Genomic DNA, 144,179 nt, shown 5'->3' on the forward strand with positions numbered 1-144,179 from the left:
CGACTAATCGATTAATCGACAACTAATTGATTATTGAAATAGTCGACAACTATTTTAGTAATCGATTAATCGTTCATGGTTCACACAGACTAAAATGGAGCAAATATGAAATAAAAAATGTAGTATTTTTGATGAAAACCTACTTTGATTTTACATTTAGGGTCTGTAGTGTTTGGTACATTGTAAATTTCATGAATAGAGCCTTCAAAAAACATTTCCCTTTACTTTACTCCATCAACACATCCTCAAACAGCGCCACTTAAGCTATAATGTGTAAAAAAAAAATTAAAAAATCAAATTTTCCTTCACCATTCACAGCCAAGTGATTAATCGATTAATCGTAAAAATAATCGATAGATTAATCGACTACAAAATAATCGTTAGTTGCAGCCCTATTGCAGACCCTCTTCTGTCGCACAGTCTTCTTCCAAGAAAGAGCCAAAGTCTATAAATAAGTCTAGCCTTTGTCTGGAATCTCCCCCAGCGTCACAACACCCAATATAAACTAACTGCAGATCTCGACATGAGACGGGGTGAAGGACTCGGAAAGTGGTTTGTGTTGTAATACAGCTTTTGTATCTGTCTCAAAACGTTTTATAGTTACGTAATAGTTACAAGCAGTCATTTACAGATAAGGGTATGATTAAGGTAGATGTTAATCCATTAAACTTCTGTGTCGCTCGTAATTATTGCTGCTATAATTCCAAAGTGCACTTGTTCAATAATAAGGGATTATTAATGGAGGACTTACGCCCTCTGCTGGATTCTCTCACACACTGCTCCTGCTGTTGCATTGGGTATGTCAAACAGTTTCTTTAAGTTAAGGTGGGGGTTAAGAGGTTACGGGAACAGGCCACCGTTTTTCCATACCGAGATCTGTTCTTACCTGAGCTTAGACGAGTTGATGTGTACCTGTCTGGTCTTTACGCGTGCGCTCAGTCACACAACAAGGTGAAGAACCACTGCTTGTTCGCCGTTATTTTCCATAGATATAAAACAAAAAAAGTTATTAACCGTATAAAGTTATATCCACCAGTCTGCAGTGCTGGCGCCGTGCTACACAGTGATGGAGCTGGTCAGGATGCTCTCTATAGTCCCTCTGTAGAAGAACCACACAGTGATGGAGCTGGTCAGGATGCTCTCTATAGTCCCTCTGTAGAAGAACCACACAGTGATGGAGCTGGTCAGGATGCTCTCTATAGTCCCTCTGTAGAAGAACCACACAGTGATGGAGCTGGTCAGGATGCTCTCTATAGTCCCTCTGTAGAAGAACCACACAGTGATGGAGCTGGTCAGGATGCTCTCTATAGTCCCTCTGTAGAAGTTGCACATAACTGACGCTGGGACTCTGGCTCTTCTCAACTTGCGGAGAAAGTAGAGACGCTGATTACTTTTCTTGACCAGTGATGTAGGGTTCATGGTCCAGGAGAGCTTCTCTGTGATGTGCACACCCAGGAACTTAGTGCTGGTCACCCTCTCCACTGCAGCACCGTTGATTGTTAGAGGAGCATGCTGGACCCGCGCTCTTCGAAAGCCCATAACAATCAACTTTTGTCTTCGCCACATTTAGAGAGAGATTGTTCTGAGCACCACATGGCCAGACTGCTCACTCACTCCTGTAGTTTGACTTGTCTCTGTTGCTGATGAAGCCCACCACTGTTGTGTCGTCTGCAAACTTGATGAAGAGGTTTGAGTCGTACTTTGGAGTGCAGTCATGGTTCAGCAGAGTGAACAGGAGGGGGCTCAGCACACAGCCTTGGGGAGCACACGTGTTCAGTGCAATGGTTCTGGAGGACACGTACAGCCTGTGGTCTCCCCGTCAGAAAGTCCAGCAGCCAGTTGCACAGTGATGTGTTGATCACCAGGTGGAGCAGTGTGTGTATTAGCTGCTGTGGGATTATAGATACAGACTCCCTGGGATTACCCATATATGGTCATGTTTTGAAACAGTTAAGGGGGAAAACAACTTGGAGAAAAATCTAATCATAACAAATGTTGAATTATGAATATAGTTTTCTACTAAACAAAGATTAAAAAGACATCAAGTGGTTCAACAGCCCATAAATACATAAAAAAACGGAGAATGTTAACTTGATGCAACATATTAGCATCGTGCTAACGTTAGCTAGCGCTTGCTATGACTGCCATTTTTTCGCTTCTACTGAACAATCTGCTGTGAAAGAAATATCCATATGGACCTTATTTAGGTCGACTTTATTTGTATGTGATAAATAAGTTTATATTTTGCCAGAAAATGGTTAAAAAGAGTGTCGTGTTGTGTTTCCCAAAATATTCTGTTTTCCCCCTCGGCAAGGCCACGCCCCATTCTGTGACGCGATGCCGTCTGTATCTATAGTGTTGAATGCTGAGCTAAAGTCTAAACACAGCATTCTATTTGTTATTTAGTATTTTAAGACTAAGGACTTTTCAAACTATGCTATACTCTTATTTTTAAGCTTTAGAGTTTCTATGGCATTAAAAAGTCTTCAATAAAATCATTTATCGCTATATTTTCGTGGCTCAATATATGTAGAGTTCATTTGCAAAAACAGACAAGTGCCATTGAAAAAACTCAACGTATGCTTCAACATTTCTCTTTACATTGCAGTGTTTTTCATTACCAGATTTGTTTCAGTGCCATAACAATATTAAGTCACTTGTTCTTAATTAAATTCACACAACTTTAGCTTCATAAGTGGCATCTGTTGCGTGCAATTACAAATATCCAAAACGATTTAGAAAAAAATTCAAAACGGAGATATCTGCTTTTGCAAATGAACTCTTCATATCGACTTTCAAATTCTGCTATGTTGAAAGGGCTACGTAAATACTATATCTGAAATACTGTCAAAATCAGGATATGACTTGTTACGGATGCCAATCATCTGAGAGTAAAGTCAAGTCAACTAGTCACAAGTCTGAGTCCCTGCTAAAGGTTTCACTGTTCAGAAGCGGATACGTCTTAATGAAGAAAAGCACCAGCAGACAGTGTGTTGGGTACAGCACGTCAGCGTTTATTCCATGCAGCTGTTTGCTCTGGTTTGTCCCATTGCGCTGTACACTCAGAATACAGGACGAGGGGGGAAGGGAACCTAAAACATGACGCGGGGAGAGAGGCAACATGGAGACGAGAAAATACCCAAGCATTGACCCTGCTTCGTTCACGTACATGGAATCAGGATCATGTGAAGGTCCATATAATAGTTCCAGTTTCACAAAATACTGTCCCCTAGCGTTGTGCTTCCACGGATTAACACTTTTTCTGGAGAGACGGGGAAGAGATCACCACAAAAAAAAAAAAAAAAAGAGAGAAGAAGCTGCCATTAAATTATAAAGACCACAAAAGCTCACAGGTCATTGAAATAAATTAAGAGATGAGAGTTATTATGTAGGCCAGCTACAAAGAGAAATCATAAGAGTTCCTTCATGAAAACACAGTCACAACGCTCACACTGGAGGTTTGAGAGGAGATGTTACAGTAGTAGACAAGTTCAGAAGACAGTTTGGATGAACATATTTCCACCAGGCAGTATGACAGTCAAAGGGTGTGGCTGTGGCCGTAAACAGGAAACTAAACCCGAGTCACGTTGAGAACTTATTTTACTCCGCCACATTTGAAAGATAAACATAATGTAAAAAGTCAACTTGCCCACGTGTTTTGTTTATTTCACTGTAATGTACACTCCAGAGCAGTAGGTGGCTCTGTGGGCATATGTTCTTTTTTGCACGGGTAGTGAATTCGAAGCCGCAAAGTTATTTTTCATACCACATAGTATTTATTGGATTTGTAATTTCTACTTGGAATACTTTAGTTTAGAGCTTCGCATGGAATGTCATGAATTCATGATTACAAAGGAAATCCGCCATTAGCTAAAAACACTAAGTGGAGAAGAAAGACGTGGAACAAATCCGTTAGCTGTTGAGTCACTACTGGTAAATACAAATAAGTCACTGTAGTGTCCAATAACAATAACTCCAGTATTTTACCTTTTGATATCGCCATTAGTTTATTATTGCTGCAAATCCCATGATGCCTAGTGATATGACATCACGATCCTGAACTTTATTTCTACAGCAAATACTTCAGTACATTCATCCATCCATCCATTTTCTTCCGCTTTATCCGGGGCCGGGTCGCGGGGGCAGCAGTCTCAGCAGAGATGCCCAAACTTCCCGATCCACACACACCTCCTCCAGCTGTTCTGGGGGGACCCCGAGGCGACACCAGGCCAGCTCGGAGACATAGTCCCACCACCGTGTCCTTGGTCTTCCACGAGGCCTTGTCCCACTAGGACATGCCTGGAACACCTCCCGCGGGAAGCGACCAGGATGCCCGAGCCACCTCAGCTGGCTCCTTTCGACGTGAAGGAGCAGCGACTCTACTCCGAGCTCCTCCCGGGTAACTGAGCTCCTCACCCTCAGTACATTCACTTAAGTAAAAAATGTGACTGAGCAACTCCTCTATTGGAGTTATACTTGACCAGTGGTATCTGTACTTATATGCAAATCATAAAATCAAGTACTTTGACCACCACCGTCTTTAATGGTGATCAAATTCACTATTTAACAATATAATTTAATTTCTAAAGAGTGTTGAATACAACTGATTTTCTCCTGTAGAAATGTTTTAATGCAAGAAGCGAAGCTACAGCATCTAGCTAGGCTAACCGGCGTCTAGTGGACGCCTAAGGAACTGCACGGCTGCAAAACTGAGCAGCTGTTTAAGGACAATGTGTTAAGTATTTTATCCCAGTAAAGACCGAAACAGAGGAACAAACAGAGGGATGTTGCAGCTAGGTTACATCGTTGCCAAAAACAGCCTGTTTTTGAGAGTCCAAACATAGCATGCTAATTTGTCGCCTTGGCGAAGTTCTTTTACAGTTAGTCAGACGTTAGCTACGCGTTTTCACTCGATGTAGGAGCTTTTTTAAACATACGGAAGGACAATCAATTCCACTACTAGAAACTAAAAGTCAGTACCTTTAACTGTTTTCATTTTAGGTTTTTGTACTTTTTTCTTCCTTAATCCGGTCACATTACAATGACCGAAGTAAGCCAAGGACACAACATTAGACTGGGATTAAACCCTAACCCTACTGGTTACAGAATAGTGCATTTAACTCTTTTCCCCAAAAAGCCTGTGTGAATATTTTATTGTAATGTGTTTTCTGGAAATGTAAGTGACCCAGGGACCCATAATGCTTGGTGGAAAATTTTAACATTTCAATACATACAGTAGAGCTTCCTGGTCACCAAAGTTCTGTCCAGGCGGAAAGCAGAAGACAGGAGGGGGCGACAGACCACGGTACAGTTCACATGATGATTATTATTATCATTACACCAAACTAACACTGAGAAGAACATCCTCCGACTAACTAACACTCTAGTGCAGTGTCCCGGGTCAGACAAGAAGATGAAGTGTCCTCCACCAATATTGTGTAAAGTGGGACCAAATTGGAAAACCTTCCTGATTTTGTAAAGAAAAAAAATCTTAAGAATTTGTTCATGAAGCCATTTCTCAATTGAGCCTTTTTGGTCATTTTCTCCACAGAAACAATCCAGAATACTGTTTATGAATATTTTTCTACATATTATTCTCATTTAAATGTACTAGTATTTACAGTAAAAACATTCTTAAATTGTAAAAAGTGCTAAATTAATATTGCTATCACGATTATTGGTCAACAATTAAGCAGCAATTTAGTAGGTTGTTCATTTCAGAAAACAAGTAAACATTTGATTAAGAACAAAAATAAATTCACAAAAAAACAATAAAAGGCTATATACAGTGGTGTGAAGAGTCATATTCATAGGGAATAGTTAACTTTTTTAAATTTAAATGAGCCAGTATACTGCATGGCTATTGCACCTTTAGTTTGTTTCAGGGGAGACTTGACTAACCTGAGCTTGTAAAGTGGACGTAAAAAAGCACACACACGAGTTATAAGATGCATCTAGCCCAGCTAGACCTCCACCTGAGAGCCAAGGGTTATTGCATTTCCAGCAGCAGCCGAGCAAAATAAAGTCAATTATGCGGGAAAATCTATTTAGGAGAGTCCAGATTCCAGGACTCATACTTTTAATCCATGTGCCATTAGTCTGGCTTCAAATAGTCTAAGCTCCTACAGATGTGTTTCTGTCACATGACTTTATCATTGTTGTGGGCCTCAGTTTAAAGACTCTTCATCATTCAAACCATAGAAATGACTTTAGCTATATGAGCCTGTTCCTACAAATGCGCACATTTTGTTAGCAGTCGAATCCCAGACCCAATTTAAAGGGACTATACAGAGTTTAAAAATGTCAAAATTATGTATTTTCCTCCCCCTATATGTTCCAACAATGTCCTAAGGTGTAGAATGAGCCCAGACCTGTTCACCACAACTGCCTCTAAAATCCTGCACTGTCACTCAAAAAGGTGTCAATTCGGGTCCGAAGTGCCGTCATGCACGAGCTTAATATAGAAAGTGCAGTTACATGTATGACCTGAAGTGGCAGTAGTGAGTATGAAATGGCTATGTTGCATCTAGCTCCTTTAAATTGAACATTTTATCCCCATACAAATGAATAGGGAAGACAGGCGCAATACTACCTTATGGCGAGGCACCTTTTGTCCTTTTCATGGCATTTATATCATTTCTGTAGTGTTTTCATTGACATCATATAAGAAGAGGAAAAGCAATTTGAGTTAGCATTCAGCTCAGACGCCACTTTTAGAAGTAAAATCTTAAAAGGTCTGACCATTTACTATGACTTCTAACTAGTCTTTGATCTCAGCTTCATGTGGTCGATGGTTGACAACAGCTGTAAACATCTGGATCGTTCATAACTTGTTTGAGGTTAATGCTAACCGCTATCGGAAAAATACATTGAGCTGCACTGAAAAGTTCGACTTAGTAACTTGTCCGCATACATTAGAATCCACCGCTGCTTCTCCTTTTTATTTCTATGATTCAAATGAAGGAATATTTTGTTACAGGTTCAGATGGGTGATGGGCGGGGTCATATACTCATCGAGTCGTTGTTGGTATACTGCATTTCAATTAATATAAACACTACAAAAACTGGTCATTTTAAACTATGAATGTGTAATCAAAAATACTGTAACGGGACATTAACAACCTTAATGTGTCACCCTACTCGTCTCCAGTGTGTGCTTACACTGGTGTATGAATGAGAGAGTGAATGGGTGACTGGTCCCTTACTGTAAAGCGCTTTGGGCTGGATATAGGTACAAAAGCGCTATATAAGTTGAGTCCATTTACCATTTGTGTTGACAGAAGACGTTTTACTTTGAGACTATTATTGTTTCATGTGGAGTGTCCCAGTAAACAGTTACATTGGAATTACCACCATGGAATTTTCAGCTGCCCTGTCATTAATATAAATTAGTATGTTCAACATTTGTGGATTTTCCTACTGCGTGCACCTTACGAAAAATACCTAATAAAGGGTACAGAAATACTGGCTCCTAACGTCACCAACACATCTTCAAAAAAAAAAGAACGTCCCGGGACACTGCAGCTAGACAACAACACGTACTCTCCTCTTCCACACATGGGTACAGTGGTAAAGGGCTGGACTACAAGGCAAAGCATGGTCCCCAACACTCCAACACACACAAGTTGGTCCATTCCACGCGGTCACAGTCCTGGTTCGATCCTGAGATGTCTAACGATGTCAAAAAAATGTCTACTGGGAAAGAAAAAAAAATTTGAACTTGGTTTTCGCTCGCTGATTTATCACACCCTCGACGTCAGTTTAGCGGTCCAAGCAGCAAGTAACTGGTATTTTTCCTACTTGAAAATTACGACTTGTGACCCCAGAGCGTTCCAGCGAAATAAAGTCGGATGTAAACAGACCGGCTAATGCTACAACAGTTAGCTAGTAAGATGTTAACGCTATATGAACGTTTCTTCACACCTGATATAATTTATAACATGCTAAATACGTTATGTTGTAGGCTGTGACCAAAAGCAAAGGTTCACTGATGGAGTGGTTTTGTTGAAGTGGCGAAGTGTCTGCACTTCTCCACCGGGGGTCACTAATGCCGTCTTCATCGCGTATCTGAACTCGGGCCACTTTGATCGTCTCAGAGTTTACATGTTGTGATTACCACTTTGAGGGGAGTTCCAAGGCATCCAGTCGGAGGTGGGAAATTTACCAGTTACCAGTTGCTGGGAAAGCAGCATTACTGTAAGCTGTTGCGCACGCCATGCTAGCCAAATTCAACAGCTCCGCTTGGTCACAGTCCTGGTTCAAACCTGAGATGTCTAATGATGTCAAAAAAGGACTACTGGAGAACAAAAACAATTGTCTTGTTTATTCGCTTGACGATTACTTCCTCAACAAGGATGTTTATGCGGTCCATGCGTTTGTGCGCTAGCGTTAGCTGTCTGCGTATCATGCTAGCAGAGTTCAGCGGCTCCAATTGGTCACGGTCCTGGTTCAATCCTGAGATGTCAAACGATGTCAAAAAATGTTTCCTGGAAAACAGAAAAAAAAGGACTTTTTTTTGCCGATTTCTTCCTCAACATGGATGGTGTAGCCGTCGCTATCAGCAGCAGTTTTGCGCTAGCATTTGCTTTCCGGCGCGCCATGCTAGCAGAGTTCAGCAGAGAATACGGCAAAAGGAAAGAGATTTTTTTTGTTCTTGTTTTGTTTTGTCTGCTTTTGTTCATGCTGGTGTTCGTACGGTTAATTCAAGCGTAGACTTTCACCCCAACTGGGCCACAGTGCAAAACGTAAGAGCTTTGGGAGGCTAGATAAGCTCATGGAAAAGATGGTTGTTCGGTCAAACAAGCTAGTTGGGGTTCAAATTGTCTTTTCTTTTTCACCCAACAGCCGAAGCTTAAAAGTCTTCTATTTACAAGATATTCCTGAATTTTCCTTCAAAACTCAGACAAAAATAAATTATGAACGCATCTTTATCTACTGTACAGTATCATTCAAAAAAGGGGGAGGGGGTGTTCCCTGCCATGGGTTGCCTGGATGCTGTGCGCTTGAGGGTGGGCGATGGAAGAAAGCACAGGGGTCTCTGGTCTTCTGGATTGGGAGTAGTTTGGTGGAGTTATTGCTGAGCAGAGCGGGGAGAAGAGTAGAGAGGCCCAGGCGCAGACTTGAGGAGAGCCCGGAGGAAGAGCGCTCCATTACCACGAGGAAGGGGGGCCCTTGTTGTTCCTGATGGTGGCGTCAGAGCACTCGGCTTCAGATGAGTCACAGTCCGAGTCTCCAAACTGCAGTGGGTTCTGGAGCAAAGACCACATAGGAACGGGTTACAACCAAACAAGGAACATCTAGTCAACAATCTCCAAGTTCACCTGACACAGTGAGGGACTGCACTGATATATAGTTACAGCCGGCATCATTGGAAACACACCCACAAATGCTCATATCTCTGCCAAGTTGCCAGAGGAAAACAAAGGGGGAATGAAAACTACTCTTTCACCTTTTACTCCACAATTACTTAAACAAATGCTGAATTATGGATGTATTTCAGAGGTTCAGAGGAACAAAACGGTTTAGTTGCCCAAATTTGTACATATGTGGCCACACCGCCTTTGCTCTGCCCAATCCTGTCAGACCTTGGAAGCTAAGCAGGGAAGGGCCTGGCAGGACTTGGATGGGAGACCGGTTGGGATCACCAGGAAGCCTAGCGAATGTAGTGCGTGAGTGACTGAGAGGTGGTGGTTGGAGGGGCCGATGGCGCAGACTGGTTGCCTCGCTTCCGTCAGTCTACCCCAGGGCAGCTGTGGATACAATCGTAGCTTACCACCACCGAGTATGGAGTGAACGAATAATGCAATGTAAAGCGTCTTTGAGTGTCCAGAAAAGCACTATATAAAACCGATGCATTATTATTATTATAATAACAGGGAACGCTAACCACAACGCTAACGTTAGCTTCATGTTACATGCTAACGGCTACATCTGAGTGCCTAAGGGACAATCAACTGTGACAAAACATTTGTTTGGACCCGATTTTGACTTGACTTCATCGGTGTGTGCTATAACGTCTAAAAACACCAAAGAAAATAGTAATTTTCATAACAGACTTCATTCTTTCTTGCTAGGCCAAGCCCACACACATGATGCCTTTTTCCGTTGGCTCGGTATCCACAAATTTTAATACCAAAATTAAGTGGCAATACCTATGCACCAAAAGGGTTAAGCTTCTCGTTTTTTGAACATACAGGCAAAAAAATATTCCAATGAAACTTACAGCTGCTTTATTTTCACAGACAAAACTGTTACCTTTAAGTCAAAATTCCAGGAAAATAAAAGTAATGTACTCTTAAATACCTCAAAAACTTTATTTTCCTCCTCCTAACTAAAAAGAAGCTAAAAAGAATTTGTTTGTATGTTGGAAAGAAAAGTATGATCTTTGTTATAAATACATTGTATGAATATTATCTCTGTCTGACTGAAAGCCCTGTATGGGTGCACCTGTACTCGGTGGACATAGAACAGAAGGCAGTCCTGACCTCGTAGCTGTGTTCGTCGGAGCAGAGCTTGCCCAGGGAGATCTGAGTTTTGACCCTGCGTACGGCGCACTCCTTGTCGGACAGACCGTCGGACTGCGTGGAGATGTCTATGGGGATGTCCGGGGTGTGGGACAGCAACTCGTCCAGGTGCTCCTCCTGACTGGCACTCATGCGCTGGAGGGCCCCGCTGCGCTCCAGGGGCCCGCTGTGGGAGTGCTCACTGGTGTTGCCTTCCTCACCGTCCGACACCGACAGGTTCTCTGAGCTGAAGGTGGAGTAGGACTGGAAACTGCTCATGCAGCGGTGAGGTCTGCAGAGGGGACAGAGGAGAGTTCTCTTAAAGGCCTCCTTCACTACACCAGTAAACCCTTTCATGACTTTGCAAGCTAGTTTTTATTAGCATTACTGTGACAGTGTCCCTGAAAGGTGTAAAATGCGATATATAATGTGAAGAATTAAGATGATAGTTACAACATTAGCTCACTCTTTTATTGTTGTTAAAAAAAGACTAAGAAAAAAATAAACAGGCATATTGTTTTCCCCTGTTTTCAGACAGCTTATAACTGTTCTCCTAACTAATGCTAATAATGCTGATCATGCTAACAGTGTGACACTGCTACTTCCGGGTTTATGCTAGCTACAAAAAAAACATATGATGCAGAAGTGTGCAGAGTTATTGCTTTCACTAATGTTTGCTTTAACACAACTCCAAATTCCCACTACTACAAGAAAGACAAACAAAACAAACAAAAATGGCTACAGCTGATTCAAAGGGACTAGATTGAAGTTGACATTTTTAGACTCGATGCTGAAAAAAATTATATATACATTATATTTGTGGATTTCTTTTTGGAGACTTCTTTTAGAAGACTGCCATGCTAAGCACAGGTAGGGAGCTTAGGAACATCGCTACAGAAGACAAGCCACGACCCAAGACGATATGTGATGCAAAATACCATAATGATCATTTGTTAAATAAAAGTTGATAAATAAGCCGATTAAAGGGAGTTTAAAAATGTTAAAATGATATATTTTCCTCCCCCTACATGTTCTAACCATGTCCTAATGTGTAGAATGAGCTCAGACCTGTTCACAACTGCCTCTAAAATCCTGCACTGTCACTCAAAAAGGTGTTAATTCGGGTCCGAAGTGTCGTCATGCACGAGCTTAATAGAGAAGGTGCAGTTACATGTATGACCAGAGGTGGCAGTAGTGAACATAAAATGGCTAACTTGCATCTAGCCCCTTTAAGCTGAAATCTGGATCAAAACAACACCGGTCATGCAAACAAATGGATGACTTTGTACTTTGTCACCGGATCAATACTGAAAGAAATGTTTCCTGGCTGGGAATGTAGGAATAAAAAGGAGAAGCGGCGTTCGAGCCTAATGCATGCAGACAGTTAGCTAGTTGGCTAGTCCAGGATACTTTTCAGAGTCCGTTAGCCTGCGCAATGCATTTTTCCTATAGTTGTTAGCAATAGCCTCAAACATCGCAAATTATGAAGATGTTTTCAGCTGCTGTCCATATTCAGGCCAAAGCCTCGTTAGAAATCATAAATGAATGTACAGATCTTTTGATTTGACTTTGGATACAAATTAGCGTAAAGTGTTCTCTGAGCTAAATGCTAACTCAAATTCAGTTAAAGTTTTTATTTTTTGTGTGCCGGATACGCATCCATCCAACCCAGCCACTAAACATCATCTTATAACATGTCAAGGATAAAGCAATCACAGAAATGACCTGTACCTCGCCATACGTTAGGATTGTGCCTGACTTCCCGATTCATTCGTATGGGGATAGAACGTTCAATTTAAATCGGGTCTGGGATACGACAGATAACAAAATGTGCGCATTTGTAGGAACAGGCTCAGAGCTAAAGGCAATTCTCTAGTGAAAAATGTTTCCGAGAAGATTATAATAATAATACATTGACTGTAGGGCAGCCTGGAATAAATGTGTGTTGTACCTCTGTCGCCGTGGAAACTCCACCTCGCTGTCCACCTCGCCCTCCTCCTCCTCAGACGAGTCATCTCCGCCCTGACAGACAGACACCGGGTGAACAGGTTTAAATACACATCACTATCATAAATCATTCACCACCTGCTCTCGGTCTGCTGGAACCTGAAGTACAGACATATCGAACTGTACAAACAGAACTCCCTCCACAAACACGCTCACTGCTACAGCGTGTACACATGTTTATACAAGGCATTAAAAGGATCTGTTAACGCGCAAGGGTCTGTGAACATTGTTTTTGAAGACTGTAGAACTATTATTATTTATTTTAAACATTAAATTGCCGACCACAGCCCTTAGATGCGGCGATATCGCGGTCGCTCGTTTTAGGCCAATTTGGAAAGATTAGTTGCGTCACAGTGCTTGACATAATTCAAGTGGTAATATGTGCAGTGCTGCCCTCTACTGTCCTGGTGGAATTCTTCATCTAAAGTATTCATATTTTATAGCAACATCAACATAGAACATCTGGCCCACAGGATGATTTTGAGAAACAAGTTGATACAAATCAGAGATCAAATGCCTGTACTCAAAAATGTGAAAAATACTGTGTGTCAGCAGAACACCCTCTTGGACCATGATGTATAACACTGACGTTTGTTGAAAGTGGTGCTTTGATAAAGATTTGAAATCTGAGATACCAGAAGACCTCTGTTTGGATTGGTGGGAGTCTCAAAGTTCTGCCACTAACTTGTTCACCTGGAGAGATTTTTGCTGGAAACGTTTGGTCCGTTTTTTTTGTCACATCAGTACAAAAGTCAAAAGCTCTGGCAACCCAGTTTTCCTGCTGGAGGAGGAGGTGTGGATCGGTCCAGGCCGATCAGGTGCATTTATTCTGGCCAAGCCCAGGGGTAGTTGATTTTTGGAAAAAGGTGATATATTTCATTTATCCAGTGCTAGGTATTCCACTGGAATTGTCTTTTTTTTCTTTTTTTTACTTTGTTTCTTAGTCTACCACCAGAGAAAATGTCTCAAAGTCACGTATATTTACTAAAGCCACCACTAAAAGTTGGCTCAAAAGAGACACTTCTGATACATATTGTTAAACACATTAAAACAAAGGAATTTATGACCTTCAGCCTCCGTTGCAACAGCATTAGGGAGAAAAATACTGGAAAAGACTGGATTGTTCTATAACATCAGTGGATGGTGGCAGTGTAGACCTTTCCCTCTCATTGTTCTTTTTTATTTTATTCTTTGTGTATGGCCTAAAACCTTTTAAAATAAAAGTTACAAAAACGAGTAAACGAAATCCTTGACTTCAGATTGGTTTTGGGCGCGTACCTTCCTGAGTGGCCTGATGGTGCGGGACAGCGGGGTGGGCAGAGGGTTGGAGGCCTTAAACCCCTCTGGGTGCCCTCCCTGCGGCCTGCTCTCCCCCTCTGGGCCCGCCTCTGTGGCGGGGGCCGCGGGGGTCTGCTGGGTGCCGTCCTGGGGGTAGGTGGGCACCTCCAGGAGGGTGGAGGCGAGCGGCGCCTCCTGGCAGCGCTGGCAGCCGGGGAAGGGGTGCGCCCTGCAGGGACACAGTGAGCCGGCCCCGCCCGCGCCGGGGTTGGGGCCCGTGGACGTGCTCCTCTGTCGGCTGTGGGCGTCAGCCGCGGTGGGGATGAGGTCAGGCCCGGACCCGGACACCTGCCTCTGCACGTGGTCGCTCTGCGGGCTCCTGAGGGCCGCCGCGGGCCCGAAGTAGCGCAGGTTGTTGGCACAGTTGACGACCGCCTCCTCCCGGCCCCGCAGTGGGAGGACGGGGCCCTCGCGTCGCTCGCGGTAAGCCTGCCATGACAACAGGGGAACTCTCACACTTACAGGTAGACGAATAAACAACGTCACATAAACAGAGACAAGTTTACAGACAGCCAACCCCTTAACCCCCGACCAAACCAAGCACATTTTCTCCAATTCACCTTTACCCAAATCTAAAAAACTCATCAAAACGGATCATTTTCCATTTTCCACTTTTATATTGTTCTATTGTTGCTTTTTTGTCACTTTTATCAAGAAGCTTTTAGATTTGAGTAATGCCAGCCTGGAGAAAATGTTCTTGGCTCAGGTTCGAATTAAAGTGAAAGAGGTTAAAGTGATAGTCTGTAAGATTGCAAAGTGAGGAGAGATAAGAGTCAAACTTCTTAGTTTGCAAATTGAGGAGAGCAGGGATAGAATTTTCAAAAGTAAACAATCAAGCTCCTCCCCCTCCCTCCTGATTGGACCTGACAGGCTGGTTCACCGGAAAACCTTGCCTCATTGGTCAACGTGGGAGGATGCTAGACTCTGATTAGTTGCTGAGATCCGGGAAGGAGGAACTTAAAAAAATAAATAATAATAATACATACATATATTATTACTTACTTTACATCAAAATGTAAAACCAAGTGGTTAATTTTGCACATTTTATAAAATTTAGAAAGATGATACTTCCAGACTATCACTTTAAGACAATGTTGCGAGCTCACATTGACCGGTTTACTATTCCGAGTCTATGTTGAAATGCGTGTAAGTTCTAATGATGGGGACAGTGGTACCTCTCGGGGGGCGTCCGGGGGCAGCAGCGGGTGCTCCTGCAGAGGCCGCGCGTCCTCAGTGGCCCCCGTGATGAGTCTGAGGGCCCCGGGGAAGTCGCTGTGGCTGCCCTTGCTGTTGGCGCGGCGGTGCCGGGGCTTGCTCCGGTAGCGGGACTTGCCCGGGGGGGTGGAGACTTTGGGGCTGGCGGACAGAGGGGAAGGAGCGGGCAGGGGGTCCAGGCTGGGGATGCCCTCAGCACGCAGCAAGTCCGGCCTACGGCACACACAGACAACTTACTAACCTGAAATGCATGGCCCTATTGTACATGTTTACATTGCAGATGAATGTAATTTAGAGATATCAATTTCAAACTTTTGCTGAACATTACGAATATAGAAATGAGGGGGAAAAATGTATTGCAAGTTTTGTGTCATTTTATGTTTTCATATTAAAAAGACATTTAATGCACAAAAGGCCGGTACATAACTACTTTATAAGTATATAAATACTTCTAAAGGCCTGTCCATGTGAGACTCTGTCAGTACCTCTTGGTGGGGGGCAGTCCAGGCTTGTGGGCTATACTGCCCTTCTTCTTGATGAGTTTCTCCACAGCGTTGGCTCGGACGATGGGTCTGACCAGGTGGCGCTTGTACGTGCCGGGATACTTCTTCTCCACCGCCTGCTCTCTCCTGGAGGGACAGCAGCAGACACCAAGTCAACTACTTTATCCTCAATGCTTTTCCTTCCCTTTTTTAGTCCTGCAGGTTGAGGCAGGTGGAGCAGCATGAAGGGAGGCGAGGAGCCGGGAGACACACGGGACGATTCCCTTCCTCATCTAAAGACCAAGGGCTGAAGCTACGCATTCTTCAAATCGCAGTGTTGAACATCGCACATGACCAAATAAGGAGTTTTCAGCAGTTTAAGAGTACTTAAAGAGGTATTTAATGTCAGATGTGTGTAACATTATTTCATCTTAGGGGCCAGAGGTTCAGGGCCTGCCCTTGCTAAGCCTTGACTTTGGGCCGAGGCATCAGGCCCAGCAGACAGGACTTTGTTGTCACATCACCCACACCTAGTGTTGAGGTAAAGGCAGACAAAATATCAGCAATTTCTAGTATTTCCAAAGATAGTTACTAGGGGTGTGACAATATATCCATTTTGTGATATATTGCGATATTTTGTGGGACGATACGATGCCGATACGTTTAATGCATTGCAAATTGCATATTAATGAGGTAGCTCCACAGTTTTCACAGTCAGAAGAGGCCAATAATGATCCATAACTCAGTCAGAACAGCAGAGGGCAGCGCTACAATTTTAAGCACTTGGTCCAAACACTGTCACACAGATACATTACTTTTAATGATATGTTTTATAATCGTAAATAAGATTAATTTGGGGTTGATTTATTCCTTTTGAAACAGGACTGTGGTTTCTTGTTTATTTAAATGTATAGGCCACTGACAGGTCATTAGATCCATTTTCAGTGAGTAAGTCAGGGATCCTTTATTCTGTCATTAATTGAAGAATAAGGGATACAAAGCACAAGACAAATATAAAGCAGCATGTAGTATGTTAAAAAAGGTTTAAAAAATGTCACGTTTCTTTAAAAATCGTTTTGTGTCATAGGTTGTTTTTTGTGCAACACATCGATTATCGCATATCAGCATATCCTGAGTTTATTATCATCAGCCTTGTATCATGTGTCGTACCGATTTGTAGGTACCCCTAGTTCTTACATTTAAAGTCACACTGCAGAAAATTTTTGATTATATTGACATCAATACAAAACATGCTCTGAACAGTGGTTACATTAACTGAGAATTCTCCATCAATGGTGGAATATTTTTAGACAAAGAGGGGAGAGAGAGAAGGAGGTGTGATGCACAAAAGCTCGATACAGCGTGTGCAGCGCAAGCTTCTGTTCGCCCTCGGCTTCTGAAACATTCAGTTAAACTGAGGACATGCAAATATTCAGCTCCTGTTTGCATTTGCAACAGTGAAATATGAGCCTTACTATTGAGGAGCAGATCGGGCTCTGAATACGTCGTCCTCCTTTGAGACTTGAGTTTGACACATTTCTGTCATGTTTAGTTTAGCTCCATTTATCCTGCACTCTCACATTATTTTCTAACATAAATAATACGTATATACCTCATTAAACACCGAAAAATGCACATAATGAGACAAATTCATTTTTTACCCTCCTGTCCATCAGAAATGATCCCGAGCGAAACCACAGGCTCGGCTGGACTCAGATCAAACTATTGGTCCAGAGGGTAACCAGAGCGTGGCTTTGGACGATGACCTACGCTCCCAGTAAAGGCAGTCAGGTCTGAGGAGAAGCATTTGTTTGTGTGCAGTGAGGCTTACTTCATGAGCTCCTTCTCGCGCACCTCCAGCTGCAGCATGATGGCACTCAGCTCCATGTACAGGTTATTGGCTCGCTCCAGCTTCCTCTCGTAGTGCTCCCGGATGTCCAGAGCGTGTCTGAGGGCGCACACAGAAGGCTCGGCGTTAACATGCACCGCTCTCCAGTCCAGTCCAGCGGGTGTTTTGTTTGAATGTTGGACGCTTCAGTTCACTACCTGGAATGACTGAGAATCGCTATTGCTTCATTACTCAATGTCTTTTATTGTTCTGAACTGTACTGAACCATGAAGGGGTCACTGAGATTCAGAAAAAGGGGAGATGTCCCGAGAAGGAACCCTATGGAGACAGACTATAGTTTAAAAGTGGTGGGCAGGGACAGTGATATAGGAAGTGACTGAGAGAAGCAAGGCCAGTCTGTGCCATCGGACCCTCCCACCACCACCAACCACTCACTCACACTCTCATTCATGTGGCCTATTGTACATGTTTTTAGTGGTTAGAGTTCCCAGAGGAAACCTACGCAGACACGGGGAGAACATGCAAACTCCACACAGGAAGGCCCCGTCCAGGTGGGAATCATTGAGAGCCAGCTAAATGACTGTAATGCCTCATTTGAAAGCTAAGACCTACAAAACTCATATAAACTGATCTTTTCCTAGCGTTGTAGTCGTTTTTTTTGTTGCTCTTGTGGCTTTTTTGTTGCAATTTTCGTAACTTTTTTGTCAGGGGTGTTGAAAAATATCTATCCGCCGATACATCGCGATACTACGTCGCACAATTCTCGTATTTTTTCATTGTAGCATCTCTTTAGTCCTGCAATTTTACTCCCGCCCGCTGAACGGCAGCCCGCTTGAGCAACACTAGCATCTAGTCAGAGTTAAAGAAACTAGGGCCCCTTCCGAAACCATCAGATTGCTAAGAGCTCTTACGCCAAACCGGATGTGCTTCAGCGTCCGCGTCCGCCATGGCAAGTTGCTTCCGAATTGGTAAGTCAGTTAGGAAGTAGTTAGGAAAAGGAGCCTTGATGCTAACTATAATGGCCACTTTAGCATAGGGACCTCTGATGCTAACTAACCGGTGATCAGGAGCTATGTGCCATCCCACAAGCCACTGCGCCAAATCCCCCCACCCCCCTCGAGTGATTCATGCGCAACCACTGTTGATTGACAGGAGCACATTTAATAATAAAAATAATAATAATTTAAAAAGTAAGATTCTGCACAAGCCAAACTTTATAAAAGTGCCACTCCATATTGTCGTCCCCACAGCTCAGTCACATGTCAGTGTTAAAGAGTAAACTCAGGAAACGGATTAAATGCTTTTGTTTTCATTTAGTAGAAACTTAAGCCACATGGATCATTTGCATAATGTAGCTTTATGAAACAGCTGTTGAAATAAAATAACACTAAAGGGAAATGTTTGGATCATTTGGATATATTTTTCTCCTTAAATGTCTTTGTTTGGACACTATGTTGTTGTTGGACACTGTACAGTAGGGGGCGACATGCACTTTTGTTTGGCCTCACTCCACCAATAACTTTAAAGAAGAAGAAAAACAGCTGTTGGTGATGTCACTTCCCTTTCCCCTGTTTAAGGATGGACGGATTGTGCAAATTCTGCTGAAGGTCTAGTTCACTAACTGCATAGAGGTCTAACAGTTGACCCCATGAAAGGTTAAGGAGTTAGTTGCTAGAGTTAGTGCTTAGAGGCTACAATTTGATGGTTTCGGACGCAGCCAAAGGAAAGGTTTTACCACGGAGGAGAAGGAACTATGAGACACTCGGGGCTCTTTTAAAAATCTATATTTGGCTTCACTTTGGCTTTTACAGCAAAGACAGAGACCAGGATTATTACGGGCCCTGGAGCGTGTGAAACGGCCGAGACAGACCCTTTAGCCTTCTGACCTGAGCTCGTCTCTGCGGCGGCGGATCAGCTCCTCGTCCAGCCGGTGGATACACGTGCCCTCACTCTTGATCTTCTCAAAGTGCTTCTTCACCTCCTCCCTCCACTCAGACTGCAGGCCGAGACCAAAGTTCAGGATTATCAAGGAAAGATATGCGCAGAGTTAGCCAGTAAAGCTGCGAGAGTCTGACCTGAGACTTGAAGTACGTCTCCTGGGCCGTCCCCAGAATGTCTGCGGAGGCGATGTCCAGGTGCAGCAGGATCTGCCTGAAGGACGGCCGGTTCCGGGGCTTGCCTTGCCTGAAACAAACAAACAAAACGCATTCTGGATACAATTGTACATCAGAAGGACAACGTGTGCAAGATGCCTTTGGTTCCCCTGTTTACAACATTGACATCGTTGTTACGTTTCCCTGATGTTCGGCTCTCACCAGGTCTGCTTCATGAGGATCTTGAACCCGTCGGGGCAGGTGGAGGGCACAGGCAGGTGCAGGCTGTTACTGCCCACTCCCCAAATGATGGCTGACGAGTCCACGTCTTTGTACGGGATCTCTCCGGTCAGCAGTTCCCACAGCACCACACCGAAGGACCTGGGAGCAGTCAGGAGTCCATAGTCATTAGTCAGCACCAGATTCACTTTACTACTCCAGTTAAAGCAAAGATTTCCCCTTGTCAAATATTACTCCATTACAAGAGAACGTTTCTTAAAGAGGGGGTATTTTGCTTTTTTCAATCACATAGCACCAGTCTATATCACACTACAATGTTGACAAAACCTTCTGTTGGTCTGTAAATGCAGTAAATTAGAATAACTGTCTTGTATAAAATTGCTCTCTCAAAATGGCTGTAGCGAATGTCTTGAAATAGGCCTCTGTCTCTTTAAGAACCTCTGCCCCTTTCCGACACACTCTGTCTGTGGCATCAGTGGGGAGGGGGTTCTGCTGAGGAGCAGTGGTTGGTTACTCGGCTGCTGACGAAAGCTCGGAGGCGTCTCCAGGAGGTGGGGGCGTTCCTAGGAGGACTCAGGCAAACCTATCCCTAAAATGGCCGCCATCAGAGTTTTTACAGATTACTCAAAAATACGTGAATGTCCCAAGGCAACACTTCAGGCATGTTTTTAATGAGGGAATGACATAATAACATGATGTAAAGCTTAAAAAAGTCGATTTTGCATAATACCCCCCCTTTAATCGACTAATAGTCGATTAGTCGATTGAAGGAACAGGCCACCATTTTTTCCATATTGAGATATGTTCTTACCTGAGCTTAGACGAGTTGATGCAGGCCTGTCTGGTATTTGTGCGTGCCCTCAGTCACGCAAAACGACCAAAGATGTTGTTAGCATTTGGCCTCACCCAATGTATTCCTATAGCTCCAAACGGGGGTGAAGTTGGAAGTGACAAGCTCTTCCACGGGCACAAAGACCAGACAGGTACGAATCAACTCGTCTAAGCTCAGGTAAGAACATATCTCCGTATGTAAAAACAGTGGCCTGTTCCTTTAAGAGGAAGTACTGAAGAATTCGCTTTAGAAAAAAAGTATATGAGTAAATGATTCCCAAAAAGTTCTGTAAATAATAAACTCATTTATATTTGCAAAGACTATCTCTAACATCAACATTGTATCATGTGGCAAAATATCGTAAAACTTCAATGCCGTTTCTTACCATATATCGACCTTCTCGGACACGGGCTCGTTGCGGATGACCTCGGGAGCCATCCAGGCCACCGTCCCGGCGAACGACATCTTGGTGCTTTTGTCGCTGAGCTCTTTGGACGTGCCGAAGTCCGAGATCTTCATCGTGTCGTTCTGCGTCACCAAAACACTGCGCGACACACAGCGGCGTAAACGGGTCAGAGTGGCATTCCTTTCAAACAGGGCCGTAACATTACCTGACATTAAAACTAAGACAAAGGGAGGAAACTTGCCAAAAATCTACAAATAACCGCATCAATCAATGTTTAGTGAGCATAAAAAGGTCATGATATGAGGCGGGACTGACTTGGGGGACTTGAGGTCTCGGTGGATGATCTTGTGCAGGTGGAGGTAGTTCATTCCGCTGGCGATGCCGGAGGCCCAGTCCACCAGCAGGCGAGGGGACACCTTCCGGCCCGCGCGCAGCACCTCGTACAGCTGGCCCTGGGCGCAGTACTCCATGATGATGCAGTAACAGGGCGCCTGCGTGCACACCCCCCTGACACACAAGCACAGGGTCACAATGTTAGGCCAGTGTTGGGAAGAGGCTCTGAGATTGCACAAGGGCGAAGAACTGAATAATACCTCATTTATATAGTGTGTACACAATGTCCATAAGAAAGGTTAAAGGTTGCAAGATATTAAAGCTAAAAGCAGTTTGCAACACACTTCAGTGTGACATGTGTGATGGGGATTTTGGAAAGGACTTACATGAAGCTGATGCTGTTGGACTTACTTGAAGCTGATGATGTTGGACTTACTTGAAGCTGATGATGTTGGACTTACTTGAAGCTGATGATGTTGGACTTACTCGAAGCTGATGATGTTGGGGAGGACTTACTTGAAGCTGATGATGTTGGACTTACTTGAAGCTGATGATGTTGGACTTACATGAAGCTGATGATAATGGGGAGGACTTACTTGAAGCTGATGATGTTGGACTTACTTGAAGCTGATGATGTTGGGGAGGACTTACTTGAAGTTGATGATGTTGGACTTACATGTAGTTGATGATGTTGGACTTATTTGAAGCTGATGATGTTGGACTTATTTGAAGCTGATGATGTTGGACTTACATGAAGTTGATGATGTTGGACTTACATGAAGCTGATGATGTTGGGGAGGACTTACATGAAGCTGATGAAGTTGGACTTACTTGAAGCTGATGATGTTGGACTTACTTGAAGCTGATGATGTTGGACTTACTTGAAGCTGATGATGTTGGACTTACTTGAAGCTGATGATGTTGGACTTACTTGAAGCTGATGATGTTGGACTTACTTGAAGCTGATGATGTTGGACTTACTTGAAGCTGATGATGTTGGACTTACATGAAGCTGATGCTGTTGGACTTACTTGAAGCTGATGATGTTGGACTTACTTGAAGCTGATGATGTTGGACTTACTTGAAGCTGATGATGTTGGACTTACTCGAAGCTGATGATGTTGGGGAGGACTTACTTGAAGCTGATGATGTTGGACTTACTTGAAGCTGATGATGTTGGACTTACATGAAGCTGATGATAATGGGGAGGACTTACTTGAAGCTGATGATGTTGGACTTACTTGAAGCTGATGATGTTGGGGAGGACTTACTTGAAGTTGATGATGTTGGACTTACATGTAGTTGATGATGTTGGACTTATTTGAAGCTGATGATGTTGGACTTATTTGAAGCTGATGATGTTGGACTTACATGAAGTTGATGATGTTGGACTTACATGAAGCTGATGATGTTGGGGAGGACTTACATGAAGCTGATGAAGTTGGACTTACTTGAAGCTGATGATGTTGGACTTACTTGAAGCTGATGATGTTGGACTTACTTGAAGCTGATGATGTTGGACTTACTTGAAGCTGATGATGTTGGACTTACTTGAAGCTGATGATGTTGGACTTACTTGAAGCTGATGATGTTGGACTTACTTGAAGCTGATGATGTTGGACTTACTTGAAGCTGATGATGTTGGACTTACATGAAGCTGATAATGGGGAGGACTTACTTGAAGCTGATGATGTTGGACTTACATGAAGCTGATGATGTTGGACTTACATGAAGTTGATGATGTTGGACTTATTTGAAGCTGATGATGTTGGACTTATTTGAAGCTGATGATGTTGGACTTACATGAAGTTGATGATGTTGGACTTATTTGAAGCTGATGATGTTGGACTTACTCGAAGCTGATGATGTTGGACTTACTTGAAGCTGATGATGTTGGACTTACTTGAAGTTGATGATGTTGGACTTACATGAAGTTGATGATGTTGGACTTATTTGAAGCTGATGATGTTGGACTTACTTGAAGCTGATGATGTTGGACTTACTTGAAGCTGATGATGTTGGACTTACTTGAACCTGATAGTGTTGGGGAGGACTTACTTGAAGCTGATGATGTTGGACTTACTTGAAGCTGATGATGTTGGACTTACTTGAAGCTGATGATGTTGGGGAGGACTTACTTGAAGCTGATGATGTTGGGGTGCTTGAGCTTCCTCAGGTGCTTGATGTCCGTCTCCTTCTGCTCTCGGACCTTCTTGATGGCCACCTCCTCTGACTTGAACTTGCCCAGGAACACGGCGCCCTGAGCCCCACTGCCCAGCCACTGAAGCTCTGAGATCTCCTCAAACGGCACCTCCCACATGTCTGCAAACAAAAGATGTTCACGTTCATATTCAGCCAAACAACAGTTGTTCACAGGTGTCACCCAAAGTGCTTCACATGGGACCATTTGTCATCCTTTCCACAATCGGTATGGAATTCTCTCATCATCTCCTACCTAGGCACTAACCAAACCAAGGTTAGGACCTGCTGAGTTTCTGGAATCTGAAAAGATCGGTCATTCATAAGGTGGAATTGCCTTTAGTGTTGAGGACGTTAGCAACTAATGATTTCTTCTCAGCTGGCTGGACTTACAATATTCTAGCAGGCAGGGGTTGATCTTGTTGGTTCCAGCCATCTTCATTCTCAACAGCAGCTTTGTGATTGTTTTGTCTGTATCATTTAGTGGACAGGGCACCACAAGGTGAAAGGGACTGAAGAGCAGGGAGACACATACAGCAAACTGACAAGGCTGGGACTTGAAACATGATGCTAAGGCCGTAACAGTGTACGGTGCACAGCTGCCTTACCCAGTAGGCTAATGGGGCGCTCTCTCAAGATTTTCAATAGCTTTGATTGTATAATAAATGTCCCAAAAAATTTATTAACCCGTCTGTTTACACCAGACATGTCAGACTTCAGGCGTGATGATTTTTGTTGGTCCCGACATGATTTCTAACCTATATTATAACTGGCCCAACAATAAATTGTATTAAAGACGTTAGAACAACATTTCCCATAAGCCTCGGTGCAAATAACGGGCTCCTTTCCCAACGCTGTAGTGATGTTACTGCTGTCAGGGAGGAGAAAACGTGGCTTTTTACAGGGGGGTTCCTGCTCTTTAAACTTTTTTCAACAAAGAAATGAACAAAGCGAAGAGGATGGAGAGAAAGAGGATGGAGAGAAAGAGGACGGAGAGCACGGACGCTTCTGAAACAGAAGAGACTGACCGAAGATGAGGAGGGAAACTCTCTTTGTTCAGTGAATCATGTGTCGACTCGGTAAAGCTTTCAGCCACATGACATTAAAGCGAACATTACAACTTGAAAGTTCAAGTACTGTCTCTTAAAGGAATATCCAAATCCGTGTGTAAAAGCGCTCTCTCTTTCTCTCTCCATCTCTCCCAGAGCGTCATGAAGTGCATTTGCTCACATAATTGAGCACAAAGTTAAGTTACGAACAGACAGGACACTGTTCAGTACCGGTCGATGTAATATCACCAAATTATTAAGAGTCCAGGGCCAATGTAACCCTAACCCTAATCCTAACCCTAACCCTAGCCCTAGCCCTAACCCCAAACCTAACCCTAACCCCAAACCTAACCCTAACCATAACTCTAACCATAACCATAACAATGGACTCCCGGACAACTTTGAACGTGGCCCTGAACTCATTATTACTTGGTGATATCAGATCCACCATTTACGTTGCAGTGATTATTCTTGTGTCAGAGGAAATATTCAAATGCTGAACCTAAAGAGGGACGGATGAAAAGTCCAGTCTGATGGAGGTCACAGTGTCATCAATTAATAATGCATGAATTATTAGCCAACATGTGCTTATTACAAAAACACAAATTGAGTTTCTGGCCTTCAAGTTGGTATTTCTAACTTTAAAATAAACAACAAATAGCGGCCTTATGAAGCTTTTAAAAATGTGGCTGGGTAATGTGCAGTATATTTAAATGTACATCAAATAATAAAAAAAATAGTCAAATCAATATTTAGTCTATCTATAGACAAAACAAATCATCATGCTGTTATTGGATCAACTAGTGTTAGATTCTTTCCAAAACTGAGATCATCGTTTTGGTTCTCACAGTGCCCAGTCGGAAACAGCTGGAGCTAATAAGCTAGCTTTGTTTTGCTTAACATTTTAGCACAACATTAGCTTGTTATTCTCAAAGATTACGACACTGACGAAACTGAATATGACAAATGTTTGTCTAAACATAAATGTTTGTCTAATTTAGCTTTAGTTGAGCAAATAACAGTTATTTGCTCAACTGTTTATTCTCCCTCATCTAATCAAAGCATAGCATCTTCACTTGGCTACAATTCTGATTCTTATTATCAAAAATATGTTTATGTCAGCACAATTCTTCTGTCAATTAGAATCACTCTCAGTGGGAAGAATAACTATTATGGAGAACACAACTCAACAAGTAGAAGTTACATTACAAAAAGTTAAAACGTTCTCCATGCTAAAACTACTCTAAGAAGTACAACTTCTTCAAAACATTACTCAACTGGAAGCACTGGAGTAAACAGTCTTCTGGCCTGACCTGATTGAGACAGCTATGGTTACACTCACAATGACAGAGGGACAGAAGTGTCCCTGTGCTAGTGTTTCTGTCAGACCAGAGTCCAGGCCAGTTTCCCACTCGAGGAGATCAGCCTGACTGCAGCCGTGTGATCTTTCACCTCATCATGTTCTGGAGGGCGGGAACTAAGTCTAGGGCTACGGAGAAATGTTTAATTGGATTGATCCTGGAAAGTATTACAATTTCAATTAGATTCAAAGCACTTCCATTTTTTTCTCGTCAATAGTTTCTAAATGATTGGCAGCACCCTGGAGCTATGGTGGGTACTATAGGGGGTGTAAATGAAAGGCTCAAGGTGGTGCCTATAACAAGGTCAAACTCTCTAAAACAGTGGGACGTTTTATAGCCTGTTGAGGTCAGACTTTTTTTTTTTTGTAAAGGTACCGTGTGCTACAACATGGATTGTCGTGAAAATGTAATTTTTAATCTCATGATCCAAGTGGGTGGGACCCTTTTCCCTCCTATTCACCTTATTCCGGAGCCTCACGTGGGCGCCACCATTAATTGTGCCCGCCCCTTTTCTCTGATCTGTTAACATGGGGCTGGAGAAGTCAACATAAAATCAGTCACTACACGAAAACAAAGCCGTTTTTCGGCCGCGCAGAGAAACGGTGCAGTGTTGACTTGTTGGTGTAAATGAACATTGAACATTTTACACAAATCAATCGACTAAACCTTTAGCTTCAAGGCATCAATTTGCATTTATAAAGTACAGAAATCTCCTCTGGAAAAGTATTTATATCCTGTGTTTAACAGTTGTAAGTAACAGTGTTAGACAAGTTACTTTAAAATTGTAATATATTCTATATTAGTAGTTACAGTTTTGAAAAGGTTATGTTTGTATTACGTATTATTGTTTACAAAACTACTATCACCATACTAATACTAATCCTGAAAATAGTAATAATGCCACCGAGCAAAAGTGCAGTCAGAGATTTCCTTTTCAGTTTATTTGGTGCTGCATTTGATTTGGGGGTAGTTTGTGTTCATACTGAAATTGTAATGACTAGTATATTAGCATGCATTGTGTTAGTTTTCCTTAGTTACTCAAAAAAGTAATATATTTTTGTAACTTTGTGATATGTTATCCCCAACACTGGTAAGTAAATATTCAACAGCTACTTGTTTTCTGCCACCTACTGTTTAAATATTTATTTCAACAAGACTCGGCTAACTCCTCACACAAGGACATGAAACACGCTATGCTAGGAAGATAGCATGTTATGTAACATTCGGTGCACAGAGCCAATAGCGGTCATACGTGTGATGTTATACCATAGCAACAGCATGGCAACAGAATCCAAATGAGTGGCAAGTCTACATTGTCACTTTGATTTTGCCATTCAATATGGATGATTGAGGATGGCTCAATAGTGAAGACCGATATTTCTAGTTCCCTCTTAAAAACAAAGGCTACATTTACATAAATGATCTAGGCTGTTATTTAATTGTAATACCCATATCGCTCACCCCTGTGTATAATGATTAGCGTGACTTTTATAACTTCACTTCCTCTCACCTTGCTGCTGCAGCTTGTACTCCGTGGAGTAGGTTTTCCCGATGATGTTCCACACGGGCCGCAGACACCCGAACAGCCCCTCCAGGAAGCCTCCCTGGCCGGGCCCCGCTCTCTGAAAGTGCAGCTTGATGTCATCCGGATGCGGGTGGGGCTGCCTGCTCCCCTGCTCGCCATCCTCCCCCTGCAGCTGCTGCGTGGGACAGTCCCCCTCCCCGGGCAACTCCTCCGACCCGCTCACCCCCACTCCGTGCTTGCAGAACCCGGGCGACGCCTCCTCCTGCTCCTGTAGCTGCAGGACGCTGTTTTCAAAGTGTCCGCCGTCGCTCCGGGTCGAGTCCACGCTGAGCGCGACGTTCTGCGGACTCACCCCGCCGAGCGCGTCCTCATCCGGCAGAGGGGTTGGCGGGAGCAGGACGGGCAGGTGTGTGGGCGGGGCGAGGTCCGTGATGATCTGGGGGGGCGGGTTGCAGGGGGACGGGGTTTGCTGCGAGGAGGATTTCTTCATGGCGTCGCCCACCACGGAGAGTTTGAGCTCCTCCTTGAGCTTGCCCACCAGCAGGCTCGGGCAGGACGTCCAGGAGAGCACCTCGGGGGAACTACCCATGGTGCCGTGGGTGTGCATGGGGCACCCGCTGTACCAAAGGAGCCGGGCTAACGCGCAGGTAGAGACGAGTGGGCGATGTCACCTGTGGGTGCAAAGAAGACAAGATTACAACCAGATCCATGTTGGCTTCAGTCATTTGAACATTTGCATGATGACGATAAACACATTGATAATAGGAATTGCAATGGGGCATCATACGAGGGGGCGTGGCCAATCCGAGGGGAAGAAATCCTCTCATGGGAAACAGTCACTCTTTTTAGACGTTTTCTAGCACTGAAAACATATTCATCACACACCAATAAAGTCAAGCCAAAATCAGGTCCATATGGATGTTTCTTCACAGCAACTTGTTCAGTAGAAGCGACAACCAGCACTCGTTGCTAATGTTAGCTTATGTAGCATGAAGCTAATGTAGCTTTCCTGGTTAGCATTGTCAGATTTTTTAATATTTATGGGCTGTCCACCTAATTTGCTCCTCTCCATGTCTCTGTATCTTTATTTAGCAGAAAAACAGATTTACATAATTCAGCATTTGTTAAAGCAGTACTAAGTAACTCATGCCCCTAGAGGCCATATGCGCCACTGCAGGTGTTGTAGCATGTTAGTAAATACTACGCTTACAGAGAAGACAAAGGGAGAGAGGGATATTGCTCATTCAATTACACAATGGAGATCTTTTTTTTTTCACTCAAACTTGGCTGTACTTTCATTAGCATAGTCTAATGTTTTATTGTAGCATGCGTTTGCTATTTTACCAGAGTGTCATTATTTGATCGAAGTTTGATGAATTCTATTTCAGCCATTTGTTTTTTTCAGATTTTGTAGGCTAAAGTTCCTATTTTTCACGGTGTGACCCGGGCGGGGGTCACAAACCCCTTTACCTGCTATAATTTGCTTTAAAGTAATGGAGGAGAAATGGGAGAAAGTTCAAGCTTTTCTCTTCTTTGTTTTTGGCTAGATTCCCGCTTGCCCGTGTAGGGTGTGATGTCACCGTTAACAACCCAATAGATGGTTGAAGTGTATCGCCCGATGACATCAGGACAGAGTGAACTGCGGGTATCGGGCATTTAATGATTGACCTTTGAGTTAGTTGGCAAGCGTCTCCATCGTAGTGGCGGATTTGCGCAGAAAGAGATAGGCAATACAGCAGTGGGATTAACAGCATTGGGAACAACAAATGTGTTAAAGGTCCAATACCAAAGAAATACCAGAGATCTTTTTCACAAATTGCAGATCAAGTTTTTTTTAATTAAGACAAATTATTTGAATACAAATTAAAACCAGCATTTTATATCATTTATGTTATCTCCATCCATCCATTCATTTTCTTCCGCTTTATCCGGGGCCGGGTCGCGGGGGCAGCAGTCTCAGCAGAGATGCCCAGACTTCCCGATCCACACACCTCCTCCAGCTGTTCTGGGGGGACCCCGAGGCGACACCAGGCCAGCTCGGAGACATAGTCCCACCACCGTGTCCTGGGCCTTCCACAAGGCCTTGTCCCACCAGGACATGCCTGGAATACCTCCCGCGGGAGGCGACCAGGAGGCATTTGTGTTATCTATATGACCTTAACCTTTTCTTACTTGAATAGGACAGGGCGCATTAATGAAAAGGAAACTGGTGCTGTAAATTAGCTTATCCGCAGTCCCATGGGGTAAAAAACACACTCAAATTGTGAATGTATTTCAAATGGCATCGATAATTGAGAGTCCTGATAAAAAAGATTATGCTATAAAGTTGGAGAGGACATGTTTGTGTAGGCTCTCACTTATTCAGGAATTTCCCAACATTGTAGAGATTTAAATATCTCCGACTGATCTTGGGTGATTGAGTTGGGGATCTTTCACATTTTTGCCCCAGCCCAGAACAAAGACTATTCTGATTTGTGGAAATGTAAACAGGAAGTAGAGAGCACTGACCTCTCAATGAACCCCGTCCAGTTGGCAATATTTAAATACAACATTTTTTACAACAATTGGAGAGAACATCATGATTTCCTGGACAAATCTGATCTGATACTGATTTTCATTCCAGCCAATAGACACTTGGCCACAAAGCGCCCCAGCAAACGCTGAAGGTCCTGCTCTGATCTATCCATGGACCAACGTCATATGCAAACACTGATCTCCTCTTTAGACCACAAAGCAGGGCCCCTCTGGCCTCTTGCTGCACTTTCACTTTCACCCATAAATTGCACGCATAGTAGCAAGTAGCAAACACAGTTGGTGACAACTGGCAACCCTATGGTTCCAAGCACCAGCAAACCCTTGAGAAATGTTGAAACACAAAACAAACTCTCAAATGTTTTTTCATGGACAGGTCTACAACCTCATGTGGCAAACAGCTCACTGTTTGAACTTCAGGAATAAAATGGACATTCTTGTGCAAAATGGTGCTGCCTTGGAAAGCATTAATTTAATTAAGGCAAGACGGTGAGTAGAGGACAAAGGAACATTTAGCGATATCAATTTCAAACTTTTATTGTGCATTTCTGAATTGAATATGACATTAAATAAAATGGAAAGTTTTCTTTCATTCAATGTTTTTGTATTGGATTTTGATGCTGAAAAAATTCCAAAATTGCTTATATTTTCTGCCACAAAAAACAAATAATGAACAGCGACAGGTTTAAATTATGCTTTTGCCTTCTCTTTGTTCAGGGGGAATTTAGACAGCCTTTTTGAATATCATTAGTAAAAACGAAATCTGGGAACTCAATAAATCAGGCTAGGAATTAGATCTGTGAAAAAAAAAAACATTGTTAAGTACGAGCCTGGAAAATGTGGTGTCTGTAGGAAATACTCATGTGGAGATGTTGTCCAAAAATATGTGAAACCTTACTAACTACTTCCCAAATAAATCTATAAAGAAAATGTTGAATGAGAGCAATAACATACACCTTATTATGAAGATTTACCCGATAAGCAAAACATGAAAACACAGTCTTTCCAATAGCGTTTCCCGACATGCTGAGGTTTATTTTGATATGGCAATCTGAAACATAGCTAGCCACATTTATTTATCTTAAATATAAATAACATGATTGAATGGAAATCCTAAATAGAATGTTTTGCCGAGTCGCCCAGCCTTAACCATCACTGCACTCTTCACATCCGGTGCTGCTACGCAACCCACTCCACTGTGTGCCGTCTATAATCACTTGTTTTATTTAAAGATCTGCTAATGAACAGGAAGAGCGGGACCTTCCATCTGACATTTCCTGGCACGGCCCGGCCTCGCTCGGGTTGGGTGGCATGTTTGTTTGAGTGCGTGTGTCTTATGTGTGCGCGCTGTATGTGGCGGTAACCCGAGCGCCCGCCCTCATGTATAATGCAGGCGGCTGCTGAGAGTGCAGGGCCAAGGGGAGAACGCTCGATCGGGTGTCCAATAAATCCGGCCCTTCTACAGCCCCAGACAATCGAGCTGTAATTCCACCCCACAAACGGTCCTTCGAGCCGGACCGGTGACGTGGGGAGCGTGGAAATGATCACAACTGTATCGCAGGTTTAACTACATCCAGATGGGGCGCAAGCGGAGGGGTGATTATCTTTTTTAGAGATGTTGTTCCTCATCCTGCGCAGAGAACCGACTGGCAAGAGCATCCCTAGAAGCTTCACTATTACCAAAGAACGAACTGCAGCCGGCTCGGGTACAAGAATAAAATCAGGACCTGTCCCAGTGGCATGCTGGGATATCATTCCAGTCTGATTATTTAGATTGGCCCTTTTACTCATACCGTAAGGCAGCAGTATTGAACCTTTTATGTCGCGACCCCCGATATAAGTACAGCTGTTTTTCACGACTCACGCTCAAAATGATCTCGCGGCCCCTGCAGCGGTCCCAATAGATACAGACGGCATCTCTGGAATCGCCCATATATGGTCATGTTTGAAAACAGTTAAGGGGGAAAACAATTTTGAAAAAATCAAAACTTTCTCTAATTATTCAAAAACTACTTTAACAAGTGCAGAATTATGAATATAGTTTTCTACTAAATAAAGATACAAAGACATGGAGAGGAGCAAAGTAGTTCAACAGCCCATAAATACATAAAAAAAACGGAGAATGCTACATGTTAGCATCGGGCTAATGTTAACGGTTAGCTAGCACTAGCTACAACTGCCGATTTTTCACTTCTACAGAACAATCAGCAGTGAGAAAATATCCATATGGACCTGATTTACACTTGACTTTATTTGTATGTGATATAAGTTAATATTCCACCAGGAAATGGCTAAAAAGAGTGAAAAATTGTGTTTCCCAAAAGATTCTATTTTCCCCCTTGGCGAGGCCACGCCCCCTTCTATGACGAGATGCCGTCTGTATCTATCCACGAGTTGAGAATAGGGCGGAAAAAAATTATCGATTATTTAATGAGCGGGCAACTCTTTTAGTAAATGCAAATATGGCTTGTAAACATAGACTTTTTTTTTCCAATGGAAAAGCTGATTACAGACCCTCACTTTAAAAACAGTGTTTTAGTACTAGTAGTATTAGAATTAGTTCAACTCTTATTGTTACCAGATCCTATAGCTTAAAGGAACAGGCCACCATTTTTACATACTGAGATATGTTCTTGCCTGAGTCTAGACGGGTGATGTTGCTAGCATTTGGCCTCTCCCAATGTATTCCTATAGCTCCAAACAGGTTGAATTTAGAAGCGACCAAGCTCCTCCACGGTCACGCACAAAGACCAGGCAGGTACGCATCAACTCGTCTAAGCTCAGGTAAGAACATATCTCAGCATGGAAGAACTGTGTGCCCTCAGTCGTGCAAAAAGACCAAAGATGTTGCTAGCATTTGGCCTCTCCCAATAGATACAAACGGCATCTCGTCATAGAAGGGGTCGTGGCTGGGGGAAAATAGAATCTTTACAGAAACACAATTTTCCACTCTTTTTTGCCATTTTCTGCTGGAATATCAACTTATTTATCACATACAAATAAAGTCAGGTGTAAATCGGGCCCATATGGATATTTTCTCACAGCAGATTGTTCAGTAGAAGTGAAAAAAAGGCAGTTGTAGCAAGCGCTAGCTAACCATGAGCATTAGCCCGATGCTAACATGTAGCATCAAGTTAGCATTCTCCGTTATTCATGTACTTATGGGCTGCTGAACCACTTTGCTCCTCCCCATGTCTTTGTATCATTATTTAGTAGAAACTATGTTCATATTTCAGCATTTGTTACAGTAGTTTTTGAATAATTAGAGAAAATTTTCATTTTTTCAAAATTGTTTTTCCCCTTAACTGTTTTCAAAAATGACCATATATGGGCGATTCCAGAGATGCCGTCTGTATCTATGTATTCCTATAGCTCCAAACAGGTTGAATTTAGAAGTGACCAAGCTCTTCCACGGTCACGCACAAAGACCAGGCAGGTACGCATCAACTCGTCTAAGCTCAGGTAAGAACATATCACAGTATAGAAAAACCGGTGGCCTGTTCCTTAAACCAGTTTGGAAATAAACATAAAAAGGACACTATATCTCACTTCCTCAATCCCAGCTCCCCGATTAATCCCCAATCAGTGCCAGTGCAGCCTCCAGTCGCTGAAGTTCAGTGACTAAGAGACTCCAACAAACATTCATTTTAAGTTTACTTCATCGACACGCCCTCAAGCGTCACTAGCAAAGCGATTAATCATAAAATATAATCTTCAGTCGCAGTCCTACTGAAGTTGGTTAAATCAATCCCACAGCCAGCAGACAAGTGTAAGCGTGAAAACGAAGCGTTTCACAAAGCATATCTCTGTGGCCAAAGGAATAAACACAGAGAGATGGAGGGAGGGATGAGGGAGAGATGAGAGAAATGATCAGGCTGATCCTTTTTAATCCGGTCCAGAGCTCAGCGGACAGACCCTCCCCCCACAGAGACACACTTCCTGTCAGCGCGGTGCAAATGCAGCATCACAACACCGCGCACTGACCCACTGTTAGACCTCGCCCACTAACAATGGACTAACAGTGGATGAATGTTGGTAAGCGAGGAGTTAATGATGTGTAGTCATTCGTAAACCTTTGTGAACAGGCATGTTTGCTGAGCATCAGTTCATGATTAGTCCAGTATTATAATCAGTAAATAGCCTACATCAAACCCCAGCCTGCCAGGATTTCTGCTCATTTTCTTTGCTGTCCCACAGAACATTTTGTACTGCTCTGATAACCACAAGCGAAGAACCGAAACAAAGATCTAAGTCTCTGCTTTCATTTTGCAAAAGAAATGTATTAGAGGGTGTTGAAAATCACACTTTTGTAAAAAAAAAAAAAAAGTAAAGGTAAAGATACTTTATTTGTCACAACTCTACAATTAAATTTGTGGGTGGCGCCTGTGCTGCCCCCGGGGACCCTTTTCCAGATGTGGAGCCCAGCTGGTGGTCAGAATCACCTATTGTACATGTTTTTATCAATCAGTGTTTATTTATATATATATTAAAACTAGTGGTGGGCCGTTATCGGCGTTAACGTGCTGCGTTAACGCGAGACTCTTATCGGGCGATAAAAAAAATATCGCCGTTAATCTATTCTCAAAGCTGGGTCTGGAGCTGGGTCTATACTCTGCAAGCTATGACGACTTTCACCGTGATATTTTATGGTCAGCACACATTACACGACTTTAATGCCCAATTTCGGACGCACAGGAGAAACGTGAGTGAATATAGCGTCTCCAAAGCGCACACAGAAGCAGCGGCCAATGACAGAGAAAAAAAAAGACAGAAAAACACCGCGGCGCCTCCCTCTTTCAAAACAGCGACATAAACAACTCATTTCACGAAACAGCGCAACTTTATCACCAAAAGTTCACCAGAGCCACCTTTTCCAGCTACATTTCAACCGCGAGCAGAGTTTAACCGCAGCACTTACGGAGTTTGGAGACGAACTTTCCTGCTCCTTTTCTCCGAGTCCGTCAGCTTCTCTTTCTCCGCTCCGCCCGTTTCCTTTTCTTATCAAATCCAAAGAAATACGTCCCGAATCTTCGTGTCGCTGACGTTTATCTCCATTTTGACAGAACTATCGCCAGGTTAAAGCTCGTAGTAACAGCAGCTGCAGCAGCATGAACTGCGTTGTTGTGACAGTGATCACGTGACACTGTTGACCAATCGGGAGACGCGCAAGCACCACACACACTCAAGGTAAAACAGTGGACGCAATGGACACAACGCTGAGGTAAGGCTGGGTGCAGATAAACCAGGTAAGGAAACACCATCCAAGGAGCCGTCTGCATCGGGAGTGGCGCCTCGGCTGCAGCCACAGGGACCAACACAGGGTGGCTGGACAAGGCACGGTAGAAACACCACACCTCCATCCAGACACCCACAGCCCAGCAGCCCAGCAGCCACAGCCAATCACCGCTCCCGAGGCAGAGGGCTCCTCCAGAGGAAACTGGAAGAACATCAAAATGGTTAAAATAAATAAAAAGTTAAATTGATAGGATCACTCAAATAAGACCGAGAGGTAAAATACATAAATACACAATAAATATCAAAAACAATTAAATAGCAGTTAAATTAATTACAAGGTTCTGAGATAAATAAATAGGCCTAGCAAAAATAAATATGAGTTAAAAGCTAAACTAAAAGGTGGGTCTTAAAGTGGTAGTGGTAGGGGAAACCGGAGTACTCGAAGGAAACCTACACAGACACGGGGGAACATGTAAACTCAAAACAGTTCAGGTGGGAATCGAACCCAGGACCTTCTAACTGTGAAGCACAAGCGCTAACCACTGCGCCACAGTGCCGCTTTTTAGGCTCACATGCACGATCTACTGTGCAGCTTGAGAGAAGTGAACAATAGCACATCTATGGGCCACAGCATGGGCACTGATTACAGGCAAGCTCTCATGATGAGCTTGTGCTTGTAAATACTGTACTGAAGAAAAAATTTACCATTTGTTTGTTTTGAGTTATTTGTGGTGGATAAATAACTTTGGAGATTTAGTTGTAGTTTTAGGAGACTAGTCTGGCGACCCTGTCGTAGAAAAGCTACTGCTGGAGGCGGGACTAATGTGGGACAACCGAAGCGCATAGCAGCCAATGAGAACATAGCGGATGTGACGACAGAAACAGCGACAAGAAAGTTGTATCATTCGGACATAAACAATGGCGCTCCTGCCACACAGAGTTCAGTAAATGACTTCTGTCGTTTATGTCAGAAAAACTTAAGAATACAAGCAAACCGGAGCATTACGGGAAGTGGTCGCTTGTGTTGAAAAACTACAAAACAAAGGCGCAACAACATGACGCCCGCTCAGGGAGCTGCTCTGATTGGTCGGTAGGCTCCATATCGCTGCGTCACTTCCTTTGAAAGCGCGCAATGGAGCGTTGCCAGACCCTCTTCTGTAAAGAAGCGGAGTCTGGTTGGCGAGACTAGGCAAAATATGGAAAAAAGGAAAATGAATAAACACCAGCTGTTGTTTTAGTGTGTCGTGACTGTGTCCTCAGACCTGGTTCGTCACTTCGCTAGGAGGAGGACATCACCAGCTCATCGCCATGGTAACCAAACATGAGGTTTTAAACCCATGTTCCAGTGCTTTCATTTGATAACCCAAATAGTCGACAAAATCATCACCTGGAGCTCACTTCTTTATTTCTTGACTTCTGCGTTCCGGTTGGTGATGAAGGTCAGACTGGATGCTGTGTCGACATGGAAACGGGATGGGGGAGTGGATCGGGTCTTTTGTAGTTGGAGCAGCTGTCTCCTTAAGGCCCTCCCTGGGCGGGTGTCACAGCGGGGGTGGGTCCTAATTAGAAGCGGGATAAGGGGGCGCACATGGGGCCCGGGTCCTGGTGGGAGGCCTCAGGGAGGGAGCTTCATTCATGTCAGGCCAAACCTCAGGAGGAGGATATCCGTGTTTTGATCAGGAGAAAAGGTTGCACGCGCATTCGGGGTTTGGGACGTCAGCGGCGGTTCTCAACCCCCGTCCGTAGGCCTTCCTTCACAGCCAGGGGAAAACCTTAAAAGCCCGATGGGATGGGCTGGAGGAGAACCACATGAAAGAGATAAAACTCCCTTGGACGGGCAGGCTGGAGACACAGGGCTGGTCGGAGGACGGATGGTGATTGTGGAGCTAACGCCCGGTCCTTGCTGGAGCTTCAGGGCATTTGTATGAGCTGGTGACAGGCTCCCGTCCCACTTTTTACAGCTTTTTATAGACCTGAGAGCAGTGCTAATTTTGACAACATATTTTAATTTAGTTTTAGCCTTAGTCTTTTGACGAAAATGTAATGTAAAAAGATCTTCAATTTTAGTCTAGTTTTAGTCGACTAAAATTGCAAGTAAATTTAGTCGACTAAATTTAAGACGAATTTAGTCGACTTTGCATTGATAATATTCATTATAATCATATTTAATCTTGTTCCTCTGCTTCATGGAGCTGCTCCACATGAACAAAGCTCAGAGCTGATCCTTTGGCAGAGAATTTACATGATCTGAGGCTCTTTCAGACGGTCAATAGAAGTTTGGATGATTTTAGTCTCTCCCTTTCATTTTTATTTAGTCTGATTTTAGTCGACTAAAATATCTGGACATTTTAGTCATAGTTTTAGTCTCATGAAAAACTTTTAATTTAGTTTAAGTCCAATTCTAGTCGTCAAAAATCACGCTTTGACTAAAATAAAGACTAAATATTTTAGTCGACGAAATTAACACTGCCTGAGAGTTGCGTTATTTAAATATTATGAGTTTGTTTACCTGATCATTTTGTGTTTGAATTCCCCCAAATTAGAGATGCTACGATCCAGCTTTTTTTGCTTCTGATACTCATACAGGGGGTTTGAGTATCAGAGATTTTCTTAAAAAGGGTCCTCTTTTCTCCAGAGTGAGATCAATAAAGTCTTATCTTTTCTTGCAAACGAGACATTGAACATCAAACAACTAAATATCCTCAGCTACATGACAGGCTTTTAGGTTAGATTAATATAAACAACTCATATAAAGTGATCTGATCATAACTAATATGTTAGATCAGTTATTCTTTAAAGCAGTACTAAGTAACTCTTCCCCCTAGAGGCCATAAGCGCAACTGCAGGTGTAGTAGCAAGTTACGATTTTTTAACTTATTAATTGTCTTGGAGAGTAAATACTACGCCGACAGGAAAGACGAAGGGAGAGAGGTTTACTGTGCATCCAATTATACAATAGAAATATTTTTTTTCACTCAAACTTTGCTGTAAATACTGTTGGTCACACCGCCTTTGCGATGCCCAATCCCGTCAGACCTTGGAAGCTAAGCAGGGAAGGGCCTGGTCGGTACTTGGATGGGAGACCGTTTGGTAACACCAGGAAGCCTAGCGAATGTAGTGTGTGAGTGAGTGGTTGGTGGTGGTCGGAGGGGCCGATGGCACAGACTGGTTGCCTCGCTTCCGTCAGTCTACCCCATGGCAGCTGTGGCTACAATAGTAGCTTACCACCACCGAGTATGGAGTGAACGAATAGTGCAATGTAAAGCGTCTTTGAGTGTCCAGAAAAGCGCTATATAAAACTGATGCATTATTATTATTGTTGTTTAAAGTGACGTTAGCCCGCAGTTAGCTTTGCCCGTTAGCATGTTAGCTTCTTCTTCGTGATTTCATTAGTGTGTATTGCTTTCTCCGGACCGGTGGCAGTCAAGTTGCAAACATGGTTTTCTGGTCAGAGACACCAGGGGGAGATGAAAGACCCTCCAATCATCCCATAAACACTTGTATTACCCCCACAGGCACTACGAAAAGGATTTATTAAGGTAAACACGTTACTTAGTACTGCTTTAACAGCCATTCATAAACTAAAATGCAAACACTTGGCCGCTCCTGCAGTGGCCCATTTTATTTTATTAGGTGATCCACTCATGGTGTCTGTCCCGGCCATGATTAGTTGCTGTTAGCGTTAGCATACACTTGATGGCTGCGGCATTTTGGAAAACGTCTAAAAATGTAAAAATTCTCCAGGTTCAGATCTTCAAAATGAGCATGCGCCTCACTAACTTACATTTAGTCTGTGAAAGTTTTCTTTTCAAAACAGTGAGAACGAAAACAGGTTCAGTATTGCATATTTGGACTCGATACCCATCGTTGTATTTTTTCCAGTCTCGGCTCCGATATCCAATATCAGATTGGTGCATCCCTGCCTCAAATCGTAAGATAATGTTAGAAATCACACAATCCTGCTGTGATTTAGTGCATCTATTGTTCGTAAATTACATCGAAGTACACACATTCTAGGACTGAGAAATTAATCAAAATTCAATCGAAATCCCCTCCTGGAACCGCCACCTTCACGTGGTGGAGGGGTTTGAGCACCCAAATTATCCTGGTAGGGTCTCCCATGGCAAACAGGTCCATGGTAACGGGTCAAAGAGAGGTTCAGAAGCCCCTTATGAGAGACCAACAGGCCCAGTTAGAACCATGAGGCCGTCCTTCTGTGGACACACCACCTGCAGGAGGAGCCATAAGGGGCAGGTGCCATGTGATTTGGACAGCCCCAACAGCTGCCCCCACAACCCGGCAACAGAAAAGTGGAAGAAGATGGATGGAAGGATGGATGGATGGATGGATTTAATCGAAATCGCAATCTCTACTTTGGTCAATCTCATTAATCGTCATGGGACTTTTTGATCGTCAGGTTCACAGACAGTTCTTTGGAAGAAACGGCACCTAGTGTTGGAGTTTGGATGAAACAGTGGAAGATTTGGTATTTTACTTTATTTTACAGTACCTTGATACACTGTACCTAACTAAATGTATCTGCTCTGTAACAATCTGTAATAACTTGTACCTATGTAGTACATACACAATGGAATAACTTGCAGTAGTACTTTGTAAGCACATAATGTAATAGGACACAAGACCCTTAAGGCTTGGGGTTAAGGTTAAGTTTAGAGTTAGAGTTAGAGTTAGAGTTAGAGTTAGAGTTAGAGTTAGAGTTAGAGTTAGAGTTAGAGTTAGAGTTAGAGTTAGAGTTAGAGTTAGAGTTAGAGTTAGAGTTAGAGTTAGAGTTAGAGTTATGTCTTATTACAACCCATACAACTTATTTCACATTGTTACAAAGCCCATTACATTGTACTACATTTAGTTAGGTACAAAGTACTAAGGGTAGTGTAAAATAAAGTGTTACCGAAGATTTCTGTGTGTCACTTGATTCTAGATGAAAGCATTTGTTTCTCTTCGAGCTGGAGTTTGCACAAAAGGCCCGTCTAAATGTTTTGCCATATTGTCCAGGCCAATAAAACATATTCCCATAAAAATAAAAAAAAAGTGCTTGGTATCATAATCGGTGTATTCTGGCTACAGTATTTTGGCACCATTTTGACGGTAAAAGTCAACGATTTCTCATTCAACATTACAGACAACATTCCAAAAGTCAAAACAGCAGTGGGACAAATCACTCAGAAACCAAGTCACCACAGGATGATACATCTTGCACAGTACAGGATACATTCATGGAAAATCCGCACAACTTAACGCAATTCCCGTCTGTGTAACCAGTAAAACAAATACTGACAAGCGCCCTCTGCTGGCAGTGTGTACGATCAAAATAGTGAAGTACTTTACAAACATACACATTATTCCCGAGTTACTCTCCCAGAAATGCCAAAGGTTTTTTAAAAAAGCGGGACCTTTTGGATGGTCTGGGTGGTCCTCCTCCTCCTCTGCGTGCCGGTGTACGTGTGGACCTGGGCTGGAGTGTTCTCTGGGTGAGGGCAGACTGTGGACTTTGGTCAGTGCACTCGGGGTAAACACGCTTACGAAACACAAACACGTAAACAGGAGCAGCCTCGAACTTGCCTTCTTCCAGTTTGGAGATGACCTTTGTACAAATGAGCACGCTTTCCCGAATTACAAGCCGGCAAAAAATGATCAGCAAAAAAAACTGCCATTTGTATCAGTTTCATGAACTTGTAGGCTAGCGTGTTAGCATTTCTGTGACACTGACCCTACAAATTGTGAAGGAGGCTTATAAACGTCTCCCTGTGATGAGTTAGGGACGCATTATGAAAGCTATAATGAGTTTGGACATAGCTAGCTAATAAATGGCTCACTTCGTCTAGAATTGTTCATATACCAAGAACAATAATCAGGTACAGGAGCTTTAACAGAGAAGTATAGGAAGAAGATGAAACATTTCACAGAAAACAAATGTCAAAATGGTACAAACTCTTTTAGGGAGCGTACAGACTTTGGTCGTACAGAACACAGCTAGCAGCCAGGCTCCAGCACTAAAACCAAAGGGGAAGAAGAAAGCCTTATTGTCCACATGAGCACGTCAGACGGGGAAATCGGCTTATGTTTTGGAGCTGGACACAGGCCACTACTGGGCACTGCCAAGAGGAACCACTCTCACCTCCAGGTCAGGTCAGAGATAATGCTGCTTTCTACTCTGATGGTGACACCCTCGTTTATTCATTCATCTATATATCAGGGACTGCAATCGGCAAAGTTAAGCAGGTTTGCAGCTGATGAGATTAGAGTAGAAAGTGTCCCTCTCTCTAAAACCAAAAAATCAGGTTTGAAATCTAGGAGTGATCATGGACTCAGACCTGAACTTAAACAGCCACATCATAGCAAGAACATCAGCAGCTTTTTACCATCTGAAAAACATTGATGAGATCAGAGGAATAAAGTCAAAACCAGACTTAGAGAGACTTATCCATGCATTTGTCTCCAGCAGGTTAGACTACTGTAACGGCTGCTCACTGTTGTTGAACAGCTACAGGACATCCAGAACCAGGAAATACGACCATATTAGTCCAGCGCTCAGGTCTCTGCACTGACTTCCTGAGAATAGAATTTAAAACAGCTCTGCGTGTTACAAGTCTTTTCATGGTTTAGCACTGAAGTACATCTCTGACTTGTTAGATCTGGGGTGTCCAAACTACGGCCAGTGGGCCAACTGTGGCCCGCAGCCCATTTTTAATTGGCCCACTGCAAATTCTGAAAATATGATTGAATTTAAAATGTTTTATTATTGAATATGTCCCACATATGAAACAAGCGCTTGACTGCATGCAATACTCAGCTTAACACTCGGTGGTGCAAAAAACGCAAAAGACGAACAAAAGATGGCAGAGAAAAAGAAACACAAGATTGAACATGAGGGCTGAACATTTCAGCCACAGTGAGGAAATTATTATTCCTTCACAGAGGGAAATGGGAGATGTGTTTGTTTAATCTGCAGCGATACTGTTGCAGTAATGAAAGACTATAATGTCCGACGACATCATGGGACTAAACATCCCACCTACGCCTCATACACTGCTGTTGAGCGAGAAGAGAAAGTTAATCACAATTCCTAATCAATTCAGTCAAGGTGATGTTAATATTTTTTTTTGAAGTTACTGTGAGCTATACACCTCAGTCTGTGCTGGTGAGTAATTGTGTTATTTCGCTGTGGATTACCTTTTTTCTTTTGTTAAAAATAAATGCAAAAATCCATTAATAGAAAGCCATTAATGGATTTTCAGCTCAAATATAAACAATATCGGACCGATATTTTGTCATTACTGTTATAATGACTCCTAGCTTTTTGTACTGTGCTAAGCATCTGGTGTGTTACTTGGAGCGCCCTTTGCTGGAGACACAGGGGAAGCAGCCATGTAAATACAAGTCACCATATTTAGCCAGCAGCATGCTACACATTAACATCAAATCCTTGCTATCACGCAGCAAAATACAGGAAATGTAGATGAGAGTGCTTCAGCAGGAGAAGAAGAAACAACCAAACTGCAAGAATAAAGCAAAATACAACTCCAAGAATGTTTTTGACATCAGAAAAAAACTGTATTTCTGCAGGACGTCCCCTTTACACGATGCTACGAGGTGCTTAGACAGATACATTGAGTGCAGAATTCTGTCTCATCCCTCCATCGTGCTGCCTTCGCTGTCTGCTCTCACTCCTCCCAGGGTCATCTCTTTCACACAGGCACACGCTTTGTTCCTGCGAGTCCACGGCCATTCACCAGCGCTGCAAAGCCATCCACCAAGAGCTAGGATGGGCATAAAAGAGAGTGTTGTGTGGCCTATGGAAATGAAAGGAAAGTAGGACGCTGGAACACAACGTCAAATATCAGTGTTATGTGACGGAACATTTCACAGCCGTCACAATTATTGATACGAGACGCCTAGGGCTGATGCTGATATCTGGGGATATTCAGGGTCACTGTCACAGAAATGCTAGAAAAACCTGCCTGCAAGTTCATGAAATTGTTCCAAATGCTTTATAATTAGAGGCACAGTTTTTCCCCCAAATGTCTGAGTTTGCAACAAACAAAGTAAAGAGGACAAAGTAACTCAGAACAATCAGGCATAGTGCCTTTAAATAACACAACTTATTCTTATTATTATTTCTTTCAAAAGCTGCATTCGGTGCAACTATTATTCAACACTGCGGAGCAATTATGAATAAATACTTGGCTATAATAGGAAACAAGCAAAACTAGAGCATGCCATGAAGTGTCTTCATTGTCAGACTGTGACAGACACTTCTACATCTAAAACTACTTTGTCCCAACTTAGTTTGTGTAACAATATTTCTGCCCAAAACACTCGCTTTTCCAAGTATGCTGCTTACTGCTAGCTGCTAACCGTGGCTAACTCTAACCGTGGCCAACTCTAACCGTGGCTAACAGTAGCCGTGGCTAACTCTAACTGTAGCTAACTCTAACCGGGGCTAACTCTAACTGTAGCTAACTCTAACCGGGGCTAACTCTAACCGGGGCTAACTCTAACCGCGGCTAACTCTAACCGCGGCTAACTCTAACCGCGGCTAACTCTAACAGCGGCTAACTCTAACAGCGGCTAACTCGAACCGGGGCTAACTCGAACCTTGGCTAACTTTAACCGGGGTAACTCTACCCGGGGCTAACTCTAACCGGGGCTAACTCTAACCGGGGCTAACTCTAACCTTGGCTAACTCTAACCGGGGCTAACTCTAACCTTGGCTAACTCTAACCGGAGCTACAATAAGTGCTAACACTTGCTACAACTCCATGTTTTTCTGAAAAACAAAATAATATTTGTAAGAAACATTTGAAGAGTCAGCTCTATCCTTGTTTATGGTCACGCTGTTGACAAGAGGAAAATTCAAGAAGTGGCACAAGAAATACATTGTAGCTAGTAAGATAATGATACAGAAAAAAATAGCCAACATCTTATATTTTCTCCCAAAATACAGTTAAAATTTAAACTACAGCCATTACCCACAGCATTTCAGAAAAACAATCCTTATGTTCTTGAAACTGCCGTTATTGTGGCGCCATTTTACTGCTAGCATGCCATTATAAGTGCAAAGTTGACTTTATGTATTTTTGTATTCTCTTGTTTACATTGATCATTTCCCTTGTCGCCAACAGAACACGCTCAAAGTCTGATCAAGCATAGTTAAGGCTTAAAAACATGGATATTTTCCGAGTATAAAGTTGGACTAGAGTCTCCAGGGCGCTGCTCTGCAAAGCCTCGCAGCGACAACAAAGGACAGAAAGAGCGGTGGAGACAGCAGCGGATTGTACTGGCTCTGCACACACACACTGGCACATGGACACAGCCCGGGTGATAGTGACGGACAGACGCCAACATGTCATTACCGAGTCCCAGTGAAGGATTCTGAAAGGTGCTTTACTCGGAGGATGGGTCAGATGCAGAGGACGAGATAATAAAGTTCACCTTAACCTCAGCAAATCCTAGTATGATGCAGACTGGACACAGATGAACACTTTTACCACACACTTTTATGTTACCCTACAAAAGATAATAGAAAGTCAGGTATATCGCCTTTAACCTTTTGCCACCCGCCGAAACCAAATGCATTCGGTCCTCTTTGGCTATTATGTAGGCCTGTGTAACACCTCATTTGAAAGCTAAGACCCACAAAACTGATCTTTTTCCTTGCATTGTTGCTGTGTCACCTTTTGTACGTTTTTTTTTTTCTTTTTCATTTTTGTCACGTTTTGGTTGAGCTTTTTGTCACTTTTTGTTGAATTTTTGTCATTTTTTGTTGAATTTTTGCCACATTTTTGTTGAATTGTTGTCACATTTTTGTTGAATTTTTGTCATTTTTTGTTGAATTTTTGTCATATATTGTTGAATTTTTGCCCTGTTGAGTTTTTGCCACATTGTTATTGAATTTTTGCCACATTTTTGTTGAATTTTTGTCATATATTGTTGAATTGTTGTCACATTTTTGTGGAATTTTTGTCATTTTTTGTTGAATTTTTGCCAAATTTTTGTTGAATTTTTGTCATATATTGTTGAATTTTTGTCATATATTGTTGAATTTTTGCCACATTTTTGTTGAATTTTTGTCACATTTTTGTTGAGTTTTTGTCACATTTTTGTTGAGTTTTTGTCACATTTTTGTTGAATTTTTGTCATTTTTTGTTGAATTTTTGCCACATTTTTGTTGAATTTTTGTCACATTTTTGTTGAGTTTTTGTCATTTTTTGTTGAATTTTTGTCACATTTTTGTTGCGTTTACATCCTTGTTTTCTTCTCTTTTTTGTGGCTATTTTGGTGTTTTTTCCCAAGAAGCTTTTTGATTAGGGTAAAGCCAATCTGGAGAGAATGGGATCCGTTCAGGTGGGAGTTAAGAGTTTAAAGGGCATGTAGGTAGTCAGGGCGTTAGGTAGTCAGGAAGCTGAACTCTCCCCTTCCATCTCTCCCACTGCTTTCAAAAATGTAACTTTCTCTGTATGACCTTGACTCATAGGCTTTTCTATTACATGTGAGAGCACTCTCCTCATTCTGATCAACACCATCACCACAACATCACCATCATCCTCATCCTCGTCTGGTCAGAGGAGGGCAGACTCGCCCCAAGGGAACCCTTACTCAGCCTCCTGTACATGGAAGTATTTTATAAAACCATGGTATTACGCTGTTCCCTCTCCAAACGTTGTCAGTGCTTCGTGTTGTACTTGTTGGATGCAATTGCGTCATTGTTAAAACCCCAAACTGTCCTCCACATTTCGGAAGCACACACCCATCCATCCATTTTCTTCCCCTTTATCTGTTTCATAACCCAGGAAGTAAAGATCGGAGCTTCGGCCGTAGAAGAAGAACCCAAGAAACAACCAGTGAATGAAATGAAATCTACTCCAGGCAAAAATAAAAACAACAACATGGTGGCAAAAGGTTTCCGCGGTGCAAAAACGCAGAGTTTCAACATCAAATTGAAAGCCTCTGTTTCTCCTTGTTTGATGCGCAGCACATTGCTTTGGAGAGCTCCGGTCAGATTTACAGACGTCTGAGCTGGTGGTTTGCCTGGTGAAAGTGCTGAGAGGAGGATGAGGAGGCGCTCTGCAGACCGACTGTGCGGAACAGTGTGTCTTCAGCACTTCCTCTGCTTCTTCTGGTCATCTATAGCACAGGTTCTCAGATCAACATGTTCACTGGGCTACGGCCTTTGCGCTTTGTCGATATTTATCTACTGAAAAAGCACAAGAAAACATCCTTGCTAAGGATTTCGATTGTGATTTATAGCTGTGGTTCCTAATGTGAGGTAGATATTAAAAGATAAAGGACTACCACTGTAAATATAGGACATACCAGGAAGCTGAACTCTCCCCTTCCATCTCTCCCACTGCTTTCAAAAACATATGTATGACCTTGACTCATAGGTTTTATCTATTACATGTGTGAGCACTTTCCTTATTCTGATCACCATCATCATCCTCATCATCCTAATCATCATCTTCAGCACCATCACCATCTTCATCAACATCCTCATAATCATCATCATCATCATCATCCTCATCACCATCCTCATCATCACCATCATAATCCTCATCATCATCCTCATCATCATCATCCTCATCACCATCCTCATCCTCATTATCATCCTCATCATCATCCTCATCACCCTCATCATCATCACCCTCATCATCCTCATTATCATCCTCCTCCTCCTCCTCCTCATCACCACCATCCTCATCACCCTCATCATCATCATCCTAATTATCATCATCCTCATTATCATGATCACCATCCTTATTATCATCATCATCACCATCCTCATCACCCTCATCATCATCCTCATTATCATCCTAATCATCATCATCCTCATTATCATCATCCTCATTATCACCCTCATTATCATCATCACCATCCTCATCACCCTCATCATCATCCTCATTATCATCCTAATCATCATCATCCTCATTATCATCATCCTCATTATCATCCTAATCATCATTATCATTATCATCATCCTCATTATCATCCTAATCATCATTATCATCCTAATCATCATTATCATCATCCTCATTATCATCCTAATCATCATTATCATCCTAATCATCATTATCATCATCCTCATTATCATCCTAATCATCATTATCATCATCCTCATTATCATCATCCTCATTATCATCCTCATCATCCTCATCATCATCACCCTCATCATCATCATCCTCATCATCATCCTCACCATCATCATCCTCATTATCCTCCTCATTATCATCCTAATCATCATCCTCATTATCATCATCCTCATTATCATCATCATCATCCTCATTATCATCATCCTCATCCTCATTATCATCATCATCCTCATCATCCTCATCATCATCCTCATCATCCTCATCCTCCTCTTCATCCTCAGCATCCTCCTCATCCTCCTCTTCATCCTCCTCATCCTCCTCATCATCCTCAGCATGCGCTACAGTAGGAGCCCCTCCTGCTGTGAGGCCACCACAGAGCTAAGCCCATGCACAGTGTGATCCATCTATGACCAGTGCTGGTGCTCGCCCACATCAGCATGTCCTCCACATTACCGCACACGTGTGTCCTAGATAGACTCCGCATGGTCACCAGCTAAAGCAGCTCGACCGTCCAGCACAGACCAGGCCGGACAACAGAGGGACACACATCAAAGGCAGGGTCAATGGGAAAAGAATAGAGAGCGGAGTGGGGTTTCAGAGCCAAACTCATCAATAATTCACACAGTTAATAAGTAACGCTTATCAACGGCAGACATTATCCACATGTCTGACGGGGCTGAGACGTGTTTAAGGCCACACGCTGCACGGGAATAAGGGGAACAAGACATTTAGAAATCATCAGCTTATGTGTTCATAGAAAAACAAGATATTTTATGTAGAAAAATTGCCAAAATTGCTGGTATTTTCAGCGACAAAATCTAAATAATGGATAGAGCCAGGTTTAAATTTATGATTTATGTTGATTTTGGATCTTGTTTAGTTTTTGAATAAGCTTTGTATAAGTGAAAAAAAATCTGTAAACATTCAAATTTCGCCTCGTTTTTTGTGATTCAAAGGAAATGACCATATTTGGCGCAACAACATAATATTTGTTTGGAGACCAGTATGGCCCAAAATCTGTATGTAGCAGATTAGAAATGGCAAATGTGCAGAAGTTACTAAACTTTAGATGCTCTGACAGACTCCACACGTAAGAGCTTAACAAGGTTTTCTCAGAGGGATTTCTGAATATCACATTCCTGCCTGATTTATTTACTTAGAAAAATCTTATTCAAAAACTAAACATGATCCAAAATTCACTCAGAACAAATTGTTGTATTTAATAAATCAACAAAAAAAAAACATGAATTTACACCCGGCTCTGTGCATTATTTGGCCATTTTCATGCATAAGATGTTTTATTGTTTCTATGAAAACAAAGTGACATAAATGAGGAAAACATGTATTGCAGGTTTTCAATCAGTAATTCACTGCAAACGTTTCAAACTGAGAGCACAAAAGAATTTCGTCCCCCCACGCCTCACCTTAAGTACGTTTAGATGTTTCCCAACAAGGGGTACGCGAGGACTTAGCAGGGCGCACTTTGAATTATTTCAAATCTAAAAAGAATGTGAAATTGACTAGTGTTTCAATATTATTCTAAAAGGAGGTCATTTTAAAAGATGTTCTGCTGTAAAAGGTTTGGGTTTAAGAGTGTTTTTGGGCTTGCGTTAGGTTTTGTTCGATCATATTACATTACATTTATATTTAAACTTAACCAATGTTTTCTGTTAATTAATTAGGAAAAAGGAATAATTATTATCAGTAAACATTCCAGCGACACAAACTGCCATTAACGTTTTGTCAATCTGATTGTAACAACCAGATAAAGTGACCAAAATAGCAATATAAACTTTAAAAATAAATAAATAAATTATAAATCATACGTGTGAAAGGTAATTCTGCTGTTTCGTATTGATTAAAACAGTCCCAAACTGTACAGGAATGTTTGCTCAGTGAGCCGGAGCTTTAACGACGCTAACAACGCTAACGACGCTAACGACGCTAACTGTGAAAAGTGAAGGCAGCTACAGTACGGCCAAGTGTGACATATTTCACTGTATTTATATACTGTTCTGTGGTTTCTTTATCATGTACATGTCATAATGTGATGTTTAATGTCCATTACACGTGTATTTGTGAATCAGACCCATGAAAAGCCCAAACTTGAACGTGATTTAGCATTTAGCATGTAACTCAGAGGACACTTTTAGACGCTAATGTGTATCTAAAATAAACTATACAAAGGTCTGTACATGTGTTAATTATTTCTAACTAGGCTTTGGCCTCCCCTAAACGTGGTCGATGGGTCGACAACAGCTGAAAACATCGGAATCGCTCATAATTTGAGATATTTGGTGGCTAATGCTAATGGCTATAGGGAAAATACACAGAGGAGGCTAATGGGACCTGAAAAGTATACCGGAGTAGCTTCTTTGCTAACTGTCCGCATGCGTACGGATTGAATGACGCTTCTCCTTTTCATTTCTATGAGTCAAACTGCTACGGAGCTTTACCTCTAACTATGTCACTTCCTGTCAGTAGCTTAAAAAAAAAATCTAATCATATTATTCCTTCATTAAAAGTGCTGTTTCACTTAAATAAAATGATAATCACTACTTGCTACTGATGTTATTCATGTATATAAGTCATATTTCCAAAAGTCTTCAAACCTGTCATATGCACTTTTGGGAACCACTGATCTAGAGCTAATCTTTCACCTGATGTAAATGTATTTCCCCCCATTCTCCTGCAGAGCGTCCCCTTAAAGACATCACTGTGCTCTGTACGTCTCCGGCCGTCCTTCAGCGAGGGCACTGCATCAGAAAGCAGCAGCAGCATCAGCATCACCGCTGTGTGAGCTTAAAATAGCAACGGCACGCAGCCACGCACGACCGCTGCCGCTCCCCCCACAGCGCCGCACCAGCCAGGGCAGGACGTTTCTGCTTTTCATCTTTCCCCATCCTCAACTCAGACAATACACGGAGGACAAAAGGACACTAAGACGCAGATGTCTCCGGAGAGAGAGCGGGCGGTACTCACAGGAAGCGGTTCAGGCTGCCATCGCGGAGAGAGTGTGGAAGGAGACGGGGAGGAAAAAAAGAAAAGAAAAACAGAGGCGATCACTCCGGCGTTGGCGTCGCTGAAGAGTGGAGGCGAGAGTGGGCAAGCCTGGCGTCTGCCCACGTCACGCTTTTCATGAATGGAGAGGGTCTGACGCAGGGAGAGGACCCGGCGAGGGCAGGGGCGGAGGGGGAGGGGCCTGATGGGGGTTTATTTTCGAAGGAGGAGGGGAGCAGGTTAGTGCCGACATGTCTGATTCTGCATCAGTGAACGCTAAAGGAAACAAATATGACTTACGTAAGGCAACACAAGGGCTGGGCCTTGTTGAAACATACCAGTATGGTACGACTGGTATCGGGAAAATGAAGGTATTGAAAAAATATATATCTTTATACACCAAGTTTTGATGCTATTGTTCCAGGGGCAGCCCTAAAGGAAGGCACTTGGTTGTTTCAGCGCAAATTAATGATACAAATTCAAGAGAAACAGCTGTTGGCGCCCCCGCGGAGGAGCACGCTGTACAGATCGTCATTAAAAGTTTTTAGAGCCGCGATGACAATAAATGTGGACAAATGCTGCCTCGTGGTGGGACTTAGGGAATCATTCAGAGGTGCCAAGCTGTATAAAAAAAACAGAAAAGAAACCGCTAAAAAAAACTATGAAGGCAAGCTACATGCTAATGTTATGCTAACATCCGTATGACCTGCGTGTTAATAGTGAGGGCTGTCCTCTCTTGTTTGCCAATCAGAGGCCACGTTGGTACAATTCAGCGCTTTGGCCAATCAGAGGTCGGTCCCAAAACCTATACCTGGTTTGATCCATTACGACGAAACAGAGAAGAGTGTCAAATGAACAGGGACGATGATGGAAGAAGAGCTACCGCTTTATTTGGATTATTTGGATTATATGGATGTATGGACAGCACATGTACACAGCAGGAGTGAGGCAGGGCTGGAGTCTGAGATTAAAGGCATAGGTGAACAGGGTTCATTAGTGACACCTACTGACTGTACGTGTCCATGAAAAGCTGCTCGACCGCTCCCGACTGGAGACTATGGTGTTGTCGGTGTGAATGGGCCTTTAAAGGGAGCGGAGTCGTGTTGGCTTTCTGCACATCTCGTCCCTCTGATCAGTCTGAATTGGTGCAACACTGTCTCACAAAAGAAAATATCAAGAACGGTGGCCTCAGAATTTCAAATATCTGCACTCGGAGTGTGTTAAAGAACGGGATATATTCCACGTGACTCTTTTCAAACATCAAACAAACATACTGGATGACCTCTGGTGAAGTAGAAGAATTATGGGACTCACTCTCTCAGTCGGTCGGCAGGGGGACAGAGGGAGACTGGGGGAGACAGAAGGAGACGGGGGGAGGATGTGAGGATGCGAGCGTGGCTGTTGGATGCTGCGGCTGTGGCGAAAGTAGGACAGTCTTTCTACTGGAGAAAATCCCTTTGTACCAAATCACTGCACTGCATCTCCACACACGGATATCACCACAGGCTTCTGACGGAGAGATTGTAAACGCAGCGATTATGCTCCAGCGAGGAGATCGTTTTAGTGTCATCTGGATCGGCTCGTCATTGAGGGTGGTAAACATAGTAGATACATAATAAGACCAGAAACCATTACCACTATTAATCCCATCATAAATCAGCACAAATAACTCCGTCTAGGGCTGGGCGATGTGACAAAAATGAAGATCTCAATCATTGTGGGACTTTCTCGACAACCATGTTGACGCAATATTTTTGCAAACCATGAAAAAATGTGCTGCAAAACATCTTAATTTGCATCGCTTTGTCGCTTTGTCCTGAACAGACAACAAAAGGGCAGAAAAAAAACATTCTCATTTTTTCCTTATTCTTTTTCTCTTTTTTTCCCCCCATAATTTTCTCTATTTCTTCAGACATTTGTTATGTTGTCCTTTTTTCTTTTTTTTCTTCTTCTTTTTTTTTTTACAAAAAAAGGACAAAAAATCTATTTCCCCCCCAATTATTTTTCCTTTTTTCTTTTTTTTCTACATTTTTTCTCATTTTTCTCCCACTTTTTTGGTCACTTTTTCCCCACTTTGCCCCTGTTATCTTGGTCAAAAATGTCCCCAACCACTAAAGACCAACAAAAGAAAATTCCCCATTTCTTGACATCTTGCAGATAAACTCCATATTGTAAATTTGCATATCTTCCAAACAGCAAGATTTTGAACATTATCTTGAAAACAAGATATTGCCCACTAACTCCCTACTAAGACGAGTTGTGAAGCAACTATTGAAAGTCAATGCAAAGGAGTCCATTAGAAAAGCAATAGGTCGCTGTAAACAAACAATCCCAGCTACAAAACACGGCGAGAGCGGCAGGTCACTTCTGCCGAATTCAAGCAAACACCTCATGGCACTCACTGCTTTAATCTTAAAGCTTGCATCTTCTTGTTACATTTGTGAAATTACTCAGCGATCTTAAAATGTGTGCTCTGTTAAGGAGGCTCCAATTGTGACAGGCTGCGGCTCAACAACAAAAACAAAAGTCCATAAAACCAATTTTCCAATCAGAAAGCAGAATGAGCCCCAGGTCCTAGAGTTTAAACCAGTTTGGAAATAAACTTCAACGTCAGTCCCAGCTCCGGTCCTCGATAAAGTCCCAGTCAGTCCCAGTGCAGCCAGAGCGGGAAAACACAAAGAGATAAAAACTGAACTTTCTCCACCATTACTTTAACAAATCCTGAATTATGAATATACTTTTCTACCAAATAAAGACACAGAGACATGGAGCGGAGCAAAGTGCTTCCACAGCCCATAAATACTTAAAAACACAGACAATGCTAACCAGGTAGCTCATGCTAGCCTCATGCTACATGCTAACGCTAGCTATGACTGATGTTTTTTCCGCTTCCGCTGGACAATCCGCTGTGAAAAAAACATCCATATGGACCCGATTTTGGCTCGAACTTTATTTGTATGTGATAAATATGTTTACAGTCCGCTAGTAAACGGCTAGAAAGAGAGAAAAATGTGTGTTGACGGCGGAGCGTGCGTGAAAGAACCGACCTGTGCCGTAATCTCTGACCATCTCAGTCGTCCTCGGAGCTGGACCCGCTTCACGTTTGGCTCCGTCGCGCTTTTAACCTGCAAAACAGACGCACGGCTTTTAAAACTCCGGTGAGCGTCTGTGGACACAGTGTTACAGTATGTGGAGATGTATCTGGAGCGTACAGTAGCATTGTGACCGGGAGAGAGTCATGAGACGATCACGAGGCTGTAGCGCACATGCAGCTCTCGGGCTCGGACCAGGAGGGGAATCGCAATCAAACTGGAGATTTGCAATTTGCTCCCGTGCGGTTTCGTTTCAGGCCGAGTGTGCACAAGTCAGATGGAAGACCTTGCTCCTTTCTTCATCCTGAAATATCACTGATGAGAAACCCGTGAGAATGTTTTCAGCCGCAGTTACGCAGGTTTTTGTCCACTTTAATGAGCTAAAACGAGGAGTAAAAACAGGGCTGCTCGATTAGAGAAAAAATATAATGTATTCCACGATGCTGACATTTTTTTTATCGTACAAAGCAATGCAAAATGTGTTCTTTGGACCATTTGAATAGTGCAAAGTAAATCCACAGGAGTGTGTCAAAAAGTAAGTCTCTCGCCCATTCCTGTACAGAGTTGTGGATTTTTAAAGCAGTACTAAGTAACTCTTCCCCCTAGAGGCCATAAGCGCAACTGCAGGTGTAGTAGCAAGTTACGATTTTTTTACTTATTAATTGTCTTGGAGAGTAAATACTACGCTGACAGGAAAGGCGAAGGGAGAGAGGGTTACTGTGCATCCAATTATACAATGGAATTATTTTTTTCACTCAAACCTGGCTGTAAATACTGTTTAAAGTGACGTTAGCCCGCAGTTAGCTTTGCCCGTTAGCATGTTAGCTTCTTCTTCGTGATTCCATTAGTGTGTATTGATTTCTCCGCACCGGTGGCAGTCAAGTTGCAAACATGGTTTTCTGGTCAGAGAAAGACCCTCCAATCATCCCATTAACACTTGTATTACCCGCACAGGGACTACGAAAAGGATTTATTAAGGTAAACACGTTACTTAGTACTGCTTTAAGGGGACACTGCGTAACATTTTGGACTATACTGTAGAGCTGCTCGATTATTGAAAAAATAATAATCACGATTATTTTTGTCATAATTGAAATCACGATTATTCAAACGATTATTTGTTGCCTTTAAAAAAAAAAAGTCTATCTTTATTTTATTTATTTATTCATCAAAACACTACACTACACTTTATGTTTTCTGAACAGTCATAAAAGTACAAATGATTTCAAGTACGCCTTGATTAAAGAGAGGTCCCTGTTTCACACCTGCCCCCTGCTGACCGGCCTTCACACCTGCGCAAGTAAACTGAGCAGCGCGGCCTGATGACATCATCACACAGCGCCGTTTGGTTTTATGTCATGACAAAAGCATGAGCCATGGCACGTGAAAAGCGAAGGGAAAATAAACCCAGCGGCCTGAAATAGCGCAAGTCTGCTTTGCAAAAAAACAAAAAAGAATTGAAAAAAAAAAATGAAAAAAATTGGAAACAAAATTATAATTGTTTTTTTGCGATTATGCTAATTTTGTAATCGTTTACTGTTTTAATCGAATTTAGATTAATTGCACAGCCCTTCTATACTGTGTGCAAAACATGTTCCTATTGACCAGCTCAACACAGAGAATGCTATTACTGCAGGGAACAATCAAAGAATAGATAGGGATGAGGACCTAACGTATTTAAATCTCAAATTCTACTGACGAGTCACATCTCCATGGAGACGAGCTGGAGACGTACCCACTCCCAGTAAAGTTACAGTTACAGCCTCCCACAGCAAAAACACATGTTTGTTTGTATATTTATGAGGTATTTTTCCAATGATGAAATGATCTATCATAAAATAAATGCTCGTATTTCAATTTTATTTATAAGTGAGAATCCTACGCGGCGTGGCTTTAAAGAAATAACCAGTTTGCTCACTCCGGCCACTAGGGGGCAGCGCAAATTCTGAGATGCTCCTCTGTTGAGTTTTGGTCGAATAAAGCACTAGGGGCCGGCAGGACAAAGGGCACGAGAGGCTCCTCCTCCTCCTTGAGTAAAAGATGGGCATGGATCAGTGTCGTTACAAGAGTTTTGACAAAAGCCGACCAATATTGTCGTCTTAAGGCCGTACGCTGGATTATTCTTTCCCCTGCCCCCCCTGTGCATCCAATTCTAAAGCCTTTTAATCGATGGTAAACTCTCAGCTGTATGAACCCGAACAGCAGACGGACAGTAACAGACTGTAAAAGCTAAAGGGATAGGCCAAATGAACAGATGCTCCACTCCCTCCTCCTGCTCCTTTCAGCCCCACTCCCCTGGGACCCGGGTTTGGGGAGAGTGGGTGTGGGAGAGGGGGGGATGGGGGCGCGGCGCAGGTTTGAGCGGAGAGGTGGAGGTAGGGGGATGTTGGGGGCACTGTCCCGGGGCGAGGCTGGACTCCCATATAATAAACAATAAGTCCACAGATGTCCGTGCTGCCGTCTCACATGGACAAACCGTGTCCAAGTCTGTGTGTTTTCACATTTAAGGCGAGACACTGCAGGTGAAAAGGGAAAAAAAATGACCTTTTACCTTGTTTTGCCTGACTGCGTTCTTACCACTGTTGTAACAAGTGAATTTCTCCATTGTGACATCAACAGAGTCCTATTTTGTCTTATAAATAATGGATAAAAAATTGCACATGTTGTCAGCGACGAAGTCTAAAAAATGGATATAACCAAGTTTGAATGTATACAAAATTATAATAAATAATAAATGTATGTTTTTATTGTGTTGATATATTTGTTACAAAAAACATAAGGGATTTTGTTTAGTTTTTGAATGGGCCATCTATAAGTGGGGAAAAAAACGCTCTAAACGTTTGCCTCGATAAATCAGGTGAGGAATTAGACATTAAAAAACTCTAAAGCAACCTTCAGAAATCTTATGCTATCTTAAAAGCTGAAGAACATTGGAGACCTACAAATTTCTTCTGCTGAAAGAAAGCCCGCCACAGCTGCAGCACAGTGGAGGCGTCACAAGAAGAGCTACAGGAAACAAGGAAGGGACAAACGAGGAGGTATCCGGGCGAGACTCACAGCTAAGCCACACGTGCCTTGTTGTCCCTATTATCGTTCTGGCTAATGGACGTTCACTGGAGAATAAAACAAATGAATGGCTCTTCCGAGAAGATGGTGAAAGACTGTTGTGGAGCGGAGCGAGCTGTGCAGGAGGAAGAGGAAGGCGGTGGATGAGCGGGGACCAGTGCAGGACGCCACGCTCTGAAACAGGGACGAACGCAGGAGGCGCTGCACCATTTCAGAGGACCAGGTCAACAGGACAAAGTAACTAACTCAGTATTTGGATTCTCCATCAGATATTTGGAATCAATACCCGGGACTGTATTATTTCCAGTACCGGCTCCAACATTCAATGCCACGATCATCCCTATCAACTTCTGATTAAGCCCTGATGTCCTTCAGGAGAAAGGTTCTTAAGCTGTCACCTGTACTCGGTAGTTTCAGTCACATTTTGCCTGTCATCCAAGAAGCTTCATCATCACGAGAGATTATTGTTTGACAGCTGAACTGAATCGACACTGTGAAGTTCTTTGGTGAGAGGTGGAACTTAAAGTACCAAGGTCAAATGATAGCTTAAGAACCTATACTCCTGTACAACTGAGAGCTTACACAAACTACTGCATTACTTTATTCAAGCGCGCAGATGTAATATAAAAATATAATCACAATGGTGCTTTCAATACATCTGTAACAAAACACTACTTAGAGAGTTTTTAGTTTAACACAGCAGGGGATTCCCAAAAATAGAGGCTTGGTTACTGATTGACTGAGCGGACGAGGGCTTGCAGATAAGACGGGAACATGTCGGGGCGTTTGGACCTGTGAGTGCGAACTTTGACCCCTGAGAGCAGGAACTCCACGTCGCACCAAGAGAGAAATCACACAACCTCCAGCCCAGTGCGGAAACAAGGAAGGCCTCAAACACAGCACAGCCAAATGGTGTGGAACAAGAAAAATGTTTAGATCAGCGGAGGATTCTTCTGTGTTCAACTCACTATCCACTAGATCAGGGCGATATGTTCTAATATTTACTGTATATCACGATACAAACGAGAAAAATACGACCGTGAGAACCAGATGTTTACATACACTTCATAAAAAGACACAATTGCATTTTTACTTTTACTTTTTTAGGTCAATTAGAATTTAAAAAAAATATTTCTATTTGCTAAATTCCAGAAGAATGAGAGAGATATTTTTTTAGAAATGTTTTTGTTACTTTTTACAAAACCAAAAGTTTACATACATTTCATTCATATTTGGTATCATTGCCTTTAAACTGTTTAACTTGGGTCAAACGTTTTGGATTTCCTTCCACAAGATTCTCACAATAGTTGGCAGGAGTTTTGGTCCATTCCTCCAAACAGAGCTGGTGAAACTGAGCCACATTTGTAGCCACCTTGCATGCCTATGCCTTTTCAGCTCTGCCCATACATTTTCAAAGGGATTGAGGTCAGGACTTTGTGATTCAAATGTCAAAACATTGACTTTGTTATCTCAAGGTTTAACTTCCTGGCTGATGTCTTGAGATGTTGCTCCAATATTTCCCCATAGATTTCATTCTTCACAATGTCATCTATTTAGTAAGTGCAGCTCCCTCTCAGCCCATGTCGGTAAAGGACTTCTTTCACTCTGGATAATGACAAACTCCAGGTTCTGCATCTGCACCAGGTCTTTTACTTTTGTTCTTGGGTTGATATTCACATTTCAGACACAGCACGTTCTGAACCCACCTACTTCCTGATCTGTATGATGACTGGACATTTAAATCATTGCTTCAACCAATGAACCTGAACCTTCAGGTGTCTTGAAATTGCACCAAAGGATGAACCAGACTTGTGCTTCCAAAGTCATCTGAACATTTCTAAAAAAAATATATCGGTCATTCAGCAAAAATAATTCTTAAAATTCTAATTGACCTGAAAAAAAAAGTAAAAGTTAATTCTGGTTTCATGTTAGACAGTGAGAAAATAATGCAAATGTGTCTTTTTATGAAGTTTATGTAAACATCTGGTTCCCACTGTATTGACACTGGACAAAATATGAGGCAAATTATTTCAAAGCTATTTTATTATTTTCACAATGGCTTTAAGAATAAGCTATTTTAAAAAGAAAAACATAATTGCAATTTTCTGTTGTGTGTCCTCACTCCTGCACATCTCAGCAGAAAACCAGTGCTATGGTGACCAAGAGCATGTGGCTACACTTGCAAAAATAAATAAAAAGAAAGAAAATGAAGCTCCACATTTGGATTTAGAATCTAAATGCACATATAATGTATAGAAACTTGGGTTGTGCCGATATCATCGTCCATCATGATGGATGAGCAACATCACGATGGAGAGCCACCATTGTGATGCCACGCCCCCTCCTGTCAGAAACACACACTGGTCTTCTGTAGGCCTTGTAAACATACAAACCTTGCAGGGATTGCACTGTAAATCACGAATATAACTAATATGCACGCTAGTTTCACTGCCTGCCAGAAGCCATGATGTGTTAGCCGTAATTATTAAAGTAAAGAAGCAGCGCTGCTGTATTTCTGACGCGCGGAGCTCTCTCTCTCTGCAGCTCAGAGTTTAACAGCGCGTGGTTTTGCTTTGCTTCGTACGGAAACTTAAACCAATTTAAAATGACAAGATGGCTCTCACATCGGAGCTAGCTGAGCGTGCATGGGTTTGGATTATTCTCACGAAGGACTGAGAGAGGAAAGAGAGGCGCAGTGCAGGAGGTACGAGGTTACGAGCAGACGGACCGGGGCGTGGAGTGGCTTCAAAAATGTAGCTACGACGCAAACGTGTACATATTGGTCCGTTCACCCACTGTTTCTTAAATTTAAATTACGTTAAAATTGAGCAAATGCAAATTATAAGCTCCAATTTACATTTGTATTAGTGTGATAAGAGCACTGGTATTGAGGAGGAGTTCACGCTCTGAATAAGTCGTTCTCCTCTCAGACTTTACGCACGAGTTTTAACACATTTCTTTTGCAAAAGTCGTGTTCCGTGACTCTGTTTAGATCATGTTTAGTTTAGATCCATTTATCCTGCAATCTCACATTTTCCTAGCATAAATAGTAATATGCAGCATATATATAGGCTATGTAAATGTCTTTAAAAAAAATGCTTCTAATGAGAAATGGACGATATCATCGTCCATCACGATGGTTCACTGTAAACATCGTCAACGGCCAATTAAGGGAACATCGCCCAACCCTACAAACTAAATCACATCTCCGTCACGACCATTACCACTGCCTTTACAAATCCATCCTACTCTCCTCTCATGACATCACTGAAGGCACATCTCTATGCACCGGGCCGACACACCAAAGTCTATCCACTCAATAAACTATTCATCGGTCCGTGAGTGAGGAAATCAAAGAAGTTCAGATCAATGTTTTAAGATGGTCTCCAAACTCCAACCACTCTGAGAGGATCTGTTTCTGCTCTCTCTGGTTTCTCCCTGGGTATCACGTACTGCTCCACCACTTTGGAGTGTGAAAAAGAATGTGTGTATCTCAGTAATAGACAAATTCTGGCTGGCGGCACGATGTGGCTACATTATGTTTTGTTTTGAAGCTAAAGGCTGATGATTTGCAAATATGAACAAATCTGCAGAAAAACAATAGTTTTGTCTGAACTTTCAATGTTATTAAGTTGTTTATTTCTATGTGTTTCATTATGTTAGCCTTTAGCTTCAACACAACTTCTCTGACATTTCCGAACAGGGACGTCTCCTCCGCTAGAGTATTTACCTCCTACATACAAGTGTTTAACATACACTAGATATCTACCAGGAACTCACTATCCTCCATGGGATCTTTACAAAATACGATTATTCGAACAGGTCAAAGCTAATCTTAATCCACCTTATTCCTGGGGTCGCTCATGTAGAAACAGGGATGGGGCACTTTCCAGTGAGATGCCGGAAGTCTCTCTACAGCCTCCCATTGACTTCCAGCGGTTTCGAGGGCGAGTTTTCGTTTTACGTAGCGGTATAGTTCAACATTTCAAAACGATTTTCTAAACGATCAGACGCTGTGCCATTTGAATAGATGTTCCTGAGCTGCGTGAGGACATGTTTCACTGTTCGCGGTTGAATTAAAAAACAGAGAAAGTGACATTTGTGGCTCTGGAACATGCAGTGTTTGGAACATGCTCCTGGACTGAAGCCGGGCTTAAACTGTGTTTGGGCCCATTATGAACATGCCAACTGTGACTGACTCTCATACGAGGAGAGCCTTACCAACAATGTAAAGAGCGATAACACGACTGACCTGCTCATGAGTGACATGAACAGAGTCTTATGAGGCGATACAAGCTGAACTGGGTTATGGAAGTCATGGAAAAGTTATGGAATTTTTTTATGGTTTTTGAGTAAAACCTTTGATCTAATTAAACTACAGACATGGTGTTTTTCTGCGTAAATGTGGCGCATGTGAGGCTCATAAACAGACAGTAGCTCAGTTTCACCTGAAATAGTTTTAGTACTTAGTACCTTAGTACTTCGACATCCGCGCGGTAATATCTTCACTTTACTGTGCGGACGCCGAAGTACTCCTGGTATTATTACCATCCATCCATCCATCCATCCATCCATCCATCCATCCATCAATCCATCAATCCATCAATCCATCCATCCAGGGTCGCGGGGGCAGCAGTCTCAGCAGAGATGCCCAGACTTTCCGATCCACGCACACCTCCTCCAGCTGTTCTGGGGGGACCCCAAGGCGACACCAGGCCAGCTCGGAGACATAGTCCCACCAGGGTGTCCTGGGCCTACCATGAGGCCTTGTCCCACTAGGACATGCCTGGAACACCTCCCGCGGGAGGCGGCCAGGAGGTATTCGGAACAGATGCCCTAGCCACCTCAGCTGGCTCCTTTCGACGTGAAGGAGCAGTGACTCTACTCCGAGCTCCTTCCGGGTAACTGAGCTCCTCACCCGATCTCGAAGGGTGCGCCCAGACACCCTGTGAAGGAAACTCATTTCGGCCGCTTGTATTCGCGATCTTATCTTTTCGGTCATTACCCAAATCTCATGACCATAGGTGAGAGTGGGAACGTAGATCGATCGGTAAATCGAGAGCTTTGCCCCCAGAGTATTATTACACCTTACAATATAGTTCCCCTTTTTATCCGTTTATCCATTATCCACATTGTTTAATTTTGTGTAACTATACTTGGATCGTCGATCACTTCACGTAACCATATCTAAATAGGGAAAACGTGGGAGAGCTTGGTAGCTTCTATCTTCACCTCATTTGGAGCTATAGAGGAGAGTAGGAGAGGCTAAATGCTAACGCCGTCTGTGCTGTGTCTACGTGGCTGAGGGCACGCGTGAAGACCAGACAGGTACAATTGAACTCGTCTAAGCTAAAGTAAGAACATATCTCAGTGTGTAAAAACGGTGGCCTATTCCTTTAAGTATCACATCTGAGTAAAGTCTTAGTGAAAGACAGCAGAATTAGAAGACATCCACAGAGGTTAAGTGGAGACTTGGCCAACACGCCCACGGTTCAGAAAAGTCTTCGACAGTGCTATTTTCAGTCATGAGTTTATTGTGAGCAGCTAATATAGTTTGATTTCAGCTGTTTTATGAGCTCTAAAGCACATAAAACATGGATTAGAGCGAACGGTCTAGGATAAGCAAACATACCGGAAATCTCTCCCACACTTCACACAAAGGCTCATGGGGCGGAGGAAGAAGGTGAATAGGAGGCAAACAGGAACAGGAAGTACTGCCGCTTCAGGCTAACAGAACTAGCGTAGCCACATCTCACTGCAGCAAGCCATAACCGTGGTTTGTTAATAAATGAATCGATAAATAAATGAATAGGCTAATCGCAATGCACTCGCTATGCTAACGTAGCTAGTGCTAACATACAAACACAGCAACAGCAGCTTATAAACTCACTGAGGAGGATCTGCACCAAAATGCTAAACAAAAGTATTATTTTAAGGAAAGAATTCCCTCCCGTGCTTCTATGTAGCCTTTAGAGTAGAATCAGCCCAACAGTAACCAGGAGCTAAAGTAAGCTATTTCCTTTTGTTTACGCATAGCTATGTGCACTGGGTGCGACACAGGCCTTCAAAGTAATATAATAGAAGTGGGAAGGTCTTCAGACGCCAATAGGACTGAAATAGTATGTGTCTGGCACAGTGAGTAAGAATAATACTGCATCTGCGGCTGTGGGCTTTAAAGGGTTTTAAAATTCAACTCGGCTGAACATTGACCTAGCACGTAATTCAGAAGTGAGGAATTAGTAGCGGTCAAAGTACTTCCATGACTTCAGTATAAAATTACAGATACTACCAGTCAAATATTTCTGCAACACTGGTAAATGTAGTTCAATCAAACTATTTCTCAAGTTAAAGTACTAAAGTATTTGCTGTAGAAAATATTCAGTGTATGAATGCAATGTAGTAAAATACAAGTAACTAGTACTTTACGGCTATACAGCACAGCAACACAGCAGTGTGAGTCAGAGCCATTGACCGAACATCTGCACAGCGCCACCTACTGCTCTGGAGTACGCATCATGACACTTTATAATGGAACAAAATATGCAGCCGACATAATACTAATAAAATGTAAAGCATTCATTGACGAGCGCCGAGGTTTCAAAAGGAAAGGTCAGACTTTATTGATCTTAAATTGGAGAAAAGAAAAATATTCACTTTTTTTCACTCCACTTTTAAGAAAGTCTTTTGGTGTTGGTTAATATCGGATATCGTCAGATACTCAAACCCCCAGTATTGGTATCGGTATATCGGAAACAAAACAGCTGGATCGGTGCATCTTGAACAGTAAATACATTAACAATAGAGCAAATGTAATATATAAAGAACATACACAGACATATTCATTAAATATGGAATGATTAATGAGCCTGTCAATAACTCATTTTTATTCCAATACTTAAAGTTGGCTAAATCAATATTTTTTGAGGATGAGAGACATTTGGGGCAGTAATATGATTGTTTTTCCCTCCGTGTGTGATAAATGTGCAGCAAGACAGAGTTACCCAAATGACAACTAAATAAGCCAGACCTGGCCAAATGAACTAGTTTTATGAAATAGCTTGAAAGTGTTGAAAGGTATTTGTGCCTGAACAAAACTTACAAAGCACTGAGGCCATGTCCATGTGAAGTCAAGCTGAGGACCAAAAGCAAAGATATTTGATCAATCCAGCGTATCGTCCATACGATCCCGGCATTTTGGGGGTCTGTAAACCAACATTTTCCAAACTAGGTCCCAGAGTGGAAAGATCTCAAAACGCCGTTTACGTGGCGCCGTTGTTACGACGTCTCCACAACTTTTACTAAAACGATGACATCACAGCTCCAGAGTGGTGTCTGTGATCCATAATCTACTGACGTTAGAATGAGTTTTACTCATGGATCTATGATGGTTTAACTCCACTTCTCTTTGCTCCACTGCAGGTGACGAGTAGAAAAACGTAAAAGTCACTGACAGGTTTTTCTGCTTTAGTCCCGTCTGAAGAATAAACTCTCCTCCTCGTCTCTTCTGTAGATCCTAAATCCTTGAATCAGTTTCATTTTCACATTCCACAAAAGTTTACTGCACATGCACCTCTACATCTTGTTCTGTTATCTGTGTTAGCGTCACAGCGCCTCACACAGGCCTGGAAGATGAACTGCGCCGCTTTCACAGACCTGAGTCGACCCATGTGGACACACACATTTACTGAGCTGGCTTCGTGCTTACAAAGAACGTTTCTGAAAATATAAGTGTCACAACTAATCAAATCAAATCAAATTTATTTATATAGCACATTTAAAACAACGGCTGTTGACCAAAGTGCTTCACAAAAGGTCAAACTAAAACTGAACTTTTACACATTTTTAGTTTACTACTACTACTGTGGTTTAGTTTTAGGCTGCATTAGCAGAAAACCTCAGCCTGATTTAAGACCTCTGTGATTTTGTGACTATTCGTAAAACGGATCAAATAAATAAAATAAAACAAGACCCAACAAAGACAACCTGAGCAAATTCAAACTAAACTCGACCACAACTAAAACCAGTCCTGACCTGAGCCTTTGGACCAGCGCGCTCCCGGCTGCTGCTGCTGCCTGCCTCGGTGCGTCCATGCCTGATCCGCCGGACTGTAGCCCCCGGTGTAGAGGGCACCACAGGGCGCCCGTGTGTCCTGGTGTAAAGCACACTGCCCCCGCTCATTACTATTTCAGCGGCAGCGGAACAGGACAGCCGCACTGACAGCTCCTGTGTCCAGCATCAATAAGACACAACGCCGAGGTTTACTGTTCCAATCTGCCATCGGCTCCGCTCAGTAACCAACACTGGCTTACACAACCACGCCACAATCAGGCCGGGGACAGTGGAAAGAGACGCACGGCACGCATGGACAACCAACAAACCCTAAAGTCACAAAGACATGCTGGTGGGTAGTTTTGGCCCCAACTATGTGTCTAATATAGTGGCTCTCAACTCTGACTGAAGCAACTAATCGATTAAGCGACAACTACTGGATTATTGAAATAGTTGACATCTTAGTGATGTCTGTACACAGACTCAAAAAGAGCAAAAATGCCATGAAAATATGATATTTTTGATGAAAAACTAGATGTAGACCGATGGCCGATATGTCTCATCTATACTCCTGTGTACGATGCTTCTAACCTGTAAAATATGCCAGTGTTGAACTGTTACAGCAGGGGGCGCATTATTAACACATTGAGTGCCAAAATGTTTAATTTTGTCAGCTCTGTGATGAACAGAAGTGCAATAAATGACAATCAAAAACTTGTGAAAAGTCACAATCTGGACATTTTATATATATATTATTGTGTTTCTTTTCTCCTTTTTTAGTCTGAGGGGGTGTGGTGTTGCGTAGCGAACAGCTGTAAACCCGACACTTCTCTCTCACTCTCTGGAGCATGTTTGACAAAGCAGAGCAGCTTCACATGGACAGATCAAAACAGCTGAGTTTTTAACATTTCTCTGAGATTTTAAATGGTCACAATCGAACCAAGGACGACTGAGAAACATCCTGTTAAAGTCTTCAATCTGAGAACCAGGCTGTTTAAATGCACACGCCGTAAAAAGCGATCGATCTGCGGCAACATGCGCTGTTTCAAAACGTGTCAACAATGCTGTCGTTGAAAATTTACTTGAAACTGAGATATTTAGGCATTTGCCTCTTCACATGACGTTAGTGTCCATCCAGAGAGGATAGAGGAGGAGGGAGGAGTTAATCAGAAAGGAGAGTGTTACATAAAAACCTGTGGACATTCATGTTTGGTACTTCCCAAGGAGCTCGTTTTGAGACAAAAACAAAAAAGCAAGAGGACTATCGGTTTTGGTTCCCCAGAGGCCTAGGAAGCTGTGGGAGCGATTATTATTTTGCTCTGACTGTGCTCCATCCTATGCAAACAACGGGACGTCTCTCTCACGTTTGGTTTCACAGCCAAGCGATTAACTGATGACCAAAAGAATTTCTAGTTCAAGTGCTACTGTCAACAAATAACTTTGCTCTCTCTGAGTACAACCAGATCTAAACAAGGGCCATAATCAGCACTAAACTAGAGCTAAACCAGGTCTGAAATGGGACTGAACCACAGTTTGGACTAAACCAACGGAGACCATAAACATAGCTAAGCAGAGGAGAGTTCCACCTTAAGTATTCGACTCACAGTTCATCTCGGTCACCTTCTGCAGCACATGTGTATCCAAAACGGGTCAATATTTGTGAATGCATAAGCGTGGGAAACCGGCCGCTGCGACACGATGTTGTATTTTTTTGCTAGATTTCCAGGAAGTACCTACAACATAAAATAAACCTCGCAAAGGAAGACTAAGATGTTAAGGGAGAAAACTAGCTCAAGAGTCTCCACATTGACCACTGCAGGAAAAAACAATGTTTCCGCCCCCGCCGTGTCTCGGATCAAACCGATATGAACTTTGTACTTTTTTTTTGTGTTAACATTAAAATGGCCTCGCTTGTAAAAAAACAAAGCGATAAACCTAAAGCCACACTTGCCCCCTCATCCCCCAGCAGCAGGAGCGAGTGTCCCCAGGCGTCCTGCCCCTCTGCCTCCCTCGCCCGGACTCGGATTAGAGCTGAGCCCACCGACAGGAAATTACATAAAGGCCAGAGTCCGCCGGGCCCGCCCCCTCCACCTTGGGCACCTGCTAATCCCGCCGCGCTGTGGGATTGAGAGGAACGGCATAATGCACCGCATCACAGAGCGCCTGGATTAGATAACAATTCCAGAGGAGCGAGTACAATCATTCTGACAGGCCGCCTTTACTTTCCATCCCGGTGGCCTCTCCAGGATTGGCGGGTTTTAGGGTTTCTGGATTTCAAACAGGGGAACGAGAATTGGACCAAACGGGAAACTTTAAAGCCAAAAAAAAAATGAAAGCACAATTGGACATGTTTTATATGGTAGAAATGGATTAGCAATGTCATCATTTACTCCGCGTGCGCCGGTTTCCCCTACCACCAAAAATATGCACAATAGGCTCCCCTCTGGGACCAGGATGACCCTAATCTCAGTGGAATTTACCTGGTTAAAAAAAAGGTCAATTATCTACCGTATTTTCCGGACTATAAATCACACTTTTTTTTACTCCGGAGTGATTAATATGTGATTTTCTTTTTTTCAATTCAAATATATAATTTCACCTGCCGCTAGAGGGCACTGCAGGCTAATGGAGCAGCAGCAAGAAAGCTTGGAGTGAGCGAGAAGCGGAGGCTACTCTTAGAGAAGAAAACAAACAAAGCACATCACTGGCTAAAAGCTGGATGGCCACAGTTAGAGAAACGAGTTTGCAAATGAGAGCTTGAAAAACGTGCTGCCGGGAGAGGCTTGTCAACGGTGCAGTTACGCCTCCGTGCCCAGGTAGTTGTCAAGGCGATCGTTCAGAAGTGACACCGAGGATGAAGATTTCAATGGATTTAGTGATTTGGAGTGAGATGGAGAGTTTGGTATGTTCTTTATGCTATAGTAATCTGAACAGTTTATTTGTTTTTAAAGGATCTGTATCCTGCTATTTTAGCCATAGGCATTTATATGATATATTGTACCTCTACCACTATTTTCTGGGGGTATTTTGCAAACGCGGAAAACAAGATGCTTCGATTCAGTTAACTCCGCCCCCTCTCTCCGAGCGGATCTGCCCATGCATTATTAGCAGTAAAATAAATTTGACATCTGCAGCACAGCTTCATAAATGGCTAACACACAAGCTAACACACAAGCTAACACACACGCTAACACAGCTTTTTTTAAGCCGTTTTATTAATTAAAATCAGGCCGTAAGGCATTACATTACAGAAGTTGTGCTCTTCCTGTTTGACACTGATGTAAAAGACGTCAGAGTGTCACAACTCAGTGGTTCACCAGCAGGGGGCGGAGCAGCTGCTCAGAGAGCAGGATTCAGGAGGATTGCCAAGAACTGCGTGAATGAAGCTCAAAACCACTCTGGGGGTATTTTTGATAAGGAAAAAGCATAACAACATGGCATTCATGTAGCTAACCAATCAATGTGTTACCTTAGCATACCGTACGCCTATTCAGCCTGTTGTTTTTTTCTTCATTAGGCATTTTTTAGCTAGTGCGTCGTAATGTCCAGAAAATACAGTACACTTAAAGGAACTCATCCCCCTACATGTTCCAGCCGTGTCCTAATGTGTAGAATGAGCTCCGACCTGTTCACCACAACTGCCTCTAAAATCCTGCACTGTCACTCAAAAAGTTATAACTTCGGGTCTGAAGTGCCGTCATGCACAAGCTAAATATAGAGACTGCAGTTGCGCTTTAGACCTGAGGTGGCAGTAGTGAGCATAAAATGACCAACTTGCATCTTGCAGGGATTTTTCACCTCTAATTCCTGTCTGATTTATTGGGCTTTGAATCCCCCAAAAAGATTTGGGTATGGATTTTTTTTTTTTTTCAAAACCGGTACTTTAACAATATTTGTTTTCTGATACTGGTACCTTCTACATGGGACTTCTCCGGTCCTATGTAAATCATACGTGAATGGATGGGGGCAAATGGGGAGAAAATAGGGGAAATATTACTGATTTTGAAAAAAAAGGCAAAATTAGGGGGGAAAAATTTACACAAAATTGCTGCCATGTTTAATGACTGTAAAAGTCATAAACATGGGGAGCACATGGCAAACCTGTTACATTCAAAAGAACTATAATATGGTCATTCAAGCACGAGTTTTGTTACAGGATTGTAATATTTGGTAAAACATATCCTGACATGATGTGGACAATAATTAAATGGCATTATTGGGTCTTTTCAAGTTGATGCCTTGGTTCACTTGAAAACAATATTTTTCTCCCTCCATCACTTGAGGTTACCGTCAAAGCCCTCTCCGTTTAAAGCTCCCTCATTTGTGCATTTGTCATTAGCCGTGAGATGCTGCTGAGGGTGTGGGTTATGCAGAGAGCGGTTATAAATAGCCGTATGTTAGCGTCACGTGCAGCGGTCAGGGGCACTGGGCTGGAAACACGGGCTCGGATCCTTCTGCTGCTCTCCGAAAAAGCTCCACTGTGTCCAAATATATGGCAAACCTCATGATTGTTGGGCATAGGGTCGGCCAATGTTTCCATAATGAATAAATCAATCACAGATCTATAATTAAATTCTAGAAAAGGAAGAAATGGCTAATACAGTTAGCCAAACGGACTGTGTTTGGCTACCTGCTATGGTGTCAGAAAAAGAGTTTAGGTTCTACTGGTATACCGTAAATGCTCTAATATAGGCCGGGGCCTTTATTTACTCAAGGGCATCAAGGACCAGGCCTTTATTGGAACCAGGCCACAATTAGAGACAGGCCTTTATTTCTATTTGAGCAAAACGGACGACCAGGAAACGAAGAAAAACTACTTGTGCCCATTTGCACCTAAGATATTAGGTTCATTTATTAATTAACATTTCAAACCCTCTCTCAGCGGCTGGAACATTGATGTCTTTTATTTTGTCGGGACAACAGGAAGTGTTTCGTTGCTGTTAGCGGAGCATTGTCATCAATGTCACTGCAGGTTTCTGTTTCGTTTTTACCACGGACCGGATTATTTGTTGTTATCTTGTGTAAAGTTGAGTTTAGACGGAGCGTTTGTGTTTGTGATCGATCATGAGACTGACCCGAGAGAAGACGAGACGCTCGCGCTGATGGGAGGAGTTATTTTGAGGCGTGGGACTGACCTGCACACGGAGCAGCTGGACGTGCTTTGAAGACGCGATGGTGACTTTATTAAAACCCTGGCGGATCACACAACATTTGTTGCTTTCCCTGTTTCTACAAATAGTCACAGGAGGTTTGAAAAGTGGCTAAATCTGTGTCAAAGTTACGCTCTGATTAGCTCCTCCGCAGTGTTCCCCATCGGCCCGGGTTCCCGTTTGTTTACTTCCTGCACGTGCGTTTTCATTTACACCAGTATGAGACAAATTCATAACATGGGGAATATTTCTACCGCTATAGTTTCTAATAATAGCCCCGGCCTGTTTTAGAGACCGGCTTTAATTTGCCACCGCCAGCGCGAACCCGGCCACTGTTAGAGACCCGGCCGCTAATGGAATACAGGCCAGTATTAGAGAATTTGTGGTATAAAAAAAATGGGAGTATGGAAAGTAGGTACTGAAAAAAACTTGTTTGTTTATTTTTTTTCCCAAAAAATATTTCTAATTTCCACCATTTTCCCCACTTTAGCCTGCTTTACTTAAGGAAATGTACATGCTGTGAAAAAAGTAAGAATGTTGAAGAAAATGCCTTGTACTCGTATTGGTATTCGGTATCGGCAAGTACTTAAATCAAAGTACTCGAATCGGTTTTAGAAGTGTCAAAATATCAGATCGGAACGGGAGCTCACAAAAGCGGATCAGGACATTATATTTCTGCTTTAACGCTTCATGTACTTGCTGGAGCGTGTATTCTACCTCATCCCACCAATGGCAGCCGCCCGCAACATGTCCTCTCCCAAAGCGAACAAGCCAACCGCACCGGACCCCCGAGGTAAAGTGGGCCGACTTTAACGCCCCCTTTGGCCGTTCCTGACCCGACAGGAGGATGGGGACAGTGCAGGACTACATTCTACTGCCCTCGCTCTTCTTCCCCTTTGTGTTGGCGCTGGGCCCGGCGTGTACATTGTGCGATCTGTGTCTGCTCGCTGCTATATTTACCACAGCCCGCAGCGCCTCATGGTCGGCGCGTTAGCCACACGAGTGCTCCGCCAGCGCTTCGCCCTCTGAACAGGAGTGGGGGCACACATCATCATACGTTACATTTACATTACATCTTTGTTGGTGCAGCGTCTCACAATGTGTTGAATTCCACTAGGATTAAAAAGCCACAGTGATGAGAAAATGTAGCAAAGGTGAGCGGGGATTTTGGATCTGCTTTGTTTTTAAAAGTGACAAATTAAAAATGTCGCCTTGTTGTTTTGGGTTCAAAGCTCAACAAATCAGACAGAGAATTAGGAATTGAAAAATCCCTCTGGAAAAAACGTCATAATGTTTTTGAGTCCAAGCCTGGAAAGTCTGGAGTCTGTAGGAACTACTAAAGCAGAGGATGTTGTTGCAAAGAGTGGAACTTCTTTTAAACAATGGTGGAAACCTCTGGGAACCTCATGATTCAATGATACGCAATACACGGCTCACGCTAACATTCAATACACCGTGTTCCAAATTATTTTGCAAATGTCATTTTTCTATGATTTTCTAAATTGTCAACTCAAATGACAGTCAGCATCATTTTCCAAGTCTTTTACCACTTAACTGCCACCTTAGGTTTAGGGTAAACAATGATTTACAACCAAATCTCAAAGTGTATTGACTGGAGAGATTACAGCCTATATGCCAGTGTGATACCTAATTTGAAAGCCAAGACCTTCTAGTCTGTAAAAATATGTGTGAGATGTGTGTGAGTGAAACACAACTTACGTTACATTTGCCGTTCTTAACCATAATTATATCCTGATTAGGGTTAACTAACCCTAACCCCCTGATCAGGGGGAACGGCAGGTAACAGGTTAACTGGTAGAGGATCATTTGAATGTGGTTGAAAAAACCTCCCAGTGACAGTATTTTTTTCAAAATACAATATAGTAAAACATATTTGAATTTGCAGCAATAGGAGGTCAAATTTACTGAAATCAAAAACATCTAAAAAGGTCAAGTTGTATTTTAACATAGGACCCCAGGACCGCAGCCTTGTTGAGACATTGTTGCCATTCACCAACAATCCACTACTCCATCCATCTGACCATCCAGGGTTACACAGCCTCATCAGTGAACAAGACGTTTGAAAATGAGTCTTCATGTATTTCGGAGCCTTGGCAGCCATTTCTGTTCATCAGCTTCAATTATCACGTTAGGGGAGGCCGGATAGAAGGTTTATGCACAACTGCAGCCTCTGGAGGGTCCTACACCTTGATGTTCGGGAGACTCCAGAGGCGAAGACAAAGCAGCAGACAGGTATTTGAAGCTACTGGTGGCTTCAAATACCTGTCTGCTGCTTTGTAGCAACTGTTCTCTTAATCTGATGTATTTGTCTGAAGGAAAACCATCCTCACTGTGCTTTTATCTGCACAAACCCATGTGTGCTCTGAATCAGTGAATCACTGAAACAGTACGATGATTACACTTGATATTTCGTGAAACTTTTGTCTCTTTTTCCATCTGTGCTGTATCAGCTCCACTGCAGAACTTTAAACACTACATTACTTTATTAGGTTTTAGCATGTTCTTCAAAATCATTGTAATAAACTCTCTCATTTGTTCTCTCTAATTCAGTGTTTTGCATTTTCAGCTGTAATATTCATAGTCAAAGGCTACAACTGCGCTTGGCTATAAACAACAATATAAACTCCATACAGACCTGATTTGGCCCATGACCATCATGTTAAAACTGTCTGTTTCTGCCTTTATGAACAATAACTGTCACTGCGGTCACATTAGCAGAACAGTGTATTCATTTTATGTTAAAACTGGCCTTTAACATTGCTCCAATGATATCCATGAGTCCAGCAATGACAGGAAACATCTCACTCTACATTGACATTGGGATCATTTCATTTGGTTGTTCTGTGAATTTTTTAGAGAAAAAACATAAGCTTAATATCCAAAGCTAACTGATACGTATGTAAACGAATGACAGCTGCTATGCTAAGCTACGCCATAGGAATGAATGGGCCGCTAAGCTAACGTTAGCAACACTCACAATAAAAAACAGATCCTACAGTTAGAAAATGGATGGGTTTAGTTTTTTTTTTTAATGTTTTCAGGGTTTTAAAGGAATAGGCCACCGTTTTCACATACTGAGATATGTTCTCACTTTAGCTTAGACGAGTTCATTTGTACCTGTCTGGTCTTCACGTGTGCCCTCCGTTAGCATTTATCCTCACTTTGGCATCCGCACAGTAAAGTGAAGTTATTACTGCGCGAATGTCGAAGTACCCCGGTATTATTACGCCTTACAACATAGTTCCCCTTTTATCCGCTTAGAAAATCCACATTGTTTAATTTTGCGTAACTAGACTTTATCGAGTAACACTTCACGTAACCATATTTAAATAGGGAAAACGTGGGAGAGCTTGGTAGCTACTATCTTGACCTCGTTTGGAGCTATAGAGGAGAGAGGGAGAGGCTAAATGCTAACGCCGTCTGCGCTGTGTTTATGTGACTGAGGGCACGCGTGAAGACCAGACAGGTACAAATGAACTCGTCTAAGCTCAGGTAAGAACTTATCTCAGTATGTAAAAACGGTGGCCTATTCCTTTAAAGGGGGGGTATTATGCAAAATCAACTTTTTCAAGCTTTACATCATGTTATTATGTCATTCCCTCATTAAAAACATGCCTGAAGTGTTGCCTTGGCACATTCACGTATTTTTGAGTAATCTGTAAAAACTCTGATGGCGGCCATTTTAGGGATAGGTTTGCCTGAGTCCTCCTAGGAACGCCCCCACCTCCTGGAGACGCCTCCGAGCTTTCGTCACCAGCCGAGTAACCAACCACTGCTCCTCAGCAGAACCCCCTCCCCACTGATGCCACAGACAGCGTGTGGAGGGGGCGTGTCGGAAAGGGTCAGAGGTTCTTAAAGAGACAGAGGCCTATTTCAAGACATTCACTACAGCCATTTTGAGAGAGCAATTTTATACAAGGCAGTTATTCTAATTTACTGCATTTACAGACCAACAGAAGGTTTGGTCATCATTATAGTGTGATATAGACTGGTGCTATGTGATTGAAAAAAGCATAATACCCCCTCTTTAAGTGAGTACTTCTATCTCTAGTTTAATTTTTGTGTGCTCACCCCCTCCTCCTCATTTGGAGAGAACGGCCCTGAAGTTTTGGAATGTCTGCAGATGCGTGTATATGTCTCACGTCTTCAGCCGCTGCCGTCTCCCACACAGAAAACAACCATACCATTTGGATTACAGCATCATCCCGGTCTCCTTTTGCAGTAAACGTGGACACAAAATATGTCAGTATTTGTGAATTAATAGGAAAGCGGCTTTTGCAGCTCGATAATGTAGTTACTTCCAGGAAATCCCCGGCTCAGTAAGGACAAAACTTCATAATGTAAAGGATTAAGTTTAGTCATTTTTATACTCTAACATTAAAAAAGGTGGTTTAGTGGCCGCTAAGCCTCCTCTTTCATTATGTAAATAATGGAGAAACCACATACATGATACAAGTATCATCACATCAACATGCTCCAACCTTTATAAAGGGACTGTCTTTACTGTTTAATGGTCTGTGGAGAGAACCCTGGCAGAATGTCGTCGGAGGCTCTAACCACTGAGCCACCGCCTGTCGCTGCACGTGCGCCTGCAGTGAAAGCGCCGAGTAAGCCTGCTCATTAGGAGGCGAGCGGGAAAACAAACAGTGTGGGCGGCTGGATTAGTGCTGCTGTTACTCCACATGTCCGTTACATAAACAGTCTCCGTGGCACCAGCGCGGCTCCACCCGCCCGACGAGGCGGCCACGGGTGATAGTTAACTGGACGAGTGTGGACGCCGAGATAAGAATTTTGGTTTGAACCTCTTATTCTCGCTGTGACCACTTTGATTTAAATGAGGTCAGCGAAAACCACTGGCTGTGAGCTGTGGGAAAAGGAAACAGTCAGCAATCTGGGATTTTGAGGAAAGTACCAATCGCAGGTACTAGGAGTTTTTGAGGATCTGTACATTAGGGTAGTACATTTAAAAGAGAAATGACGACTTTCTGCTACACCTGATTCTTCTAAGACTCCAGTGTGCTGATTTATTGTGAATGCCACGGCCTCACAAAAAGGAAAGAGTTTGTCCCAGTCGTGCTGCCATACGCATGTGCATGTCTCCAACCAAAGAGTGCAAAAACAACAGCACAGGTTTCAGAAGTCCACGTAGACACGAAAGCCCGTTGACCTCCAGACTGAACCCCTGTGTTCCCTTCCTATTTGCCTACGGACTAGAATATTCAAAGCCGTCATAATAAACATTAGCACAAACAACATTGCATAAGCGCGCTCTCTGCTGCAGCCCTGCTCATTTCAAATGTTCTTGTGTAACAGTCCGGGACCTGAGCGCGGGCCGTCAGTGCGGTGTATGTGAGGGGGGGGGGGGGGCGGGGACGCTAGCTTGACCTGTGCATGCACCGGAGGCTAACAGCGGCGACAGGAGAGCCCGGTGATTAGCCACACATACAGCCGCACTCTGCACAATGAGCCGGGAACACAATGCTGCTCACAGTGACACAGTAACTCGGCCGGGGACACGAGCACAGCACAAACTGGAGCACACAGACACCAGACATGGCAACACCAAAACTAGGGCTTAACCCAGGTCTGAACCGAAAAACCTCCTCATCGGCCCCTTCTCGGGCAGCTTTCAGTATTAAAGGTTAGTGACTGAACTTTGGAGGTTCTTAGCTTTCAAATGAGGTACAGCATACATCCACACGGCTCTGAGCGGTGCTGTAATTGTGGCCAATGCGACAGCAAAACAAAAGTGTGCGATAACAGTAGTTTAGCCTATATGTGGAAGAGAAAAATATGGTACTGGACCTAAATAAGCGGTGCACAGATTGCTACAAAGTCTACAATTATCTTCAACCCTGAAGGCAAAAGAATCTCATGAGCCCAGACTAAACCAGGACTAAAACAGGACTAAACATGGATCAACTGTAGGTCTAAACCAGGCCTAAGGCTGAACTAGAACTAAGGTCTGCATCAGGACTAATCCAGGAATAATAGCCACCCAATGTCATGTCCACGTCAGATTCAGGACCACATTCAAGCTGCCATGACATCACCACTTAAAAACAAGCCTTCCAAAGTTTGGCCCTTACAGTACTTTAATATATAGGTACATAATGTGAAAATGTAGTACTTGTGATGAAAAGCTACTTTAAAGTGAGGGATTGTAGAGTGTTTCGTCAAATATGAAGTGTGTGTGTGTCTCAGGACAATAACGTCCTCAGTCCAACCTTCAGTGCCAGTCGTTAAGACTCATTACAGCTCAGTGGCTGAACTCTGGAGGTTCTTAGCTTTCAACTGAGGAATGGCCTGTTCACACTAAATTGCTGTTGCAGTTCATGTGCAGCTTTGAGCAAACCCCTAAATGCTGGCAAATATGGTTGACCCAGCGAGAAATAATAATAATCTCAGAGGAATATGTATATGTATATGTATATGTATATGTATATGTATATGTATATGTATATGTATATGTATATGTATATGTATATGTATATGTAATCAACCACAAGTATATACTACATTAAAGGAATAGGCCACCGTTTTTACATACCGAGATATGTTCTTACCTGAGCTTAGACGAGTTAATTTGTACCTGTCTGGTCTTCACGCGTGGCCTCAGTCACATAAACACGGCACAGACGGCGTTAGCATTTAGCCTCTCCTCTTCCACCTTTTCCCAATTTAAATATGGCTACGTGAAGTGTTACTCTATAAATGTATAATTACACAAAATTAAACAATGTGGATTTTCTAAGTGGATAAAAAGGGACTATATTATAAGGTGTAATAGTACCAGGAGGAGTAGTTCTAAATCCGAACAGTAATATCTTCACTTTACTGTGCAGACGCTGAAGTACCCCTGGTATTATTACGCCTTACAATATAGTTCCCTTTTTTAACCACTTAGAAATTGTCAATTGTGTAATTTTGTGTACTTATACTTTGTAGTGTAACACTTCACGTAACCATATTTAAAATAGGGGAAACGTAGAAGAGCTTGGTAGCTTCTATCTTCTCATTTAAAGCTATAGAGGAGAGGCTAAATGCTAACACCGTCTGTGCTGTGTTTACGTGACTGAGGGCACGCGTGAAGACCAGACAGGTACAAATGAACTCGTCTAAGCTCAGGTAAGAACTTATCTCAGCATGTAAAAACGGTGGCCTATTCCTTTAAGAGAAAACTATTTATCTTTATGTGGGAAAAGTTTCATAATAAATATGATTTCCATGCATCTTTCACAGCCATGTGATGAATCGTAAAAAAATTATCTGCAGATTAATCGATAACCAAAGTAATCTTTATTTACGCAGCCCTAAAGGCGTGATTATATTAGGCTGTTGCCAAAAGTGATATTTTTAAATCCGCCCATGGCCCAATGACAACTGTGAGCAGCTTTTGGGCTCCAATAGGGTGTCAGAATGGAGTTACATTTGGACATGACATTTGTTGATAGGTCCATTGTTTGGATGTTTGGTGCAGCCCTGAGAGTTATCCACTAGGGCGGGGCGATACGGCCTACAATCTATATCACAATATAAAAAAGAAATATCACGATAATGATATGTTTGACGATATAACTGAAACTGGACAAATGACTTCAAAATCCCAGCATTACGCCTCTTTCCTTACAAATATGATCTACAGCCTTCATCTTTTTAAGCACCTGCCCCCGTGTCCTACAGAACACCTATAGGGCTGAACGATATGGAGGAAATTTCATATCTCGATATTCATGCCAGATATATCTCGATATCGATACGATACAGGTTCAGTGGAAAAACAAGCATTTTTCCAAAAAAAACCCCAACATAATAATAAAGAGTGCAGTTTTTTGAAAATCTATATAGTTTATGTTTTGCTTTTTCGATATTAATATTTTGAATGTTCATATCTCGATATCGATACGATAACGATATATCTTTCAGCCTTAAGTCCGTGTAACATAAATCATATTGTGTCCACAGCGATGTAAAAAATTACAACAATATTAAACAATGATATGGCGATAACGCCCCTATGATCCACTGTGGTGGTATTGGGCTATATGAAAACAATGGACACATTGATTATGTGCCACCTTAAGGTATCGTTAAAATCTTTGAAAAAGTAGCAGACATGGCAGTGTGGATGATGATGACTGGCTAATCTTGAACTTTCCTCAGAAAATTTTCTGCACTGGAAAGAGAACATTCCTCTGAGGAAGACATTACATAAATCTACTTGCATTAAGAGATGAAATCTTAAGTCTGAGTAGATTTGGGCTAGTCTTAAATAAAATCAAACCTCTTATTGCCAATGGAACAAGTACTTTTTGTATTTGATAATTTCATGTGAACAATATATCTTTTGAAAAGTAAAAGTGGATTGTCTGATATGAAGTGTCAAAACCAAATTCAACCTAAAGAACCTTTTTTCAAGCCATTTTAGCTTAAGCTTTAAGATGGTTATTTTTTCCAGTTTGAACCAGTGGAACAAACATAAGTCTGAACAGTGACCAGGGCTGGTCTATCCAGGAACACTGCTTTCCTAAACCACTACCAAACTTCCACCAGCACAATAGTTGGAATCAGTGCGTGGACAAACGCACGTTCAGCTGTTTTATCTCCTGCCCTGCTGTCCCGTGCTAACCCACACTCTGACAGTTGTGTGGCGCTCTCCTCTGCACCGCTCTGCATCTGTTACGTAAAGACAACGACAACAACACGACATTTCAACACTTTCACACCGCGTACGCGCTGTCACCGAGCCTCTACGTTCAGGTTTCTAACCATATTTTCTACATACGCTGCTGATTCCCCGGTCCCGTGGTCCTCCTCCAGTATCCGTGCGCAGTCCGTGACAGCAGCTGCCTCGCTCAGCACATTTCACTTTTCCCACGAGGAGCGAGACGAACAGGATCAATGACAGCGAACCCCGCGAGGGAGGGAAGTTTTAGAAGCGCGCGGAAAGGCGCCTCGCGGGGAGGATAGGCAAATGAGAAGTGTTTTTACCGTTTCTACGCGTTGGTAAATCCGGGGACACGTCCGACCGACTGCGCCGCTCGGTCCATCCATGTATTTACACCGTCAGACCAGTCCCGAGCCGTCCCGAGCAGTCCCGACCAATCCCGACGCGCGACAGCGTGGCGTCACATCCGCACGCGCTTCAGACCGGGCACACACTGGCCACGTTTTGTGCGCGTTTCTGACCCTGCTCTGTGTGAACGCATTGCCTTCTGACGGATTTCATTGAAGGTGAGTTGGAGCGGCCACACTGAGCTCTACGTAACGCGCGCCGGAGCGACGCACAGGACGCACTCCTCCAAATAAAACCAATCCTATTGTTCCACGCGCGTGTTCCGCGCTGTGCGATATGTCGCAGTGTGTTTAGCCCGTGACACGCACCTGTAATCCGCCTCACAAAGATCCGCTCTGGAGGAGAGGCGCGCTCCAGGCTGGAGGAGGAGGACATTTTTATAGGCTATATCTACATGTATTTAGAATACTCATTATGAGTAACTGTCTTCTGGTAAAGTAACTCTTTCATTTGAGAGTATTTAGAATACAGTTACTTTTCAAATATCAAGGGAGTATTTCTCAATCGCAAATGTTTGCTTCATATTGCACCACATTATTAAAATGGTTCACCGTTTTTCCATACTGAGATATGTTCTTACCTGATCTTAGACAAGTTGATGCGTACCTGTCTGGTCTTTGGGTGTGCCCTAAGTCAAAGAGCAAAGATGTTGTTAGCATTTGGCCTCTCCCAATGTGTTCCTATAGCTCCAGGGTGAAGTTGGAAGTTACCGAGCTCTTCCACGTGCACAAAGACCAGACAGGTATGTATGAACTCGTCTAGGCTCAGGTGAGAACATATCTCAGTATGGAAAACAGTGAACTATTCCTTTAAGAAAGAACTTTAAATCTTGACCTATTTTTCCTCCTAAAATAAAATAAAGACTGAAAAGGCCTTATGACACAGTTCATATATACACAGGAGTCACATGATGCTGTATCTGCTGCTCCATATGCCAACAAGTTTAAAACACATGTTCCAACAATCATAGTCTTCATTAATTAATTATACGCCATATTGATACATAAATATAATGATAATCAATGTGAAATATTCTAAAAGTATTCAAAGTATTCAGAATATAATACTCTGAGTGTGCCAAAGTTTGAATGTGAACAATGACCAGTCTTGAATGAAATAAAGTGGTCAGACTTGTGATAGACTTGTGGTAGAACCATAGCGCTGACTGAATGGAACGAGCCTCTTAAAGGCCCGGGGTGCAGAGTGGCGCCTCTGTCCTTCGCTCCTATCTTTGCCGGGTCTATAAATAGCTTCTTATTTCTCGTGAATGGCTCCGGGGGATTTACGGAACGGGACTAAAACACCGCTGTGAGCGTGACAGCCACAGCAGCGGGATTACGGCCCGCCTCTCAGAGCTCCGGGCGTAATTGAATCGGAATATTAAATTAAACTCATTGAATCAACGAAGTGGACGCACAATCACGTATTCATCTGACGTTTAAAGATAAATAGTGTGTCGCCCTGAAGGGTTCACAGAGAGGAGTGATTCAGCCTGGACTGACTCAGACAGAGACAAAAGCAGCCGATAGAAAGATTTATATATATATATATATATATATATATAGAGAGAGAGAGAGAGACTTAGACGTATATATATGTATATGGCGATCAGACCCCGGCGGTACACATATATATTATAGTTAGTATGGAAGTTTAGGTTAGTATGGAAGTGTAGGTTAGTATGGAAGTGTAGGTTAGAATGGAAGTTTAGGTTAGTATGGAAGTTTAGGTTAGTATGGAAGTTTAGGTTAGTATGGAAGTGTAGGTTAGTATGGAAGTTTAGGTTAGTATGGAAGTGTAGGTTAGTATGGAAGTGTAGGTTAGTATGGAAGTGTAGGTTAGTATGGAAGTGTAGGTTAGTATGGAAGTTTAGGTTAGTATGGAAGTGTAGGTTAGTATGGAAGTGTAGGTAAGTATGGAAGTGTAGGTTAGTATGGAAGTGTAGGTTAGTATGGACGAGTAGGTTAGTATGGATGGGTAGGTTAGTATGGAAGTGTAGGTTAGCATGGAGGAGTAGGTTAGTATGGATGTGTAGGTTAGTATGGAAGTGTAGGTTAGTATGGAAGTGTAGGTTAGCATGGACGAGTAGGTTAGTATGGAAGTGTAGGTTAGTATGGATGTGTAGGTTAGTATGGATGTGTAGGTTAGTATGGATGTGTAGGTTAGTATGGATGTGTAGGTTAGTATGGATGTGTAGGTTAGTATGGAAGTTTAGGTTAGTATGGAAGTGTAGGTTAGTATGGAAGTTTAGGTTAGTATGGAAGTTTAGGTTAGTATAGATGTGTAGGTTAGTATGGAAGTGTAGGTTAGTATGGAAGTTTAGGTTAGTATGGAAGTGTAGGTTAGTATGGAAGTGTAGGTTAGTATGGAAGTTTAGGTTAGTATAGATGTGTAGGTTAGTATGGAAGTGTAGGTTAGTATGGAAGTTTAGTTTAGTATGGAAGTTTAGGTTAGTATGGAAGTTTAGGTTAGTATGGAAGTGTAGGTTAGTATGGAAGTGTAGGTTAGTATGGAAGTTTAGGTTAGTATGGAAGTGTAGGTTAGTATGGAAGTGTAGGTTAGTATGGAAGTGTAGGTAAGTATGGAAGTGTAGGTTAGTATGGAAGTGTAGGTTAGTATGGAAGTGTAGGTAAGTATGGAAGTTTAGGTTAGTATGGAAGTGTAGGTTAGTATGGAAGTGTAGGTTAGTATGGAAGTGTAGGTTAGTATGGAAGTGTAGGTAAGTATGGAAGTGTAGGTTAGTATGGAAGTGTAGGTAAGTATGGAAGTGTAGGTTAGTATGGAAGTGTAGGTTAGTATGGAAGTGTAGGTAAGTATGGAAGTGTAGGTTAGTATGGAAGTGTAGGTTAGTATGGAAGTGTAGGTTAGTATGGAAGTGTAGGTTAGTATGGAAGTGTAGGTAAGTATGGAAGTGTAGGTTAGTATGGAAGTTTAGGTTAGCATGGACGAGTAGGTAAGTATGGAAGTTTAGGTTAGTATGGAAGTGTAGGTTAGTATGGAAGTGTAGGTTAGTATGGAAGTGTAGGTTAGTATGGAAGTGTAGGTAAGTATGGAAGTGTAGGTTAGTATGGATGGGTAGGTTAGTATGGAAGTGTAGGTTAGCATGGACGAGTAGGTTAGTATGGATGTGTAGGTTAGTATGGAAGTGTAGGTTAGTATGGAAGTGTAGGTTAGCATGGACGAGTAGGTTAGTATGGAAGTGTAGGTTAGTATGGATGTGTAGGTAAGTATGGAAGTGTAGGTTAGTATGGAAGTGTAGGTTAGTATGGAAGTGTAGGTTAGTATGGAAGTGTAGGTTAGTATGGAAGTGTAGGTAAGTATGGAAGTGTAGGTTAGTATGGAAGTTTAGGTTAGCATGGACGAGTAGGTAAGTATGGAAGTTTAGGTTAGTATGGAAGTGTAGGTTAGTATGGAAGTGTAGGTTAGTATGGAAGTGTAGGTTAGTATGGAAGTGTAGGTAAGTATGGAAGTGTAGGTTAGTATGGATGGGTAGGTTAGTATGGAAGTGTAGGTTAGCATGGACGAGTAGGTTAGTATGGATGTGTAGGTTAGTATGGAAGTGTAGGTTAGTATGGAAGTGTAGGTTAGCATGGACGAGTAGGTTAGTATGGAAGTGTAGGTTAGTATGGATGTGTAGGTTAGTATGGATGTGTAGGTTAGTATGGATGTGTAGGTTAGCATGGACGAGTAGGTTAGTATGGATGTGTAGGTTAGTATGGAAGTGTAGGTTAGTATGGAAGTGTAGGTTAGTATGGAAGTGTAGGTTAGCATGGACGAGTAGGTTAGTATGGAAGTGTAGGTTAGTATGGATGTGTAGGTTAGTATGGATGTGTAGGTTAGTATGGACGAGTAGGTTAGTATGGAAGTGTAGGTTAGTATGGAAGTATAGGTTAGTATGGATGTGTAGGTTAGTATGGAAGTGTAGGTTAGTATGGAAGTATAGGTTAGTATGGAAGTGTAGGTTAGTATGGACGAGTAGGTTAGTATGGAAGTGTAGGTTAGTATGGAAGTATAGGTTAGTATGGATGTGTAGGTTAGTATGGAAGTGTAGGTTAGTATGGAAGTATAGGTTAGTATGGATGTGTAGGTTAGTATGGATGTGTAGGTTAGTATGGACGAGTAGGTTAGTATGGAAGTGTAGGTTAGTATGGAAGTATAGGTTAGTATGGATGTGTAGGTTAGTATGGAAGTGTAGGTTAGTGTGGACGAGTAGGTTAGTATGGATGTGTAGGTTAGTATAGAATGGGTAGGTTAGTGGACACTGTTGGTGGAATGGGAGACCGGTGAGGGATGTAGCAGGGAGAGGCCGTGGATATAAGAGGCGGTGAAGGGGCGGAGGTGGGTTGCAGTACAGCTGGGAAGCGGACGGGCCATGATTAACCTCTTAACCCCCGCCTTTCCCGTGTGCATCACTCCAGTTTGGCTTTAAAAGTTTATTGATTGTAGGGCTTACAGTATAGACCAGTGTGACACTTCATTTGAAAGCTAAGACCTACAAATCTGATCTAAAAGGATCTTATTGCATTTTTGTATGTTTTTTTTTTCATTGCTTTTTTTTCACATTCGGTTGTGTTTTTGTCACTTTTCCATCGCTTAGAGGTCAACTACAAAAGGTTTGATGTGATTAAAAATATTGATCTAAATTAATCCCACTTTTCTTTAGCAGCACAGACACTTTTTCATGAACTTATTTAACAACAAACATTTCCGATGAGTTGTGTAGGTCTTAGCTTTCAAATGAGGCTCTACTCTGGCCTATAGGCTGTAAGTTCCAGTTGAGAGGCTTTTAGATTTGGGTAAAGCTGTAGAAAATGTGCTCGACTGGAGAAATAAAGCAGCCCCAGTCGTCCACACTTCTCTTACGCAGTAGTACTGTCAGTCTTACTTCAGAGAAATACTTTTGTCCTGCGTACGCCAGCCTGATGTTCCCGTGTTTGGCAGAGGCACAGAGAGCAGAGTGAAACCGATACTGCAGCGTCTGGCCACCTCGCCCTGAGCCAATGAGCGCTCCTCTGCTGCTGCTGCACGCCGAAACTCAGCCCCAGCCTGGACTAAACAAGTGGCTGCACAAGTGCTTGACTGGAGCTTGAGCTTACAGTCTATTGCACAGAGTGACGCCTCATTTGAAAGCTAAGACCTACAAAATCTCGCATCATATTTTTGATGTTTTTTTTTGTGTCACCTTTCCGGTTGCGTTTTCATCCTCATTTACGTCTCGATACGGTCGCTATTTTGATGTTTTTTTTTTCAAGGAGCTTTTAGATTTGGGTCAAGTCGAACTGGAGAAAATGTGTTTGGCTAAAGTGGGGGTTAAGAGGTTGAAGAAAGACCATGAGAGTTAGTTCATATTCTCCTCTGAAACCTTCATTCTGTCTACACCAGAGAAATAACAAAGCTGAAATACACAACTACAGCAGCAGTAGCAGCAGTAGTAGTAGTAGTAGTAGTAGTAGTAGTAGTAGTAGTAGTATGTGACTTTGTTCATACAAGACTAATCATTAATATTAATACTAAACCAACATGAAAGAGTTTGTCATTTATAAAGTAAGAAGTATTTGATAAATCTATGTGAAAAGCCCAGCTGCTTCACGTTTGTCATGTGATATGCCAAACCAGAAAAAAAGCCTCACTTAAAAACATTACTGAAGCTGAATGGAATATGGAAAAAAAAAGAAAAAAAAAGAATCAATCATTCAAGTGCAGAATATAGCAAAGTCCGTGCGCCTGCCTGTGTCAGAACGTTCAGTCTTTCAGCGCCCTCTGGTGGCGGACAGGGCCTGATGCATTTGATACTGTCATGTGTACACAGGGTTCATTCATACTGCAGAAGACGCCGAGAGCTGCAGGAGCAAAGTAAAGTCATTTTTGCCCTGTCTTGTATGTGGTCAGTATGTGGTCAGTATATGGTCAGTATGTGGTCAGTATATGGTCAGTATATGGTCAGTATGTGGTCCGTATGTGGTCAGTATGTGGTCAGTATATGGTCAGTATGTGGTCAGTATGGTCAGTATATGGTCAGTATGTGGTCAGTATGTGGTCAGTATGTGGTCAGTATATGGTCAGTATATGGTCAGTATGTGGTCAGTATATGGTCAGTATGTGGTCAGTATGTGGTCAGTATGTGGTCAGTATATGGTCAGTATGTGGTCAGTATATGGTCAGTATGTGGTCAGTATATGGTCAGTATGTGGTCAGCATATGGTCAGTATATGGTGAGTATGTGGTCAGTATGTGGTCAGATACTGAGGGAGGGATTTATAAATGAACAGGTCTGACAAAGAGGACCAGCCCACATGTTCATAAAGTACACAATGATGTGTAAAGGTATCAGTTGTGACAATATTCACAAACATGAGCGCAATCTCCTCATTCTGATGATCTACAACATTTATTAATTTTCTGTGTGGAGATTTCTTCAAAAAAGTGTCTCTCTCCCAAAGAATTGAGTTGGTCCCGTCCTCCATCCTTTTCTTGTTTGACGGCACATCTGCACAGCGCCATGGTAAAGGGTCTCAACTTATATAGCGCTTTTCCACCTACATTAGGCACTCAAAGCGTTTTACAGCAAGGATCCACTCACCCATTCATGCTCTCATTCATACACCAATGCACGCAGACACTGGGGGCAATGTGGGTGAAGTGTCTTGCCCAAGGACACAACGACAGTGTACACTTTCAGGAGGTGGGATTCGAACCTCCGACCTTCCGAGCATGAGACGACCCGCTCTACCATCTGTGCCACTGTCGCCCCACTGTCGCCATCTACTGTTCAGACAGTAGTAGTAGTGCAGTGTTCTTAATTAGGCTTTTAACATGAACCAAACATGTGGACAGATTGACTTTTCCCTTTGGAGCAGGGGTGTCAAACATACGGCCCGCGGACCTGATCTGGCCCGCGAGAGAATTTAATCCTGACCCTGCCCTGTAGAGCATAAATTCCGGAATTATGTTTAATTATGTTTAAAAGTAAGTCTCTAGCCTGTTCCTGTGGGGAGTTCTAGCCACTAGGGGGCATTACATTTTAAAAAAGGAAAGAGTTCCACATGTGTCCAGCAGACATAATAAGAGCTCAGGATATGAACAACACATGACATAGCCATGTGGTAAATGGACAGTCTGCCCTAGGGCGGCTGTGGCTTCAATTACAGTTTACCACCACCGAGTGTGGAGTGAATGAATGATGACTTCTCTGTAGTACTTTGAGGGACTTGTGACAAAGGCTTGTAAAATGCAATACAAGTGTAAGCCGTTGTCATTAATGAAGCTACAGTCAAGTTGGAGCTTTGACCAAATCACAGCTTATTGTTATTCATTTATTGGAAAATGTTTCTCAATTATATGTGGCCCGTGAATTTTGGCCTGCAACCCAAAATTTGTTTGACACCCTTGCTTTGGAGCCTTTAAAGAAGAGTAGTGGAGTAGAAAGTATTATTTTCCTCTTTCAAATGTAATAAAATGCTACTCAAGTGAAGCACAGATCCTCAAAAAGTCTACTTAAATACAGTACTTGAATAAAAAATAAAATAACCAGAGTCCTAGTCAAGTCTAGGTGGCGTTGTTTGTCTGTTTGGCCATGTCTTCCTGTAGTACTCAGTAGTTGTACTGTAGTAGTAGTAGTAGTAGTATGTTACTGAAAGATGTCGCAGCTGCTGGTCCTCCCCTGCACTGTAGGCCGATAAGTAGCATGAGCTCAAGATGTCACAAAGCCGAGTGAATGGAGCCCTGCACACAGCGTTAGTTATAACTAATGCAAAACTCCCCTCCTGGAACCGCCACCTTAACGTGGTGGAGGGGTTTGAGAACTCGAATGATCCTGGAGCTCTGTTGTCGGGGGCTTTGTGCCCCTGGTAGACAGGTCCTAGATGACGGGTCAGACAAAGAGCGGTTCAGAAGCCCCTTATGAGGCCTGGTTAATTGTGAGGCCGTCCTCGTGTGGACCCACCACCTACAGGAGGAGCCATTATGGATAATGCAAAACTTCACCTTTGATTTTATGGTGACCACCACCCATTGTGGACTTTTTCTCCCTCTAACTCTTCCCATTACCTCAAGAATCAACTGTTTGAGACAGCCAAGCGTTTGCATGGTGCAGACAGCAGTGCGCAGCAGCTGGCCTGTGTAACCACTCATAACGTGTGAGAAAACATGGAAGTAAGAATTGTTTTTACAGCCATTTGAATGACCAGGGCTCGCCCCAGTGATCGCTGACCGACAGGATGTAAGTATCCCAGGGTGGAACCCCTATCCAACGGGGACTGGACAGCAAGAACTGAAGCTCCAACAAGGACTGGACACTCTCTTCACGTCTCTGGCCCTGTCTGCAGAGCCACTCTCATCAGCCCTGGGTCTGTCCACAGCCTGTCCGTCCATGGGAGTGGATATCTCCTCTTCTGTAGTTCTCCCCCAGGTTTCTCTTTTCTCCCCCAGGTTTCTCTCGCTGCATAGGAGGGTGTGACCTGCAGCTGAGTGCTTACTGCATTTAGACACTACATTGGTTGTTTCCCTGTTTTAATGTTTGGGGCATGCCCTGTGAGGCAACTCCAGTCATGATTTTGGGCTATAAAATGAACTTAATTGATTGAAATGAACTTGAAGTGTGTGGCTCGAAGTAGAAGGATGAGTTGTCTGGGGAGATGCAGCGCAGTAGAATGTGTCAGGTGTGAGGGAAGAGAAGTCTTACCGTCCTTGTTTGTGCCACATTTGCCGCAACTTCGCTTGTTCTCAATCCACCAAACAGATCTGTCAACTCGTCTTCAAGCTTCAAGCCAAAAACCTTCAGGATGCTCCTCACGCAGCCCTCAAAAAACAGAGGAGGCGTCTGAAGAGAGGGTAAGGGAGTGGAGAGGGAGGCGCTTCTGTAAGTCTGAACTACTGAACTGAAGTCGAGATCGCTAATGTCGAAGCCCACGCGCCCAAGAAGAAGACATGGGAGTGAGACACTAAAAAGAAACAAGAGTAAACCTGCAGCTGGTCAAAAGTTTAGGGCCACACCTCAAGACAGAAATCACAGTTCCAAACATGAGCTCAGTAATGAGGAGTTCCACTGTTCAAAAATGGTGGTCCTTGATGGCTGCGTTTCCAGTTGAGTGCAAACATTTCTCCAAGTGGTGAAGACGGCCTCACGAACTTTATCAGATATTCAATTTAGTTCCATTTCAATTAAATCAACTGCTTCAAAACCATCAATGAAACCGAAATAGTTTATGCAGCTGATCAAAAGTTAAAGACCACATGCCTTTAAAAGGTCAAATCTGTGCAAAAATGTGGATTGATTTTCTGTCAGGTGTTAGGTCGGGTTGTTGAGCTGCATAAGCAGAGCCTCTCACACCATCACCATCACTGCTGAGGGGGGACACAGTAAGACTGTCATTTTGAATTAAAAGATCCTGAGGGTTATGGAACAAAATGTGGATCTGCGACTGAAGAGCGTCAGAAACAAAACACGTCTTCAAAGGCTCTTTGAGCCACAGAACCGTCCGTTTGGACTTTGTAAGAGAGCACCAAACACGGGACATTGAAAGGTGGAAGAAAGTTTTATTTTGATGACAAAAAAATGTAACTTTGATGTTCCTGATGGTTTCCAATGTTACTGGCATGACGAGCAGTGACCTGGGGTGGACACACCTGTAACAGCCTCCCTCAGACTGAGGGCTTGTCTGTGTGGTCACCTCTGGGTTTGTCCACAGGACACTACAACTTTTCATCAGCTGCAAAACAGACTCTTTACATTTAATTGTTTTTTTTTTCAATAGAGAAAATATTAAAACACATTTTTGTCTCATTCCCATTTTCCATTTTTAACTGGTCTTTTTGATCAGAACTGTATCAAGTTTCTTTTCCCTACATAAAAAGTGCTATTACTTGATTTGAGGTTAGAGTGAGACTATGTAAACGTATTTAAAGTTAAATAATACATCTTTATCCACTTGAAGTAAGACGCTTTCTCTTAAGTGCAACAAAACGCTTGTCAAAATCACTCAAATTGAGGTAAAATATTCTTAATTTCAGCTATTTTAGTGAATGAAGCAGTGTGGCAGCAGAAATGTGATACACAAACACAGACATTATTAATGATCACTTTAATGACGAGCACAGTGTGTTGGTCAGTATTCACTGACAAAGGAGACACGTGATGCAGACTGGCTGCCTGCATTATCCACATTCAAAAGGCACTAAATCATGATGAGAGAGGAGTTTCAGAAAGTGTGTGGGGAGTGCGGGAGTGGTTTATACTGTATGACAGCGAGTCAGTGAGGAAGTGACCGGACCCACCCAAAAGCATCTGAAACCCGGCCTCATAAAGCCACTCTGCCCCTTCTCCACTCCCTCTGCGAAAGAGCGGCTCTGAAAATCTACATCAGTCTACAGTCTACGTCTATGTTAGCGCCCCCTGTGGGTGAGTCAGCAGCTCTCGGCTATTGAAATGAATGGGCAGAGATTGCCAGAAAACGTCTAATTTACCATTGAAAAAACGTTTTGTTTTATTTATTTGTCAAACATGAGAAGGCAAAGTAAGGCAAAAAAAAATAAAAATAATAATAATAATTCACAGAGAAGACGGTTAACGCTTCTAAACTGAGTAACATTTGCTTGTGTGACTTTTGTTCTAGTTGCTTTATAATGTCGCTTTTGTTCTGACCCTTTTATATAATTATATATATTATATATTATTATATAATGTCCTTTCTACTGACCAACATCACGCAAATGTTTTTGAATATTGTCTGTACGCCTTTTTGAAGAAATAATCGTACCTTTGTTCATATGTGCTGAGAGAGACGACACCGAACATTGAGACCGCTCGTTTTTCACTATGCCGCGGCAAGGGGGCGTGGCCTAGCTCATGGGGAAGAAAACCTCTTATGGGAATCACATTTTTTCACTCATTTTCTGGAGGACTATAAACATATTCATCACACACTAATTAAGTGCTGCTAACGTTAGCACATGTAGCATAAAGCTAACGTTAGCTTCCTGGTTAGCATTGTCCGTTTTTAAAATATTTATAGGCTGTTGAACAACTTTGCTCCTCTCTCTGTGTCTTTATTTAGTAGAAAAATATATTCATAATTCAGCATTTGTTGAAGTAATGGTGGAGAAATCAGCTCAGTTTTTCACTGTAATATATGCGCAATTCCAAAGTCACATGAACGCTGCCTATTTGGCCCAACACTGAGCAGGTTTAATAAATTAGAATATTTACAGATTAAAGGTCCTATATCATTTCCCCAAATCCGTTATCAACTTTTTGGAGCTTTTAGCCGTGTTGTTATGCTATTTCCTTATCAAAAACACCTCCTGAGTGTTTTTTGCCTTTTTGACGCAGTTCTCAGTAATCCTCTGAGAAGCTGCTCCGCCCTCTGCTGGTGAACGACTGACTTGTTCCCTTGTGACGTCAGAGCGTAATGTAATGCCTTACGGGCTGATTTTAATTTCTTAATTTGTTTTAATTTGCTGCCCCCGCAACCCGGCCCCGGATAAAGCGGAAGAAAATGGATGGATGAATGTTTTAATTTGTAAAACAGCTTTTTCATTATTTCTGTCTTAAGGAAGAAATAACAAATATAAAACATTTTTAAAAAGGTGCCCGAGGAGGAGCTCTTTCTAACCTACTTGAGACACCTGTTATTTTTTCCGACCTATTTGGCGACTATCAGCCAAAATAGTGTTTTTCTGTGACTGTCTTTTAATGGATGTTTGGTGAACCTTCGCCAGAATCAAAGTAGATTAACTTTTATAACCAACGCGAGTCCCTCAATGTGAACACCTGATGGAGTGGCCAGGACAGAGTGGTGAGTCAATCCAAACAAGTGCAGGCGTGTGTGTTAGCTTGTGTGTTAGCTTGTGTGTCAGCTTGTGTGTTAGCTTGTGTGTCAACGTGTGTGTTAGCTTGTGTGTCAGCTTGTGTGTTAGCTTGTGTGTAAACATGTGTGTTAGCTTGTGTGTAAACATGTGTGTTAGCTTGTGTGTTAGCTTGTGTGTTAGCTTGTGTGTTAACGTGTGTGTTAACGTGTGTGTTAGCTTGTGTGTTAGCTTGTGTGTTAGCTTGTGTGTTAGCTTGTGTGTTAGCTTGTGTGTTAACGTGTGTGTTAGCTTGTGTGTTAGCCTGTGTGTTAGCTTGTGTGTTAGCGTGTGTGTTAGCTTGTGTGTTAACGTGTGTGTTAGCTTGTGTGTTAGCTTGTGTGTTAACGTGTGTGTTAGCTTGTGTGTTAGCTTGTGTGTTAACGTGTGTGTTAGCTTGTGTGTTAACGTGTGTGTTAGCTTCTGTGTTAGCTTGTGTGTTAATGTGGGTGTTAGCTTGTGTGTTAGCTTGTGTGTCAACGTGTGTGTTAACGTGTGTGTTTGCTTGTGTGTTAGCTTGTGTGTTAATGTGGGTGTTGGCTTGTGTGTTAGCTTGTGTGTCAACGTGTGTGTTAACGTGTGTGTTTGCTTGTGTTAGCGTGTGTGTTAATGTGTGTGTTTGCTTGTGTGTCAGCTTGTGTGTTAACGTGTGTGTTTGCTTGTGTGTTAACTTGTGTGTTACCTTGTGTGTTAACGTGTGTGTTAGCCATTTATGAAGCTGTGTTGCAGATGTCGACTCCTTATAACTGCATAGTGAAGTACCTTCACTTTTTGCTGTGGTATTTATATTTCTTCTACTGCTAAAGTTGTGTGAGCGTAGAGAGGGGGCGGAGTTAACTGAATCAAAGCATTTTGTCTTCCAGGTTTGAAAAATACCTCCAGAAAACATTTTTTTTTTATCACAAAAATGAGTACTCCATAGTGGTAGAGGCACAATATATCATATAAATAACTATAGTTTTGGAATGGCTACAATAGCATGATACAGATCCTTTAAGAAGCCACAAAGGGCATGATACACGGCCTCCAGGTGGTGCTGTTTCCCCAATAACAACCATTGCCAGAGAGTAGAAATCCATAAACTAGCTCTTATACAGTTCAAAATAAAATGGCTCCCAATCGCTGTGAGTCATTTTCCTGTGGTTCTGACACAGCTGCGGAATATCTGCCTCTGTACTGATTCTCCTTTTGTTTTCACCCAGAGGGGGCGGGGACTCGGCGACAGTGCCCGGATGTTGCTCCCATTGATGGATTTGATGGTGTGACATTCATTTTACTAAAGGGATAACCTGAGCCTGTTTTACACAGAAAACAGCATGGACAAAACCAAACCAGCAGATTTCACCCGCTAAAAAGCCAAATCAAACGCCTGATTCTCCTTCGCCTGGCCCCGGGCCCCAGTGGGACAGCAGGCGGCCCCGGCCCTGAGCTCTTGTACAGTTCAGAACTTGCTGCAGTGCCACTGGGCCACCCTCTTCAGATGCTCTCTCTGGTGGGAGCTGAGCCGGGTTTTCCCGCTGACCTCCTGCCACTCGAACGACTGGACCGAGTTGTGGTTCCGCATCACCTGAGAAGAAAAATGACAATCACATCCAAGTCAGGAGGTTCAGAAGCAGCACTGATGAAAAGGTGTTGTGTTGACACTGATGTAGCAACGACGCCTGACTGAAAAAAAGGCGACATGAAAGTTTGAACAAGTTTACTGTTCATAAAGTGATAACACCTGAGAGGTTAATGTTACCCCGGGATTCCACATCATCCGCCTGTGCGCTCAGCTCCACTCCGCTCCCCCCGACTCCGAGTGGCTGCGACATCAACGCCCACTGTCTTCACTTCAGTCCGCCCCGGTCCTCTCCGCCAGTGCTCCAGCTCCACGAGGAGCACGCGCAAAGAAATAAACCTCCCAATAAAATAATAAACAACTATGAGCGTGCGAGCTATGCCGCGTTGAAGCATGAAGCCTGTGCCCCCCTCATGCGCGAGGGAGAGAGAGGCAGAAAAAAAGCTACGTGAACGAAAGTAACAGAAGCTTAATCGGGTCGTGTGATTGTTTTTGTGATAACAAACTCCCCAGAGGGAATTATCGAGGTCACTTTGTGTCAAATAGTGACATTTTCGTCAAAATAAAGTCCGCTCGGAGAGTATTTAGTTTGAAAATACGGATATTGTTGTCGTTCTCTATCCCGTTTGGTGTGGTCTGAACTGTGGAGCTTGATCTGGCCGAAGCTGACGCGGCGCAGACGGACCTGAAAATAGAGTTGATCCGTATTTTTATCGTGGAGTGGCGGAGAGGCAACGTATGCCCCGCAGAGCGGAGTGGACGATGTGGAATGTTTCTGAACGTTCAAAATAGCAACACATTTGCTGCGTAGGTCGGGGCGGAGTGGAACGGGGCGAGTACGGAGAATGTGGAATCTGGGGGCTACCAGCTACTTATTGATGGATACAATATTTAAACGGTACACTTTAGTTGTTTTTTTAATTGTTTGCATCTGTGCTGTAGTATTGAATGTATGGTTCTCCAGAAATGGGCTCTCAAAAAAAGTGTCATGTGGCTCAGGGATGTCGACAGACTTGCTGGGTTCTTGTATGCACTAGCCTGGTTTTACCAGACCCTCACACTCATTGCGTTTCGTACAAGAGTCTAGACTTTCACAATTGAGCTCTGTTATCAGGTGGGAGGTGTGAACTCCTTTGGAACGATTCGATCTGATCTTTGCTAGCGTTTGGTCATGACGTACGTAATGCGCCCGAGTGAGTGAAGCGAGCCATCATAACTCTATCATAGCTCTGTAATAACTCCATCATAACTCTATCATAACTCTATCATGACTCTATCATAACTCTGTCATAACTCTATTATAGCTCTGTAATAACTCCATCATAACTCTATCATGACTCTATTATAAATCTATCATTACTCTATCATTGGCGCAAATGCTTGACTTTACCTACAAGCCCCGCCTCCCCCGCTTGCTGAATAGTAGGTTGAAATTCAACCGATGTAACGTGGCCACTGAGATCAGACCCAGACGTACATGTAGGGAAATAATAATTGAGTGGAGTTTTCGGATGATAAGGCCAGGCTAAGTATGCACCATAAAAGTACATTAGTGACATGTTCTATAATGTGATGATGTCACAATGTCGGGTGGAGCCAGTGCCAATACAACTCTATGGGACAGTTTTTCGTTTTTCTTTATATGTTCATACAGGTCAGTGTATGTTAATGGACACACATGGGACTCATGCATGTAAACAGGCCAGTTTGTATCCATGGGCTAATATTCTCTCTTTATGAGACATTCATCTATTTGTATATGTATGTGCTGAAAGAGCAGACGTCAGACTTTGTGCCTGCTCTTGTGTCACATGGATAGGTCCTTTATTAATTAAGTAACTATTAAAGGTGCATTATGTAACTTTTTATGTGGAAAATAATTTGATACTGTTTGGTGACCCAGTGGCTGTATTGGTGGTTAGCTTAGTGCCTTTACTTTCCATCATGGTGATCTCTAGAACGCTCCAGGATCAATTCATTGTAATGTTTGTAGGTTTTCTCTGCTGAAGGAGCCATCTCCATGGTTACACATACATTCCAGAAACCAAAAAAACATTTGATCCTGGAGCATCATTGTGATGAAAAGAAAAGGCGCCAAGCAAACTACTCATACACTGCTATAATGTAACATAATTACATTTCCCAAATGGTTGGTTCCCTTAACCTGCTCTCCGTTACATTATTATAGGTTATAAAAATACCCAGGCAGTTATGTCCCAGAGCATGATGATGATGCAGGACCAGCTGTTACCATTCTGTTGATGTCAGTCAGCAATGGGCTGTCCCGGTCCAGATGGAGGTTCAGGACTGTGGTCTCCACCCAGGCGTCATCCGTGTTCCTGTGGTCATCCACATAACCCTCGTACACCTCAAACACCTGGAAGGATATCAGACTGTGCTTCAACGAAACAGAAAAATCAACCAGAGGAATAGAAGAAAAGCATTTTATAAGTGCATGCAATGTGCATGAAACCAGCCTCACACTATGTGCAAGGAAAATGGACAGACTATAAAAACATGTTTATGTTTAAGAACCACAAGTTTCTCTTTCTTGGTAAATAACACAACAAATCAAATGATTGGATATTCTGTGTATTTTACGATCAAAAAGACAGAAATAAACCAGTAAAACATGAACAAGTGGAACAGTGTAAACCTGTGTCGTCTTCAGGTGGAGCTCAGGGTCATATTTTAGACTTTATTCATTTTCATTCATTCAAAAATTCATTTATGTTTTGGTGCATTTAAAGGAATAGGCCACCGTTTTTACATACTAAGATATGTTCTTACCTCACTTTAGACGTGTTAATATATCCCCGTCTGGTCTTTGTCCGTGCGCTCTGTCACGCAAACGGAGCACATACGCAGCCTCTCCCACATGTCACATAGCTCCAAAAAAGCTCACGATAGAAGCTACCAAGCTCTTCCACGTGTTCCCTATTTAAATAAAGTTACGTGAAGTGTTTTCATGCGAAGTATATTTACACAGAAATGTAACATGTCGATTTTATAAGCAAATAAAAAGGGGGACTATATTGTGAGGCGTAATGATACGAGGAGCAAAACGTCCGCGCAGTAACTCCTAAAGGTTATTGACGGAAGTGAGCGGGGGAAGTCTTTAGGAGTTACTACGCGGAGGCTGCGTATGTGCTCCGTTTGCGTGACAGAGCGCACGGACAAAGACCAGACGGGGATATATTAACACGTCTAAAGTGAGGTAAGAACATATTTTAGTATGTAAAAACGGTGGCCTATTCCTTTAAGTTACGTGTTTTTTGGGGGGTTATTATAAGGGGGTTTAGACAGTTTAGTCCTAATTCACTAAGAATTGACTAATTGACCTAAGAAGTGACTTCCTCTTTCGATCCAGCACGCCAAAATAAAAGCACACAGCTCGTCTCATTGATTAGTTCAGCAGGTACTTGCAACATTACAAGAATATAATCACTTCTTAGGCGGCGTTGTTATGATTTGAAGTTATGCACAGTCAATTTAACCTTGCTCTAGGCCTGGTGGTACTCGGAAGATGAAATATACTGGACACATACCTTGTTTTGATCTGTTAACGCTTCATTGATCCTCTTACACACTTTCTTGCCCATAGTTATCTCTAGAGCTGCAGGAATACATCCAGCAGACTCCACTTCTCCCTAAAAAATGAAATAAACAATGCTATGTAAATGTAAAACTCCAAACGTTCACACAGCTAAAAGGCACACAGTTCTCCAGTGACTTTTCCAAAAAGGGGATTCATGCAAACTTGACATTTTAGATCTGTTTGCTGCTGCTCAGAGGATCTGCAGCAGCTTTCCCTGCTCGCGGCAGCTTATTCACTGTTCCACAGCTCGTACAGAAATGAGTGCGCTGGAGAAGCAGGTGCAAACTTATACACAGAACAATATAATGCAGTTTGCACCAGTATGGTGTTCTAAACATTTACAAATGTTTGTGTCTGGCTCATTTACAAAGATAACATAATAACTGGGTTGTTTTTTTGTCTTTTGTCTCCAAAGTGCGAACCCATACGTGCGCATATTCCTCCTGGGATCTGTGATAAAAATCTCATAATCTTTGGACAAACAACAGCAGGTGATCACTGTTCCTGCTGGTTTCCATCCCAGATTTGGCTGTGGCCTGTGTGCTCTGTCTACCAGGCCCACCTCAATGCACCCATTGCCCATTGGATAAGGTAGTTCTGTCTGCCGTCTACACAGCACCTGACATATGTCAGACATATTGACGGCCTTTAGAGTAGCGGGGAAATAGGTGCACTCTCTGCAGCCCAAACCACAAGAACCCTGTGAACATGCTGCACTCACCCCGGGTAACAGCAAGGACTTTACATTCCCATCCCTGAACACTAGAAATTCCAATTCAGAACATGCGCTGTCTCTCCACCTGCAAAGACATTTTACCGGATGAAGTACGGCAGAAGATGAAGGAGATAATAGTATACAGTGGATAGTGAAAGTCAACACCCCTACACTTCTCCCACATCTTATGTTACAACGTCATTCCAAAATAGATTAAATAATTGTTTCCCCCTATCAATCGACACACAACATCCCATAATGACAGAGGTTTTTGTTGTTATTCCAACTTTATTAAAAACAAAACTGAAATATTGCATGTGCGTAAGTATCCATTCCACACACTTTGCTCTGACACTGAGCTCAGGTGCCTCCTTTTAACTCTGATCATCCTTGAGATGTTTCTACAAACTGACCAGAGTCCACCTGTGGGAAATGAAATGGATTGGACTTGATTTGGAAAGACAGACACCTCTATAAGGTCCCACAGCTGACAGAGACATCAGAGCAGAAACTAAGCCCTGAAGTCTAAGGAACTGTGTGTAGACTCAGAGACAGGTTTGTATCGAGGCACAGATCTGAGGTACAGGAACATTGCTGCAGCACTGAAGGTCCTGAGGACCACAATGACCTCCAGGACTCCAATATTTCTGAGTTTTATCTTTAATAAATGTGCAAAACATTCAAAAAAAAAAACATTTTCCACTTTGTCATTATCATGTGTAGATTAATGAGAGAAAAAAAGATTTGAATCCATTTTGAAATGATGCTATAACATGACAAAATGTAGAGGTGTGGAGACTGTGTATCCATGTCTATAGGTGACGGTCATCATGGTCACAGTGCAGACATTGATTCTTACCGTGTGAGGATGAGGTCCAGGCTGCAGTTGGGCCCCAGGCGAGGGAGCACCCCACGGCCCCGTAGGCCTGTCCTGCCAGCAGGGTTTCTGGTCACAGCATAGCACCAAAAAAACAATCTTACTGGAAATTCACCTTTTACTTTTCTAAAGCCTGTAATTGTGAGAATACCTGAAAGTGTGAGACTCAGGCTCTGATCTAGAACAAAAGACAGATTAATCATCACCAATTCAAACTGTTATGTTATGTTAAATAATTACTGGATGTGTAGAAATGTTCTTTTGCTTTTTAAACTAAAGAGAACTACATTTTTTATTATGCTTATTAGGCTTTACCTGATTGTACAAAGAAACAGGGTCACTCAAATTTCAAATTGCTATTTTTTGGTCCAAACTCATCTCAAACTTTCCTAATGCATTTACAACATCAAAATTCGTCACAGGGACTGAGTTTAAACCAGGTTTCACAACTTTCAGGGAGGAAAACTGTCACTTCACAGTAAAAACTAGCCTGACATTTTGTGACTGTTTAAAAGGCTTTAAAACCAGTGTTTTTTGGATAAATGTCTGCTTTTACAATATACTAAAGGACAAAAACAATTTTATTCCAATAACAGAACATCAAAAAATCAAGGATAGCTCCTTTAATGGGATGTTTAGTGTGTAGGGCAGGAATATGGCCTAACATTTATATCACCAAATGAAACAGAAATATCATGATAACGACATATTTATGCTACATCACTCTTTTTGTTTTGTTTTTAAATGGCTTTTTAAAAAGCTAATTTGAAAAGAACAATAAAAAAGGTATTTGCACATGTTTGGTTGCGACATATCATTTTTGCAGTTTTCAAAGCATCCTCCTATTAGGCCAAACGTTCTTATTCACTTTGACATTTGAAAGTGCCCCTTGTAGGTTAATAACCCTGGACAGGACATGTATGGAGGTGTAATTACTGATAATTACCGTTTGATTACACATATGAATTCACACATCTTACTACACTGTCTTTTCATTACAAACAAATCTATTTACTCAAACACAAATCTTTCCTGCAACAGTAGATAGATAGATGATACTTTATTGATCTCACAGAAAACAATAATAACTTTGATTACAGACTGATTTAAGATTTGATCGGTCAGAGACATACCCATCTGTGCCGTCCCCAGTGTCCGGCGAGGTGTAACATGGAGGGCAGTAGGAGCTGAAGCTGACCTGCATGAACAACAGTCACAGGAACAAAGGTCACTCTGACTCCACCGCAGTTACATACCAGATGATAATGGCTCTGTTAGAATAATACACAAAACATAACACCCTCTCTTTACTTCAAATTATTTTCAAGGTCATTTCCAGGATTTTCAATGACCTTTCAAACTGCCAAAAATGTAAATCAATGACCATATCTACGAATACCTGCAATCCCCAGTTCCTCCCTTTGTGAGTTCACCCTCCATTTTGATCCGTGATCAAAAAATATAGTCCATAGTGACAGACGTAGTTGTTCAGGTCTGAAGAGAGATGGATCATACCCATCACGGAGTGTTTCCCACAGATTTCAAGGAGACTCTGGTGGGAATGAGCGCCGGCATGGTTTATTTAGATACATTTTCCTGCATTCTGGTAGCCTGGCTGAAATCATAATTTTAATGTTACTATGTTTAAATTATATTATAGATGAATAAGTATGCCAGTGTGATCTTCATCTGTGCGCCACGTATGTTTCAACTTTTCCATGTTAGGGCCCCAACATGTATGTTTATCCTGCAACCGTTAACGGTGATTGATATGGGGTCTCGCATGCTTTCACTTGGGGAAGGGGCCTCTTCTACATGGACACAGCTGGTCTCAATCAGCCTCTCTGAGAAAAACAACCTTACTTAGAAATTTGGACTTCAACCTATCATCTTTAAGGATACGCCCTGTACGTACCTCATTTACATACTATGATAAAAACCCATGTCTATCGTTATTCGTTGTGAAAATGTGAACATGCTCTGTACTCTTCACCCAGTAAATATTCTACTCCACGGTACGGCCTCGAGTCTTCCTTTCTCACCATGATTTCACTGGCTATCGCCGAACAAAATATCACAATATATTTAGTCTGGGGACCACCAATTCATTTTCTTGTAGGAGAGGTGTGGTTTAGAATCGTCCATTGTCGTTTATTGGGCTGAATGTCTCTCATGTGTCTGCAGTAGCCACAGCCGATCGCATCATCATATCAGATGACGTATGACATACCCGCTGTAAACTTTCGAGCTAAACTATTTAGAACACGGTCTACAGCCTGATCAAAAGATGGCGTCAAGTCTGCTGCTGTCATGTTGGATCCGTGAATAAACTTTAAAAAAAAAAGTTTTAATCCGTAAAGAAACTACAAGCTTCCGTATGTCCAATAGTGCGTCCTCGTCTTGCCGTCCCTCCTTGTTCTGCGATTGGTCTAGACGCCAGATCAGCAAAGATAGGCTTCTGCTTGCGAGTGTGGGAAACACGTGTGTGTCCCGATTGGTCAACAATGTCATGTGATCACTGTCGGCACAACACAGTTCAGTGCTGCAGGTTCGAGTCCTGAACTTAATTATAGTTCTGTCAAATGGAAATAAAAGTCAGCGTTACGAAGAAGCGGGACGTATTTCAGTGGATTTAATAAGAAAAGAGTTTTTTTTTTTACTGAATATATTTTCATGCATGCCCTTACAGCCTTTTAGTTTTAGCATGTTTCTGCTGCTAAATTGCACGATTCAAATGCCAGTCCAGTCGTTGACCCTCTTTACTACGAGACACAACTCTGTCCGCCGGCCTTGAACTCGTTCCAACACGGGAAAACTCACCGCGGCTGAGGATTGTGACAAAATCAGGCAACAGGAATTGTGTAGCGTGTGCTGAGCTTTAGATTGCAGTCGTGGTGAGGGCTGTGACGGGGCCTACCTCCCAGGGCACCTTCTCCTCGGGCACTGGGAAGCGGGTGACTCTGCTGTCTGGATAGTGGAACTGGCGAGCTTTCACATGGAAGGCCTCGTCTTTCTCCATTAGGTTTGTTGAAGTGTCAGTGGAGTCGTCTGGTAATGTCACGTCTGAGGAAGAAAGTCATGGTTGGAACTAACACAGACATACTAGAACAAAAGTGAAATATAGTTGGAATGATCCAGATTTACTCAGTGATGGAGCGTCTTTAGCAGGTACACCGGGAGACTTCAGACTGTCCATGATCCACTGCAGGGCTTTGGCTGACTGCAGGACCTTGTGGAAGCAGAGCAGAGACATGGCTCAAAAAAGTGTCTCTAATACAGTCTCCATCAAAAGTTCAAGACCAGTTGAAAAAAGGCAAAAATTGGATCTTACCAAGGTTCCAAGTAGAGTATGCAATATGCAACAAGAAGAAATGGGAGCGAAACAAAAATAAAATGAGAGAAGCTTTTATTGATAACAGCAAATAAACTGAAATAGTTTAGGACCACAGTTCATTCAGATGACTCTGTCATCAGGTCCTCACGGCAAAGGAAAAAAAAACTTTGTTTTGATCGTGGTCGGCTTGTTGAGCTGCATAAGCAGAGCCTCTGTCAGTGCACCATCACTGCTGAGGTGGGACAGTCATTTAGAATTTTTGAAACGATCCTGAGGGTTATGGAACAAAAAAGTCAAGTTCCATCCATCCATTTTCTTCCGCTTTATCCGGGGCCGGGCCGCGGGGGCAGCAGTCTCAGCAGAGATGCCCAGACTTCCCGATCCACGCACACCTCCTCCAGCTGTTCTGGGGGGACCCCGAGGCGACACCAGGCCAGCTCGGAGACATAGTCCCACCACCGTGTCCTGGGTCTTCCACGAGGCCTTGTCTCAAAGTCAAGTTGGAAGACCCAAAATGTCCCCGGCACTGAGCCGGAGGATCTGATCAGCTGGAGGATCCTCCGTTCCTGGAGCCGACAGCAGCCCAATAACCAGAGGTTCCCACAGACGAGGGCCTCAGTCTGAGGGATGCTCTCTGTAACATCTGCACAGAGCCAGCGGCCGTTTGACCTTTGCCCTGCACCACCTGAAGCTCCATTGTTCCACTGAAGGAAAAAGCCTCAGATCGTTTTGGCGCCCTCTGTGTGTGGAAAACATCTTAGGTGGATCTGCTTGTAATGTCAGTAATGTTGGAAACCATCAGGACCATCAAAGTCACATTTTTTTATCATCAGAGAATAAGACGTGTTTGTTTTTGAAGCCCTTTAGTCGCAGATGCCTCTGATGGTTACTGGGCTGCAGTCGGCTTCAGTAACAGCCTTCATTTGGGTCAAGGATCATCGTCCAATCCAATCCTCCGGCTCAGTGCTGGGGTCTTTTGGGTCTTCCACTTGACTTTTTTGTTCAGTAACCCTCAGGATCATTTCAGAAATTCAAAATTACTGTTTTACTCCCATCTCTTCTTGTTTCATGTTGAAGTTCTACTTGGAACTTGTTACGATCCAATCATGCAAAATGTGAATTTTTTATGCCTTTTGGAAACTGTTTTTTTGACTGTATATGCCCACGCAAAAAATCGACATATGGCATAAGCAACAGTAAAGTACAGACTAATGGAGGAACATCAATTGATTTATTCACTGTCATTTTGGATGATCTGAGAGCGAAGTGAGCATCTAATATTGTCCAGTAAAGGTGGCTGTAACGCAACAGACCTGTTCCTCGAGCCGAGCCAGCCTCTTGAGCGCAGACCCAGAACTGGGGTCCTCGTCTCTGTCCAGACGGTCACAGAGGGTGGACACTCTTCAGGGCACAAGGACAATCAATGAGACATGGCACCTGGCTCAAAGGTTCAGTAACAGCTAAGGTTTCTTTATGGGAGCTGTACATAAAGAAACTGTAAAAAATGCATCACACCAATTTCAATGGTGTGATGCATTTTCCATTTTCCCGCGTGGAATGGGACACACATCGCTGACAGTCGTAGAGTGTTTAGGCAGACCCCTTTTGGAAACAGACCAGTGTTTTATTTCCTAGAAGATGGTGAAAGACTGCAGTGGAGTGGAGGGAGCTACAGAGGAAGGATGAAGAGGAGATGGAGGAGCTGACTAGTGAGGGACACCACGCTCTGAAACCGAGGAGCACTCAAGGCAGACCTCCAGTTTCCCCTACCTCCAAAAACATGCTGGTTGACCCACAATGGCTGCGTGCTCAGTCTAACCGGCTCAGGACCAACCCAACATCTGAACGCAATTGGGTTGTTCAATGGTGCAATGACAAATAAAGCACTTACTTACTTAATGTCCATCCCCTGGTCAGCTACTTCCTCATTCTGATCTGCCTCGAGTCTGCCCCACCTCCCATGGTCCAATCTGGTCTATCTCAAGATTTGTTTGCATGTAAGCTGGAACTGGCGCGGGTGTGTGGGTAAACTAGAAGCCACGCTAATCTTTAATATTAAACAGTCTAAACAACGAGAATTCTACAATTTGGCTAAAACGAGCTGAAAAGTGACCCTCTTCCTGAACCATTGTTATTAAAGTGCTGTCCATTTGCTATGCTGTCAGTCCAATGCAGAGGGTATAATGCAAAAACAAACGCTAATGGTCTGTTTAGCTTCATTGGTCATCACCAACCAGCAGACAAGGAAGCGAATGTGCAGAGAGCTACTTTAGAAAACAAAAAAACTAAAGTGGACTTGTTTCTTACTTCTGAGCCGTGTCCTGTATTCTCCTCTCAGTGCTGTGCATCTGCTCCTGCTTTGTGGACATAAGGTATCTGTCCTTCATCAGGGCCTCCCAGGACAGGAGCTCCTCCTCCTCAGCTTGTGAAAGCTCTTGTTCTTCAAATAACAACAAGCATCACCTGAGGAGAACTCAACTGGACCATTCAAACAGGCAATTATTTCTTTTTTTTAAATAAATGTAGCATTTGCATTTAGATTTGCAATTTATGATTTCATATCAAGATTCTGTTTTAATCACATCCAAGAGCATTAGCATTTCAGTTCTCTCTCAAAAGGATTTCAGGATTTTTAAGATTCCATGGACATGGACATGTTTGAATATAATACTGTCATCAATTGATGCTTTTACCGGAAAGCACCTTGTGCACCTTCTGACTGTTGTGCGCTGCACAAATAAAATTTGATTGATTGATTGACAAGAATATAGCACAATGCTATGAGATAATGCAGTGGACAGTGAGCTACTGACGGATATTCACTGACAACATGTGACAAACTGGAAAAGTAGATCAGCAGCAGAGTCATTTTTGACTCACGCAGCACTCTCCTTATTTATTCTGTTTATACTAAATACTGTTATGCAGGCAATTTCAAATGGTAAAATTTGACATGTGATATTTTCATTATTGTACAGTTTATTTATTTTTGTACTTCTTAAAACGTTAAATCCTTATGGGACATTTTAAACGATCATAAACGTGATGTGTATGTTATTTGTATGAACTGTGTTTGTTGTTTCCCTTTTGATTGATTGAACGACCATAAACGATCGATAATGATGTACAAGCCTGAACTCCTGCATCTGCTGTTTGCACGAGTGTATGCTGAAAGTTTGTCATGTCATGAGGTTTCAGATGCATGAGGGATGAAGGGGACGTCTACAGGAGTGTTTTTCAACCACTGTGCCGTGGCACACTAGTGTGCCGTGAGATATTGTCTGGTGTGCCTTGGAAAATTATCCAATTTCACCTAGTTGTTTTTCTTTTTAAACAAATTAATTATTATCCGCAAATAATGTACCGTTTTCGAGTGTCTGTGCTGTCTAGAGTAGAGTAACCATGTAATAAATGCTCCATATTAAGTCGCTAATTTCTTTGAAACAAGAGAAATAGTGATGCATGGATGCGGCAGGTGGCGGTGACTGTGGCACTGTGGCTAGTGAGACTATACGCTGTTCCTATTCAAGACACTTTGATGTGAACAACTGAATATACACTGCGTTCCAAATTATTATGCAAATTGGATTTTTGTGTCAAAAAGGTTAAAAAAAAAGCAATAATAATGAAACTCATGGATGGTATCGTGTCTTGGGGCTCTATGAATCACTGACATAAATCTCAGAGACCTGGGATGAGTAGTTTTCAGGTTAAGCCCAGTTAAGGGAAAAACTACTGAAAAAGGGTGTTCCACTCTATTATGCAGATCATCATTTTCAAGCAATATGGTAAAGAAAAAGGGACTTTCTGCTGATGAAAAGTGTGAAATAGTTGAATGCCTTGGTCTAGGTATGAAAACCTTCGATATTTCATGAAAGATGAAGCTTAATCATCATACAGATAAGAGATCTGTGGATGATTCAGAGCACACTCCGTTTTGTGCCGATAAGGGCACAATATGGACGGTTTCTGCCAAAAAAACACATCAGATTATGAGAACAGATGCTACAAAGCAGCATACAGTTATTTGAAGCTGCTGGTGCCTGTGGAGTCCCCCAAACAGCAAGGTGTAGGACCCTCCAGAGGCTGCAGTTGTGCATAAACCTTCTATCCGGGCCTCCTCTAAATGGTTAATTGAATGCTGATGAACAGAAACGGCTGCAACGGGCTCAGGAATACATGAGGACTCATTTTCAAACAGTCTTGTTCACTGATGAGTGCTGTGTAACCCTGGATGGTCAACTCAATGGAGTAGTGAATGGTTGGTGAATGACCACAATGTCCCAACAAGGCTGTGACGTCAGTAAAGAGGTGGCGGAGTCATGTTTTGGGCCAGAATCATGGTGAGAGAGCTGGTCGGCCCCATTAGGCCCTTTTAGGATCCCTGAAGGTGTGAAAATGACCTTTGAAAAATATGTGGAGTTTCTGACTGACCACTGTCTTCTATGCTACAAAAAGAAGAGCCGTGCTTTCCCTAACAAAATCCTCTTCATCATGACAACGCACCATGTCCTGCTGCAAAGAATACCTCTGCATCACTGGCTGCTATGGGCATAAAAGGAGAGAAACTCATGATGTGGACCCCCTCCTCGCCTGACTTCGACCCTGTTGAGAACCTTTGGAGCCTCAACAAAAAAAACTTCTATGAGGGTGGGAGGCAGTTTTCATCCAAACAGCAGCTCTGAGAGGCTATTCTAACATCCTGCAAACAAATCCAAGCAGAAACTGTCCAAAAACTTACAATTTTAATGGATTTAAGAATTTTGAAGCTGCTATCACACAAGGGCTCCTATGTTAAAATATAACTTGACCTGTTAATATTTTTTTGATTGAAATAGCTTTTGATTTCAGTAAATATGACCTCCCAATGCTACAAATACAACAAATGACCATTTTCAGTTAATTACGAGCTTTAAAATGTATTAAAACGATGAGTTGCATAATAACTTGGAACAGTGGATTATGAGGTTTTTACAATATTTATTTTTGAAAAAAATACTGTTATCACTAGGAAATTTTTTCCACCACATTTAAATGATCCTCTACCAGTTAAAGACTGAAAAATTATGCTGACTCTCATTTGAGTTGACAATTTAGAAAATCTTAGAAAAATGTCATTTGCATAATAATTTGGAACGCAGTGTAGGCTTCAGGATTACATTTTTAAATATTTTCTGCTGGTGGTGTGTGATTTTTTCAATGAAAAAAATGTGCCTTGGCTCAAAAAGGGTTGAAAAACACTAGTCTACAGTATATACTGTAAGTTCTTTGAACTCACTTGGTGGTCGAACCGAGGGCAGCGGTGGCTACAATTGTTTTTTACAACCACCGGGTCTGGAGTGAATAAATACTATGTGGAATTGTGTTGTGTAGAAAAGTGCTATGTGTATGTTTGTTTTGTCGAGTTAGCATTAGCCATTAGCTTCATGACAAAACCACTTGTCAAAGTTTTATCAATGTTAAATATTGATTTATTAGGTCGTGATCTCAGACAGTTGAGTAAAGCCTGATGCCGCAGCTTGTCACTCACTGAAGTGTGTGATGGGGCTGGCTGGTCTCCGCAGCAGAACACTCCACAGGAACATGTACAGGTGACTGAGGAGGATGAATGGGGGCGGGGCCGCGGGCCGGCTGTGGTACTCCTTTATTAACTCGTACCTCTGGAACTTCCATATACGGTCAGTGTTGTCCTGCACCTCCTGGAAGGTAAAGCTGCGCCACATCACAAGTTAACAGTTAGTGAATGTGCTAAACAGACAACAAGCATGTTTATTGTGTGTTCCTCTTCTGCTCACACAAAGTACACACTCCTGTTCATGTCAGGGCAAAGCCTCTCACTTTCTACTTCCTGTCTCTGTCGAGTGCACCCATGTCTTCTGACTGCTCCTGGCTTTCGTGCTTTTTTTCCTGCCTTCCTGTCTTTGTCTGACCTTTTTTTCTCTTGGACCCCCCTCACTAAACTGTTGACACATTCATTTCAAAGACTATGCAAATAACTGCACACACGTCCCCTCGATAACCACCCCTCAATCCTGCCTTCATGACCTTTTCTCAACTCCCATGTGAGCTTGTGTACTGTGTATATCCCATGTTTCCTGTGATGTTTTTGTAATTTCGCATATCTTCTTTTGTAAAGCGCATTGAGTTGCCTTGTGTATGAAACACATGAGAACATTAGAACATGCGAACTCCACACAGAAAGGCCCCGTTCACGTGGGAATCGAGCCAGTGACCTTCGAGCTGTGAGGCACGAGCGTTAACGTGCCACCGGGATATGAACAAATCCCTCTGAAAAGATTTTCAAAACATTGTTAAGCCAAAGACTGTAAAGTTTGGAGACTGTCGGAGCTGCTACAGTGGAGATGTTGTTGAAAAATCTCCACATCGACCACTGCGTGAAAAATGTCTTAACCAAAGGAACCAAAAAATACGAACATATTTCATAAAATCCTTCTGTCTTTGCTCTGGCTTCCTGTTAATTTTAGAATTGATTTTAAGATTTTATTGCTTGCTTTTAAAGAATGGATTTTCAATGGATTGGCCCCTCAGTGCATCACGGACCTTATGCAAACACAAGGTATGTTTCAGAGCAGCAAACAAAGTATTCAATTGGATAAAAGCTGACATGAAATGTTCTTTAAAGGAGTCCAAAGAAACCAGCAGACACTCACTTGAAGATGGCTATGAGAAGATTGAGCAGCAGGATGTTTGCGAAGAGCAGGTAAACGCAGAGCATGATGATGGTCAGCCACTCGGGGAACGCCGGCATTTCGTCCTCATTCAACACCGGACACCTTGGCTTGAGAGGGTCGCTGCCGTTCATGCTGCATGCGCTGATGTCGAACTCCGTGTCTGTAGACAACAGACAGACGTGACCATGTGACCATGTGACCATACAGGGGCGGAAGGGGACTGAAAAACAGCCCTGGACTCTGACCAGCCTGGCCCAAATTAGCGTAATTGTGCACTTCCACAAATACATATTTTAACCTCTTACCCACCGCCTTAACATTAACGAGTGCATTTTCCCCAGTTCGGCTTTTTATTTTTTATTTTTTGACTGGTATCATCAGCAAAAAGAACGGGAAAGGTGGCCGTAGAAACAGAAGTAACATCATTAATATAAATAATAAATAATAATGGTCCCAAAATTGAACCTTGTGGCACATCATACTCCACGGAATTCCTTTTAGATTCATGTTTTTTTTATACTGGGCTTTACCCAAATCTAAAAGCTTCTCGACTGGAGATCAACAATGTAACGCCTCATTTGAAAGCTAAGACCTACAAAAGTGATGGAAACTTTTCGTCACATTGCCACATTTTTGTCCTATTTTTGTTGTTTTTTTAACTATTTTTTCAATCATTTTTTGTCCGTGTTTTTCTCATGTTGTTGACTTTTCATCCTCTTTTTCTCGCTATTTTGATGCTTTTATTTTTAGCTTTTAGATTTGGGTAAAGCTTGATTGAGGCGGGACTGGTGGCCCTAGAGCCAGTGGCCCTTCTGAGCTCTTCCAGAATGGACTTATGGCCAGTCCGCCCCTGTGACCATATGAAGCCCCGCGCGACAGCACGGTCACAATGCACTCACTGTCGATGTTTTTGGGCACGTCTCCGAATATGGTGAGGTAGGGCTCGTAGACCGCCCCGCGCAGGATCCAGCCCAGGCGGTCCTCGTTGTGGATGAGGATGCCGTGTTTGGCCACGCCGTAGGCCACCACCCAGATGCTCAGCAGGAACATGAAGAAGAACATGTCCATCATCTGGAAGTGGCAAGTCAAATGTCATTTTGCAGATACAGATAACTGCTCATACTTCGTCGTACAGTTTGGTATAACCTGGTATAACCTGATAGAGAAAAATGGACGTCATATTCAGTTTCTGCATTGCAAAAATGTTCTTAATTAATTAAAATAATGTAAACACCTCACAAGAAGTATTTTTTTGTAGCCCAGTGTTATCCTCCATACAGTCCCTGGGTCACTAGAAATTCAAATACACCCTAATATCAACTGCTTTTTTTTCTTTCTTTTTAGATGAAAAGTTGCATAAGGCATCTTTAATCCTTAAAGGAGACATGTTGTATTATGTGTATTTGCACAACTGAATATTTCACAGTAGATGGCAAAAAGACTTGCCATATGAAGCTTATGCGCAAATTCAACCTGGAAGACCTATCAGCTGCATTCATTCATCACCTCATCACCGGCAGCGCACTCCAATCATCCAATCATGGACTCCGATCAAGCCGCACCTTCACAACAGCCAATCACCGCAGCTGCTCATCCCCTCAGCAGCCCGTCATCGCTCAGGATCCCCTTTTTAAGCTTCCTGGTCAATCACTCAGCCGCTTGCCAGCCGTGCTACGACCCTCCTCCACCCCTTTCTCCGCCTGGCTCCTCCTCGGCTCCGCTCATCAAGTGGCCAACCCAGGTCTCCGCCACCACCACCAGGGTCCAGGCTCCGGGGAAGATCATGGCTATCATTCGTCAAAGTCATGCATTCCATATCGTTCGTTCAGTCTTCCGCCGGGGTCTGAGCCCCAATAATAATTCATGTTCGTTAATAAAACACTCATACCGTCATTCCGTTTCTGTGAGTCTTTTCAGGTTGAAATACTGTTACACCTCGAAAGGAAGCTGCTAAAATAAAGCTCGAAAAACAACTTCCAGCAGAGATGTTGACCAGCGGTGTAGTGGAAGTAATTACTAGTACTGGTATCTCTCACGAGCTGGACCCTAAAAAACAATTTCTTTATGTTTCAGGACAGACTCTACCAACAAATCAAAGGCACAGCCATGGGAGCCATGTACACACCAAACTACGCTGGACTGTTTATGGGCCTATGGGAGGAAAGACATTTATTTCATGATAATCCTTTTTTACATTGTATCGAATGGTATGGCCGCTACAAAGATGACCTCTTCTTTATATTACATGGCTCTGTGGAACAACTTAAGAATTTCCACACCTATCTCAAAAATACCAACGAAAACATCAAGCTCAGCCTCGAGCACAGTGGGGAATCAATCAACTTTTTGGACCTCCTTTTTTCCATTGACGCTGGTGGTGAATTGCATACCACCATACACCGCAAACCAACTGACCGAAATACTATCCCAAGTGCAGACAGTTTTCACCCGCAGTCGCTCATTTCTAACATCCCCTATGGACAGTTCCAGAGACTTTGCAACAGCAACACAGATTTTGAGTCCAAAGCCGCTGATATACTACACTGAAAGCAACCCGGATCAGGCTCTGGTCAGAGTTAAAACGACTCGCAGAAAGGACCTTCTCAGTAAAAAACTATCTGACAGATCAGAGTCACCTCTCATATGACATCAAACGTATCATCTTAAAAAATTGGGATATACTCCTGAGTGACCCAGTACTCCAACCAGTTTTCCAGGACCGTCCCCTATGCACCTTTCGAAGAGCGCCCATACTGAAAAACCACCTTGTAAGGAGTGCCCTGCCTTTACAAAAAAAACAAAAACATGGCTTTCTCAAAAACAGGGTACCTTCAGATGCGGCAGCTGTAACCATTGCAGCAATGTAGTTCGGACAGACTCATTCATTGACACTTTCAGTGGTAAAATATACAAATGTCAAGGATTCGCCAATTGCAACACCACCTTTGTTGTTGGTTATTGGTCGAATAAAATGGAATTTTGAAGAAAGACTGGCTGAACATAAGTACGCCATACAGACCCAAAACATACTGTACTCTATGGCAAAACACTACATGCAAGCAGGCCACAGGAGCCCAAATTCACTAAAAGCTCTGGTTATCGAAGTCATTGCGCAGAACATGGGCGGTGACAAACTACAACGCCTCCTCTGCAGGGAGACATTCTGGATCGACCGCCTCAAAGCCTTGACTTACCCAGGTCTTCATGAGGAAATAGAATACAGGTTGTTGTGTGTGTGCGTGTATATACATATATATTTTGTTTGTGATCCCACGAGACTGTTGTTGGTCATGCTCCACACTGTATAGGTAACTGTGCTCCTCCAGTTCCTTGTCTGTTTGGTCTGTGATCGATGTACATTTCTCTACAATCTAAAATTCTTTGTTGTGTGTAAAAAAAATGGAATTTTTTTGTTGCATTGGAACTTTTGTATATTCATTCATTCTTTTCTCTGCCCATGTTGCAGTTTGAAAAAATGCACCAAAATGTCTTATAACGTCTATGGTATACGTCACGTGTTTGTGATCATGTGAGACCCCCTTTTTTAAATGGGGTGCTCACCCCTGTGATGCCACTTACCCTGATACCCTTACACTTTTTTTCACCCGTGGAAAGATAAAAAAAAACACCGGACCTGGAAACCCTGACTTGGGTAAACACACGAAGTCCAGAGCGAGGCGAAGGTAAGCCATGGAGCGGGACTCAGGAGCATCAAATGGAACTGCACTGTATGTGATGCCACTCACCCTGATGAAGACTCAGTAGAGTTGAAACGCGTCGGTCACGCTTTTTAATAAATCACCCTTCTTTGCAAATTCAGAGTGCCTCAGCTCATCCTCTTTTCTTAAGTATTGTTTTCCCCCACGCGTTTGATGAGCACCTGATTTGTAAGTTTGCTTGCTATTTCCTTTGAGCAAATTTACTCCCTTACTACGCGGTGATCCAGTGAGCACTCTGCCTTTTCTCTCCCATCATAAAGGTGTTTGGACTACAAAACAAACCACTCAGAACACATTTTGATTTCAATCGCTTCAATCGAGTTTCAAACTGTGCTGGAGTTCTTCCTGAATTTACTTATACAGTGGTATAAAGAGTGGAAGTATTGTTTAGGCAACCTCATGTACAGGTTTACTCAAATCTTCATACTGTTACTGAAACAAAAATATACCTCCATGTGTGCATTCTTTGGGGTTCCTGAGCATTCGTATTGAATGTGTTTGAAAATACTTGGCTCTAAAACAGCCCAGGGAAGAGTTTTCCTGGAGCTCCCCCCGCAGGCAGCAGTGAGTATGGCTTGGTAAAGACAAACTGTGTGTGAACAGACTTTGAGCAGATCTGCTCAGATCCAGTGTTGGATTATGGGTTTGAAAATGTGGAGAACAGTTTTTCTGTATTTCCCATTACGCAATATAACAAGGCACAGATCTGAGCGCTTACAGCAGCAGAAGAAGAAACCAAGATGAAGAAACGAAAGTGATGATCACTCAAAAGATGAATGAATAAAGTGAAATATGTTTTGGATGGAATAAAATTGCATTACAACATGGCAAGAAGCTCGAAAAAGCTGATTTGCATATGTCTTTAAGATAACAACCTCAATGTTTAATTTATAAATGTCTAATTCCCTTTTGGGCCTCTACTCACCATCCTTTTGACGATAATAATTTTGGGCCCCAAAGTTCTACTGATAGTGAAGATAGCCATGAGGCGCAGGCAAAATATCATGAAGTCGATGCAGAGGACGATTTTACCAGCGTAAAACAAAGTGTCATCCAACCTGAATGGAAAAACAACACTTTCAGATTTGGGAAATTACAGATACATAAATTAATTGCAAAAAAAATAATTATTAACTCACCTGAATCCCAGGCCGATAATGAAAAGGGCGATGGACAAAACATCCAGAATATTCCACAAGTCGTTGATGTACATTTTGGCCTTTTTATGAAACCCAAAACCGTCAGGATCGTAGAACAGCTGTCAAATACAAAGACATTGAACAATAAATTGATTGCTGACTTGACTTTTTCCCAGGAAACCATCCAGCTCCAGCCTGGTTTTACCAGACCCTCGTACTTACTTCGTTTCGTATAAGGGTCTGGACCTTCTCAATTGAGCTCCGTTATCAGGTGGGAGGGGTGAACTCCTTTGAAACGATTTGATCTGATTTTCGCTAGCGTTTGGTCGTGACGTATGTGATGCGCCCGAGTGAGTGAAGCAGCTATCAGCTATGCTCTTGGGGACATTCCTTGCACATTCCAAGGCTTCAATTTTAATTTCTGGATATTTGGGAGCCGAGCCAGGACGGATTGAAGAGCTTCCATTACTTTCGTATCCGCCGCCATTGCCAAACAACAACCCGCAAATAGGCCCAGATGCTTGACGTCACCTACAACACCCGCCTCCCCCGCTGGCTGAATGGCAGGTAGAGCGTAAATCGATGTAACGCGGCCACTGAGATCAAGCCCAGATGTACATGTGGGGAAATAATAATTGACCGGAGTTTATGGATGGGTAAGTTCAGGCTAATCCAGCTCCAGGCAAAACGACAATCCCCTATCCAGTTATGGTTTCGCCTTATGTGGAGAGCCACATAAGGCGAAACCATAACTGGATAGAGGATCGTGTAGTGGTTAGAGAGGGGCTTTTGATGACCCAATCTCTGGACATAAAATCTGACCCTAAAGGTATTGATTATCAGTTGAAAGAGTTAATTTATAAAATTATCTTTCACTAGAATGAAGCCTATTTTAGGCTTTTACTCTGAATAATTGTCCGTAAAAGGTGTTTAACCGTTGTTGGTTGGAAATATGTAAGTTGTAGTGCAGCCTCTGGGCACAGCTCCTATACATGTGGACTGCCTATTAAGGCCAACATGATAGACGCTCACATCGTAGCTGAGAGTGCATGCACTTGGATCAGAGTTGCCAGGTCGCAGCAGCTAAACCCGCCCAAGAGTGTCTCAAAAAAAGCAGAATATATTATGAGATCTGATGGTGCGCAGTCCCCCTGTTTTTTCCCTCTTGGCCCCAGAACATAAGCCTAATAGGTTGTTCTGTATGCCTTTATTTGTCGAAAATCTTGCTTGAACTATAAATAAACCCCTCTAGGAAAACCGGGGACACTTTTTTTCACCCGTGGAAAGATAAAAAAAAACACCGGACCTGGAAACCCTGACTTGGATAAACACACGAAGTCCAGAGCGAGGCGAAGGTAAGCCACGGAGCGGGACTCAGGAGCATCAAATGGAACTGCTGAATATCGCCCCGTTCCCTTACTGTGTTTAAACATTGAAGTAGCAGTCCAGAGAAAGTTATATTTTAGGGGTGTGGGGGGATTTTTCAAACAACGCACCTTCCCTTGTCTTCCAAACACTGGACAGGGGAGTAAAGAGGGCCGTGGTGCAGGCGAGTGGGTAAGTGACAGGCACAAGTGTTTTGCAGGTTCTCACACCGTGTTTTCACTGAAATGCTAAACTTGCAGAACATCCTAAAACATTGCAGAAGGCCTCACCTGTCGGATCTCCTCACAGACCAGGGAGAAGATCCAGATGTAGAGCAGGATCTCAGAACCCGAAGGCACGGGCTGGAAGTCGACAATCAGCACCACCGCGAACAGCATCAAGAAGCCAAAGTAGGACACAATGTTCCAGTAGAACTTCACCTGAGGAGAGCTGTACAAAGACACCAGGCGCATCCATCCATCCAAGGGCTGGACCTGCATCTCTTCAGACAACTCACCCCTGAGCAAAGGGACATTTCAGCTTCAGTATCATGAGAAGACACTGTTGCGGGTTTGTGAAGGTATAACATCTACGTACAGGCCGCCAGACTTGTGCATGACACTTCCTGTAACCGACTCGATGGTCTTCATCTCCTCTTTCTTCTCAGCCTCTCTCTGGATAGCTTCATCTCGTCTAGGAAAATCAGTTTGTGAGAACTCTGTCAATTAGCATCTGCAATGTCCAAAAAGTGTCACAGGTGAGTGCAAATACTGCAGAAAAAAACAACAGACACCAAATTAGACACCAGCCTCTAAACATGAAAAAAACATTAAACGACAATCAGTAAAATTCAACGTAAGAACCAAATGTGTAAAAGGTAATTGCCCGACATAGCCTTTGCAACAGTCTATATATGATGTACTGTGTGACGGAGTGACCCCGTCCGAGCCCGCGGGAAAGATACCGCGACCCACCTAGGACCTAACGCACACACCTCCACACTCACCTGTTGCTCGGTCCCGTTTTCCCTCCGTCTGTTCCGCGTTTGCGAAACGCTAGTATAGTTCAACGTCCATCGCGGGGGTCTTGGGTGCACACTAGGCCGTCGCTGAACCATCTCCCTTCCATAACCCCGTGGTCCACCAAACATTCTTCCACACCTCCGTGTTCCCCATCCATGTCCCCACGGGCAAACCGAGCATCTGCACTCTTCCGGGTATATTGCGTCACACGCGGGACGCCGGCGCATGACGTCATCATGGCCAGCCCAGTTTTCCATTAGTTAATTATAATAAAGTTAAAGGGTAGTTTCTGGGCTCTGAGTATGCTAAAGTAGTTAGATTGATATTCTGCGTGTGTAGTAAATTGTTCAGGACTGGTTGATACTGTTTTAGGGTAGTAAACAGTACACTGGTGGTGATTGGCTGGGGGGAGGGGCCAGTGAGTATAAAAGAGGGGCGCCCTCTCACCCCATCCAGTCTGCGTTGGTCCATCTACAAGGGAGGTAACTATGAGAGCCTTGTGTGCCTCATTATTGTAAATATTGAAATTGTAAATAATGTATTGTTTGTTGGGTTTTTTTGTAGTAAGCACCTTGGGAACGTCGTTTGTATAAAGTGAAAATAAACAGATGGTGTTATAAAAAACGTACAACCTTGTCACGCCGTTTCTAACACTATCAGCCATACGAGCCCCGTCACAAGTGGTGTCAGAAGTGGGATGGCTGGCGGGGGAAAGAAACGACGTTCCCAACGGCGAAAGCTTGAGGAGGAGGAGGAAGAGGAGCTGGACGCTGCCGAGGAGTCCGGAGCGGGTGCTCAGCCCCTAGGGGAGCTCCTTGACCTATTGAAAGGTTTTATGGCGACTCAGCAGAGAAGAGAGGAAGGTCTGCTTGGCGAGCTACGCGGCCTCCGGGAGACATTGCATCCAGCCACTCCTCGGGAGGACAATTTCGGCGGGGAGGAGACCCCGAGGACAAGCAGTCCGCGGGTAGCACTACCGACACCTGCACCTAGGAGGAGACGGGAGAGTGGTTCTACAGCTTCGCACCGTCCGCAGGAGGGGAGCTCTGGTGATCTGGGCCTAGCACAACCCCAGGTGGAGCAGAGACCGTATGCGGGGGAGCCGAAGATCCCGCCTTACCAGATGGGGGAGGATATCGAGAACTATCTGTTGCGCTTCGAGAGAATGGCAAGGACCTGGAGATGGCCAGAGACTGAGTGGGCCTGTCGCCTTGTGCCTCTCCTATCGGGGAAAGCTTTGGAAGCGTATACAGCCATGGATGAGGAGGAGGCGCACTGCTACTTGGATTTGAAAGCTGCCTTGCTTGCCAAATTCGACATATCCTCGGAAACATACAGACAGCGGTTTCGTGCCTCGACTGTTCCGCAGGGAGAGACGCCGACTGAGACCTACCATCGTCTGAAGGGCCTGTACCGGCGGTGGGTTCGTCCGGAGCAGCTCACCAAGGAGCAAATCGGGGAGATCATCATCCTGGAGCAGTTACTCCGCGTCCTGCCTGCAGAGGTCCGCACCTGGGTCAAAGAGCATGAACCACAGGATGGCCTGACGGCAGCGAAGCTGGCGTTGCAGCACCAGAACGCACGGCGAGGAGGACCTCCACGCTTCACCAGCTCAGCGCCACGACCGGCTCAGCAGTCTGTCCCGGCCGGGAACACCGGAGAGTCCCGCTATGACTCACGAGGTACAACCGGCTCTGCCACAATCCAGCCAGTATCCGGTAAGCCTTTTCTTTGCTATCACTGTCAGCAACAAGGACATAAAGCCTCGGTGTGTCCAGCTCGAAGGGACAAGCTCACGGGTGCCTGCTATGCACCTCGGGCAGAGGGTGAACTGTGTACTAACCAGGGCTTGAAGGAGCATACATTGAGAACTGTGACTCTGAATGGCCAACAGGTGACAGCACTGTTGGATAGCGGCAGTTTTACTTCTCTGGTGAAGAAGAACTTGGTACCGGTAACCTGTGTTGATTATGGCCTAAAAACTGACATAGTTTGCGTCCATGGGGATAGTCATGCATATCCGAAAGCTGAAGTGACGGTGGTGATTGATGATCAACCATATTTAATGACTGTTGCGGTAGTGGACAATTTACCTGTTGACATGGTTCTGGGCACTGACTTACCTGTGCTCCTGGGCCTGTTACAGAAAACAGACTGGGGGGTTGTTGGGGATGTGACTGTGTGTGATGTAACTGGCAATGTTTCATGTCCTGTGGTGACTAGGTCCCAAGCTAAAATGGCTTCAGAACCCCTGCCAAATTTTGATGATAGCCTTTTTGAGGGGGGCACCAAAGGGCCAAGAAAGTCCAAGCGGCAAAAGCGTTTTGAAAAACAGCTAGTGCTAAATGACAAGGTTTCGAACAGCCTAAAGGTTGATGAACTGTGGGAAGTACCAGAGAATATTGCAGAGTTACAGAGGCAGGATGTGACCTTAAAAACCTGTTTTCAAAAAGCGAATGCTAATGTCAACACTCATGCTAATGTTACTGGCAAAGAACAGTTTATCATAGTGGATGGGGTGTTGTATGTCGATAGCAATGCTCATAGACGTCTGGTTGTCCCTGCGTCTTGTAGGCAATTGGTAATGCACGTTGCGCACACGCTCCCCTGGGCAGGGCATTTTGGCCGTCACAAGACCTATTTACGCGTCAGTTCTCGGTTTTATTGGCCCGGTATGTACAATGACATCCGCACATACTGCGTCACATGTCCTACCTGCCAAATGACATCTCCTGTTCGTAAATCTGATAGGGCACTCCTTCATCCGCTCCCAGTTATCCAAACTCCGTTCCGCAGGATAGCAATGGACATTGTGGGCCCGTTAGTCAAAAGCGCACGGGGTCACCAGTACATTCTCGTGGTCTGTGATTATGCTACCAGATACCCCGAGGCGTTTCCTTTACGTACCATCACTGCTCCTGCTGTTCTCCGGTGCCTGGTCCAGTTGTTCTCGAGGGTTGGGATCCCAGATGAAATCCTGACAGATCAAGGGACTAATTTCACCTCTCGTTTGTTGCAGCTGTTTCACAAGCAGTTGGGGATCACAGCCTTGCGAACCACCCCCTATCATCCTCAGACTGACGGTCTCGTTGAAAGGTTCAACCAGACGCTGAAAAGGATGCTTCAGAAGTTTGTAAGCGACACAGGGAGGGACTGGGACAGATGGTTGCCATTTGTTCTCTTTGCCTATCGGGAGGTACCGCAGGCGTCCACTGGATTTTCGCCCTTCGAGCTCCTGTACGGGTGGGAGGTGCAAGGACCCTTGGATTTGCTGGATAAAGCATGGACTGCATTGGAACCCAAGGCCAGCGAGCGGAGTATTGTCCAGTACGTGCTGCAAATGAGGGATCGACTGTCCAGGTACCGGGTTGAGGCTGAAGAGAACCTGAAGGAGGCTCAAAAGAAGCAGAAGACCTGGTATGACCAACAGGCCAGGCGAAGAGATTTCCCGCCAGGCCAAAAGGTCCTCTTACTGCTTCCCTCCTCCAACAGCAAGTTGTTGGCCAAGTGGCAAGGCCCCTACACCATCACCAGGCGGATGGGACCTGTGACCTACGAGGTGCATCAGCCGGATAAGAAGAGGCCCAAGCAGACCTATCATGTGAACCTCCTGAAGGAATGGAAGGAAATCTCCCCAACCCTTCCGGTACCGGCAGTCCTGGTGAGGGAGGTGGAAGTGGAAGAAGAGGAGGACCCTGGTGTTCCGGTAGTGACAAATGCTTCCGAACCTCTCATCGCCCACCTCTCGGTTGACCAGGCGGCTGACCTTCAGAAGATTTTCCGAGACATGCCATCACTCTTCACCGCGGAACCTGGCAGGACCACCTTGATTGAGCACGTGATTCGGCTGAAGGACCGCAACCCTGTCCGTCAACGGCCTTACCGCGTTCCTCAGCAGTTGGTGGCACAACTCAGGAAGGAGGTGGAGTCGATGCTGGAACTTGGGGTCATTGAGCCGTCAACTTCGGAGTGGTGCAGTCCAGTCGTGATTGTCTTCAAAAAGGATGGGTCTCTGCGCATTTGTATCGATTTTCGAAAGCTCAATTCCATTTCCGAGTTTGATGCTTATCCGATGCCAAGGATAGACGACCTCCTGGACCGCATTGGCTCTGCAGCCTTCATCACGACCCTGGACCTGTGTAAAGGCTATTGGCAGGTGCCGCTGGAGCCCTCCAGTAGACCCTACACCGCATTCAGGACACCAGCCGGACTGTTCCAGTTCACAGTAATGCCTTTCGGTCTGCATGGTGCCCCTGCAACTTTCCAGCGCCTTATGGACAGAGTGCTTCAGGGCTGTGACACGTTCAGCGCAGCTTACCTGGACGACGTGGTGGTTTTCAGTAGTTCCTGGGAGGAGCACGTCCAGCACCTGAGGACCATCCTGGGGAAGATTGAGACGGCTGGACTGACCCTGAATGTCGCCAAGTGTGAGTGGGCCCGCCATGAAACCAGATACCTGGGCTATCAGCTGGGAAGAGGAGAGGTACGACCCCAGATGGATAAGGTTGAAGCTATCCAGAAGTGTCCTCGTCCTCGAACCAAGAAGGAGGTGCGATCCTTCCTGGGCCTGGCTGGATGGTATCGGAGATTTGTGCCACAGTTTGCCACGATTGCAGCCCCACTCACTGCCCTGACCATGAAGGACCAGAGGAACCCAGTGGCTTGGACTGGTGAGTGTGAAACTGCCTTCAGCACCCTGAAAACTCTCCTCTGTTCCTCTCCAGTGTTGCGCAGTCCGGATTTCAGTCGCCGCTTCCTGGTGCAGGTGGATGCCTCAGATGTAGGCCTTGGGGCGGTCCTTGTCCAAGGGGAGACCGGAGCGGAGCAGCCCGTTTTGTACCTGAGCCGCAAGATGTTGCCTCGAGAATCCAGATACTCCGTGGTTGAGAAGGAGGGACTCGCCATCAAATGGGCTCTGGAGAGCTTGAAGTATTACCTGCTTGGGAGAGAGTTTGATCTGGAGACGGATCATCGAGCGCTCGCCTGGATCAACTCGATGAAGGACCATAACAGCAGACTGACGCGCTGGTACCTCTCGTTGCAGCCCTTCAAGTTTGTAATCAAGCACCGGTCGGGGAAGTCTAACCTGGTGGCCGACTACCTTTCCAGGTTGCCAAGACTTTGTCAACCTCCGGGAGGAGAAGGATGGTGTGACGGAGTGACCCCGTCCGAGCCCGCGGGAAAGATACCGCGACCCACCTAGGACCTAACGCACACACCTCCACACTCACCTGTTGCTCGGTCCCGTTTTCCCTCCGTCTGTTCCGCGTTTGCGAAACGCTAGTATAGTTCAACGTCCATCGCGGGGGTCTTGGGTGCACACTAGGCCGTCGCTGAACCATCTCCCTTCCATAACCCCGTGGTCCACCAAACATTCTTCCACACCTCCGTGTTCCCCATCCATGTCCCCACGGGCAAACCGAGCATCTGCACTCTTCCGGGTATATTGCGTCACACGCGGGACGCCGGCGCATGACGTCATCATGGCCAGCCCAGTTTTCCATTAGTTAATTATAATAAAGTTAAAGGGTAGTTTCTGGGCTCTGAGTATGCTAAAGTAGTTAGATTGATATTCTGCGTGTGTAGTAAATTGTTCAGGACTGGTTGATACTGTTTTAGGGTAGTAAACAGTACACTGGTGGTGATTGGCTGGGGGGAGGGGCCAGTGAGTATAAAAGAGGGGCGCCCTCTCACCCCATCCAGTCTGCGTTGGTCCATCTACAAGGGAGGTAACTATGAGAGCCTTGTGTGCCTCATTATTGTAAATATTGAAATTGTAAATAATGTATTGTTTGTTGGGTTTTTTTGTAGTAAGCACCTTGGGAACGTCGTTTGTATAAAGTGAAAATAAACAGATGGTGTTATAAAAAACGTACAACCTTGTCACGCCGTTTCTAACACTATCAGCCATACGAGCCCCGTCACATACTGTATTAGGCGGTTGCATATATGAAAAAAAAACACCTAACCCCAAAAAAATTGCTACAAAAGGTTTTTCAATGGTTTTCTGTAGTATCAGGTGTGCTTATTAACATACTAAAAGTCTACCAAAATCGGACCACTGGAAAGGTCTAATTTTCAAGATGGCGTCCCAGAGGGTGGCGAGATCCTTAAAATGCCCATTACTCCTTTATTATTCATCCTAGACAAGTCACTTTGGTGTCTAACCCCATGTTTTGGGTGTCTAGGAATCCAATGGGCTTGTTCAAATTGTAGTCACATGATCACATAATTATGATATACAAATCGTGGACAAAGACTCTATATATTAACATTAGCAAGTTGTCATGGCAACGGCACACATTTTCAACGCAACCTTTGCTTCCCAGAGGCTTAGCGGGACATGGATGGGCTCGTTTTAAAGCCCCAACCCTCTTCTTCCCAACGCAATAAAAGGTACGTCTCTACGACATTTACTCGCGGAGATATTCACTGAAGTCTGCGAGGCAACTTGCTAATGTTAATATATAGAGTCTTTGTCCACGATTTGTAAATCATAATTATGTGATCATGTGACTACAATTTGAACAAGCCCATTGGATTCCTAGACACCCAAAACATGGGGTTAGACACCAAAGTGACTTGTCTAGGATGAATAATAAAGGAGTAATGGGCATTTTAAGGATCTCGCCACCCTCTGGGACGCCATCTTGAAAATTAGACCTTTCCAGTGGTCCGATTTTGGTAGACTTTTAGTATGTTAATAAGCACACCTGATACTACAGAAAACCATTGAAAAACCTTTTGTAGCAATTTTTTTGGGGTCAAACCATATATGCAGCCGGCTATATGTAGGATCCAGATGTGTAGTTTACATCAGTGTTTCCCAACCAGAGTGCCACGAGCAGAGGCGTCGTTTGCCATTTGGCAAGGCAGGCAGCTGCCTGGGGCCCTCAACAATCAAGGGCCCCCACAAACTAATCCATTATCTATAAGATTGCATCAAACGCTTGATATTCAGTCTTCCTAATGACTTTGGTATTGTAATTACACAATCTCTCCACCTACACTCTCTGGCGCTGTTCATCCCCATCCTGCTGCTGCTTTAGTGAGTCATGGTTCCCTAATGTTAACTTATAAAGAGCAGTGGACAGACATCTTACTCATGTCTCCACCAGATTATATTTTTCAATAGTAAAACCAATGTATTGTAACACTCATTGTGACCCAAAGAACCTCAGCCTTCTGTTCAGAGGGAAACGTATGCAGAGAACTGTATTATCAGGTGACCAGCTCCTCTCTCCCAGTGCGCAGTACACAGGGCGGCTGCCAGAGGGCCCCTTACCGACATTCTTGCATGGGGCCCCTTGGTACCCTAGCTACGCCACTGGCCATGAGAAATCATCAGGGGCGCCATGGAAATTTCATAAGATCAGCATGGTGTAAATGTAAGTTGCTTCCACAGGACGGCAATGTAAACATTTCAAATTAAATTGTATTCCACAGTTTGTTTAACTTTTTACAGGAGCAATTGACCTAAGCTTTCCTCATAAATGAACAAGCTGCATGGAGCTCTGTCCTCCGCGATCACGCACCTCATGTCAGATCAAAAGTCCTTTTTGTTTCTTTGCTTATCACTCATTTGCATAAAGCCACAAGGCAGAGTTTTTGATCTACAACTTAGCTCTTAAAACAAACTTTAATTTAAAACAAAATTTACCAAATGAACTTAAATTACCTACATTTCACTATATATTTTCAACTACAAAATTGAGGCCCGGTTTAAATGAATGGTTTTATTTCGTTGACACATTAGTTATACTTTTTCAGAAGGGATTTTGGAAAAATATTCAAGAACTCAATGAATCAGGCTAAGGATTAGATATAAAACAATGTTAAATCCAAGACTGTAAACTTTCAAGTCTGTACTGACATGGAGCAGCCAGAGGGAAAACAACAAAGAGAAAAAATAAAATAAACGTTCACCTATTTCTCCAGCATTACTTTAACAAATGCTGAATTAACTATGCAAAATAAAGATACAAGAGACAAGAGACATGGAGAGGAACAAAGTGGTTCAACAGCCCATAAATACTTACAAATGGACAATGCTAACCAGAAAGCTACGCTAGCTACGCTAGCTTCATGCTACGTATACTAACGTTAGCAAAGCGATGCTAACAAGTGCGATTTTCGCTTCTAGTGAACTATTTGCTGTGAATAAACATCCAAATGGATCCGATTTTGGCTTGATTTTATTGCCGTGTGATAAATATGTTTATAGTCCACCAGAAAATGGCTAATAGGACTGATTGTGATTCCCATGAGAGGTTTTCTTCCCTCTCAGCTAGGCCGCGGCCCCGGTAAGATGTGCTGCCATCTGTATTCATAGAACCATAGTTACATCTGTAACTTTAGTTTTAGTGACAGAGTTCATACCTATAATCCAGGAAGGGCATATAGATGAGTGGACAGAATATGATGCACACTAGGACTCTCCACACTGGGTTTTCAACAGACAGCTCTCCACACCAGATCTGAGTCAAGAGACCCTGGAAAAACACAGGCCCAGTGTCCACAGTGAACAGTCAAACGTGATTTTTCTTCCGTACCTATTAACACGGTGGCGTACCTGAACACCGGACTGCGCCACAAAGTTTTGATCGTCAGCCTCCAGTGCCATTCGCAGACACGTGGTTCTGCCCCAAAATGGCGACACTCGAATCAGCAGTTTCTGTGCACGCTCCTCATCACAGCTGTAGCACTCACTGAAAACATCTGCAATCCAGAAATGAATCATTATATTGATTTGTCCAGGCTTTGAAAACTACTGGGCACCAAATACAGCATATACTACAGACGGCATCTTTGGACTGGCCCATTAATGATCATGTTTAAAGCTGCCAGAGGGAAACATGGAGGGGACAGCCCATAAATACGTAACAGAGAATGCTAATCATAATGCTAATATTAGCACCATGCTGCATATAATGCCAGCTTCAAATGCTGTTTTTCTAGTCTTCTGGACAATCTGCAGTGAAACAACATCCACAGTGACTTGAACTTTGTCGAAAACAGAAATAAGGGAGAGTGCCACACTCTCGAGACGCAGGAGCATTTCTACGCCCTACACAAGACGGTCCAGATGGCACAGGACTTCAGCCGCTTCTGTTCATCAGCTTCAATGAACAGTTTAGGGGAGGCCGGATAGAAGGTTTATGCACAACTGCACCAGCAGCTTCAATTACATGTGTGCTGCTTTGTAGCAGCTGTTCTTAATCTGATGTATTTGGCAGAAACCGTCCTCATTGTGCCTTTATCTGCACAAACCCGTGTGTGCTCTGAATCAGTCACAAATCTCTTAACAGTACCATGATTGCGCTTAATCTGTCATGAAATATCGAAGGTTTTCATACCTAGACCAAAGCATTCAACTAGGTTCTACTAATTCACGCTTTTCATCAGCAGAGATCCTTTTCTCTTTCCCTTCTTGCTTGAAAATGGTGATCTGCTTGTTGATGTGAAAAAACATCCCCAATGACCTGATTTTTACTGAAAGTTGTCTGTGTATGTCAGTAGTTTGTCAGAAAGTGGCTTAAAATAAACAAACTTCCTTCCCCCTCGGCTAGGCCACACCCTCTGTATGATGCATTGCCGTCTGTATCTATATATCTTATTCACCTTATTCCGGAGCCTCACGTGGGCGCCACCATTAATTGTGCCCGTCCCTTTTCTCCTATCTGTTAACATGGGACTGGAGAAGTCCACACAAAATCAGTCACTACAGGAAAACAAAGCCGTTTTTCGGCCGCGCTGAGAAACGGTGCAGTGTCGACATGTTGGTGCAAATGAACATTGGACATTTTACACAAATCAATCGACTAAACATCAGATTTGAGCGGAGAATATTTTCCCTCGTTCTCCGTTTAAATGAACGGGCTTCGCGCTCGAAGTGTCTGGACAACGGAAGTGCCGAGACAAACCAAAAAGTGGCAAAAGTGGTCGGGGCGGAATAAGGTGAATACCGGAAGTTTCCGTGGGCACCGCCATGAATTGTGCCCGCCCCTTCACTCCACTTAGTTTACATAGGACTGCAGATGTCAGACAAAATTAGTTACTACACGAACATTGAGCAACGAACATTTTCCCTCGTTCTCCGCTTAATGAACAAACTTCACGCTCTTAATAAATCATTTTGTAATCTACAACATCACTGATTTTCAGGTATAACCTTTTAGTATAAATGCTGTCAGTCCTATGGGATAACTGATCAGGTATAAATGTATAGAAATTCATTATGATTGATTTACCAAAGTGACTGGGCCGGCCCTCGTCTCAACACACATCACTGTTTTACTTTATCTTTCCATTGCTGTTGAGTGAAAAACAGTGTTTTACCCATGGCTCGCTTCTCGTAATGATTGGCGAGCTCGATCATTTCTGCCCCTTCATCAGCGTCGTGGCCCTCTTCTGCCAGTTTCTTCAGAATCTTACTGGCGGCCAGAGCGGCAGCCATACAGTCTTGGCACTGGCGGTGGAAACAGTTTTTCAAGGCATGAAGTTTAAGCTTCGAAACTGAGCTTTATGAATTTGAATCACCTCTTCCCAGGCGATTTCTGCGAGTTCTTTGTTGTTGTGGATAATGGCCCAGAGGAACAGGTCCCTCTCTGGGTTCCTCTGTGGATCAGGACTTTCCTCTCTGAATGTACTCTGAGAGCCCAGGCTTTTGGAGAGCTGCAGGGGAGGAAGCAACATTTTAGAAAAAGAGAAAGCTTGTGTAGTTACGATTTTTTTTTGGATGTTTTATTGCTGTATTGTTTGAATAAATCAGCTATTGCCTTGTGACTGTGGAAACTTTTAGCCCCTGTGCACCGTTGTTTGTAACCTTAAACTTACAGCCCGTTTTAGCGCTCCATTGGTGTAGTGAACATCGTCGTTTGCCATTTCCATTTTATACCCTAGCATTGCTATTAATCATGGATTAATTTCAAATAGAGAGATCGAGAACTAGAAACACTAGAATGTGAAACTACGGGAGACTTTGTTTCAGCTGTTTTCAATCAATATTGCATTTTCTAACCAACAAAGTGTGAGATGTCCACAATAACTAATAATAACTTTATTTTTTATTATTTAATCCTAATAACTGTACTATAAATATGACTTGAATTGAAGAATAAAGAAGAAGAATTATAATAGCAAGTCTTCTTTTCTGAATCTTGGGCTTTAAAAAAAATCCCCAATTGCCAACGATTGCCTTTTTTTTCTTTGCGCCGACGTTGAAAGGACAATTCATGCTTTTATCAGTTCACGAATAGACCATTGTAACACACTTTATGTCGGTGTTTCTCAGTCGTTCCTCAGCCGCCTCCAGTTGGTTTAAAATGCAGCAGCAGGTTTTTGAACAATCACACCCAGACGTCAACACATCACCCCAGTCCTTTTCTCTCCACTGGCTCCCAGTATCTTTTAGGATTGATTTTAAAATTTGCTTTTTGTTTTAAAAGCCCTCAACGGCCTTGCCTCTGCTTCTCTGTCAGAGAGAAGCGTGACCGTGTGTATTTCCGTGTGTGCGGTTGAAGCTTACTGAATCAGAGGCTGTAGACATGTCCAGGTGGTAGACCGTGGCGGAGGACGGGTAGATGTGCTGAGTGAAGCTGCCCAGCAGGCGGCGCACTTCTTCAGACACGTGGCTCAGTGAGATGGTCTGGCTCTGGGTGGAGAAAGCCCGCGGGCGCATTTTGAATGGAGACCTGCCGAGGTTCTGAGCGGCGCTGGCGCGCTTGGCCAGCCTGCGCAGGAACAGGCAGTTGGGCAGCAGCTTGTAGAGTTCACACAGAGTCTCCTCCTGAAGGAAGTCCCTCAGACTCACGCCGTTCTCCAGCAGGAGGCTCACAAAGTCAGGCTTGTTCCCAACCAGAGCCGTGAACATGGCCGTGTGGAGCTGCTCCGACTGGAAGTAAAGTGTACAACAATCAGCAAAAAAAAAGTGTAATCCACAAAGTATCATAAAACAATGTCCGTAGTGCCCAAGTACTGCACATAGAAAAGTATATGACTCGATCCTATTATGAAGAATACAGAAAAACAAATGGCCGATGCCAATATGCACAGGAAAACCTTTGTGCTTGTTTTTTATATGTGTCTCTAATCTGTGTGTGATGCTTCTAAGCTGTAAAATTTGTCAGTGTTTAACTGCAGCTGCAGGGTCTGCTTTATTAGGACATTGGGCTGATTTATTCAGGACATTTATGTTTAGTATACTAGAGGGAGCTTGTTTGAAAGACCAAAATCAGCAGATTCCAAAACAATACAGTGCCAGGCGGGTCTGTGGCCTGTGACAGACAAAGACCGCCGTAAACTCTGATGGGAGGGACGAAAGGCAGGGGTCATGCTTCAGGTGGAGCATGTTAAACTTGTGTTTGTCGCTGTTAACCTGCAACAAAGAGCCACGTTTGCTCTCTCTCTTGCAACACAGACATACGTGTTTTGTTTTATTTATGATAAGTGCATAAATCAGAACACAATGCGCGTTAATACACTGTAAAAGAAAAAAGCATGCAAAATTGCACCGCGTTATAGTGAGGGACCACTGTATAACAATATTCATCATGTTTTGAATTATACCTGGTGTGAAGAAACATTGATTTAATGTCAGCATCTTATTAGCTACAGTTACTAGTGTAGCATTATCCATTCGGTTCACACACGACGTTATTCAGCTGGAACTCTGTGAGGTCAGAAGTCGGAAGTCCCCTCCCCCCCAATTTATGATTGGTCCTGACAGGCCAGTTCACAGGAAAGCTCGTCTCATTGGTCAAAGTGATGCCACTGGGGATTCTGATTAGTTGCTGGGAGGGACTTTAGAAAAATATAATTATGTAATATTACTAACGCTATGTCAAATTGCAGACCCTGATTATGTGCAATCTGTCAAATTTGTAAAACATTTCACCTCCAGACTATCAAGAACAGGTATCAGTGGTAGATGGAAAACAATGCCATGCCTTGTTCTAAATTTGCAGTACTTTGCTTGAAGAACATGTGTAACTTGCGACCCACCTTCCATTGGCTCTCATCCGTGAATATCTCTGTCTTAGCGATGTCCACTCTGTTCCAGGCCACAGCCAACTCCAGCTGCCTCTGGTAGCTCTCACCGCCCAGACACTCGCCGCTCCTGGACGCTGAGGAAATAAACAAAGATTACCTTTATTGTCTCATGAAGTGAACATGAAATTACATACAGACAAATGAAACAAGTCTGCTAGCGTCACTGAGCAATCAGGACGTCATTAGTCCAGTGTAAAGGCTCATTTTGGTCACTGCCTTCCATATATTGGATTTATGTGCTAATATACATACATGTGCGTTGTAGCATTAGCCGTTTTGTTAGTCATCATTTTCAAGTGGGAAAAATCCCAGACACCAGAAAACCAGATATTTACTATTTAACTGTTTGCACATTTCCTGTCTATTTTGCACACGCTGAGTGTTTCTGAGAGCTCACTGCATTTATGCTTCCACTCATTTCTGATAGGTGCATAGATACACACTGTGACGCGTGGTATAACAAGGGGAAAGAAATTCTGTCATGGAAATCGCTATTTTTCTTCTTTTTTTTTTCTACAGGACTATAAGCATATTTAGCCCACACAAATAAAATCAAGTCAAAACCGGTTCCTTAGGAGTGTTTTGATGTAGCAGATTGTCCACTAGAACTGAAAAACCGGCGCACACCACTATTCTTTGTTAAGTACAAATACGGGCCGTTGAACCCCTTTGCTCTTCTCCATGTCTCTGTATCTTTGATAACTCTAAAATACATCCAGAATTCAGCATTTGTTAGCATAGTGGTGGAGAAGAAGGTGAAAGAGTAGCCTACCCATTTGTGGGTATTGTCATAGATGCCATTTATATTTATTGCTGCCAGACTCTATCACAGTCTGGTGCCTTGACTTTCCAGAACTCTGCTCTGAGCCATGGGACTATTAAACTCTACTTCCACCAGCTCAACAACGTCCCATCAGCCTCACTGTCTGCTCTGGTCCCAAGACCCAGCTCTCGATCTCAGCATTCAACCAGATCCACCACAAACGAAAGTTACGTATGTAACTACGATTCTATGAATCCCGGATGACTGCCAGAGGCGGTGCTGTAAGCACTGAATGTTCCCTTCGCACATGACCCTGGATGACGCCTCAGAGGTAATATATTCCCACGTCATCCAAGCCTCTGTTCCTAAAGAATCTTCTCATGAAAACGCAAGGATTCTGAGTGACAGAGAAGCTCTGGCGGTCATCTGGGATTCATAGAACCGTAGTTACATGCGTAATTTTCGTTCTATTTCATCCCTCCTGACTGCAAGAGGAGGTGCTGTAAGCGCTGAATGACTAGTACCATCTACGTCACGAGGAATCCTGAGCACCCACCTCACTAAGAGGATCCTGAAGGCCCCTGGAGGAGAGCATGGCCCAGAGGATGAGAGGCCTCTACATTGACGTTGTAGAACCTGGTGAACACGCTCAGGAAGCCCATGACGCCGCAGCACAAATTGTTTCCAACGGAACGCCCCGCATAGCTGCCCAGGCAGTGGACACACTCGTAGTAGAGTGGGCCTTCACACCGATCGGCAACGCGCGACCCCCCGCTTCGTAAGAATGACAGATGACATCCATTATCCAATGGGAGAGACGCTGTTTAGACAGAGGGCGACCCAAATTAGGATCTCCATAACACACAAGTAACTTGTCCGAGCGTCTCATACCGGCAGTAGCCGCAACGTATGCCTCCACAAACAACCAGACTCATCCCCAGTCACTCCGGAAGGCTGCAACCGCGCCAACTGCAAAGATTGGTTACAATGGGAACCGGATAACACCTTAGGTACAAATGCAGTGTTTGGCACAAGGTAACACCAGTGCCGGCCGGACTTCACCTAAGACAGGAGGGACTAACAGAAAGGGCATTTTACTCACCAACCCTTTTAGCAGAGACAATAGCCAACAAAAAGGCAGTCTTACAAGACAGCCACTTGAGATCCGCTTGCGCCAAAGGCTCAAAAGGAGGATGGGAGAAAGCGTGGAGAACCACAGGCAGATCCCAAACAGGTGCCTGCGGGACCGAAGGCGGGCGCAACCTACGTAGTACAACCATCAATTTCAGCATGATGAGTAGAGATCGCTGCTACATATACCTTAAGCGTCAAAGGAGAATGACCCTCATCAAATAGAGACTGCAGAAACAACAGAATAGAGGACACCGGACACAACACCGGGTCCTCATCACGTTCAGAACACCACCGGGAAAACAGCTGCCACCTGTTGTCACACTGCCGACGAGTAGAAGCCGCCCTGGCACTCAAAATGGTGTGTTGGACCTGCGCTGGCAACCCAGTCAACTGCAACAAGGACCCTGTAACGGCCAGACTCACAGCCGAACAGTAAATCCCTCCTGTGCGGGAGACACTACGGGTTTCCGTGAATCAGACTCCGCAGCAGGGGGAACCTGCTGAGCCAGCGCATCCAGACCCAGCGCACCCGATGTCCCTGTAAGGGAAAACCACAGCGGGCAATGAGTCGACTCCTCCGAGGCGAACAGGTCTACCTCTGCTCGACCAAAGAGGTCCCAAATCATGTGCACCACGTCGCTGTGAAGCTCCAGCACATTTATGTGTCCCTTGGACTTCAGCGTCCTTGAACTGCCCGGTCCTGTAGAGCTGGCATCTGTGGTCACCACCTCCCAGCGACACACAACTACCCCCAAGGGGACACCTCTGGAGAGATGGGACCTGTCCCCCCACGGAGCCAGGGCACAGAGACATGTCCATGTCACCGTGACCTTGCGATGCTTGTGGAGCCTGGGGTCCAGGCGAAACCCATTGAGCCACCACTGTAGAGGACACAGCAACAGCAGGCCAAAGGCACAATGTGAGTGACAGATGTCAGCTTCCCTAACAACTGCAGGAAGGTGACGTAGGGGAACCGCCAGCCCAGTGTGAACTGACCGACCAACTGGAGGATGTCGTTTACCCAGCAAGCAGATGGATGAGCCGTCATGGAAGTTGCATCCAAACTCATCCCAAGAAAAGTCCTCATCTGAGACCGGGACAGACAAGTTGACCGAGTCAGAAGGCGACCTGTATCCCGGACCGCGACCGAATGAGAGGGGCCGCAGCCAATCGTCGAGATACGGCAGAATCTTCATTCCTCTGGTCTGCAGAGGAGAGAGGGTCACCTTCACACACATGGTGACTCCGATAAGCAAACCTGAGAAAACACCTGTGCTCTACCACAATGGGCACATGGAAGTACGCATCGGAGAGGTCTATCGACGTGAACCATTCCCCCCTTGCAGTAGTCTGCAGAACCTCTGCCGTGGTAAGCGTGTGAAAGGGCAGAACCTTCAGATACCGATTGAGCGATTGAGTCCCCTCAGATCCAAAATGGGACGAAACCCGCCTGTTTTCTTCGGCACGAGGAAGTATGTCGAATAGTATCCCCGGTGTTGCAGCAGAGGATCTACCGACTCGATTGGCCCCTTGGCCAGGAGGGCGGAAAGCTCCTGGTCCAGGGCTAGAGCCTTCACCGGTTCGCTGATCATAGTCATCCTGACCCGGCGGGCAAATTGTGGCCGGCGTCGGAACTGTAGTCTGTAGCCATGGGTCAAAGTGGCAACCACTCATGGATCCACAGCATGAGTAGCCCAGTAACTGAGCTGCCGATGGGAAAAGTGTCTGACGGCCATTCGAATTAGCCCACCACACTCGAGACTGGGACGAAACGCCAAGATCCAAGCTAAAAGTGGGAGGGGGGCGCAAACGCTACCGTGACCAATCAAAGCGAAAGACCAACTACAGCCAAACCAGCAACCTGCAGACCCAGACAATAGACCAGGACGATACACAGAAACCAGGCTAAAATTGGGAGAGGGGGCACGAATGCTACCGTCACCAATTATAGCGAGATACCAACCGGAAAAAAGATTATAGCGAGATACCAACCGGAAAAAAGTCCAACTCCGGTCGCAATCCGGACTAGAGGTAGAACACTGGCTAAAATTGGGAGAGGGGCGCGAACGCTACCATCACCAATTATAGCAACACCAGCAACGAAAGAGGGGCTAACACCGTTAGCCACACAGACCCCCAAGGGCAGAAAAAACAGGCTAAAATCGGGAGAGGGGGCACGAACGCAACCGTCACCAATTATAGCAAAAGCCAAAAAACTAGCAACAACAGTGTGTACCACAAACGGCGTATTACAGACAGTGTGAGTTGGGAGAGGAGGTGCGAATGCTATCGTCACCAACCACACTCAAATATACCTACAGAAACAGTCCACCAGCGAATATCCAACTGTCGCAGCCCATGGAGGGCGATCCACCGCTACTCTAGCCAAATTCGGCGACAGGGCATCCAGCGACAGTGAGAAAACTCCAAGTGAATGGCTAACGCCACATTATTTGAACCACACGCAAGAAGAAAAAAGGAACAGAAGCTTGGATGACGTGGGAATATATTACCTCCGGGGCGTCATCCAGGGTCACAGGTGTGACTCATTTGGTATTAACTACTCGAACTATGCATGTGCGAAGAGAACATTCAGTGCTTACAGCACCGCCTCTGGCATTCAGGAGGGATGAAATAGAACCAGATCTTAACCTAACTACAGGAACACCCTTGGACAAAATTCCTTTCTCTGTGAGCTCACCAGGGCCTGGAACAGGATCCCACTCACCATAAGAACTATACAGTCGCCTTGACTTTTTAAGGAGACGAAGAGCTCGGACCAAAACAAATATGGCACCACCACAACCCTTTTTGACAACCCTTCTTTTTTTTTTTAGCAAATTGGTAAAAAACCCTTTTTTAGAAAGTGTAGCCGTTTGTTCTGCTTCTCCTGTTGAGCTGTGTGCAGTAGTGTCCCCAGTGGTTGGCTCATGTACTGAGCCATGTGTATCAGTGGGGTTTTCCCTGGCATTGAAAACAAAAAATAAAAACGTTTTCAATAAATCTCGGTGAAAGAAAAAGATCCATAGTTGGTGTTTGTGCATTTTATCATTGATTGTCATACAAATGCATTTCTCTTCCGGTATAATTTTGATTTGAGTATCATTTAAAAGAAATAGGTGACATTGGATGTCAGATAACACACCTTGGGACAGGCACTTTTTTGGGTGAATTTATGGCAAACTCTAAATCCGCAGCATCACATTGGTCGCCCAGCCTGGCACTTTGATACACTACCATAACTGTTCAGAATACAAAGTAGGATTCACTTCACATCCGAAGCGTAGTTCTTTACTGCCAGCAATGCATTTTCCCATGATTTAAGTAACCACTAGACTTGGCTCTTTCCATATAATTAATGTGATGCTTCCACACTGTAGATCCATTAACAGAGAAGCCGTTCCGGACCTTTAAGAAGTGCTCGGAGAATGGCCACGTCCACGTCTCCGTCGCTGTCAGCAGTAACTCGGAACACAGTCAGCAGATGGGGCATTCGGATGATGTCCTGGATCTGGAAACACAAAGGGAAGATTTGGTGAAAGGATAGTAACAGTCCATTAACACTGATGTCATACATGACGAAACAATACAAAAAGGGCTTGGATTTGTGTTGTGATCAGTTCATTTGTACCTGTCTGGTCTTCACCCGTGCCCTCAGCCCCTTAAATGCAGCACAGACAGCGTTAGCATTTAGCCTCTCCTCCTCTCCTCTACAGTGCCTCTCGAAAGTATTCATACACCTTGAACTTTTGCACATTTTGTCATGTTTACAACCCTAAACATAAAGATTTTATTTTGATTTTTTTACTGAACGTTCACACACAAGTAACAGACAACTGTGAAGTGAAAGCGAAATGATACATGATTCTGTTATTTAAAAAAAAAAAGAAAAGTGAAAAGTGGGGCGTGCATAAGTATTCATACAGCATTTTCTGAGTGCATTAAATTGCCTTTAAAACATTCCTCATGACTCCAGAATGTTCACACCTTGGCCTAACGGTTAAATAGAGGCCACCTGTGTGTAATCTAATCTCAGTATAATTACAGCTTTTCTTAGTAAAAAAATCAAAATAAAATCTTTATGTTTAGGGTTGTAAACATGACAAAATGTGCAAAAGCTCAAGGTGTATGAATACTTACGAGAGGCACTGTATAGCTCCAAACGAGGTGAAGATAGAAGCTACCACCAGCTACTTCTACATCCGCGCAGTAATATCTTCACTTCACTGTGCGGACGCCGAAGTACTCCTGGTATTATTACGCCTTACAATATAGTTCCCCTTTTTATCCGCCTTGAAAATCCACTTTGTTAGAGGCTAAATGCTAACGCCGTCTGTGCTGTGTTTACGTGACTGAGGGCACACGTGAAGACCCGACAGGTACAGGTGTCTAAGCTAAGGCAAGAACATTATCTCAGTATGTAAAAACGGTGGCCTATTTCTTTAAACAAAGCGGCAACATGTCCACCAACAGCTTTATGCTATTTTCCAGGCAAGCACTTATTTCTAGCACCTACTTTCATAAATTACCCCCATACTGTATTAGCCCACGATTTAATAAACAAATGATGCAAGGGCTTTTCAGCCATCACCTTTTCTAAAACATTTTAGTTTGCAAAATGTTCCATTATATGCTATTGAGAAATCCCAATTATTTGTTTTTGTTGTTGCACTTTGAATCTTTGACTGAAGATATCTTTGTGTGGCAAACATACAAAAGTGCATAATGAACAAAACGGGGTGTACCTTCTTTGTCCAGTCAATGATCTTCGAGTCAGAGAAATCTTCATACTCTTGGCCAAAGAACTTCTTCATGAGTTGTTGGATGAGGGCTATGGTGACCCGGCTCACGGGCATTTCTGCGACGTGAGCGACCACATCTGCGATTCTGCCTGACCCCTCCAGCACCACACACGGAGTCCCGTTCAGCATGGCGTTGTACATGGTCTGAGACGAGAGACAGGAGGTGCCAACTGTCAGTCGATGCAGAACTTTGACAGATGCGGAACTGACACCGCAGCAGCACAACTACAATGCTTAATGCTCCTTTTTCCATCAAGTTGCCAAAGGAACAGTTTGCAGAATATTAGATGAATGGATGTCATTTTCTAAAGAGGATTAGGCTGGCAGACTGGATAAATGATTAGTCTACAGAGAGAAGAGCACTCACATTGAGCGTGCCAGGTCCTCCATCCAACACCACACACACCACAGGGATGGTCACGCCGCTCGCTAAAGCACACAAAATCAATATTCTAATCAGCATGCCTTTGAGGAACCGCAGCAAACATTGATCTTTTTTGTGTTGTTTTTTTTTTCACCTTGGTTCGCCAGCTTCTTCCCGGAGACGCATTTCTCCAGCAGGGCCCTCAGCTCGATCTCAACTCCATACTTCCCGTGTGTGCCGTTGTCCACCAACAGGAAGTGGGTGTGGTTGTGGTCCAGGCAGCTCAGCCGGCCCTGGCCCTTCGCATCGGCATCATAGTGGGCTGGGAAGGAACCCTGAGATGAGACGAGATGTAAAACGTTGTGGCTGTCCAACGGCCCCAGCCCTGAACCGATAAGACTGCTGACAGAATGTCCTGCATGTGATATCATCTGGTGGAGACCCACTGGTTGTTCAGCCACAAGTTGAGAGTAGCCTTTAATAGAGGGGAGGTACTCAGCCAGGCAAACCCCTCCCAGAGGCGAAACGTCCTACACTTCAACTACAGAAGATGACTGATATGAAGTGTTACAATCTCACACGATTACAATCTCTGCTAAAAGCATCCAGTTATACTGTACGCGTCACTGCATTGCCCACACATCTGCGGCCCGCTATACCGCATTCACCTCAATGTGTGGCCCTCAATAAAATAATTGTTTGGACAGCCCTGATTTAGATGACGAAACCTGAGCCCTGCGCCCCAAACAGCAAAAAAAACAGCAGTGTAAAAAGCTACCTAGAAAACCGAAAACAGTTTGTTAAACTAGGAGAACATTGCTCTACATATTTGGATACCACCTGTGGAATCCCCCAGGGTTCAGTACTAGGACCAAAATTATTTATTTTGTATATTAATGATTTGTGCAAAATTTCTCATTTGTTTAAAGCTGTTTTATTTGCAGATGATACCAATTTATTTTGCTCAGGAGATAATTTGCAGCAATTATTAGCTGATCTAAATAGCGAAATTCTTAAGCTAAAGACTTGGTGTGATATCAACAAATTATCACTAAATTTGACAAAAACAAAGATAATGTTATTTGGGAATTATAAAGATGATGTACAGGTACAGTTAAATATACAGGGGGTAAATATAGAACGTGTTAAAGAGATAAAATTCTTAGGCGTTATTATAGACGAAAAAATAAACTGGAAAGCGCATATTCAATATATACATAAAAAAGTAGCAAAAAGTATAGCTGTATTAAGCAAGGCAAGGCAGGTCTTAAATTCAAGGGCTTTACAAACGCTTTACTTTTCTCTTCTCTCGCCTTACTTTACATATTGTGCTGAAATTTGGGGTAATAATTATAAAACTACTTTACAACCAATATTCATCCTTCAAAAAAGAGCAATAAGAACAATTTATAACGCTGGTTACCGAGACCACACCAATCCACTGTTTATCAAAGCCAAGATTCTAAAACTTCAAGACATGATAAGTTTTAAAACTGCTCAATTAATGTACAAAGCTAAAAATAAGCAACTACCTCTACAAATTCAGCAGTTGATTTCTGAAAGAGAAGGAAAATATCATTTAAGGGGCTTGGATCACTTTAAAATTGCCCATGCCCGGACATCCAGAAAAAGTTTCTGTGTGTCCGTTTGTGGTCCTAAAATATGGAATAAATTACACGTAGACCTCAAACGATGTCCAAATATCAGACAGTTTAAATATCAATACAAAGAATGGATATTCTCTAAGTATGTATCGGAAGAAAATCTCTGACTTTTCATGTTCAGCTGTTGCAAACCTGATGTTGATTGGTAGTATTCACACTGTATATGACAACTTGATTTAGATCACAGCGCTCAAATTACTGTTTTAAGGAAGCCTAAAAAGTAAATAGGAAAAGAGACTGACAGTACTTAAAAGGGGTGGGAATAAATAAGTGTTTACTTCCCCCCACTCCTTTTCGGACAGCCTAATTTAAAATGTGCAAAAGGTAAAACAAAATTGTTTGTACTAAGATGTAAATGTATTGAGTTGCACGTCTGAAACTGAGCTCACAACTGCCACAATCATGGCAGGTTGTATTTTGAGTTCGTATGAGTTTGTGTTTTTATGTTTTGTTTATAGTCCGAATAAAGATTATTCATCATCATCAAATAATTATAGCACTACATCTACATATTGGACAGTGACATTTCATGGAAAAGGAATGCCGTGGAGTTCTTGGGAGAGACAAGCGCTCCGATTGAGGGCAGAATTTTTTTTTTGCTGGGGGGCCCCGTCTTCACTTTTTAGTACCTCTGGGTTGACCAGTGTGTTGCGGTTGTGGATGATGCCCCACGTGGCCACGCCGATGGCCACGATGTGTCCGTTTAAGGAGCTGCTCAGAGCATAGTCCCTCACAGCCTGGCCCACGTGCTTCATCACTCCAGTGTTGGTGCCCCCAGTCAGGATCCACGCCCCTGCATGTGGGACAGGGCCTTTGTTAGTGCAGGACACAAATGCTAATTGATTGTTTGTTCATTCACACTCTGGACTTGTTACCGTAACATTATGCGCACTGGCTTTTCAGTTTTTGACCCTAAGCCCTTGTCCACATGTAGCAGGGTATCACACAAAACTATGTGGAAAAGATATTTTCCTATGATTTGCACCGTCATCTGCATGAAACCACAGATGTCTCTCAGTTCTAAAAACTCCGACCAAAGTGAAGATTTGGGAAAACTCTGGTTATGTGTTTGTGTGTGGACGTAAATAACTGGATTTTTAGGTTTCCAAACGTCACAGCCTACGACAGAAGTGCCTTGACGTCATATGTGTTTACATTCAGAAACTGCATGGACGTCAACAGGACTGTGTTGGTTTTAACGATTGTTCAGTTGCTTTTTTTCAACATTATTTCAAATTATAAAACAAAAAATACCAATTCTAGTTTCCAACAAATAACCATTCCACGTCCAAGGCATGTTCCTCGTCAAAGACAGCAATGGTGGTTTTGGTTTGGGACGCACTGCCGGAGGGAAGACTTTGACATGGAAATTGTGCTCTAGGACTCCTGTAGTTGTCAGTACACTCTCACATGGAGGAGCATGTCATTCAGTCATTGATCAAGTTCCTGCACACTTATTATTAGCTGACAAGGGAAGCTAGACAAGGAAAAATGGAAAATCATTTGGTTTGTTGAGGCGGGTACAGGAAGGTAACAAAAACACATTCATACAGTCAGGTGTCGATGGATCTTTTTTTAAGTTTTAGTCGAGAGTGCTGGAAGAGGACATTCCGTGTGATGATGTGGACATGGCTTAACTCGCTAATACACTTGTGCTCAATTGATTATAAATAGAACAAACAGTATTAATGAGCAACATATTACATTGGGTTAAAACAATCGTGTAAAGCATCGTCCTGGAGCCATGGGTCTCTGGGAAGCTGAGAGTCAGACGGGTCAGAGCTCCAAAGTGCTTTTAATATCGTCTGAATCAGACTCCTGGAGTATCAGATATGCAGGAGAAGAGCACTCTCAAGCATTATGTAATGCAGTAGGAGACTTTAGGAGCAGAATTACATGCCAGCAGTCCCTCTCACTTTCTCTCCTGTTGCAAGAGCCATTTTGAATGGAATCTCTTGGTAATAATAAAATATTAATTATTGACTTATTGAGACTGTCAAGTCTCACTTGTATTTTTTATTTTTATTGTTTTATTCCTTTGCTCTCCACAAATGATCTTTTTCTACTGCTCATAATAAATCACCAAAAGACAATTGATTTCCCTGATTGGTCATTTCTGCAACTACATTTTGGTGTGAAGAAGTGGGATCGAAGACTACGACTGGAAATCGGCAATTTGCGACGGTCTTCCCCGGCAAAAATAAGCTTTCTGGACGGGGGGGTCATTCTACGCTGACTTCCAGCCGTCATCTCTCCATGGTGACGGTAAATAAAAAAAAATTAATTGTCAAACCATTGTTTTTACTCAAACAGAGTTATTGTTACTTTTCTGCAATTACAAATGTATATAATCGTCATGCAAGTTTTTCAATTAAATCTCAATTTAGCAAAAAATCCGCCTCCTCCGCACATACACACTGGAGACTTGTTGGAGACTTGATGTTTTTTATCCACAAATCAGCCAAGGACGAAGCAGGTGGTCTGATCAATGTCAAGGCCTTCTGTATATTTGAGTGATCTTAAATCATCACGGCCGCATCGGCTCACACGCATTTTCTGCAATGTCTTTACAAGAAAAACTTGAGGTAAGATGACTGCACTCATCATCTGAAACATGTTCAAATAATACAAAAGGACAAACATCAAAATCCTGAGTTCAGCCACTCGTGGTGAGAAAACGACAGTAAGCATGGCTAACAAACAAGGCATGGACAGAACAAGGAATTAATGATCTAAAACATTTAAGTGAGAAAATAAGCAAACACAAATGCAGCATGGTTCACATTGGAAACTGTGTAAAGCTGTCAATGTCGGGCAAAGTGAACATCTTGGTCAACTTGACGAGGGGCATTGCACTGGTGTACAGAGGTATAATGAGCTTGTTTGAGAAAACAGACATACAGGGCAGCTGTAATGAGCAGAGCATCATCTGGCCTCCAGTTGAATTTAATAAAGCAGCAAGCCTGTTCTTGGATCACAGCTGTCAGGGTGTTTTTTTGCAAACATCAGCACATTTGCAACTTTCAGCATACAGGCCACTGGTTAAAGTCACTAAACCAGTTCTGAAACACACTCAAGTGTGGAGTAAAGACTCTTTAAGATAGAAACTCAAGGACTGCTTCCACACAACGGACTGGGATATGTTCAAGCAGGCTGCCACTCATACTCAGGAGTATACAGAGACTGTCACTGCCTATATCACCAAGTGCCCTGAGGATGTTACAGACTCTAAGACCATCATTATCAGGTCCAACCATGGATTACAAGTGAAGTCCTCAGGCTCTTGAGGGTCCGGGATGCTGCCTTCAATTCTGGTGACAAGGAGGAACTGCGGACAGCCAGGGCCAACCTGTCCCACGGCATCAAAAAAGCCAAGAAGCAGTACTCCAAAAAGATAACGGATCACTTCAGAGACAGCAGAGACACTCGGAGTCTGTGGAGGGGATAAAGACCATTACAGACTATAAACCTCCTCGACAAACCTGTGACAGTGACACTGCTCTGTTGAACGCGCTGAATGAATTCTTTGCTTGCATCGAGGCACTCAACAGAACCCCGGCACAAAAGTCAACCCTCCCTCCAGAAGACCAGGTGCTGAAGCTATCTACAGAGAGTGTGAGAAGATCTCTGAGCAGGATCAACGTACGCAAAGCACCGGGTCCAGACAACATACCAGGTCGTGTGCTGAAAGGCTGCGCTGATGAACTCACTGAAGTCTTTACAGACATTTTAACACATCTCTGCAGCAGGCCATCATTCTGGTACCAAAGAAGTCACCACCCTCCTGCTTTAACGACTACCGCCCAGGAGCACTCACTCCAATTCTTCTGAAGTGCTTCGAGCGGCTCGTCATGGACCACATCAAGTCTGTTCTCCCTCCCACCCTGGACCCAGACCAGTTTGCTTATCGGTCCAATCGCTCAACTGAAGATGCCATCTCCACTGCGCTTCATACAGCCCTCACTCACCTCGAAACAAAGGACTCCTATGTTAGAATGCTGTGTTTAGACTTTAGCTCAGCATTCAACACTACAATCCCACAGCAGCTAATACACAAACTGCTCCACCTGGGGATCAACAAATCACTGTGCAACTGGCTGCTGGACTTTCTTGGGGACACCACAGGTCCTCCAGAACCATCACACTGAACACGGGGGGTCCCCAAGGCTGTGTGCTGAGCCCCCTCCTGTTCACTCTGTTGACCCATGATTGCACTCCAAAGTACGACTCAAACCTCTTCATCAAGTTTGCAGACGACACAACAGTGGTGGGCTTCATCAGCAACAGAGACGAGTCAAACTACAGGAGCGACGTGAGCAGTCTGGCCATGTGGTGCACACAGAACAATCCCTCTCTAAATGTGGAGAAGACAAAAGAGATTGTTGTGGACATTCGAAGAGCGCGGGTCCAGCATGTTCCTCTAACAATCAACGGTGCTGCAGTGGAGAGGGTGACCAGCACTAAGTTCCTGGGCCACCTCCTGACCACCTCCATCACTGTGTGGTTCTTCTACAGAGGGACTATAGAGAGCATCCTGACCAGCTCCATCACTGTGTGTTTCTTCTACAGAGGGACTATAGAGAGCATCCTGACCAGCTCCATCACTGTGTGGCACGGCACCAGCACTGCCTCCTGCCGAAGGAGCCTCCAGCGCATTGTGAGAGCAGCGGAGAAGATCTGTGGAACCCCTCTCCCCTCTTTAAAGGAGATGTACTCCACCCGTCTCACCCGCAAAGCCATCAAAATCGCCAGGGACCCTTCGCACCCATCAGACGGTCTCTTCAAGGTTATGCCTTCAGGGAGGAGACTGCGGAATTTACCAATGATCCAAAAATCCAATGATTTGCAAAGAAAAACTGATAAGCAAGCTCATGGTGCTCTTCAGCGGTAAAGACCACATTGTGTCTTTTGGAGGTGTTGACAAAGAGCAACCTTCAGAGTGAGTTTTCGGAGACACTAAAATGAACCCAAATTGCCACCCCAAACAGTCACATCACGCGAGGCAGGACAAGCTTGTTTGAATGTGTTGGCTTTTCTGTCAACTAAGCTTTAAACAGCGACAAAGTGATGGGCGGCTTTGCCTCACAAACACGACGTAGATGAGTGTGTCACTTCAAATAAGGTTAGTGTTTCAGTGTCTCCTGAAGGCCCACAACGCAGTAATCAGTTTATTTACGGTTGTTGATGATAAATGATAGCGTACCATGAAGTAGTTCCTAAAGGACGTTGCTTTCACATGCTCGACACCCACCTGTGGTCTCAGCCACTTTGATGAGGCCCCGGTGGAACATGTTCTTGAGCCGAGCCTTCAAGTAGAAGTTCTTGGCTCCTCCCGTCACAGAGATGAGCAGGTTCGGAGGGGTCAGCTTCCACTGCTCGGTCAGTAACTCGTACAGCAACTCAGGCCGGGTGTCAGAGGATACCCGGACATACTGAAACACATGGAGACGGGAGAACAGACGGATGTTTTGGAAACGATAGATGGACAGATGAAGGACAGGTGGGGATTGATAGATGTGTAAATGACCAGTATAAGGAAAGATGGGCGACATAGATGAATTGATAGATGAAGGATTGATAGAAGGATAGATGATGGGTATAGAAATAGTAGATCAGGCCTATTCAATTCCAATTCAGATCCAGCCTGCTGTTAGCTTCAAGACAATGAACACAGAAGTTTCCTCCTGTACATTTTTGCTCCTGGCGCGATGCTTTTAACATGATGCTTGTGCCTGAAAGACGAGATGCTGATTGATGGATACATAGGCAAACTGATCAACAAATGGATGGATATAGATGAAAAGTCAGAATGGATGATATGTGTTGGATAAAGGATAAAGAAAGCATGGATGTGTGCGGTGTGTTGGTGCGTACCTTGGCGGTCTTGTGCCCCAGCCCACCGAAGCAGATGGTTCCGAAAGCGTCCGTGCGCGCCTCTCGGACGTGTCTGTTTACGTCCCAGCTCCCCAGCTCGTGGTCCTCGGGTTTGATGGCCTCGTCCACATGGCGGCTCCTCAGGTACCCACATCGACACCGGTCCTCGCTAGAAGGCAGTATTATTTACACCACCATTCATATTCATATTTTGGGGTCAATGAATGGAAAATGGATTACTGTCATCGCTCAAGCAAACATAAAAGGTTTAGGACTAATTATATTCCATTTCAAGCCACTTTAAAAACCACAGCAACTGTGATCGACACTTGTTATTTCAGCCTTTTTGGCCTTTCCAGCTGTGCATCATTACTTTGACCAGAAGCACGTGGATATTTAATATGCGAGGACATTAGGATGTATTTTAGCACTTCCATCCTTAATGGAAGCACTGCAAAGGTAAGAATCCTCAATAATGATGTTGGTCAGCCAGAATACACACTTTTCTTATTCTTTACAATGACATGTATCTGGGATCAGGGGTGATTTCATCAAATTCCCGATGGGTGTGATTGACAAGCGTATTAACCAATCAGAAAACCTGGATATCATGCAGGCGGCATGGGATGTAAACAAAAGAAGCGAATAGTTTTACGAGGCATCACCAGCCAGAAGAGCGGAGACTAATATCAATGATCTACGTCGTTTTAGCCACAAAGTATGAAGGATACAACGAGTCATTAGCAACTCGGGTCATTTCCTAACTGCAAGACAATTCCTCATGAATCCGTACTGTTTCAATCTATGTACGTTTGGAATGGGACAAAAATACTTTCCATAAACGGCAACAAGAAGAAAATCCTCTTAGAGAAGATAAAGCAGGTACATTCTTGTTAAATACATTTGAGAAAATATTTCACTAGTGATTAATTCAGTTCCTGTCGTGACAACGTGGTCAATAAAACTTTTCAAGATTCGATCACTTTGACCAATGAGATTAGCTTCCATATGAACCAGACTGAAAGTTTGTTCTCTCGCTCTCTTCATTTGGCAAACTAGGAGTAGCTTTCGGGTCCAATCAGGAGCGAGACAAGGAACTTTAACTTCACGCTCACTCTCTCCTCACTTTGCAATCCTACAGGACTATCACTTTATGGGAAATACTGTATGCATTTAAGTAGAGTTCATTATTAGTGTCCAGTGTTGTGTTTTTGTTGCATGGTATTAACATCTGAATATAGCAATGTCTTAACCCCCACCTCAACCGAGCGCATTTTCTCCAGCTCAGCATTACCCAAATGTAAAAGCTTCTTGATTAAAGCTTACAGCCTATAGGCCAGAAAGGAAACTGTAACATTGTTGTCGCATTTACAGGTGAAACTCGGAAAATTAGAACGTCGTTCAAAAGTTCATTTATTTCATAAAATGTGAAACAAATATGAGATAGAGTCATGACATGCAAAGAGACATATCTCAAGCCTTTATTCATTCAAATGTTGATGATTATGGCTTACAGTCCATTTTCAAAAGATTTTTTATTTGGTGTTTTTACAAGCTGAGCCATAATCATCAAAATGATAACAAATAAAGGCTATACATTATGTCACTTTGCATGTAATGAGTCCATCATATATTAGTTTCACAGTTTTAGTTGAATAACATGAATGAATGCATTTTTTAAGGGTTAGTTGTTTAACGTTTTTGTTGCTTTTCTGCTGTTTTTTGTTGCATTCAAAGTTAAGACCTTGCAGTTTCTGAAAATATTATGTGTACGATCTGTGAGTAAAACACAACTTACAAGCGATGGATGGCAGGTAAGTGGTTGGGGCTGCTGCTAACAGTTTGATGCTTTGATAAGGTTCATTTCATTAAAACAAAAGTATTGGCCAAATAATAAATAAACAAG

The 144,179-nt window shown here is 43.3% G+C and overlaps 2 protein-coding genes and 1 long non-coding RNA gene across 5 annotated transcripts in view; all 3 read right to left on the reverse strand.

Annotated features, from left to right (window-relative positions):
- Nucleotides 1-3,741: 3,741 nt before the first annotated feature.
- LOC306967909 lies at nt 3,742-4,448 on the reverse strand. Its single transcript, XR_013793224.1, has 2 exons — nt 4,417-4,448; nt 3,742-4,081 (listed from the first exon to the last, which is right to left on the reverse strand). It is a non-coding gene; the product is annotated as an uncharacterized lncRNA (long non-coding RNA).
- A 2,656-nt stretch (nt 4,449-7,104) lies between these two features.
- Nucleotides 7,105-78,778, reverse strand: map3k13 (mitogen-activated protein kinase kinase kinase 13). 2 transcript variants are annotated; one of them, XM_079562866.1, is made up of 16 exons: nt 78,675-78,778; nt 53,353-53,430; nt 27,417-28,102; nt 23,436-23,619; nt 21,280-21,471; nt 20,944-21,102; nt 19,709-19,867; nt 19,469-19,577; nt 19,280-19,389; nt 17,376-17,492; nt 15,548-15,691; nt 15,023-15,275; nt 13,788-14,276; nt 12,454-12,524; nt 10,485-10,794; nt 7,105-9,248 (listed from the first exon to the last, which is right to left on the reverse strand). In XM_079562866.1, the coding sequence occupies exons 3-16, from the start codon at nt 28,036-28,038 to the stop codon at nt 9,150-9,152; spliced, it is 3,018 nt and encodes a 1,005-aa protein (XP_079418992.1). In that variant the 5' UTR covers nt 28,039-28,102; nt 53,353-53,430; nt 78,675-78,778; the 3' UTR covers nt 7,105-9,149. The 2 variants fall into 2 exon arrangements, with proteins under 2 accessions (XP_079418992.1, XP_079418993.1); XM_079562867.1 differs by lacking the exons at nt 53,353-53,430; nt 78,675-78,778 and adding an exon at nt 50,288-50,625.
- Nucleotides 78,779-91,604: 12,826 nt separating this feature from the next.
- trpm2 (transient receptor potential cation channel, subfamily M, member 2) overlaps nt 91,605-144,179 on the reverse strand; it is a 69,063-nt gene continuing 16,488 nt past the window's right edge. For both annotated transcript variants that reach the window (XM_079562832.1, XM_079562831.1), the window contains exons 3-33: nt 142,274-142,442; nt 141,651-141,831; nt 137,029-137,192; nt 134,890-135,070; nt 134,739-134,800; nt 134,315-134,515; nt 132,978-133,080; nt 127,625-127,746; nt 126,150-126,515; nt 125,162-125,296; nt 124,961-125,090; nt 123,195-123,340; nt 123,002-123,114; nt 114,198-114,293; nt 113,891-114,119; nt 112,236-112,354; nt 112,022-112,154; nt 108,277-108,448; nt 107,357-107,537; nt 106,216-106,397; nt 102,993-103,125; nt 101,999-102,086; nt 100,496-100,580; nt 100,269-100,414; nt 98,485-98,549; nt 97,503-97,529; nt 97,334-97,420; nt 96,481-96,559; nt 95,710-95,811; nt 94,413-94,538; nt 91,605-92,167 (exon numbers count right to left, since the gene is read on the reverse strand). In XM_079562832.1, the coding sequence (XP_079418958.1) occupies nt 92,042-92,167; nt 94,413-94,538; nt 95,710-95,811; nt 96,481-96,559; nt 97,334-97,420; nt 97,503-97,529; nt 98,485-98,549; nt 100,269-100,414; nt 100,496-100,580; nt 101,999-102,086; nt 102,993-103,125; nt 106,216-106,397; nt 107,357-107,537; nt 108,277-108,448; nt 112,022-112,154; nt 112,236-112,354; nt 113,891-114,119; nt 114,198-114,293; nt 123,002-123,114; nt 123,195-123,340; nt 124,961-125,090; nt 125,162-125,296; nt 126,150-126,515; nt 127,625-127,746; nt 132,978-133,080; nt 134,315-134,515; nt 134,739-134,800; nt 134,890-135,070; nt 137,029-137,192; nt 141,651-141,831; nt 142,274-142,442 (4,249 nt within the window). In that variant the 3' untranslated portion in view covers nt 91,605-92,041. The remainder of the gene's footprint in view (nt 92,168-94,412; nt 94,539-95,709; nt 95,812-96,480; nt 96,560-97,333; nt 97,421-97,502; nt 97,530-98,484; nt 98,550-100,268; nt 100,415-100,495; nt 100,581-101,998; nt 102,087-102,992; nt 103,126-106,215; nt 106,398-107,356; nt 107,538-108,276; nt 108,449-112,021; nt 112,155-112,235; nt 112,355-113,890; nt 114,120-114,197; nt 114,294-123,001; nt 123,115-123,194; nt 123,341-124,960; nt 125,091-125,161; nt 125,297-126,149; nt 126,516-127,624; nt 127,747-132,977; nt 133,081-134,314; nt 134,516-134,738; nt 134,801-134,889; nt 135,071-137,028; nt 137,193-141,650; nt 141,832-142,273; nt 142,443-144,179) is intronic.

The sequence above is a fragment of the Gobius niger genome (assembly GCF_951799975.1).
Source record: "Gobius niger genome assembly, chromosome: 9".
NCBI lineage: Eukaryota > Metazoa > Chordata > Actinopteri > Gobiiformes > Gobiidae > Gobius > Gobius niger.

What these genes read in the sequence shown, in the direction of transcription:
- map3k13 (XM_079562866.1), bottom strand. Translation starts at nt 28,038, where the DNA reads ATGCACACCCACGGCACCATGGGTAGTTCCCCCGAGGTGCTCTCCTGG. An exon ending in ATCCTCATGAAGCAGACCTG is followed by an intron (nt 19,578 to 19,708) that starts GTGAGAGCCGAA and finishes TGTTTGTTTCAG; the next exon opens with GCAAGGCAAGCCCCGGAACC. An exon ending in CGCCGCAGAGACGAGCTCAG is followed by an intron (nt 17,493 to 19,279) that starts GTCAGAAGGCTA and finishes GTGCGCCCTCAG; the next exon opens with ACACGCTCTGGACATCCGGG.